This window comes from Phyllostomus hastatus, unplaced genomic scaffold (assembly GCF_019186645.2).
Source record: "Phyllostomus hastatus isolate PE091 unplaced genomic scaffold, TTU_PhHast_1.1 phas_scaffold_216, whole genome shotgun sequence".
Lineage (NCBI taxonomy): Eukaryota > Metazoa > Chordata > Mammalia > Chiroptera > Phyllostomidae > Phyllostomus > Phyllostomus hastatus.
Genome location: NW_025334018.1, coordinates 10,947,720 through 11,090,643, shown reverse-complemented (window position 1 = coordinate 11,090,643; position 142,924 = coordinate 10,947,720). Strand labels below are relative to the sequence as shown.

Genomic DNA, 142,924 nt, shown 5'->3' with positions numbered 1-142,924 from the left:
AAAAAGTGCCGTGAGTAAGTCTTCACTTCAGGGGTAGAATAATGTGCCCTGACTGGTGTGGCTCAGTTGGTTAGGGGTCGTCCTGTAGACTGAGGGGTTGCCGGTTTGATTCTGGTCAGGGCGCATGCCTGCGCTGCAGGCTGGACCCCTGGATAGGGGCGTGTGGGAGGCACTGATCGATATTTCTCTTGTGCATTGATGTTTCTCTCCTCTCTTTCTCTCTCCCTTCTCCTCTCGTTAAAAATAAATAAATAAAAATCTTTTTTATGAAAAGAGTTAGAATAATGTGCTCTGGCCAGGTATCTCAGTTGGCTGGAATGTTTTCCCGATGCACCAAGGCTACAGGTTCAATTCCCAGTCACGGCACATATAAGATGCAACTGGGGACTGCATAAATAAGTGGAAAAACAAATAAATCTCTTTCTCTCTCTCCCTCTCTCTTCCCCCTTTCTTCCATGCTCTCTCTAAAGTCAATAAAAATAAAAAATAAGAAGAAAGGTTTTTCTTTAACATCTCAGATATAAGAGCCCATGTACAGGACTGCTGAAGCCCTCCCAGGGAACAGGCGGATGAGTTCCAAGTCAGTCCCCTCTGCGGAAGCAGGCTGACGATGCACACGTTCCTGAGGTGTAAGTGGTTTTGTGGAGCCCAGCCAGAGAAAACCGTGTCCAGCTCGAGGGCACCGGCACTGCCTGCCCAGCTCCTGGGCAGGAGAAACACAGCCACCAGAGAGAGGCCCCACCCTGCAGGGAGGCAGGGAGCTCACAGAGGCTGGAGGGAGGATTAAGTCAGACCAGGTGCAGAGTCAACCCTGTGAACATGACCGCTATACGGCCCACTCCGAAGGGACTGAAAAGGGCAGAACTGGGGTTTCCACCCGTGTGCCATAAACGCTGGAGGACCACACACTCGTCACAGCTGTGCCACCAAATGCAGGTCCACATGTAAGATTTGGTTCCGATGCAGCCAAGGATGCGTTCTGTAACAGCAACCATCCATCAGACGGACTGCTGAGCTGAGCGGACAACGGGATGTGGAGTAGACCGGAGTACGGCCTGCTGGGAAAGGAGGCCCAGGGCCCGGAGGTGGGGGAGGCGGTTTCCTTTTGACCAGAACAGTAGAGAGCGTTGTCTCCTGAGGAGAGGAGGGTCCAGCCAGGGCAGTAAACAGTGGTGCTCACACAGTGACCCAAGGTTAAAGGACATCAAAGGACAAGGGGGTGACAGTAGATACGATTGCATTTCTTTGTACGCACCAGTACAAACCCTAGTATTTACAAGTGTGCCAGGAGGCTGACTTGGGCGTCGCTGGAGTGGAGACAAGGGGGTGACACGGGGCCCCGCACCAAAGGACTTGCACCTCCACGAAGCAGTCAGTCATACTTTGAGGTACTTCTCTACGTGATTGAAGAAGTTCTAAAAAATATACAATACTTCTCAGTTTTCCCAAAACAACTAACAGAGTGGTTAAAAAAAGACTAAAAGCCAGTAAATCAAGATGGTAATGGAAATAATCCCCAGTTGTGAGAATATAAATGATTGTTCTTGTTTTCATACTTTCTATACTTCTAAATTCCATCAAAATAAAATGGAAAGGCATACAAACGGTTTTTAAAAGCTCAGAAAAATAGGCTGCAATCCCTACACTTCCATGGGTGCAGTCTTATGGAATCTTCCCCGCTCCTCTGTGGGACACACTGTTTCGTCCATTGTCAGATGGGAACACCGAGGCTAATGCTGTTAAATCATCGCCTCAGGATCACGCAGCTAGTGCGCGAGTGAATCTGGACTTGAAACCGGGTCTTTGACTCTAGATTCCATGTTTTGTTCAAGGCCTTCATCTCAGTTACTACTGTCAAGTTACAAATTACCCCCAAATTTAGGCCCCTTAACACAAACATGATTTCACTTATGATTTTGTGAGTCAAAAATTCAGGAGAGGCATGGCTGGGCAGTGCTCACTGGTGTCTCTCTTGTGGCTACAAGACGTTAGCTGGAGCCATAGTATCTGGGAGCTCAGTTGGGCTGACTCTCCCAATAGCTGGTTCACATGATGGGCCGCTGATATCGGTCGGCTGAATGTGCTGTTGGCTCAAGAGCCGATGCACAGTCTCTCCAGTGCAGCCAACTCGGGACAGTTGGATGTCGTGCCTAGCATCTAGCTTCCCCCGGAACCAGCTTCTGATCTGGCCTCAGAAGTCACGCAGGACCACTCCCATACATTCTTCTGGTGACAAGTGAATCGTTAGACAGACTAGATTCAGAAGGGGAACTGAGCTCCACCCTTTGATGGAAGCAAGGCAAAATCACATCGTAAAGGAGCCTGTAGGGTCAGAGAGATTGTTTCAGCCAACTCTGGAAAATAAAGTCTGCCTCAGTCATTCAACTTCCCAATGCTTCCCAACCTTCGTCACTGCGCAGCACACACAGGAAGCATTAATACATGTGTGGCTCATGACACCGCAACTGGGAAGTTCTGATAGGCTAACCCTCTGTGATTAGCAAAGCTTCCTTTCCTTACTGTATGGCTGCTGTGCATTCAAGGGCAAGATTTCCCACATGCTTCGTGGTGCTTTGGGGCCGACAGAAAATAAGCTCCCAGCTCTGCTTGCTCTGTGCTGCAGGTATCTCTGCCACGAGGATTTCTGCATCCAAAAGCTTTGAGAGACTTTTTCATCTTATCTTTCACACACATTAAAAGGGAGAAAACATGGGTTCTGTATGCATCATATCGCTTTAAAATACATGCTGCCAATCAAAAGCATAATAACTGCGATGGATTGAGCACTGCAAACACGTTAAAATTCATGAGCTCACAATGATTCCGAAACAACGATGAGAACAGCAGACACCATTATGGTAATCTTCAGAGGTTTCCAGAGCACTAACTCATTCAGAAAACTGGAAAATAAAGGGAAAGGATGAAGCATTTATCCTGCTCTTCCTACGACTATATGAACTACATTTCATGTCGTGTGAGATACCAACGCATTGCCTCCCAGCTCCCAGTCCACACTTCTGGGCTCCGCACTGTGATACTGGTATTGGATCCTGCAAACGTCTCTCCTGTTGCCACCTGGAGCAGTGTTAAGCTTTTGTCAGTAGAGGATGCTGGAAGGACACTGCAGGAGGAGGGAGCTTCTTCCAGGCTCCAGCGTGCTTTCCTGCTTGCTCCTGGGGTGCACAGTGGCCAAGAGTGTGGAGGATACCCCAGTGAGTTCTAGGGGCTCCCCTCCCCTAATCCAGCCCCACCTTAATATACAGCTGTCTAGCTTGTCAGATTGAGGCTAGGTCCTGCTCACCAGGCCTAGCCTCAAGCGCTCAGGTGAACTTCCCCACTCTCCAACAGGCCCAGCCGCGCTCTCTCCGTCTTGGGTGGGAGACCCTCTTCCTGCTTGTCACAGTGCTCTGAGCGCCCGGACCCGGCTCCAGAGGGGTGGCTGTTCTCTGTGTCTGCCATTCCTACAGTCTTTAGTCTCCTGTAACCCACTGTTGGTTAACCCCATATTACTATTTAATAATTTCTTTATTAAAATTTTTCTGTTGTCCAGACCCTGGTTGGTATTCAAATGGTTGACAAAAGAAAGTTCTTTTATATACAAGATGACCAGCTGATGAATGCACAAGGAATGATACGATTGGAATATCTTAAAGTGAAAAAACCAGATCTAGGCGGTGATCCTGAGTGGCTGCCTGAGCCGTCTGGTGAAAGGCTGGTGGGGAACCGAGCGATGGTGGAGAATAACGGATGGAGAATAACGGATGGATGAGGCCGGTCACACGCGAATCCAGAGGCGGGCAGACGGGGAGGGGACGCAGTGTTGGCCGCAGCACCCTCCTGTGCATGGCACTTCCCAAGGCCTGGAGCCTAATTCTGTATTTGTATTTTGGCTTCTTTCTTCTACAGAAAGCTCCCCAAACGGGAGATGTCAAGGTCCCCGTGCCTGGATCACTGTGTGAAAGCGCTGGTCGGCATTACGATCACAAACACAGAGACGACCCAACAGGACGCCCTTCCTGACGTGACGGAACAGGAAACAGCACCATCCGTGAAATGCCTTTGCCAAAAGTTCAACCTCACACTGGTCGAGGCTCCAGATAGAACCACTAATTCATACAAACACTTGGGATCGGAGAACATGTTCAGACACCATCAGAACACAATAGCCAAATCCAAACTGTGGGAGAGTTTACAGGACAAATTACCCAGTTTTTTTTCCTCAACAAATAAATAACAGGTTAAAAAAAAAGTTGAGCAATAAAGGAGAAACATAGATTTTAAAGGACTTTTAGAGAAATATCACCAAAAACAATGAGTGTACCTTTTTTGGATCCTGATTCAGATCAAATAACCACGTGTGAGGTCAGCAAAGTCTCTGTGCTGACTGGGTCTTAGGTGGTACTAAGGGGTTATTATTACATTCTTCTAGATGGAGAACTGGTATGTGGATATATTTTCTTATAGAGTCCTCATCTCTTAGAGCTAAATGTTTAAGTATTTTTGAATGAAGTGATAAAAAGTCTGAGATGGTTTTTAAAAATAATCCCTCTGGATAGTAGAGGTTACAGATAAAGTACAGTTGATCTTATATTGCTGAATGGTGAAGCAAGGTGATGGGTACCTGGAGGTTCAATATAAATATATGAACTATATCCAAACACTCTTCAGTGTATGTTTGAAAACGCCATCATAAAAAGTTTCATGAAATAAAATGTATGCTGCCACAGATGATGTATTATCTGCATATTCATAACCAAATTAATATTGTATATTGCAGTTTACAGAGCACTTTTCATACATAATTTACTGTAATCCTAACCGTAGGCTTACAAGGTAGGTTTTATTGTCTTCATTTCACAGGGAACAATTCCAGACGGTTAACTCAGTGACTCCGAGGCCTGGACCCCGGAGGAGGCGAAAAGGAATTCAGACCCCGGTCCTTGGTCCCTAAATCCCAAACCCCACCTGGCGAGGTGGAGGAACAGGATGATGCAGGGGAAGTCACTGAACTTCTCAGCCTGAGAAAAATGGGAACAATAATATTTCACCTGCCTTCGTCGTCGTTGTTGGGAAATGCTAGTCTGGTGATTTCTAGAGAAGTCCCTTATAAATTGTAAAGTGCCTTATGAATTTAGGTCACACACTAGTTTTCTCTACAAAAATGGAAGAAAGTGGAGAATGCTAGGGGCTGATCTTGGGTGATGCAAAGTGTGATCTTGGCAACTTCTATCTCGCCTTTCTCTAGACCACCGCTCACTCCCAAAGCCATTCCTCACACCAGTGTCAGCTGATACCGGTGAGGATGTTTCTCCTTGTGGCTCATTCGAACGCTCGCCGCTGTCCCTGGTGTACTGTGTTGTGTCGCTCGCAGGAACGGAGACTCCACAGCAGCTGTTGATAACTGCAAGTTTTCTGGCTAGTTTTTAGGCTAATATAACGCGTGTGGAACTGCGTGGTAATTTCCACTGTTGTCCAGAATTCTCTATGAGATTATTTACACTAAGTCATCAGTGCCCAAGAAGTTTAATCAAGCAAGACTGGAAAACAAGTGAGATGCTTTCAGTTCTCCAGGGGGGAGGAATATCGAGTGGCACAATTAAAATGGCTGATGTTAAATGACAAGCACACATACAAAAAACAAAAGCAAAACCTCTCTGGGGACTCGGCATAGACGCATCCAAACAGCCGTGTCAAGTGGCAGCTTCCGAACAAGCACTTCAAAACATCTTGCTCTGAAACACACATTCAGTGATTGCAGTGCAATTGTGCCAGTGAATGATTTAAATACTACCAAGAGTACTTACATACAACTATCTCGCCTCAGATAAGCTATTTCGTTCGTAAGTACTTCTTTTATAGTAATAATTTTAGCCGTAACTGACTTTGGGAGTCCCACTGCCTTGCTGGGTCGCAATTTTCTTAGTCATACGTTAGGAAGAGTGATACTATTTATCTCATGGGTTAGAATTAAATGAGATCAGATGTGTAAAAATGCCTTGTGCTTTGCTCAGAGTCTGGCACAAAGCAGGTGCTAAGTGTTAGTGTCTCTCTGAATACAAGGCCTCGTTGAATGTGCACTGCAGCCTGTAATTGCCGCAGGAGCTCAGGGGAGGGGGGCTCTGCGGACACCGCGGTACCCGCCCGTGTGTGATTGCGGAGCACCGGTGCCACTGAACACAGGGGCCAGGCCATGTGGCCAAACAGCGCAGAATGTCGACTTTGGAATCTTCCTCCTGAGTGTATGGCCGTTCACCGAGCATTTGTTCAACTTTTCTGCATGTTTGCAAAGCATTATAATACAATGTTGAGAGATGAAGTTAAAAAATAAAATCTGGTGACCCCTCCAAGCTGTCATGGGCACGAGTAGCCTCGGGAGAGTGAATGAACATCAGCTGTCCGGATCTGGGAGCCCACTGCGTGGACGCCGGGAAGGAGAAAGGCAGGCAGGGTGCACTGGGGGTGGCCGAGGAAGCAGCTCTTTCCTGACAGCTGGACACGGTGCTGGAACCCCAGCTCACAGAGGGGCTTGTGGGTGCAGCCAGGAAAGTTTGAGTCACTTGGAACATCTGTGCAGCACTTCTCCCGCCAGACAGCCCGCGATCATTCCCAGCCCTGCTTCCAGCGGCCGGGCGAGCAGGGCTGCAAACAGTCACTCCGCTTTTAAAACGGAAAGTTTCGGTTCCAGGGTTTCCACAGGAACGTCTGCAGCTTGTGAAAGGCACCTCGCTACTTGAGAGCTGAGTTAAATGGTGAAGTTTCAGAACTGCTGTAAAAGTGAGTCTCGGATGCCCTGAAAACAGCATGCATGAGCGATTCATTGGGCTCCAATGTCTTGTTTTGGCTTAATGGGTCGTCCAGGACATTTGATAGGACAATATGGTCAGTACTTTGGCCAAATGCAGCAGGGGGCTGCGGGCTACAGTGCACAAGTCACTGAGGTACGCTTCCCTTAACATTCAGTCAAATGAGAGTTTATATGTGTAGCTGAACTCTGGACAGAGGTTTAAATATTGTCAATATTACTGAAGCTAATAAACATGTGTTGAGCACCTACTAGCTGCCATGGGACTACTATGAAGTACAGAAAATACTACTTTTTCTATGATATGTGAATCACGTAATTCCAGGAATGGGTCACACTCAAGCCTTTTGTAAACACAATCCCCTCGCCTGCATTTCTCTGCGAGAATCACTGTGGTCTTGATAGCCGTGCAAATATCAAATCAGGGGCAGAATTGAGACTCTATATTCAGCTCATTAGGAATCATTATTAATTTTTTAAGTGGGTTTAAATGGAAAGTGCCAGTGGTTTGGAAGGATATAAACAGGAAAATGAAGTTCACCGTCACACAACACTCCCGGTCCCGCTCCCCAGAGGTCACCCTGGTAACAGATGTTTGCCTGCTCTTCTAGCAAACTCTATACGTATGCAAGTTCGTATGTGGCCCTGTGCTGGCCGTTCCTCTGCCTGGCTGACCCTCTTTTGGCCCCAGGCCATGCTTGACACAAGACTCAGCCCCCTTGAACAGCTTTTACAAGAAACCTAATCATACCAAATACATTCGGCTGTTTCAAGTATTATTCAAGATCGGTGGGGCTTGGGAGAAGGGTCACATTGTCCGGCATCAGCATCTCTCCCTTAAACAAAACTCTGTCCACCGTGTGTCTCCTCCATAGCTTTGCTAGGCCAGACCTGGGCATTCTCCTCTTTGGCTCCTGTTCACTGCATCCAGCCAACACACACACACACACACAGCCTCAATAGTTCTGGTCACGCCTACTCCAAGGTCACGCCTATTCCAAGAAGCTTCATGGGCCCCTATAGACAGTGCCAACTTCCTGTTCTCATTTCCCAGCCAACTGCTTCAAGTACAGTTTGCTCCAGCCACATTAGGACTCGCTTCAGTGTGACCTCATCGTTTCCCATCAGGAATGTCACACACTTCCTAAAATATTCTCCCTGCCATCAGGCTCTGTGCATTCCAGTTTATCCCCCACTCGCCCTCATCTCAACCCCTCCTTTCTAAACTCACCCCAGTTAGAGTGTATCGGACCAGCCCCTTTTTCATGGACTTTGCAGTTGCTTCTAGTTTTCTTTTGCGGCATCCAATAAACTACGTCATGGTTAATATCACTGGAGAAACATCTGTGCGTCCTCGTGAGTTTGTTCCAGCTCTTAGAAGAGCAACGTTCGAGTCAAGGACATGCGTGCACAATTTGGATATCTCTTGATATCTCTTTGAAGAACGACATGAGTGTCCATGAATGCATGCTCCCATGCACCTCTGCTTCCCGCACCTTGGCTGACACTGAATATTACTAAACTGTCATCCTTACTGATCTAATAGTGAACACTAGTATATCATCATTATTTTAATCTGCACTTTTGTAATGATAGGAGGGATTAAGCATCTTTTCATAATTTACTTGCCATTGGGTTTTTTCCCCCTCTATCAATCATCTCAGTATTGCTACCAGCAAAAACTATCTCCCATCAGAAAAGGTCTTTTCCCTTTGCTCCCAGGACAGTTCCGTCCTCTGAGTCTTTGGTACCTTGTTCTTGTCCCTTGCTGGCTTCTTGTTCTTTCCCCACCTCTGGAATGTTGCGCTTCCCCAGGGCTCCTGCCTCACCTGCTCCCTTTCCATCGTACATGCTCTCCCCCTGTGACTTCATCTATCCATCCTATACGAGTTACCTCCTACTGACCACTTACTATGTTCTAGGTATTCTACCAGGCATTCTGAATGCTTATGCAACGTCTATGCGGTCAGCATTATCATCCCCAGGTTTTACTAATGAGGAAACTGAGGTCACAGATGAACTCACACCTAAGGTAATCCCATCAGTAACTGGTGGAGCGGGGATTTGTTACTGGGCTGTTCCTCTCCAGCACCCAAGCTCTTCCTGCCACTCGCCTTGCCATGTCTTCATTTACCATCTACAGGGAGAGAATCCCAAATCTACATTCCCACTCCGGACCTCTCCCCTGGCCTCCAAACCCATACACCTACGTCCTCAAAAATGATCTCTACCTGGACATCTGCAGGAGCCTCGCATGCAACATTGTCCCCCATGAACCTGCCCTTTCAATGGTCCCTTTTGTGGTTAACGGGGTCTTCCAGCCTCTCAGCCTCAGCCAATCAGGCACCAAGTCTCATAAACAGCCAAGACATCTACACTTTTCTCTCCTTCCCTTTGCAGTGTCTTGGCCCATGACCTCATCATTTCTTGCTCTGAATGTCACACACTCCCTACACTGTGTTTCCTGACATCAGCCTCTGTGCACTCAAGTTTATCCCCCACTCTGTTGCCAGAGGTAGCTTCCCCAATAAGCATAACGATCCACAAATGAAGATAAACCTCTTTATTTTATAAGGCACTTACATGGGGTGAGTAACGATCTATGTAAAATATACAGCTCATGCTAATTCCTCAATAAATATTAGGACTCCTACCTTTCTCCTAAAAAGCAAATCTGGGAGCATGAATCTCTCTGGACTGCATAAGGAAGTCTAAAGATCCAACGGCTTCTAAGAGCCTGACCTACCTCCCCCACCATGGCCTCACACCCTCTACTCTAGTCAGCCGAATTCTCCACTTTCCATGCCTCTGTTGCTTTGAACAGACTGTTCCCTACACTTGAAATTCCCTTCCCCACACTCACTCCATTAGTGAGCTCCTTTGCTTCTTTAAGATCTAGCTCGAACAGCGCTTTCCCCATGATACCAGGGCCCTGAACTCCTCCGGTCAGGTTCCTGGGCCCCTTCTCTGTGCCCCTTTATTAATTACAACACTGCATTACATTTATTTGTTTACCTGCCTATCTTGGCAACAGCACTGAGAACAGGGGCTAGTTCTTATCAATCTTTAAGTCCTCTGCGTGTGGAACACAGAGGTGCTTTAAAAACATGTGTGGAGGTAGACACACTGTGCCTCCTCACACAACCAAAAGAAGGACAACAACAAATTTAAAAACAAAAAAAACAACCAGAACTGACAGAAAATTGAACTGTATGGAAGTCCAACAACCAAGGAGTTTAAGAAGAAACATTCATCCAGGCTGGTAGGAGGGGTGGAGACAGGCAGCCAGGTGGAGAGGACTCTTGGCAAGGCTGTGGCAGGTGGGCCAGGGTGGGCGAGGTGTCAGCAGGCAGAGCAGATGGTCCCACATTTGCATGCAGATAAACTGGGAGGAACAACTGGAGATCAAGACAGACTGTGCAACCCATAGTTTCAGTGTGGAGAAATAAAGCCTCAAACCTCTGATTGAAAACACCTGTGGGGGTTGAGGCAGCAGCAGGAAAAACTCCCAGCCTCATTAGAGCGTTCGTTGGAGAGACCCACAGGGTCCTAGAACATACACAAGCCACCCACCCGGGAATCAGCCCCAGAAGGGTGCAATTGGATTGTGGGTAGCACGGAAGTAACTGAAAACTGGCAGGGAGCAGAGCAGGCGGCACTGTTCTCTCTCGGATCCCTCTCCCACATACAGCGTCATAACACAGCAATGAGGGTTGCCCTGCCCTGGTGAACACCTAAGGCTCCACCCCTTTCTACATAACAGGTACGCCCAGACCAAAAAAAAAAAAAAAAGGCCCAAATGAAAGAACAGATCAATGCTCCAGAAAAAATACAACGAAGTGAGGAAGTGACAACCACCCTATCAGGTGACAACCACCCTATCAGATGCACAGTTCAAAACAATGGTAATTAGGATGTTCACAGAATTGGTTGAATATGGTCACAAATTAGAGGGAAAACTGAAGGCTATGCTAAGTGAAATAAAGGAAAATGCACAGGGAACCAATAGTAAAGGGAAGGAAACTGGGACTCAAATCAATGGTGTGGACCAGAAGGAAGAAAAAAAGATTCAACCAGAACAGAATGAAGAAACAAGAATTCAAAAAAATGAGGAGAGGCTTAGGAACCTCCAGGACATCTTTAAACATCCCAACATCTGAATCATAGGGGTGCCAGAAGGAGAAAAGGAAGAGCAAGAAAATGAAAACTTATTTGAACAAGTAATGAAGGAGAACTTCCCCATTCTGGCAAAGGAAATAGACTTTCAGGAAGTCCAGGAAACTCAGAGAGTCCCAAAGAAGTTGGACCCAAGGAGGAACATGCCAAGGCACATCATAATTACATTACCCAAGACTAAAGAGAAGGAGAGAATCCTAGAAGCAGCAAGAGAAAAGGAGACAGTTACCTACAAAGGAGTTCCCATAAGACCATCAGCTGATTTCTCAAAAGAGATCTTACAGGCAAGAAGGGGCTGGAAAGAAGTATTCAGAGTCATGAAAGGTAAGGACCTACATCCAAGATCGCTCTATCCAGCAAAGCTTTCATTTAGAATGGGAGGGCAGATACAGTGCTTCTCAGATAAGGTCAAGTTAAAGGAGTTCATAATCACCAAGCCGTTATTATATGAAATGTTAAAGGGACTTGTCTAAGAAAAAGAAGATAAAAAATAGGAACAGTAAAATGACAGGAAACTCACAGTTATTAACAACCACACCTAAAACAAAAGCAAACTAAGCAAACAACTAGAACAGGAACAGAACCACAGAAATGGAGATCACATGGAGGGTTATCAGCAGGGGAAGGGGCAAAGGTACAGAGAATAAGTAGCATAAATGGTAGGTAGAAAATAGGCAGGGGGAGATTAAGAATAGTATAGGAAATGGAAAAGCCAAAGAACTTATATGTATGACCCATGGACATGAACTAAAGTGGGGGAATGCGGGTGGGAGGGGGTATGCAGGGCAGAGGGGAATAAAGGGGGGGAAATGGGACAACTATAATAGCATAACCAATAAAATATATTAAAAGAAAAAAAAGAAAAGAAAAATAAAGTTAGAAAAAGTGTGTGGAATTGACATGTTCCATGTGTTAAGAAGCAGCTGGGCCCTGGCCAGGTAGCTCGGTTGGTTAGAGCATCGTCGCAAAACACCAACGTTTTAGGATCAGTCTCTGGTCAGGGCACATCCAAGAAGCAACAAATGAATGAATAAATAAGTAGAACAAAGAAATCGGTGTTTTTTTCTCTCTCTCTTTCTCTCTCTTCCCCTCTCTCTCTAAAATTAATAAATTTAAAAACCAGCACCCTGCCTACCCTCCCCCTTGAGGAGCTGGAGGTGAGGGGGAAAGGCGGAAAAGTACGGCTGTACCAGGCGAGTGGGAGCGCAGCACCTCAGCCCCCGTCCGAGGCACGAGGCTAGTCGACGCGCTCAGACCCTCGAAAACCTCCCATTTAGCCCCGTGTGGTCAGCCTCAGCCGCCGCCCAGTCAATGAAAAACGTAGAGGGACATTACACCAAGAAGGCAGAATGCAGTCAAGCTGCAAGTCGGTGCCAGAATCGGTAGCCGGAGCCGGGGGAGGAATAACCATTTCAGGGAATGGAATGATACCTGGGAGGAAGGCAGGCGCTGGAGTCACACAAACTCCAATTCACTGCGCTGTCTGGTGGAAACCAACGAACCCTGGAATATCGCCGACTTATCGCAACAAAGGGCTGGTCGTACTTAGGGTCCACATCCACCAGGTCTACCACCGGGCAAGCCCCTCCTCCTCTCAGTCCTGGGGACCCGTATGGATGGATTGCGGCAGGCTGGGGCTCCCGCAAAGCAGGCTCTGAAAGGAAACGACATGCAAGGAGGGTTGTTAGGCAGTGCTCTTGGAGCCCACACCTGCGACGAAGAGCAGACGGAAACAGGATCGTGCAGAGGCAGAGAGGAACTACAGTGCAGGCCCACCAACAACCTGGGCCCAACCCAGGGGTCTCGGCAGCTTGAAAGCCCTTCAGAGCTGGCCCCAGGTCGGGTCACGATGGCTGGAGCCTTACAGTTTCATGTCAGCCGGGGTGGCCCATGCCGAGTGGCTCTGTGCAGCTGAAGCAATCAGTCCCTTCAGGGACAGACCGCTGAAGGCCATCTGCAGAGGACAGCACTCGCAGCCCCCAGGGCAAAAAGCCTTTCAGAGAACGGGACTAGAATAGTGCACGTGAGAGCTCGCCAAGCAAAGGACTGGATAGGAGCTGCCCGCTTGGACCACTTGCCAAGGTGTCTCACCTTGGGTTCTCTCCTGAGGCCAACCTTCCGCCTGGGGCGCGAGTACAAGCAGCTTCCTGGGAACTACGGACGGGACGCAGGGAGGAAAGGCAAGCACGTGGGTGCTCTAAGGAGGAGGATGCTGCCAGGGCTCTGTGAGACCGACTGGATCAAGCCGGCCGCTGTCCACCCAGGGGCAGCAAAGCGGTGGTATTTATCCACCCGAACCCGTCTGGCACACAGGGCCGTTCCTGCAGGCAGTCACAGCGTACCCGGCCCACTTGTGCAGAGTGACGGTCACTGCAGGAAGGAGCCACGGGAATGGGGGCACCAGGGGAATGTGGGTTGAGCGCCTCCCCCCAGCGTCTGCCACACCAGTGGGGAGAGAGCCTGTCAGGAGTGTCACATTGCCTCAGCCCAGACGTGGCACCGTCACACGTCCTTGAGCAGAGCTGGTGTCAAGGCCCACCCTTGTTGGGACTGGGACAAGGAGTCAGCCTGGCCCCGGGCAGGAAGGAAGCGGACGTTGCTCAGCCCTGATAAGGTCTACTGCACCACCTCGCCCACCTAGGAGCTGCGTGAGACTGAGTTGTTGCTTTACCTTCTGAGCCTCAATCCACTAACCCGTAAAGTGGGGAGAACAACAGCGTAAGAAAGGAAACTCATGCACCTAAGAATCTACCCCAAGTCAATAGTACTGGTGAGATTCTGGTTCTAACCTGGTGTCACGGGACAGATTCATGTTATTGTTATACTTTATAACACAACTCTATCACCTATATTCTTTTTATGTATCAAATACAGCATTAAAATAATAAAGGATACTTGCTTGACATTGTATATTATAAAATTCTAAGGTTATTTCAAATATATAAGCATTTTATACATTTATATATTTCTAAATAATCGATCAGTTTCTAGTTCCTATTTGGCAATTAAAAGACATCATAGACAAACAATGGGTTTGGAATGTGAGTTCCCCAGATAAGTAATCTGCTCCAGGGGAGGAGAGATGACCTATGCCTATTGACTCACCGTGTAAACACAAGTCACGGTAATTTACTAACAGCAAGATCTATTTCCCGCCGAGCACTTCCAGCCCAGGCTCCAGAGCTAGACACAGGGGGAAAGGTCAGATGTGCTCACAGGGAAGCTGTTTCCCTTCCCACCGCCTCCTGACCGACGCTTGTTGCAATGTCATCAGAATGAGACACGGAAACTCCTCACCTGTCATAAGCTAGACAGAGCTTTTGAGATGCAAACCATATACATTCTCAGAGGAGAGGATTGAAAGGGAAGGAAAGTCACTTTCAAAGAATCATCCCCCTGCCTTCCTCTATACTCATGCTAAGCACACAGAGCTTTTGCAATCTGCTATGGAAACAGAATTTTAAAATAAACCCTAGCCTGCTCTCTCACATCAGAATGTAGGGGGAAGCGGATTTCTGTAAGGTGAATTTGTTCCCCCAGATTAGTTTCATTCACCTACACCCACACCCACACCCACACATACACAGGCCTGTCCACCACACGCAGCCTTCATTAACAGGCCAAATATAGAACGAGCAAGTCCATCCTCAGCAGGAGAGAGACATCCGATCATCATGAGGACAGGCTTGAAGCTGCATAAAAATGAACCTCGCAGGAGCCAGCAGATGGCACTTAATCATAATTTTTCCTATGATTTGTATTAATTGTTAAATATTCTTCATTCTGTCTTCCCAATAAAACGAATGACATGGTAATATGGCAGAGTAAGTAATGTTTTCCCTTTGAGATATTAAGTGTGCTTGTTAACATAAAATTTCCCCACCTACAACACTAGCCCAAGACCCATTTTTCTCCTGTGTGTATTTATCATATCACAGCATGCATATGCATGCCCGTGGATCTGCGGGCTTCCAAGCACACAGCACATTTGATAAATGTACGAAGTAAGAGCTAACACCTCTGGTTATCTCCAGGAGCAAATCCAAATCAAGGGATTGTTGTCCCAAATCAAGGGGCCTTGAACAGTCACGTAAAACCATTTAAACCACAGCGTCTGCCACAAATAGAAACGTAGAAATACCTCAGGGAGGCCCCTCCAGCAGTTCCCTTCGAGGCTTCTATTACAAGCATTAGCGAGGTCACTGACCCCTTCCAGGCTGTTCCGCCTCACCTGCCCGTTCACTTAGCACCCCCCTCCCACTGTTCCTCCCTTCACGGAGACTGTCCTCTCCCTCCTTCCCCCCACGCTTCCGCAGTGCTGCCCTGTCTGCTGTCTACTTCCCTTTCTCTTTCTCTTTCTGCTTCTCCGGTTTTCTTCCACCTCTCCTCCCCTCCCCCCCCCGCCCCCCTTAAGCACTGGATTCGGCTTCCTAAGTCTTAGAGGGACAGATGCTGTACCAGTCAGGGTTCTTGGTTTCTGACACCAGAAATTGACTCTGTTAAGCAGGGAGAAAAAAAGGTTGGAAAGCAATCAAGTCGTTCACAGACTCGACAGGAAGCATGGAGAATCTGGCTCGGCCAGGAGACAAGAACCAAAGGAGACTGGCACTGGAGAGACGGCCAAGGTCACACTACTGAAAACCACCCATTTGGGCCAGTGCCACGGGCACCATGGCCACCAGCCATACCGCTGCCACTCGACTCTATGGAAAAGGCTGCACTCGTCCCGGGGGTTGGTTGCGTTCCCTCCAGACTCCAGTCCAGGCTCACGACTTGCTCTGCGAGAGCACAGCTGCAGCTGTGGCTCAGACTGAAGGGGGGTGAGGGTGCAAGGCCGGGCGCTGAGCAATCCATCTAGAAAGCAGGAGAAAGCCGATCTCAAGAAACACGGGAGATTAGGAAGCACTGAGTCTTACAGACACCATTCATTTGAAACCCACCTTATTCCTGGTACACAGAGGGGGAGGTCTGTGCTTCTGAATGGGAATAACTTGGGGGCAGGAAAGCTATGGGTTGGTATATACAAATCAATTCAGCCAAGTCTGGAAAAGCCACGTATAAAGGGAAATGTCGCTGGTGCTCTAGCTCCGAACAGTGGACTCAGTTATTCCACACGTACTTCGTCCTGGACAAAGACGGGAGCTGCCCTTGCTCATGTGAACACCCTTTGTTTTCAGGTTCTGTGGTGCCAGTTGAAATTCCAGCTCCTAAACCGTATTCCTTTGACCTCCTACATCTTAACCCTTAATGGAACAAGAACAGCTCTACTTTCCAGGGATGAAATTTGTAACATGATTCCTGGCTCGGTGCAGGGGCCTCTGTCCCCATCCTGCCAGCTGGTCCCAATTATGAGCTGGTTTGGGAAACCCGAGAGTGTGGAGGGTATCTGTGCAGCAGGAGCGTTTTCTGAGCACTTTCCTGAAGATCCCAAGCCCTACTAGAGCTAATGGATCCTTGAATACTCTGAATCACGAGATGACTTTTGCTGGTTTTCCAAAAAAAGGAAATAAACTGTATAAATAAGATCCCTTGGTGGCGAGCCTGATAACCACTGCCAACGCAGAGTGAAAAATGAAGGCAGCTGTCTCCGTCAGGTGGGCAGAGCTCCAACTCTGCCCACGACTTCTCGGGTGATTGCCTCGCTTTTCCTGCGCCTGCATAGTGGGCCTGTGTTGCTGCGAGTTTTCTCTCTTTGATCGGTGACACCAGGCAAGTCTTCGGGGAGCTCCAGCCCAGTTTTAAAGGGCCGCACACTTACCTGAGCCCAAGGTTACGGTTTTCCAATTTAATGTTTATTAAGCATCTATTAGACCAAGGCACTCAAGATTCTCAGTTCAGAACTTGGTAAGGCTCGCTACCCTGTGAGATGGATCTCACCCAACCAGTGGCATTGCAAGGCGGTGGAGGGTGGAAGAGTCAGCCATTGGCTGGAGAAAGCATTTGGTCCCTGACATTGTTTAGAATTGCATGGTACATGGTGATAATACAAACCAGATGGTGTTTAGTTGGTTGTATTACTATTTTTAAACTCTATCCACTAATATACCCTTGTTGCCGGCACTCGGGCTGACTTCTCCCAGGGGCCCCCTTGCCATGCTCCTCTGCTCCCAACCACTCACTGAGCAGGTGCAGGAGAAGGAAATGATATTCAAAGGTGTAAATGTCAGCGGAAGACAAGTGCCCCTAGCTGAGTGGGCCTGAGTTCCACTGGCTATACTTGATCTTTGTGGTGCCTGTCTGAAGCACTCCCCTCACCCCGACCCCTTGAGTCACATCATCGGCATTTGTAAGGCAGCTCCTTTTCCTCGCTAAGTTGCCGAGGGTCCTCGTGTGTAGAGTGTGGATAAGAAAAGTCCTTCCTAGGCCCTGGCCAGGTAGCTCAGTCGGCTGGGGCGTCATCCCGGTATGCCTGGGTTGTGGGTTTGATCCCCAGTCAGGGCACACAGAAGATCAATGAATGACTGCATAAATAAGGGGCCAACAAATCAATGTCTCTCTCCCTCTCTCTCAAATCAATACATTTTGAAAAAATGTCCTTCCTAGAAGGAGTGTTGCTTTAAACACAGAAGAAATGAAAGCAAAGCACCTGGCACACAGTAAGTACTCAGTACATACGAGCCGTTATTTCATCATTATTTTATTAGAAGACATAATAATATGGTGCATAATTCCAAGGCACAATTTTTAAAATCTTCCCATAAAATTCAGCTCAAGCTCATGCAGTAGAAAAATCATAGGTGACCAAGAAAGAGACAGCAGAGCCCAGGAAGTGGACAAAGGCTGCACCCACCCAGGTCAGCCACATCGATGCAGGTGCTGCTCCCAGGGGCCCTTGCCCGAGCACTGCCGGCCACGCTGACCCGGGGCACTCACCAGCGGGGGAAGGGGGGGGTTCGGGCCCTTTCCTCACTCTGCTGTGCCCACCACCCTCTGCTGTTTCTTGTCCAAATTATTACACTGAGGATTGCCAGGTGGTGACTTTCTACTACCACTACTTCCCGCATTTATTAGTTGACTTTTTACTACAAGAAATAATATCATTCTCATTTATCTGTTTATATGACTACATCTACATGGACTCAAAGACTCCTATTTCACTCAGTGGTTTGTCATTATTTATTTTGATCCCCAAACTGTCGCACATTTGGTCATAGAAGCCACATCAAGACAGTTTCTGTGTCTTTTTGACACGTGTTCTGACACGTTCTCATCGTCCTTGGAGAGAGTGCTCACATTCTGGTACCATGAGGTGTTCCAGGCCCATCCCGTCGTTGCCCGGCCTCAGCGCTGAAATCAGCGATCTGTGCGAGGAACCAAGGCTCTCTGCGGCGGAGAGCGGTGTGGGAACCAAGATCTGGGCACTGAGTGCACTCATTGCCCGCGCGACATCAGTCCTCCTAGGTTCTTGCACCGCACAGAGCCAGAAAATATGTACACGTGCGTGCACACACACACACACTCACGTCTGTTTGCATTTCTCTAGCTGTTTCTCTCTCCGTCCATCACTTACGCTGACACCTTTGTTTATGCCGACAGCTGCAGATTCGGTCCCACTCCATGAAGTTTGTTTCCGCTTCCCCTCGCCAGGTTTGTGCCCCCACCGTCAACAGCAGGAAACCTGCCTCCCACCTTCCCACTCTGGCTGTAGGCAGCCACTCTCCGACAGACACCGCTGGGCCACGCCCCCTGGCTCATTCCTCCTTGAGCTCACGCCCTCTGAACTGGGTGCCTACCTTGTCCAGGTTTTTTTGATGAAGAGAGAAAGCAGGGAAGCCAACAAGTGTTTTTCAAAGACAGGAAGATAAAAGAAGAGAAGGGAATGGAAAGGAAGGGGAGGACAGGAGGAGAATTGGGTTACCTTTTGATTTGCATATTGAATAGAGCGCTCCAGCAGATTTGTAGAAAAAGAACTGGATAGGAACCAGAATGGATTCTCCTCTTACTCGTCTTGGCATCGGCTGCCCAAGGTAGCATGCTTCGAGAAAGGCTCCACGGGAACGTGTAGAGCAGGAAGGAAGTGGGGGCAGGGAGGCGGCCAGAAGGAGGGATGGAGACCAGAGGCTTCTCCGGAGGGACACGCCATGAACTGAACTGTGTTCTTCTTTCCTGAAGTGAGAGTTGCTGCCCTCTATACAGTAAAGGACAGAAAAATCAAACCGAAGTCTTTCTTGTCTTGGGAAGAACCTCTAAATTAGTGGCGTCCTGCAGTTGCTTCCGTAACTGCAGTGGTGTTAGACCCATTGTCCCGTAGAAGGGCCAATCATCCCGATCCCTTCCTCCTCTGCAACAGGTCACTCGCAGTCTCTTTCAGTTGCACACATACAGGACAAGTCGGCCCTTTGTCCTGGGAGAAGTTGTGACCAGATGATTTTTTCTTTAATGGAATTTTAGACTACGGCACTATCAGCAGTTCTCAGTTATGCCTGTGAGTTAGGCCATCCAGCTACTGGGCTCTTTGTACCATAAAAACCTAGGTTTCTTGATCATTGACTTCACTTTCTGGCACCGCCACTGCCAGCACAGCAAATGCATGAAATAGATGCTTACAGCGAGCTGGCACAGCCAAGCGCCGGTAGACAGAGGAAGCCGCCGGTTCAGACAGACGAACGCACCACCTGCTGTAGAAACCTCTGCGGAGTGGTTACTCTGCTTTAAGGAAGTCATTTTCTTGTGAAACATGCCTCACTTTTACTCCATTTTTTTGAAACTATGCAACCTTTGCATAGTTGTTAGTTACTCTGTTTTAGTGGAGTTATGTTCTTATAAAATGTGCCTCACTTTTACTCCACTTTTTAAAGTGCTTTTAAACGTACTTCAGAAACACTCTGAAAACTCTGATCGAGGAGTGGCTGCATGAAGTATAGCAGAATGCGAGTGCCACATTGTCCCTGAGTGGACACAAATCTCTGTGAATGTTACAAATGGACCCACACACACGGTAACCAACTTTGTACACAGCTGTGGAGGTTCCGTGCCCACATTTTCTCAGCCACATCTCTGTAGAGACTGGGGTGTATCAACGAATTCAGAGTATGTACATGAATCACTTAAAATATGTATTTAACTGCATTGAGGTAAAGAGAAGTTGCCACTTAATTATACAGTTACCAATGTGGACTTTTATTCAAGCTTAAAGTAAAGGTAATTTGATTCAAGAAAAACGAAGTACCAGATAAGCCGCAACATACAGTGTCACAACACGACGGGATTCTTTCTTCCCTTCCTCTCTCTCTCACTCCCTTACTTCCCCGTCACTCCCATGCAGACCTGATAATCCGGTGCCTCCCGTGAGGCAGAGGATTCAAGTTTGTGTCCTGGCTCTCTGAGGTTCCAAGTCAGGAGTATGCGGAGCGGTGGCCTGACTCAGGGGCTAGGCCATAAAGTTCCCGTGGGGTTAGAGAGCGCCTGGCATTCCTAGCCCTCAGTATCAAGATGTACCACATGGCCGGATCTTCACGGAGCCAGACGGGCCCACCAGGTGGCACAGGCTGGCACCAGGACAGTGGCTATGTGTGTGTGGACAAAAGAGCTGGCTGGGGAGAGCTATAAACCCGTGGTGTTCTGGAGCCGGCTCGTGCTAGCTTTGCAAGAACTGACTGTTAATATTTCAGGAATTCTGCAAGCCAGTTGTTAAGTAGTCTAGCCATTTTCAAATATTAAATTATATAAACTTTCCATTAAACAATTATATAAAAACAGAGGTAATCAGCCTTGGACAGATACTTCAATGGTTATGGCATCATATTGACACACCAAGGCTGCAGGTTTGATCCCCAGTCAGGGCACGCACAGGGAACAAAGAATGCCCAAATAATTAGAACAACAAGTTGATGATCTCTTTCTCTCTCTCTCTCTCTCTCTCTCTCTCTTCTCTCTTCTCTCTCTCTCAGATCAATTTAAGGTTTTTTTTTTAATTTTAAGATGGCAGCATAGGTAAACATAGTTTGCATCCTCATATAACCACATCAAAATTATAACCAAATTATAGAACCATCATTCAGAACTCTCAGAAATTGAGTTGAATGGAAGTCTCACAACTATGGAATTAAAGAAATCACATCTGGCCCTGGCTGGTGTAGCTCAGTGGATTGAGCGTGGCTGCGAACCAAAGCATCGCAGGTTCAATTCCCAGTCGAGGCACATGCCTGGGTTGCAGGTCACGGCCTCCAGCAACCAAACATTGATGTTTCTCTCTCTCTCTCTCTTTCTCCCTCCCTTCCCTCTCTAAAAATCTAGAAAGAAAGGGAAGGAAGGAAGGAAGGAAAAGAAAGAAAGAAAGAAAGAAAGAAAGAAAGAAAGAAAGAAAGAAAGAAAGAAAGAAAGAAAGAAACCACATCTATCCAGACAGGTAGGAGGGGCGGAGATGCAGGATGGGCTGGTCCCACATACAGGTGTGGTTGATACAAATTCAAGAGGGATATCTCAGGAGGAAGAGCCCCAACCCACACCAGGCCCTCCAGCCCAGGGTTTCAGTGCCAGGAAGATAAGTCCCCATAACTTCTGGCTGCAAAGACCAGTGGGGGTTGAGTATGTGGAAGAAATTTCTGGAGTCCTAAGCAGTTCCTCTTAAAGAACTCACACTCGGACTTAATCAGACTCACTTCCTCTGAGCTCCAGCACCGAGGTAGCAGCTTGAAAGGCACTAGTGGTCCCAGGTCTGAGGCCTGCCTAAAGCACTCCCCTCACCTCTGGCTAAGTGGCCCCAGGCCTGGCACTAGCAGCAGCCAACCTAGGTTCACAGCTTGGCTTCACCTGGGAATCTCTAAGCCCTGGACAAGTAGCAGCCACCTCAGATTGCTTTATAACTCAGGCAGGGTGAATCTGGGCAACACACAGGTGGAGGCTGACATTGGCCGGCACCACCTAGGAAACCCCAGGGCCTACACACCCAGTGGGCAGCTACAGACCACAGACAAGCACCACCATCCTGCCCCTGCACAGCTGATCCTCCACGGAGGGCGGAGGTTAGTGGTCAGCAGTCATAGCCAATCCTTGCAGCAAACTGGCCTGAGTAAATCCCTCCCATTGATCTGCCAACAGCAACCAAAGCTCAACTACAAGAGGAGGGTATACTCAGCCCACATGAAGGGTGCACCTCTAGTACCCAGCTTGTGTGATAGGGGAGGCTGTGCCACTCAACCCTATAGGACACCTACTACATTGGGCCACACAACCAAGACACAGAGTCAAAGCAGTTCTACTTAATACACAGAAACAAACACAGGGAAGCTGCCAAAACAAGGAGACAAAGAAACATGGCCCATATGAAAGAACAGATCAAAACTCCAGAAAAAGAGCTAAATGAAATGGAAATAAGCAATTTATCAGAGGCAGAGGTCAAAGCACTGGTTATAAGGAGGCTCAAGGAACTTAGTGAGGACCTCAGCAGCATAAAAAAGATCTAGTCAGAAACAGAGGATACACTAACTGAAATAAAGAACAATTTACAGAAAAACAACAGTAAAATGAATGAAGCTGAGAATCAAATCAGTGATTTAGAACATAAGGAAACAAAAAGCAACCAATCAGAACAAGAAGAAAAAAGAGTCTAAAAAAATGAGGATAGTGTAAGTAGCCTCTGGGACAACTTCAAGCAGCCCAATGTTCACGTCATAGGGGTGCCAGAAAGGGCAAGAAATTGGAAGTCTATTTGAAAAAATAATGAAAGAAAAATTCCCTCATTTGGTGAAGAAAATAGACACACGAGTCCAAGAAGCACAGAAAGTCCCAAACAAGACAGATGCAAAGAGGCCCGCTCCAAGACACACCAGAATTAAAATGCCAAAGGTTAAAGATAAAGAGAGAATCTTAAAAGCAGCAAGAAAAAAGAAGTTAGTTACCTACAAGGGAGTTCCCATAAGATTGTCAGCTGATTTCTCAAAAGAAACTTTGCAGGCTAGAAAGGACTGGCAAGAAATATTCAAAGTCATGGGAAGCAGAGACCTACAGCCAACATTGTCCCACCCAGCAAAGACATCGCTTAGAATCAAAGAGCAGATACAAAGCTTCCTGGACAAGAAAAAATTAAAAGAGTTCATCATCACCAAACCATTATTATATGAAATGTTAAAGAGACTTCCTTAAGAAAAATAAGATAAAAACTATGAACAATAAAATGGCAATAAATGCATATCTACAATTGAATCTAAAAAACAAACTAAGCAAACAAGAAGAACAGAGACAGAATTATGGATGCAGAGAGCATTTTGGTGGTTGCCAGGTGTGGGAAGGGGTGAAGAGGTGAGGGGATTAAGAAGTACAAGCAGGTAGTTACACAATAGCCATGGGGATGTAAAGTACAGCATAGGAAATGGGGTAGCTAAAGAACTTACATGCGTGACCGACCCATGGACATGAACGATGGTGGGGGGATTGCCAGAGAGAGTGGGAGGTGCTGGATGGAGGGGAGCTAAGGGGGGAAAATTGGGATAACTGTAACAGCATAATCAATAAGATAGAATTAAAAATAAAATCCATTTTAAAAAAGGTAATCAATACTCAAAACTCTCCACTCACTAATTAATTTATGACAGTTTACTATTTTCTATGCCCTTGAGGTTATTCACATGTGTTGTACCTGTGAAGACCTATCTTGCACACATGAAGGTGAGCTGCTATGCATTCCAGACTCTACTGCAGTGATGTCACACTGGGAACTTGGAACCACTCGTGGAGGGAGCATTTACACCATGGGAACTGGCAAACTATGCATCTAAGCTTCACTCTAAGCCCATAACTCCCCAGGGGAGCCAGTTGTTGAACATTTAGCAGCATGCCCCTGACCAACCCTTGAGACGTACTCCTTTATCCCCTGTCTCCTGGCTGGGATGAGTTAGGCCGTGATGTCTTCGTGACCCAGCACACACGGAAGGATCTGGAGCAGTAGACTCAGAATCATCCTGATTCTCCTGGCTTGAATGATTCTGAAATTGCTTCAACTTCCTGAAATTCTGAACTTCCACCAAAATGGCTCAACTGCTATTATGTTTTTGATCCAGCTTTGCTTCTCCCAAGTTCCTAAGTAGCCTTGAGGCAATAGTATTCCTCAGCCCAAATCTCTGCTGCTGTGTGTCCATGAGATGGACATCCCATCTCATGGACATCCCTTGAGGAAGCGACAGAGGTGAAGGACCCCAGGAGATTTCTCAGCAGTCCTGGCCATTGGGTTGAGAACATCCCCCATGAAGCTTAATTCTGGCAAGTGGGTCAGTCCTCAGAAAGATGTTGTCCCAAGACAAGGCAGGCCACCCTAGAAGAATGCATTGCAGTTACATGACAGGGAGACTTTGTACAACTCCCATGTTTCAAACATGACCCATGCGGGCTCAGCAAGCCTCTCTCTGCCCAGTGAGCTATCTAAGAGGGGACCGAACAGGACTGGGCAGCTGTTTGCACTCTAGGATCCCCAGACACAAAATGTTGGTTACAGATTTGGAAGGTGAGATGCTGGCTTCTTCATTTGGACTTCCAGCTATTACCAACACATGGGATCCTGAATGATACCCTCTGGGAACCAACCGTGACCATTAAATGTATCTTCAACTGTAGAGAAAGACAGGCTACTTCGATAGGGGAAGGAATGAAGGAAGGAAGGAAGGAAGGAAGGGAGGGAGGGAGGGAGGGAGGGAGGGAGGGAGGGAGGGAGGGAATAACTTAGAAAATTAGACTCCCTCCTTCTACAGTATCTTCCATCTCAATTCACAGTGTCTTCACTTTCCGGTGGCTCAGGTCTTGGTATCTATCATTCTTGATTCCTCTCCTTCTCTCCCAGCCCAAATTCAGTCCATCCTCACCTACAATTTCAAAATAAACTCAGAATTCAAACTCTTCTTCACCGCTGACCACGGCCACCACCAGATCCAAGCTGCCATCCTCTCTGTCCTGCATGGCCACAAAAGCCTGTTTCTGCCTTTACCTTCTCTGTTTTGAACCGAGTGATCTCATCACGTCACAAGCGAAATGACAATATTCTTCAGCTCAAAGTCTTCTAGTGGCTCCCATCCCATCCAGGATGAAGGTCCAAGTCCTTTCTCTGACCTTCAAGGCCCTGCTGACTGGACCCCCATCCTCTTTAGCATCCATTCTAGCTGCTTCCCCTTGTTCTCTGTCCCAGTTACATTTGCCTCTGTGTTCTCAACTCTCCCAGACACACTCCCACTTCAGAGCCTGTGGGCTCTGTGGTTCGCCCAGGGCACTGTCTCCCAGGGAGCCACACGGCTCGCTTCCCTCTGCGCTCAGTTCTTAACTCACAAATGATCTTCTCAGTGAGCCCTCCTTGGCAAGCCTGGCCAAACCTTCCCCATCCTCCCGTACTTCATACTCCTCTTTTCTGCTTTATTCTCTATGTTTGGCTCGCATTCACATTGGCGTATTTTTTTTTTTTTATTGATGGTAGCTTCCACTAGCCCGTGGGTTCATGAGAGCACAGATTTTTGTTTTGTTCCCTTTCCAGATTCTAGAACATTGTGGGTGGAGGGAAGGCAGGGAGGGAGGTGTGGTCGGGGGAGAAAAGGAACTGGAAGCTTAAAAGAGAAAGAACGGAGGAAGGGAAGGAGAGGAGAGAAAAGGAGGAAGAGAGGGAGAAAGGGAGCGTAGCCTCCATTCCCGAGTGTGATGGTGGCATGGTGGCCCTGGTGCAAAACCTGTCCTGCCCTGCCTGACCCTGCAGCTTCCCAGCACCGCCCCCCCCACCCCCCGAGCTGCACACGGACCCGGCTGGGAAGGAGAAGTGCATCCGACAGCACACATCAGAACTGGACTACCCTTGGCAGAATCTCACGCTTTGTGTCCCAGGTTCAGACTGGAGCCAAGGCGTATTTCCAAGGGAAAAACAACACAGCACTTTATCTTGATGGAGCTCTTCCCCTTGGTCATTTCAAAGCAGCTTTATAAACAAGCACTATCATTGTAAAAAGAGAGGACATGGGAGGAAACTAGTGACATCTAGGTGACCAGCGGCAAAGGCACCACACTAATGTCACAGCGGCGTAGAACAGGTGGTTACGTAAGGATGTGGAAGCAGGAGCGGGCTTCAGCTGCATCAAATTAAAAAGACAATTTGGAAGGAATAGAATATAAAAATTTCCACATCAAAACCGAAGCCAGTGGGGATTTAAGGAGTTAAGAAATAAAAATAGATTTATACCACATTAGAGACAACGAAATTTAGAAGTTGTTAGGACACTAAGAACGGATTTGCTTTTTAAAGCGTCTGGGACAGTTTAGTGCTTTTCCAGGGCCGCGGGTTTTCTGGGCCAGGTGGGCCGCTTTTCCTGAGCCAGCCTGGCACATTGTTGTCTAACCGGGGGGGCTGTGCAGACACGCCTTCTGGCTGAAACCAAGAGAGGCGGGCGAATTTGTGTTTCTGGAGTCCCAGCGCCTCAACACAAAGGGCCAGGCTTCTGTGCTTCCTGGAGATGCTGGTGACGCCGTGGATGGTGGCGTCCCAGCACACGAGCCCCCTGAGTGCCAGAGGCTCTGGAAGCTCCTGCATGGATCAGAGGACAAGGTGGCATCATATTTCCTTCCCCCCATGTCCCCTCCGAACCACTTCCAGCCTCTCCCATGTGCCCATTTCAGAAACACTGGGGCAACTCGAGGAGTAGCTTCCCATGTACCCGTCAGTCAGGGCTGGGCCTGGCAGCAGGAGGGGGAAGTCTCCTCACCCCGCTTTCCTGCAGGAAAGTAAAAGTGGCTTAAACAGCAGAGAAGGTTACTTCTTTTTTATAGAAACACGGATAAACAGTTCAGACACTGTAAAGTGTTCCACCGTGTCAGGAGAGAGTCCTGTTCCTTGGTTCTTTGCCTCGCATCATCTTCGGTTCCCAAACCAGCTCGTCGTCCGACATGGCTGCTCCAGCTCCAGCCAGCACCCCAGCCAGGGCAAAGGAGAAGACGACAGAGAGAAAGGAACACCTCCCTCCCCCGAAGGACACTTGCTGGAAGGTGCTCACACTGTTACTTATATCCAGTTGACCAAACCTAGAACGGAGTCGGACCGGGCAGCGGGGTCTTTCCAGAGCGTAGGCCTGGCGAAGGTTAAAGGCACCGATGCGACGGAACAGAGGGCAGACGAGCATCTGAGACAATTGGGAGTCTCGGCCACAATTTACCCCTTTGACCTTTCACACATACATATATGTGTGCCCTTCTCCCCGCTCACAGGACACGCTCCCTCCCCAAAGGAGGACGCCCCAACATCTTGTCAAGGAACCTCCTCCAGTTCAAGTTCAAGATCTTGGACTGGACTGGGTGATGTGTCGTCTCCCTGTTTGAGTCCAGACTGAGTCCGCAGTCTTGCAAACCACAAACTAAAAGACCAGTTATCGGCCCCACCAAGCTGCACACACAGCGATGGAGTAAGGAGAGGAGAGCCACAGTGAAAACCACCATTCGGAAAACGGGGAACCCCCAGCAGTCACAGTCCACAGCAGTGATCAGACCCTGCTGAGCGGAACAGAGGAGACTGTCTTCTCAGAGGGGGCCGGCCAACTGTCCTCTGCGGGGGGCTTCTGTGTCCATCATCCCGCATGGGCTGCCGTAGCTGAACCAGAGGAAGTGGCCAGCTTGCCCTCTGGGGCGTGCATAGCTTTCGTAGCCTGTTTCCTGCTGGTGCAAATTTGGAGGCACGGGGGTTGCTTTAGACCCTGAAGAGTCACAGGCTTTCGCAGGTTAAGCTTATGGTTTTTTTGGCAATGCAGTTCCCCAGAACCTCAGTGGGCACCTCTTCCATTTGTCTTCCGTCACTTCCATCACAAGGAAGAACAACCCAGGACCTTGTCTAAAAATAATTTTAAACTTGAGGACTCGGGTCTTTACTAACAAACTTTTGTCCTCTGTACCCTTCACCCTACTTGAATGGCAGCTAGTTAAGGCTATCTAAAACAATGAATTCTGGAAGGAAAATAACATCTTTAATTGGATAACTGCTAAGTTGTCATCAATTGTCCAGTAGAGAAGTTTTAATGGCACTTACCCGAATGGAACTTTCTGTAGCTGTAGCGCTGCTGCCTAGCACGGTACCGTTTGGGCACTCAGAACATGGATATTTTTCACATTTACATTCCCAAACCACAGCACTGCAGGTCAAGTTAGAGGGCAGGCCAGAGGCGGAAAGCATAGATCCCCCACCACTTCCCGCAGCTTCTTAGAAGTTGGGTAGACTTAGCCTAGAATCCCGTCACTCAAGGATTTTAGGATGGTGTAGTGACACCTCCCCACCTCGCCCCCAGTCCTGGTGCCAGTTTCTGTTGTAGCTAAGGTAGCAGAATTGCTGCCAACGCTAGACCTGAGAATTCAACCATGCTGATACAAAGGACATGTATTTCCTTCCGTGTAACTGTCCAGGATAGGGGCCCCGGAGACTCGGGGGCCCAGACCACTTGCGGCTGCGTCTCCGTAAACAAAGCAGCCGTGCGAGTGCAGAGGCCAGGGTGCCTGGCCTGGACCTTTGCTTGTGAAGAGGTGTTGACGGCATCTCCCTGCAATTTACATAGAGGGAAAACCCATTTTGCTGGGTGCTCAAAACCCAGTTTTCAATGAACAGAGTTCTGTGCGTGGGGCAGCAGGGCGTCTCGGGTACAGATGTTCATTCTCTCACTGAGAGATCGGCTTCCCTCGCTCCCCCAATCTGAACCCATGGGCCCAGGGTGCTCCTGTGAGCTTGGCGCAAACCTGAATTGAAATGGGCCCCGCTACCATTGTACACTACCTATGGGACTGTGGGAAAAGTAATCACTCTTTCTGGACCTCAGTTTTCTTAACTGTAGACTACAGATTTAAAAAACAAAACTACCTGTATTGTGCAGATGTGATTTTATGTACATGTACTATATATGTAATTAATGTATTTATATTTATAAATATTTTGAAATTATACATATATATATACATACAATGTTTGGCACTTAGTATGTATTTAATAAATGGTAGCTTTACTTATCTGAGGCACATGCCGTCTGGATGTTGGAACTTGGATTTGAACTTGGACAGATCCAGGTTGGGATCCTCACTCTGCGCACTGCTAGGTTTGTGACCGTGGGCAAACTCTGTCCCTGCCAGTTTCCTCCCTGGTTAAATGGGGACCACCACACCTATCCTAGAGTGTGGTTATGAGGATCATACACAAAAGCACAAGGAGCACACAGCATGACAGTTAGCACATCACAGTCATTCAATGCACGATGATTATTTTCTAAGTTTTGTATTAATTTCTCATTAAGGGGGTTCAACTAGGTTTGGAAAATACAAGAAGTGAGGAAGGAGAAAGTGAAAACTGACTGAATTCCACTACCCGGGACGACACTGTTGGTATTGTATCTCAGTGATTCTGTCACAGTCGTCCTTTGTCTATCAGACTATTATTTGTGAGGTTGTGGACTACAGGGGGCCCTTTGGTTCTATACATAGGCAGCTCCCCACTCTGTGTCACGAAGGGGAAGCCAGAGGTCTCTGCCAGTCTGGAAACAGGAACCAAAGGGCCCCCTTTGTAGATGCTGAGTTTCAAGGGAAGAGAGGGCAGCTCTTCCTAAATTAGTCTGGATTTGCTGCCACCTTGGGAGGAACTGAGCCCTGGGGGACAGGAGGCCCTGGGATCCATCCGGGGGCGTGGGTGTGTCTGGGGCAACCGGAGACGCTGGGCCAGTTCACAGCCTCGCCTCCGGCTGGCTCTGCTGGGGAACATCCAGTGCCCGACCCGGTCAATGGGGTATTCTGGTCACAGCGGGGCTGTGAGCTTTGGCAAAGAGCACGAAGCAAGAAATGCAGACAGAAACACTTGAAACTGGCAACTTGGCACAGGGTGGAAATAAAACCGCAATCTCTGGATACACATATTCTGACATACCCAGCTGAACTGGAACAAAGATCAAAAATTTAAAGCGGGCAGCTACCATCAGGATGTATTTCTTCCCCAACGGGCTGTGTAGAATTGGCACTCAAGGACTATTTTTTATAATAATCAGTGATAATCTGATAACAGCATAACAGACCAGTTTGTCATTTTTAATTTCTATACCTTCCCTTTTTATTATCACTGCCTAGACATTCTGCATTAGCCTTTAAAATGTAAATTTACCTACAGCTGTTCATTCTGCCTATTCTAATGCCTGTCAGAGATGAAAGAAAGCTACACTAAGGCGAGTCTGAGATCTGCGTCTCAATCAGTAAAATCTTCCGTGGAACCTTGCACCACTCAAGCAAGACAGATCTGAGCTCTTGATACAGTTAGAAAATGTGACCTACTTTAAAACCCAGCAGTGTGTGTGTGATGAAATGAAAGTGAATTGTTTTGCTGAAATCTGACACTAAAAATAGGGCACCGGATCCTTCCCCCGCTGGAAAAAAAAAAAGAGGCATTAAAATGAGAGTGTGTCTGTATGTCTGGGAATATGTCTCCATAGCAACCATTGTCCCACCTCTCCTATCAACAGCATTACCCCTCTCTACAGAAAGAGGTCATATGAACGCCTTTTCCCGTGCCCCTCCCACTCCCTTACTCCATGAAATCTAATTAAAGAGTGAAATGAATTTTAGTGATGGTTCTAGAGGCTGGGAGAAGTCCAAGGTGTGTGTGTGTTGGGGGGGGAGGGTGTTGAGGGAGGATCTCCGGTCGGGGGCTGAGGGGGGATCAGGGAGTCCTGCCCTTCCACACTGGAGCAGCCGCACGCAACTCTGCTCCCATTTTTTTAAAAGAGCCACAGCTCCCACACTGAGGAGCTGCAAGGGAGTGATAAACCTGCCATGCAACGATGTTATTACTTTAATGGATACAGGACTGGTTGAGCACTTTATTTCCACCAGGGCTTTTTACATTGTATCTTCTTCCCTTTACACAACATCCAGTTTTCCTCAGACACCCCCTCCCCTTTATTAAGGAACCTTGTCCCCATTTCCAGTCCCACTGGGTTGGGGGGTGGCGGTGGAGAAAGCATTGCTTGAGGTAACAGGTCTGTCTCTAGAATGAGGTGTGTGAGACAATCACACTTGTGAACAAGCCCCACCCCCAACCTGAAGCACCCTTTTTGTACAGATTAGCAGAAGCCTGAAAAGAATGAGGGAGGAGGGGCGGCTGGGATGGCAGGGGGTGAGACAGACACTCCAGGGGTGTCGAAGCTGATTTGTGCAGAAGACTCTCAGGGTTTTTTTTTTTTCCCCCAGCATCTGCTGCAAACCTCTCTTCTTCCTTTCAGCAGCTGCCCCCCTCTCCTGCTCCTTCCCCCACCCCCCGCCTGCCCTTGCAGTGTCCGGTCAGCAGTGGCCTCAGGCACTCCTTCTCCCTCCACTCCGGCCACCCCTGCCCTTGGCTGTCTGAGCATCTGTTCCTCATTCCTGCATCCAAATGTGTTCTCCAGGTTGGCTACCAGTCTGGCTGGGAGCTGCACAGGGCCCCGCCAGGGCAGAGCCGTCTGCACAGGAGGATGGAGTCAGGTCTGGGCGTGCCCACTGGCAGGCAGGAGAGGGGCCTCCTGAGAGAGAGGGGAGAGTCTGTCACACGCAGTCTCCAGCCCGTGCCCTGGCTCAGAGGCAGGGCTGGGGGTGGGCAGCGTGAAGAGCAGCACAGTGTTTGTCATGCAGACCTGTCTCCACGGGCTGCTCACGTGTGAGAGGTGAAAGCCACGCTTCACGAGGATGGGGTGGCAGGCCACAGAGGAGGCTGGCGTGAGGCAGCCGCTGTGTGATGCTGGGCATCCGCAGGGGACGGCACCAGCGGCAGCATCTGCAGTGGCTGCCACCTCCCTGCCAGCCCTGCAGCTTCAGGAGAAGGCACCTCCCTGGAGAGGGGCAGACGACCAGCCTCTCCCGGGCGGGCGGGAAGTGGACCTCCAGCTAGGGTGGTGGGGGCTTCCCTCTCGCCAGCCAGTGGAGGCAATGAGGACCCCTTGCTGGCCAAACACCCCAGAGGCCTCTAGGAAAAACTGAGGGAAGCTCTACAAGAATGGGTTGGGCTCGAGCCAGGGAAATCCCTGTGACCGTAGTCTTTGCCAGGCCGGTGTGCCTCAGAGCACACGACTTTTACAAAACACAGTCACGAGGACCAATGTTTCCTGAGCGCTCGCTCTCAGCCGGGAGTTTTTCTAAGCACTTCACATGCACTGACTCACTTGGCCTTGCAATTGCCTGTGAAACAGACACTGTTTGACAGGTGAGATAAGAATACACTCAAGGGTCTATAACTACAAAGCGGCAAAGTCAGGGTCGGAGGCCAGAGGCCGGCCTCCGGCCTCTCGGAGTGGGGCGTGCACCTTCACGGCACAGCGCCGATCTCCAGCCTTCCTCAGACCGCCCCCCTTTGTTCCGCGTGCTCAGGACTTTCTGGAATACCAAGGTCATTACATAGATATTATAACGCCATTAAAAGCATATTTAAATGAGAGGGAAAAAAAGAAGCTGCTGCTAAACCCCCCACCCCAGAGCAGCCAGTTCTCCACAGGCCTGTCCCTCCCGTGCACGCGCTCACGTATTCCACGTAGTGAACACTCGAGTCTGGTGCCGGTGCCTTCCGGTGTGGCATTCTATTGCGAAGGCATTTCCATGGGGCGATTTTCATTGCTGCATAGCGTTTCTTCTCACTGACGCACCACGGTTGCCCTAGCCAGTCCCGTGTTGGACAGTTAGATCGTTTCCAGCTGGTTACCACTTCAAAAGAAACAAAATCAAAGAAAACAATCTTCGCTTCCGTTTTTTCCTTTTATTGACTATTTTGGCTGTGTCCAGAGGAAAGCAGCTTCACCTGTGCAGTTGGAGCCGTTTTGATGGCCTTTGGCCTACACGGAGGTGCACTCAAAGGTTAGGAGTGTGTGAGCTGGAGGGTTGCTCTAGGTGCCACTCTTTACTGAAGGACTTGGGAGGGATGAAGGGGTGCATGGGGTTCACTGGAAACGCTACTGCAATGTGCAGCCTGAGGGCCAGACGCGCAGAAGTGACATTTTTAACGTGGTAACAGATAGTCCACTGGTCAGAGCTCGAAAGGCCGGGCTCCTTAACCCAACAGGATACAGCCATATGATTCAAATGCTCTCTCTGCACAGCAGAGGAACTCCTCTGTTCACCTCCCGAGGGCCGGGAGGACACCCGTGAATATGCAAGAGATGTGAATGACATCGCCCCCTAACCTCTGCTCTTCACATTCCTAGTCCCAGATAGAGCCTTGTAAAGCTCTGAATCACCACCACCTGCATTCCCACCTGCACCTGGGCTCTGCCCTCTGGACTAGTGGGGAAAACCTCAGAATCTGGTGTATGCTTAGACTGGACAATTCTGCTTAAACTCTGGTAAAAATGAGCCATCCCCCTTATCTTAAAAGCTCAATGCTGGGCACTAAATCAGTCCAGAGAAGAAAAGGGGCACTACAGCAAGGCAAATATAGGGAGGCATCGCCATCGGGTGCTGGCCCTGAACTTGCACGGCCCTGAGAATGCTGCTTCCTTAAGCTTGGTGTCCTGGGCATCTTACACGCCTGACCCTAGGCCTGGTTCTGCCCGAAAGTCGCAGCAAGGCTCTGGCTTGATCTCTGCTGCCCTTCTCAAGCCCCCCACCTCCCCCCGGCTTTAGACATTGAACAACCAGCTACACCTGGGCTCCCGATTCTGGCAGGTCCAAAAAAGTTGCATGCACTAAAAGTTGGCCGTGATGCAAGGGACAGATCGATAGCCTTTCCGTGACCAGTTTGAAAGTGTAAGCTCATGGACTCCAACCAACTGCCGCCCAGGCTTGTTGACCAGCAAGAGGGCCAGACAACCCAGGCTGTGACTTCCATGGGGACTGGCACTCGTGCTGAGAGAATGAACAGTCAACAACTGTGCGTACTCACACTGCCGCATGTGTATTACACAATATTATCAGACATTCTCCCACACAGAGCAGCCGTCTGGGCCCACTGGGTGATTCACAAGGTTCCAACACAAGAGAAAGGGAGCTATCAAGATTTTGGTGATGAGAGAAATTGTAGCACATGGTAACAGAGGAAGACAGACCAGGTACTGTATTTTCCCATGTATAATGCACACTTTGGTGCCCAAATTTTTGAGGGAAAAATAAGGATGTGCGTTATACATGGGTATAATAATGGACATAATAACCCTGTATATAATGCGCGCACAAACGTGGGTAGGCATTAGGCGTGGCAAAATAAGGCATCTATTTTTCAGGGTGGATCAAGAAAAGCTCTGACAGAATGAAACGTGATTTTCTTTTATTTGAAGAGGTGCAGGTGTGAGGATCTTGGCACAATTTCTTCAGCGTGTGGCGCGATGCTACAGGTGTTCCACCCTGGACGGCTGGGAAGGAGAGAGACGTGAGAAATGAGAAGGGAGCCAGGTGAGTTCATGCTTGAATAATAGATTCTCTTGGTAACGAAACCACAAAGAGGGCTCATGCTGTCCCAGGTCTGGAAGTGACAAGCTCCTCTCCCTTGGGTCTGCACCAGCTTAGAGACACTCCTATGCCACCTTGACCCTACGGCTCCCAGCAGCAGGACCCTCCTGAGCATCCCCCTGTCTGGGCCGGTGGCCTCTGACCTGGGAGGTGAGTGCACCGATCTCCTGGGGTGCAGAAAAAATAAGTTAGGGTCATCTTTAACAATGGTTTGGCCTCCACCTTAGTTTTGTTATTGAAAAGGCATTATAGTGTGCATCATATATTAATACAGCAGTGATGAGTATTCATTTTAACAAAGAGTGTCAAAAATATACTGTGTTGCAAGATCAAAAAATGTTTGGAAGCCACAGCTCTGAATAAGAAGATGGATTCCCTTGGCCTGATGTTCAGGGTTCTCTGCAATTGACCTATTCAACCTCCTCTCTCACTGTCTCACTTCTCAGACCGCCCCCTGCAATAAAATAGAACCAGTCATCAGATTCCTGGTTTTGTTTTTGTTTTGTTTTGTTTTAACACTTTCTTGCTTCTGTATCTTGGCTCATGGAATACTGCAAATGAGACTGTGTTTACCCAGACACGCTGAGCCTCCAACCACTTTAGTAGCAGAAATTCCAGTCCTTTCCAGGATATCCCTCCCTAATTAAGCTCGCCGAGGGTAACTACCACATTTGTAATTCTCAGTGAAATACAGCCTACTACTGTCTGCTGGGGAGAGAGGGTGACTCAGATGTAATCAAATCTCATGGACAAGCACTACAGTTACTGCCTCTCCCACTCACGGCTTCCCCCACTGCTTCTCCCACTGCTTTGTAGACTGGAGACCATCAACACGACAGGAATTATTACTATGGCACCGCGAAGTAAAAGTGATTCCAGGAGGTGCAATATGGGGACCCAGAGAACACTTCCTCTCTCTGCAGTTCACTCAGTCAGGGTCCTCCCACCCACAGCGAAGTTGCGAAGGGAGGGGCGGAGATGCTGCCGGTGTTTCTGCAGCCTGTGCACAGGAGACCAAGCCTTCGACCTGCTACCTTTTCCACGGTGCCCCTCCCCCGCCCGCAGGCTGCATTTTCCAAACCCAGCAGCCAGAATAGCTCCCATCTATCATGACCTTCTGATAATGTGACATTGACATTCCTCCCATCCCGTGGTGAGGTCGAAGTCACCCTCCCCCCACCCTTTAGGCTTGGGTAGGGGCCTCGATCAACAGAGTAAGGCAGAAGTAATGCCACTTCTGAGGCCAGGTCATAAAAATGCATGCACTTCTACAAAGATCTCCCCAAGTCCTTCTTTATTATCTGTGGAACCTACCACACCAGACGAGGTGTGCAACTGTGGGCAAGCTACCTCAGTTCCTGGAACCTCAATTTCCTCATCCATAGACTAGGGATAATATTGATGCCTACTTCATGAGGATGAAATAAGGCGATCCATGCAAGCGCTTAGTGTGATGCCTGGCATATAGTAAGTGCTCATGGTTAGCAATTATTATCAACACCTGGCATATGCTGGGGGCCAGTTCACATTTGTCCATTGATTGATTAATCAAAGCATGCCATACGCAGAACTGAAAGATGAAGATCCGGTTCTTATCCCAGGCAGAGAAGGTTCTCCGTGACCAGACTCTGCCTGTGTCTCCAGCTTCTCTGCGTCAGCTGCCTGGGCACACCAGCACACGACATCCCCGCCCCCACACCTCACACCACTGTGGCCCTGCCCCAGTCTTCTCGGAGCTTCTCCTCAAACTCTGCATTGCCTCTCGGAATTTCCTTTTGCAGGTCCTTCTTCCTGCAGGATTCCCTTCATCTCCTCATTCCCCCTCAACTCATTTTATGGCTTCAGTTCTCAGTTTTGAGGGTACCCCCTCCAGAAGCCTCTCCTGACCTCAAGATTAAATAAAGCCCCTCTCCCCGCTTACCCCATCACGGCAGTAGCTCCTCCTATGGCAATCGCCTGCTATTTCTCTGTCTCCCCATCACCCAAAAGCCCTTGGAAGGCAGGGCCTACCTGCTGTTGACCACTGCGTTCCCAGGGGTTAGGATAGCTGGGGAAACACCCAAAATTTCCATTGTGGGGTTAGGGGAGTCTACTCAATAATAGTCACTTAGTAAACACCAGTTGAACAAATCGTTGCAAATGAGTAACAACTCTAAAACATTAAGGAAAGGTTGCATAATGTTTAGCACCATCGCTTTAAGAAAACGGAGAGCTGTATAATACATTTTGAAAAGATTTCCATCCAAACAGTTTCATATAAAATCTTGGCACTTACGGGAGCAAGTTTTAGTTATCTGGAAATATAATTTGCTTGCAGTGCTTTAAAAGAAGATGGTAACTAAGTGAGAATGTTATTCTCTGATTTTTCACGGGCTTCTCAAGTAGATACGCTCTTGGGAGGGTGGGGGTCGGGTGGGAAGAAGAGACCACGTGACTTCCACGGTGCCTCAAAAACTTAGTGGCACAATGAATATTTGGTGACAGACTGTAGAAGTTTCAGGCTGGGAGGGACCTTGGTGACTGAGTGAAAGAAGACTGGACCGGGAACTGAACTGCCGGTGACCCTGGGGAGCGGACCACAACGCGGCGGTCACTGGCCAGGAGAGGAAGGGAATACCTCTGCTGCCCCAGGGATCTGGCCGCGGTGTCCGTACTGAACGGCTTTCCAGGAACCCTAGCTGTCCCTGCCAAGATCGCATTTTCTGATTTAACTACTAAGGCTTTTTGTATGGAACAAGGAAATATCTGCTGTATATTTTGAGCAAATTTGATTAGCACAGCATTCTGTATTATTCCTTCGCAAGGAAAACATTCCCCACCTAAGCTGGGGAAACACCCCAAATTTCCATTGTGGTAAGATCCACCCGGGTGAGGCTGACAGTGATTTCTAACATAACCGGGGCCGCCTTTTATTTCCCACAGGAGGATCTCTACCACTCAGGGCTCCGCCTCGGTCTGCGTGGCCAGAACCTGTAGGAGTGCTGCATGCCATAACCTGTGCTGCCCCACATGTGGCCTGTCTATTATGAAAAAACCCAAGACTATGACCTAACAGCAACAATCTTGAGAAAGATGCCCGAGTCTCCTTCCTGCCTGGGAGACCTTCCTCTGGACAGGACGGGACATGCTGGTCTGGGAGATGCCGGTTTACATTTTTCTGCTACTACCCAGAATAATGTGGAGATAGGTGTGTCCACTCAGAGACTGTGCCTTTCCCTCCTTGTTTTTTTTCCGTTTCTTTTCCTTTCCCCTCCCTTCCTTCCTTCCTTCCTTCTTCCTCTCTTTCTCTCTCTCTCTTCCTCCCCCCTCTCTCCCTCTCTCTCTCTTTCTTTCTTGTTTCCTATCTTGGTCCCCTCTACTCAGTCCCTTTCTCCCCTGTGTTCATACACATCTATATGTACCTGTAATAATAGTTACAATGTTATCATGTAGCACTGGCCAGGTGGCTTTGTGGGTTAGAGCATGATCCCAATACGCCAAGGTTGTATGCTTGATCCTTGGTCAGGGCACATACAAGAAGCAACCAATGAATGCAGAAATTAGTGGATTATTACACCCATGTCTGTCTGTCTCTTCTTCTCCCTCTAAAATAAATTTAAAAAAATCCTTACAATGTAATTGCTGGCTTATATATTCATCTCCTCTTTTAGACTCTGATCTCCCCAATTCACTCCTATCCCTTGACTCTACTGCCATGAACGCTGTTCCTACGTGTCAGATGGAGAATGAGGGGAGAGCCTTGCTATCCAAAGTGTGGTCGGAGGACCCGCAGCATCAGTGTCACTTGAAAGCTAACAGCAGTGCAGACCCTCAGACTCCACTCCCAGTCAGTTTAATCACAAGCTGCATTTCGATAGGATCCCGGGTGGTCTGTATGCACATTCCTATTCTAGAAGCCCTGGGTTGGAGGCTAACGTGGGTGGAAGGGGAGCAGGTGTTTGTGCAGGTGCTCACACACTTCGTATGGGGCGTGACTACCCTCCAAGGAGGCCCTGGCTGGGAGTCTCCGGAAGCATCCCCTCTGACCGCTCAGCCTGGCTCCAGTCTCGCCTGCAGCTCCCCCCCCGCCACCCCCAGCCAGGACGATGGCTTGTGTGAGAAGTCGAGGAAGATGAGCCTCTGGTGGGGCTCCGTTCAGAGCAGCGGAATACTTGCTACTTCCTCAGAGCACATCTTATTGCCACAGCAAAGCTGGCATGGCGAAATCCCTAGCAAAGGGAAATTTCTGTATTCCTGCTGACCGTCTGTTTCTTTCAAGGCAAACTTGTATCTGTTAGTTCATCTGCTTGTTGGTGAAGTCAGCTTGGCACTGGATGAAAATTACCAATGGGCAAAATCCTGAAAGTTCTCTAGGACTGTAGCTGGGAGACCAACCCACTGTGTTGTTGGTACATAATCAGGCTTCGCTGGGCAACTCCTGGGACTTTCCCAAAGCTCTCTCACAAAAGGCTGGTGAACCTGTTCATGACTATTACAATCGACTTCAGATTGTCTTCAAAGAAAATTCTGGATCTTCCTTCAGATGTTGGTTCCACTCGAGTGGCTTTTAACTCTATGTCTATTAACAGACTGAACTGAGACCTTTCTCTTTCAGTCAAAAGGACCAGGATGGAGTGGGGGACCAGCCCATCCAGATGTGGCCAACTTGTCAAATCCGCTTACTCATGCCCTAGATGAGTCATCTGAAAGGAAAAACACTGAAATTCTTATTTTTGACCCTGGCACGTGAAGATCCTTATACGAAACCAAAAACTTCCTCATTTCTGCTGTTATTGCAATAACTACAATTTTCTCATTTCTGCCGTTACTGCAACGAGCCAGGACATTGGAAAAGAGATTTTTATAAATATGTCAGACCTTCAGGCATCTTTAGTGTTCCAACCAACCCTTCCGATGTGTCCCTAATCCTAACTACAAGGAACTAACTACAGGGGCTCTTCTTAATCCTCCTTAATCTGCTTGGAGAAACTGCTCCAGATCCAGAGTGGCTTCAATCTCTGTCCTCATTGAGACGGGTGCCCACCCCTCTGCTACCAAGCAGTCCCTGGTGTCCCGAACCGGATCAAGCGGTGAGGATCTCCAGTGAACCTCAACGGGTTCCTGTCTCTGAATCCACTCCCTTTTTGTCTGGGCCCTTTAAGAGATACCCTGTCCTCCTCAGCTCCCTCTGCTCTTATTCCTTTATTAGGCTGAGACTTCTTAGAAGAGTGTCGCGTTAGCGTTTCTTCCCCCTTTTAGGAAATAATTCTAGATTTTAACAGTAACCATCAGAATAGCTAATCAGGTAAGTCAAGTGACCTTTCAACATCTTTTTCTGGCCCACAGCTGGATCTGGGAGCGCTAACCACGTGTCCCTGTTGGACCAGCTGCCATCACCTTTATGGGCAAAATCCTCACTGATATGGGCAGATTCCATAGTGCGCCTTCTATCGAGGTTTACGCAGGTCCCTCAAAACCCCTTCCTGGAACCAGCCAACAACCCATAAGGGGAGAAGCCATTCAAGACACAAAGTCCACAACAGAGTAGGACTCAGGGCCCCGTTGTCCCTTGTGCTCACCCCGGTGACGCTCCCGTCCAGGACCCCCCAGCAATAATCAGCGGTGTTACCCCGTGGCGCCCAGCTGCTCCCAGCCCTCTCGCACCGCTAACATCCCTCCCCACTGAGAGCGAGCTATTTACTGTGATTGGCGTGTGCAGTGCATTCTTTAGCAGTCCCGTTGATGAAGCTAATCAATATGTTTTTGCCTTCACTTCGGAAGGAAAACACTTCATCTAGACAGTAACGCCTCGGGGTTTTACTGAGAACCCTGCCTATTTCTCACAACTCTGAAGGGCGATCTGCATGATACAATGTCCCACAGGGGTCCTACTTTGCTACATGTGGAAGACTTGCTTTTTTTTTACTGTTCCTCCCACGCCTCCTCACAAGAAGACAGGACCCACTTGCTAAAGCTTTCAGCCTTAAGGGACATAAAGTCACCCCAGAAAAACTGTGATTTATGCAACCCCCAAGTTCAATATTTGAGGCAACTGATATCGGAACAAGGTCTGCACCTGGGTTCAGATAGGGTTTATATCGTGTCCTAAGTTTCTCCCAACTCAAAACTAAGTACCAACTGTGAGATTTTCAGGGGCTAATTGGTCACTGACAAAATTGGCTTCCAAATCTCTCCCTTATGGCCAAACCTCTGTGTGTTTTACTAAAGAACAACAACCCTGGCCCAATTTCATGGGAAGAACTTTGCTTTTTAAAGCCTTAAAGGAGACTTCAATAAGCCCGCCTGTCCCCAGGTATCCCAATGACCAGGTTCTTGTTTTGCACATGAAAAGGGACGGAAGGTCCTTGGGGTACTCACCCAAAAACTTGGGGGGCACCACCAACCCTTAGGGTATTATAGCCGCCACTGAACTCCATGGCACGGAGTGTCCCCTTTGCCTTGGAGCCATCACTGCCGCTGCCCCTTTGGCTAAGGCAGCTGAGGAAATCGTTTGGGGTCCCCTGTAACCATCACTGCACCACGCACAGTAGGCGCCTCCTGAATTCTCATCACTCCGGACATTTTCCGGTCGGCTGCCGCACATCTATGAAACCCTTTTGTGGCTGCTCGTCACACAACTCTTCCACAGTGTGATAACGTGAACCCTGCCCCTCTTCTGTCCTGTTCCTGACGACGCCCCGTAGGACGGGTGACCCGGACAGATGGCCTCCTGACCCCGCCCCACGATCTGCCAGAAACTCCTCTGAGGAACAGCACTTCTCACGGTTCGCGGATGGCTCTTATGTAAAGGGTGACACTAGCAGGGACTGGGCTGCGTCCGCGATACCAACACCCTCGGGGGTGACTGAAGCGGCGCCTCTGCCATTGGGCCTGCGCCTTCGCCGGGGCCGAGCTGCTGACGTTTATCCTGACAGAGGAGGTGCTTTTGCAGCGGCTCAGGGTTTCAGAACGTGGTGGGAGCACCGTGGCTTCTCCTACCTCCGGTGGAAATAACATTTAAAATGGCCTGTGTGTCCAGGAATTATTGGATACTATATTTTTACCTGCTGCTTGAACCCTCTGGAAACTAAGGGAGCTCACCTTCCTGGCACTTCCGCAGGGAAGGCCGCCCTTAGAGGAGCCAACGGCAGCCAAACCTTTGTCACGGTCAAAGCAATCGTTCCCAAATGATAACTTAGGAAAAACTGTCACAATTGGCCTCAGAAAAGGAAAAACAAGATTGGAAATCCGACAATTGTTGGTTTGATAAAAACAAGAAAGCTTTGGCTCAGGCCAAATAACAATTCAGTCTTACTGAAGACCCTAAAAACATCGCTGCTAACTGCTGAACGTGCACTCAACCATTGGCCCATGGACAGAAGGGTGGCGTCTGTGAGTCCGTGTCTGTGGGGAAGTGTTAACAAGGCTGCGGGAAGCACCCACCTCACTCATCCCACTCGTCCAAAGCACAACCCAGGGAAACGTGTTCACGCTGCTCCAGACCCTTCAAACTGCCGAATGGACCATTCGAGCTTTAGCGAATGGATTTCATACAGTTTCCCCCAACTTGTGGATGTAAATATGCTTTAGTCCTGGTCTGTACGCATTCTCACTGGACTGAAGCTTTCCCTTGTGGACAGGCCACTGTCTCTTCTGCGGCTGAAGTCCTTTCGGAAAAGATTACCCCTTCCTCGAGAACACCTCTCAAGCTCAACAGTGACTGGGGAACCCATTCTGCCATTCAGGTGTTCTGACAGGTCTATGCGGTTTGGCCGGTTTTACACTTTCATTGCACTTACCGTCCTTAATCCTCAGGGTTAGTCAAATGCACTGAAGGCACTACTAAGCCTCAACTGGGAAATTCTGTAGAAACCCAACATATACCTGGGCCACAAGCACTGCCACGGGTCCTTCTAAATCTCACGTCCACCCCCTCTGGCACTCATAAACTCTACCCTTGGAGACAGTCACAGGGCCCCAGACGCACCTGGCCCTGCGTCCTGATCTGCAGCTGATTAAAGATGTGCTTCAGTATCGCAAAGGCCTCCTTGTTTCTGTCAAAATTAACCACGTTCTGGTAGAGCAATCTTTTCACAGTGTACCACTCCATGAAGATAAAGACCTTAAGCAAAACACTTTGCAACCTGAAGATTTCATCTGCTGGAAAGTACAGCTCCAGAAAGACTCCTCAACCTCGCCAGAAAGGCCCTACCGCATGCTGCTAACCAACCCTCACCGCCAGACTCCAGGGGGCAGGCTCCTGGACTCACATGACACGTGGGAAGAAAGCAGCTCACCCTGACTGGGCCTGCACACCATCTGGTGACCCGTGAAGACTCCCGCAAACTAAAGCAGATGACACTTAATGAGACACCTTTGCCCAGATGTTCAGACCAGGCCCATCAGAAGGTTTAAAATCCACAGAAGTCTCTCTTTCTCCTACACTGTAACTGACTAGATTCTTATCCAAATTCATAGTCTCAGAATTTGCAAACCGTGGGCTATGTTCTTAGGGTAACAATACTGTTGATTTGCTTCATGTTTTATTCCTGCATTGTCTTCCCAATGCACATACTCCTTTCAGACCTGAGTGTACCTTTACTAAGGTACATGCTCTACATGGGAAACGCCCCGCAGAGCTCCCGCCCACCCCTCTTGTTACTCGAATGCGACCACAATAGGCTTCCAACCTGAGCACTTTCCCTTTGGACAGGCACACAACACCCAGAAAAGGTCCTTCCTGGTGGCAGGGAGGGACAAAAGGTCACTGAATCCAGAAACACCAGACTCTTGATCATCAATGCATTTGGAGAAAGAGCTTGATCAAAAGGGGGAAACGTAAAATAAATAAACAGAAACCTCATTTTAAAAGGAGCTGAGAGGCTGGAAGGGAGAACTCTTATGCATATGTCACTCAACACACACTACTGACCCCGCTAGGAAAAGACTAGCTTGCACCTGCAACAAGGGGTGATACCACCTGACTACCTCAGCAGGAGGAAGAAACAATTCCTCCTTGCCTACGAACAGCTCAGCCAATGGGGGACTGCCATGACTCAGCCAATGAGAAGCCTCTATACTTCAAACTTTTGGTTTCTTCCAAAGAATTCTTGGTTTACGTCAGCCCCTCCAAAGTCCATAAAAGAGCATTCCTTTCCTTTGTTTCTCTGGTTTTGGGTGTGGTTTGGCATGAGATGACAGGTCCCAAATTGCAGTCTTTTGTTCTTCTTGAATAAACCCATTTTGCTGGAGAACTACCTGGTTGTCTATTTGTTTAAGGCCAACACATTCTGTTTAATTTTAAATTTAAGAACTTTAATTAAGTAGCACAGGAGATAAGAAAGCCTCTAGTTTTTCCTGGCTGGAAAACGTGACTGACCGTCATATTGGGGGATTTACAAACTGCGTTAGTCTTGCTAAACCTCCCGACCACACGCTGTGAAGGTGCAGCCGGAAGGTGGGCTGTAGGTCACCTCATTTTACCCAGGCTGGACGGTCCACTTGCCTAGGAGACTGCCAGGCCTTTGCATTCTTGACCAACCAGTCCAGGCCTTTCAGGTAGTCTCTCTGCCCACCTTGAAGCTTCAGAAAAGAGAGATGGCCGAGGTCAGTGCCGCGTGATTTCCTCACACGGGAGAGCCCAGGGAAAGCGAAGCCAGCAAAGCTCCTTATGCCACAGGCAAGATGGTTTCTGCAACTGGTGACACTGGCAGTAACGTTTTCCAGGAAGCCGATCTAGCTCGGTGATGGCCAAAGCTTGGGGAGCGCTGGCTGCCCAGAAGCAGAGCGCTCCGAGGGCGTGGCCAAGGCTACTGCCTGGAGGTGGCCATCCGGCAGCTGGAGGCTATTAAAACGTGGCACAGCCTCCCTCCTTTGTTCTCAGGCTCTGTGTGAAGTGGGACGAGTCCCTCGGGCAGGGAGTTGGGTTCCAGGAACAGGAACTCAAGACTGTTCAGAGGAATCCTGACTCAGATGCAGGAAGCCATTTTTAAAAACCTATTTATTGAAGTAACAGACTTCTTAAAATGCATCCACAATTCCACCCTCCCCCTCAAGCCAATTCACTGTTTTCATTTTTCCATGTTCTCCTCCATAACTAATGCAATTTTTATTGCCCTTTTAGTCATGCCTAGATTTCTCTGGTCTCCTCCCCACTTCTAAAGGCAGCACTACTCAAATTATTGTCATTTTCAGTTTTCTGGGATTAGTGGGAGAAAGGCAAGTTTCCTTCATTCTCTGTGTCTCTTGGCTCACCACACCCCCAAACACGTCCCCCCCCATAATTGCCTCCCTCCCTCCAAGTGCCCTCCTTTCTGTTGGTGCATTTCACTAACTCACTCGAGGTTATTGCCCACTTTGATGGGGAAGGCACTAGCGAGGAACAGAAATGTGCTCTTTTAGCCTCATGCCCATTTTCGCCTGCGTTCTGCCTATAGTGTCACCTGTTGCAGAGGGATGGATGGAGGCAGCTGAGCTCCCGGATCCCAGCGCGGGCCATGGTGTCCTGTGGTCAGCATCGCCCTCCTGCTTTCCCTGCTCCTGAGTTCTCCTCCTCTGCACTGAAAACAGCTCTCAGAAACGTCACTTACATTAAGTGACTCAAGAAAGGGTTTCCTAAAGGATTTCTAGTGCGTATGTGCATCATGATGCATTCCATTTTTTACAACATTCAAAGTCTTAAAACTGTGACTTTGGCATTCCCAGCAGGGACAAGGTAGAGTCAGGGACTTCGGTCCTTTCCTACACCTCTCAGCTCGCACCATGTGGGTTCTCGCACAAAGCAGGACCCTGACACAGGACTCGGGGCTTTCCCCAGAAACTTCTGTTTCCCATCTCCCCTCTCACGGACTCTGATCTGAAATCACCCTTCAGTCCAGGTGGCCCTCAGGATCCTCTGGCTGCCTGTTTCAGCCTTGCTGCACACCCGGGCCTCTTGCACGCCTGAACCTAACTCTAATTCCCGGGTGCTCGCTCGCTCGGGTTTTCTGTTCAGGTGTTCCTTCCTATGAGTAGGTCAGCTGGCATGAGTTAGCAGGAAATACACAAACCTTTTCCCCGGAAATGGGCAGTGAGGATGCCGGTCACAGACTGGAACCTACTCTCCAGCCACTAAGTCTGGGCTCGCATTCGGTGTTCTGGGTCTCTGTCCGGAAAGGTACGTTTGTTAATTGCTAGGTTTTCTCCTTTTTAGTGAATGTGACTATGGCCTAAATAAGTTCAGGGACTTGAAAACTGGTATTCGGAAGATGAAATAATGGTGTATCTTGAAGTCAGAGAGGCCTGTGATTGCATCCTGACAGTGCCACACATTAAACTTTATAAAGTTGAAAAATGAGCTCTTTTTTCAGCCTCAAGTTCTGTATCTGTAAGGGGTTTACTCTAACCACCTCCTAGGTTTGCTCTGACGTTAAGTGAGATAATACATGTGAAACTCTTAGCACACTGCTTAGGTCACACACAGTCCTTTACAATTTTATTTTGAAAGTTACTCATTAACAACAACCGAGAATGTACTATTTTATTAGAATACTGGTTTGTATTCATCGGTATAAATTAGTATACACTTGATGCCAAATAACAAAAACCCCACCCTAAATGGCTTAAAATTTAAGAAAAAAAATTTTTACATAACAATTAGCCTCCAAGGAGGGGAGGGGCGCCCAAGGCTGATAAGTTCCGTGGATCAACAATGCCACCAAGGACCCTTGTGATTGTCCTTGTCCAGCCCCACCGTTCCTGTCACACTGGCCTTGTCTGCTGGCCAGCCCTCTTCCTATCTATAACCTGGCTCCCACACAGCCGTCATCACGACCAAGGACAACGGCATCCAAGAAAGAAGACACCATGTGGGCATGTGGGCTAAATTTTTTTTTAAGATAAAAGATACTTTTCCATTTCTGGCTATGAAACTGTAATTTATATTGGAATTGCCTTCCTGCCAATAAAGAACTACAGAACTGAACAAAATATATATATTTTTAAAAACCTGTTTTCCACTATGTAGACAGGCAGTGCAGAGAAGGGGGGCGGGGAGATAACCCCGACAATTGCCCCAGCTGTCTCTCTGGAGACATTTCTGGATCCCAGAGCAGGAGGGGACCAAAGCGGAGCAGCGCAGCTCCCTGAGCTCCAGAAACAGAGAGCAGAGCCTAAGGATGTGGACATCGGGAGCGGGGAGTACTGGAGAGACAAAAGCTACACAGAGAGAGATCACCAGCAATCTGTTCAAGAGGAACCTTTGAGCCTTTGGTTGAACATTAAGCTGCATGCACTGAGAGTGGCACCGCACAAGGCCAGGCGGTCAAACAGCTCTCGACACTGCGCAGTCCCCAGTGTCCACACAGGAGCCACGGCTGTTTGTGTCGGAGCCAGCTGGGGTGGAGCGCCTTCTCGGGACACCTGGGCAGTATTCAGTAGGGACGCCCAGGGTCATGCCTTAGTGGAAAGGCTAAACTAACCCAAGAGTAAAGGCTACTGCTTTAACAGATGTCTTTAAAAAATCATCAAAAGAATCAAGCTGCTTTTATTATTTATATAAATGTGTCTCATGCAATATTTAGACATGCTTATACTGAAAAACTGCTCATTGTTTGAGGGTCAAGATTGACTGTGTGTTCTGCACTTTCTATTTGCTAAGTGTGGCCGCCCCAGAGAGAAGCACTGTAGTTGCGGGAGAGACCAATACGGGGGGAAGCCGGCAAAGGGGACACGGAAACTCTGGGCGCCTCTGCACTCTTCTGGAGGTCTCAGATCACTTCAAAATAGGCTTAGGTGTAGATTAAAAAGGATTTTTAATGGCAAGAGAACATTAAATGGGGAAGAAGCAGAAAACAGAGCAGTGTATTCATTATGATATCACCTATGTATCTTTTAACAATGAAATGTATCCTGAAAGGGTAAAAAACAGTAAAAGGAAATAAATAAATGTTAAGGGTGGTTCTTGGTAGATGATTACATTTTGTGTTGTTTTTTTTCTTTTTTATACTTTTCAGATTTCCAAGTTTTATTTAATTAGCACACACTGCCTTTAACAATAAACAATTTTAAAATAGTTTTTTAAAAATGAAGCTGATCTGTAGGTAAGTTAACTGCACGACCGTACCAAGCCTACCACCTTTTAAAGGAAGAAAACAAACATAAATAAATAAGTCAAATAGAAGAAGACAAAAAATCCAGACACTCAGCAATGTAATCACCCCAGTGCCTCACGTCCAATAGTGAATACACAGGAAAAGCAGAGAAACATGACTCTTAACCAGAAGAAAATTCAGTGACCAGAAACAGACTTAACGGTGTCACTCGTGGTGAAATTTTAAAAGAGGAATTTAAACAGCTATTATAAATATGCCCAAGAATTCAAACAAAACATGAAGACAATGAAAACTACCAAAATAATGGAATGGAACTTCTAGAACTGAAAATAAAATATCTGACATGAAAAATCCACTGGCTGGGCTGACCAGCATAATCAACATGGCAGAGGAAAAAAACCAATAAACTTGAAGACAGCAATGAAAGTATTCAAATTAAAGCACAAACAGAAAAATAATTTTCAAACAATGGGCAGAGCCACAGTGACCTATGGAATCGTATCAAGTGATTAACATATGTATGATTGGAATTCAGAAAGACAAAAAGGGCAGTGGGGCAAAAAATATATTTGAAGAAACAGTGGCCAAAATATTTTTAAATTCAGTGAAAACTAAAAACTATGGATCTTAAGATTTTAATAAACCCCAGATAAGATAGACACAAAGTAAATCACAGCAAAACACATAGTAAAATTGCTGAAACGAGTGATAAAGATGAAATCTGAAAAGTAATCACAAAAAGAGATACATTATACACAAGAAAACAAAGAAAAGAGTAATAACTGCCTTCTTGTCAAAAACCCTGCAAGCCAGAAGACAATGAAATGACATCTTTAAAGTACTGGGAGAAAAAGAAACGTAACACCCTAGAATTCCATATCCAGGGGAAATAGTACCCTTCAAAAATGAAGACAAAATAAATATATTTTAGGCAAACAAAAGCAGAAGTACGCTACAAGACATGTTAAGTAAGTTTTTTAAGTGGAAGGAAAAAAATACCAGATGGAAATTGGGAACCACACATAAAAATGAAAAGCTCCAAAACTGTAAACATATGGATTATTATGAGAAATTTTTTCTTATTCTAAAATTTCTTGAAAAGGTAATTATTTAAAGAAAAAAGAACTCTAATGTAATGTGAGACTGTGGCACACACGGAAGAAAATTAACGAAAACAACAGCACCAAGAAGGAGAAGGGGACATAGGAGGAAAGTGTTTCGGGCTCCGAAGTTCACAGGAAGTAACCATGACAGGTTAGAGACACAGACTGTAAACGCAGAAACCACCTTTAAAAATAACAGCAAACAGAGCTAAAAGTCAAAGGAACAGATAAAATGGAATGCTAAAAAACAAAACGCAGTCCAGATAAAGGTAGAAAAGGAAAAGAACTGATGAGATGAACCAAACCAATAGCAGAACCATAGCCTCTCAGTCACAAGGCAGAGATTCTCGGGATAAGGAAGCAGAACCCAGCTATGTACTGTCTACTACCATTGCCCTTTAAATATAAAGTCACAGACAGGTAAAGGTTAAAAATGAAGAGAGATGTACCACAGAAAAATGAACCTGGAAAAAACATCTGCAAAACATATATCTGGTAAAGGGTTGGTATTCAAAAAATACAATGAACTTATAACTCATTAACAAGAAGAAAAACAACTTGAAAATGAGCAAAATAGAGGTGACCCTTGGACAACATAGGTTTGAATTGCATGGGTCCATATGCAGGCTTTTTCCAATAAACACTATAAATGTACTTTAATTTCCTTATGATTTTCTTAATAACATTTTCTTTTCTCTGGCTTTATTTTAAGAACACAGCATATAGCATGCAAACTATTGTTAGGCCATTGTTTATGTAATCAGTAAGGCATGCAGTCAACGGGAGGCCATGAGTAAAGTTTCTGAGGAGTCAAAAGTTATAGGTGGATTTTTAACTGCACGTGAGTCGGCACCCCTAACCCCGTGCTGTTCAACAGTCAACTGTATCTGAATAGACACTTCACCAAAGAAGATATACAGACAGCAAGTAAGCACATAAGCATGCACTCCACATACATGGTCACTAGGAAAATGCAAATGAAAACCACAGGGAGAGTCTACTACAGGCCCACCAGAAGAGCTTACGCTAAAAACGTCTGAGAAGACCAAGTGTTGGCACGGGCATAGGGGAACTGAAACTGTCATGTGCCAAGTAATGTATTCCAAGACGTTCCTTTGGAATACAGGGTTGGCAGTGAAACCCAGTGTATGACCCACTAATAGACTTCCAGGTAAGAGAAATGAAAACGTGCCCACACGAACACTTTCTTGAAAATGTGCATGTACCTTTATTCATAACAGACAAAAACTGGAATGAACCCAAACGTGTATCAGCCGGGTAACAGGTAAATAAATTGTGTTGTATCTGTGTAACGGAATACCGGTCAACGATAAACAGGAACGAACTGCTGATACGTGCAACAACATGTAGGCACCTCGAAGCACAGTGCTGTGTGACAGAAGCCAGACATACGAAACCATGTCTGTATGAATCAGTTTATACGGAATTTTAAGAAAGACCAAAACTCTAGTGACAGACAGTGCAGATCAGTGGTTGCCAAGGACCGGGGTGGAGGGAGGTCCCCACCCTGCAAAGGTGCTCGGGGACCTTTGGGGGAAACGGAATGTCCTTTATCCTGATTGTGGTGATGGTTGTATGATGGTCAAGATTTGCAAAAATGCATCAAACTGTATACTTAAATGGGCAAATTGTATTATATATGTAAATGATACCTCAGTAAAGCTTAAAAAAAATAAGAAGAAACAAAAACAGGAAAAAGGTAATCATAAGAAAGCTGGAGTGGTTATAGTAATATAAGAAAGAGAAGATCTTTCCAAGAACCTCTCCCAGAAGACTTCCCCTCGCATCTCATTGGCCAGAATTCCTCGCATGCTCATGCTGGAACCAATGCTAGAACTCACTGACAGGGAGTATTTGAGTTCAGAGTTTTAGAAAGCAACCACTGCAGAGCAGTCAGGTACTACTCATTATGGGGGCGGCGGGTGGGGGGCAGGGTGGAGCCAGCTCCCCGCCCCACCCGCGAGGCACGAGGTGGTTCAGGAGAGGTGGGTGGCGTCCTCACCAGCAGTGAGAGTCTGTTGTGAGGGTGGCTATAGCAGCTGTCAAAGGACAGACCCACGTTTCGGTGACCTGACACCATCAAAGCTCACTTCTTCCCAGCACAACAGACCAGTGCAGGCGTGCCTGGTTGGAGGCAGCTTTCCTCCTGGCTGAGGTTCAGGGACTACTGTTTCTTCCTCATCTTAGGGTTCTGTCATCTTAGGCCTCTGCTTCCACCTAGCAGACAGGGGAAGAGAGTCTGAAGAAGTCACAGACCTGCATTCTAACCTGCTCCCCTCGGAATTATCCATGTCATTTCTGCTTGCACTTGCTGGCCTGACCTCGTCATGTAGCCGCATCTAGATGGAACTCCACACCGTGGAGCAGGGCACACTGTGGTAGGCCGCTGGCCCGCCTCTCTCAATACCCACATTTTGCCTGCTGCAGTAGAGGGGTGGGCTCTCACGGCTGAGTGACAAACCAATGGCTTCTGCCACAGAAATGTGTTATTTACCCTTTCTCAGTTACTCCTGAAACAGCGCTTTGCCGTTGTCCCCCTTTTACAAACGTGGACAGCGAGACCCAGAGAGGTGACCTGACATGCGCCAGCCAGGTCAGATGGCTTTTGTTAAGTGGTGGAGCGTAACTGTCCGTTTACACGGTGTGACTAGTGACTAATATGAGTTTCCAAACCTTTATTCTAAATGGCCTGAAGACAAATGTCACTACTTGTTTCCTCATCATCTGACTTTCGGAGCTTCTGGCTCGAGGGGGTGTCAGAAAGGAAACTGAGAGAGGGCCACACGGACGAGGAGCCCCGCCTGCCTTCCACTCGGCCACCCACTTCTCTGCTGTCACAGGGCCGTGGGCCATGGAAACCCCCCACCAGCCCTCCTTTCGGGAGTGATGTTGACCCACGTCTGGGCAAATAAGAAAAGTTTGGTATGAGTATGTCTGTTCAAATAAGCCCTAAGCCTCTCGTTTTGCAGGAGTGCGCAGTTCCCACGACTCACACGACACCTTCCCCGCAAAACAGACAGTTTCCCTGGGTTTTTCTATGTTATGTTGCCATGCAGTGAGGAGTGGCGATTTTTTTTTTCTTGGTTTTCATCACAATCTTTGGCCATCCCTGGCATTCTGTTACCACACAGGTGCCCGAGGCTGCGGCAGGAGGGCAGTCCAGAGGGAGGGAGGGTGCCGAGCACAAGGGAGGGCCCGACGAGGGTGTTTCCAGTTTATTAAGATAATAGCATCACCCATACCTTGGTTTTAGTTACAAACACCCCCTCTCCCCCCCACACACACACACATTCCCTATAGCTGCCACTGTCAGATGAATAGGTCGGAGACGAGAATGCTCAGTTCATTTGGATTCAAAACCCCTGGTATGTTGCCAGAAGATGTGTTTACAGGGGTGAATTTCTTCTCCAAGAAGAGAGAGTCTCATTCAAGCCATTCACCTCTTTAATCAGAGCTCAGGAACTTTCCAAGTTAATTTTTTAAAGCAATTTTCGGCTGGAAATTCAGCTCGGAGGTGGTCATACCCTCCATTTGAAGTGCGAATAATTCACATTATAACTCCAGCTGGCTCCCTTGTCTGCACTTTACGTGCTTTGTGAAATCATTTTAATATTCTACAATCACTTTAATATACTGGGTAATCTTTGACAAGTTACTGAGGCTTTCTGGTCCTTAGATGTTTCATTTGTAAAATGAAGGGGTTGGACAAGGTAAGTGGCTTTAAATTATTTTTTCCCAAATAAAGTTTTACATGGCGTTCCATTAGATAAGAGAGATGAAACTACACTAGTTGAACCTGGAGCATTCATTGAACAGACCTATTTGTCAAGTGCTGTGCTGGATGCTGGGACACGCAGCTGAGTGGACCGCAGCCTCTACTATCGCTCTAGTTGGGGTACAGTCATAGCTAGAGATACGCCAGGGCATTTGGGGGACACCGGCCTGAGGCAAGAGGGAGGACTCTCAGAGGAGTAGCTGTAGCAGGTGGCCCCTCTCCATGCATCTCCCCAAAGCCATGGAGGGCAGTCCCATGCAGGCAACCAGTGGCCCACCTCACACACCCACCTGCCTGCATCAGAACTCTAGACTAGGACAGATGCACCCCAGAGGTTCGGAGCGCCTTCCACACAGGGGGCCCAGGTGGTGCCCACTTGGTAACACATGCTTTATCGACTTTCTCCCGTTTCCTGACTTGCTCCCCTTACCCCCTCTGCACAGCTCTCTCAGGTCACTTCCCAAATCACGACTCACACCCGAGTCAGTGTGTCGGGTCTGCTTTTAGGGCAACCTAACCCAGAGGAGCGGCCACTGGAAGAAACAGGAGAGGCATTGCAGAGGAGGGCCACGGCAGCAGTAAACGCTCAGAAGTGAGAAACAGCAGAGTAGAGGGAACGCTCTTTCCAGGGCTGGCTGGACCACCATCCCATCTGAGCCACTGACGGCACAGCTTCCGGGGCAGATTGTCATCCACGCGCCCAGGATGCTCTCAGACCACGGCGACCCTCCAGCCACCGTGAGCTCAGAGAAAGCACGCGGAGTCTGATGTTTGCTCACCAGTGCGGACAGAGGACGAGTGCACTGGGGGGAGGGGAGGGGAGGCTGAGGCCTGCTGCTCTGGGAAGCAATGTCCTTCCTCAGGAGCTCCTGTGACTGACAGGTCTCAGTGCCCTCTCTGATCGGACAGGGCCTTGAGTTCAAGGGCAGCTGACACAGCCTAATCACATTCTAGCCTTTCCCTGGAAGCAGGCTTCACTGTGATTATTACCTCATTGTATTTAATCTGCAAATGAGGAGTTGGAATTTAAATGTCTCTTGAAGGGCAGGAGGTGTGGGATAGAGTTTTACAGCAGGGAGGAGAAGAAACTGGCTCCTACATTGTGCAGCTGCGTGAACGCAATAAAAGAAATGAAAATGAAAAGGGTGAAATGAGCGAAAGGGAAATTAATAGTGGCAAGGTGAGGAGGAGCTGGAGTGAGGTTATTCAAAATCCCTGCTTTAAGTTCTACTCGTTTGCTGGAGGGCGAACCGCAGATTGGACCATAAGCTCTCTAATCACTGTCATGAAAAGAAGGACCCTGGCAGTTATGACATGCACGGAGTCCAGAGGTAAAAAAGAAATGAGTCGCTGAGGAAAAGGGCAACTATCTGTAGTACTGAGACCAGAGTGAAACTTCTCCGTGGGTCCTGAGTAGGGAGGCTGCTGCCTGACGTAACGAGGCTGTAAACCTGTCCTCCCGGGAAACACCGTGACAAAGTGCGTGGAGCTGCTTCTCCAGACATCCCTCAGTGCAGACTGATGGCATCACAGCAAAACGCAATTTTGTAAAAGCAACTATATGGGGGTGCCGACATGATATAGCCAGATACCAAGCTTACTGATAGCCTACTTAATTCATAATTCTGGGGTAGATCTTAGGGCATCCAGGAGAAGGTACAGACTGCATTTACCTCAGACCATCTTCCATGAATGTGGAAGCTCATTCCACATTCTCAGCTCTTAGCTGAGCTTTTAAGAATATTGAGAAGCAATAACTTTGAAGTCATCACCTGAATGGTGTCTGTTCCCGGTGGCTGATTAAGCACAAAACCACCTGCTCTGTACGTCAACCGGCCCACCTGGGGCAGGGCTGACATCCTCCTGTGACTGTGCAGGGGCCACGGCTGGACAGATCGCAGTGGCTCAGAAGTGGAACTGCAGGGCGTTGGTGGCAGGGAGCCCAAGACTCTCGCAGAAAGTAACTTCGCACTCTCCCTAACTCAGAGCAATGAGAGGGTGATCTAGCCCCCTCAAGTTTTAAGCCATAAAGCGTGGACACAACAATTTCAGGGAAAAAAAAAGCATTAAAGCAGGGGACACAGACCTGCTTTCTCCATGAGGGAGGAAAGCCACCCAGTAAAGCACAGTAGTCCCCGCTATCCGCAGGGAAGACGGCCCGAGACGCCCAGTGGAAGACTGAAACCGCGTGTAGTACCAAACTCTATGCATACAGTGTTTTTTTTCCTGTATACACACACAATGATAAAGCTTAATTTATAAGTTAGGTGCAGAAATACACAGCAAAAACTAATAAAATGGAACAATCATAACAACGTATGGAAATAAAAGTTGTGTGAATGTGGTCTCTCTCCCAAAATGTCTTACTGTACGGTACTCACCCCTCTGGGGCTGCTGTGAGATGCTACCACGTTGAGGCGATGAGATCCAACGAAGCAATGACGAGGGGCTGTGAGGTAGCGCTAGGCTACTATAAAAGGTTACGTGAACACAAGCACCAGTTTGGCAAGTCTGATGACCGACGTGGCTATTAAGTAACAAATGCGTGGGAGCGTCTGCAGAGTGAAGACAATTCACATCTCGCAGGACGGGGCGGACATCACGAGATTTCATCGTGCCACTCAGAACCGCGCCCGATTTCAAATTTATGACTTGTTTATTTCTGGAATTTTCAGTTGATATTTTCAGACTGTGGTCGATCATGGGTAACTGAGACCTTGAGATGTGGAACCCTGGATAGGGGGCACTACTGTACCCATGACGGGGCTGACTGGCAAAATGCCACTCCCCAAGCACCTCCCAGGATTGACCAATTCCACAATGTATCCCCTGTGTTCTATGATTTGCTAATGGGGATATGAGCCACAAAGTGGATAAAAAAGGAGTGATGTCCACCAAAAATGATGGCTTGTTTTAGAATAATGAATCTGAGTCTTCTCCAGTAGAGAGTATGTAGGTAGCAGGAGTAATCCTAGTTTTTCAAAGGAAAGCTGGAGTCATGCGAGCTCGCTCTGTTCTCTAACACTGTGAGACACACATCCAGCCCAGCCCAAGGGGTGCAAATGCAATAGGAGGGAGGAGCCGAAGAAACAAAGATTTAACTTCAGAAGAGAGACTAGAAAAGAGTTGCTGGACTTAGATAAATCGCACAGTCTTGAGGCTGGGAAGAACTGTCTACAGGTCAGCTAGCCTAGGGCCCACCCAATGCAAGGATTCCCCTCCGTTCGTCCCGCTGTGCAGGCATTTAATCTCTGGCTGAATGCTCTTCAGAGGCCAGAGGACGCCACTATCATTGAGTGAACTCCGCTCAGGACAAACTAGGCCGAATCTGTCTCCTGGCAATTTTTACCCAGCAACACAAAACAACACCTGAAGCAAGTCCATCCTGAAGACCACCGCTCAGAGGCCCCTGTTATCTTCTCTGAGTCATCAGAAGAACCTATTTCCACGTAAGGTTAACTCCTCCCTGAATAATCAGATAGATTTAGCGAGGAAAAACATGGGATGCCTTAGCTGAATTTGAGTTTCAAATCAACAAAGAATCCTTTTTTAGTAGAAGTATGCTCCATGTAATATTTGGGACATACTTATGCTAACAAAGGATACCTTGCTTATCTGAAATTCAAATTTGACTGGGCATCTTGTATTTCTAGCAACTCTCCCTTGGATGCATTTTAGTTTGCTTTTTAAAAAATATACATATATTTTATTGATTATGCTATTACAGTTATCCCATTTCCCCCCTTTATTCCCCTCCACCCTGCAAACCACTTCCTACCCACATTACCCCACCTTAGTTCATGTCCATGGGTCATACACATAAGTTCTTTGGATTCTACATTTCCTATACCATTCTTAACTTCCCTCTGTCTATCTTCTACCTACCATTTATGCTACTTATTCTCTGTACCTTTTCCCCCTCTCTTTCCCTCCCACTCCCCCAAGGATAACCCTCCATGTGATCTCCATTTCTGTGGTTCTGTTCCTGTTCTAGTTGTTTGCTTAGTTTGCTTTTGTTTTAGGTGTGGTTGTTAATAACTGTGAGTTTCCTGTCATTTTACTGTTCATATTTTTTATCTTCTTTTTCTTAGATAAGTCCCTTTAACATTTCACATAATAAGGGGTTGGTGATGATAAACTCCTTCAACTTGACCTTATCTGAGAAGCACTGTATCTGCCCTTCCATTCTAAATGAAAGCTTTGCTGGATAGAGTATTCTTGGATATAGGTCCTTGCCTTTCATGACTTGGAATACTTCTTTCCATCCCCTTCTTGCCTGCAATATTTCTTTTGAGAAATCAGCTGACAGGCTTATGGGAACTCCTTTGTAGGTAACTGTCTCCTTTTCTCTTGCTGTTTCTAGGATTCTCTCCTTCTCTTTACTCTTGGCTAATGTAATTATGATGTGCTTGGTGTGTTCCTCCTTGGATCCAACTTCTTTGGGACTCTCTGAGCTTCCTCGGCTTCCTGAAAGTCTTTTTCCTTTGCCAGGTTGGGGAAGTTCTTCATTACTTGTTCAAATAAGTTTTCAATTTCTTGCTTCCTCTCCTTCTTCTAGCACCCCTGTGATTCGGATGTTGGAATGTTTAAAGATGTCCTGGAGGTTCCTAAGCCTCTCCTCATTTTTTTTGAATTCTTGTTTCTTCATTCAGTTGTGGTTGAATCTTTTTCTTTCTTCTGCTCCATATCGTTGATTTGAATTCTGGTTTCCTTTCCATCACTGTTGTTTCCTTGTACATTTTCCTTTATTTCACTTAGCATAGCCTTCATTTTCCCCTCTAATTTGAGGCTATATTCAACCAATTCTGGGAGCATCCTGATTACTGGTGTTTTGAACTGTGTATCAGATAGGTTGGCTATCTCTTAGTCACTTTGTTGTATTTTTTCTGGAGCTTTGATTGTTCGTTCATTTGGGCCATTTTTTTTTTTGTCTTGGTGCGCCTGTTCTGTAGTGAGGGGTGGAGCCTTAGCTATTCACCAGGGCGGGGCAACCACGTCACTGCGTTGTGATGCTGTATGTGGGGAATGGGTCTGAGAGGGAACAATGTCACCTGCCCTGCTGTCTGCCGGTTTTCAGTCACTTCCCCTGCCACTCACAATCAAATTGGGCCCTTCTGGTGCTGATTCCCAGGTGGGTGGGCTTGCATACATTCCTGTGGGTCTCTCCAACGAACTCTCCTGTGAGGCTGGGAGTTTCTCCTGCTGCCTCAACCCCCACAGGTGTTTTCAGTCAGAGGTTTGGGGCTTTATTCCCTGTGCTGGAGCCCTGGGTTGTGTGGTCTGTCCTGCTTCCCAATTGTTCCTCCTGGTTTATCTGCACGCGAATGTGGGACCACTGGGTCCACCTGCCGCTGCCTCACTGAGTCCGCCAGTCACTGCCTTGCCGCTGCCTTGCCGTGAGTCCTCTCCGCCTGGCTGCCCATCTCTGCCCCTCCTACCGGTCTGGATAAATGATTCTTCTTTAACTCCTTGGTTGTCAGACTTCCATACAGTTCGATTTTATGTCAGTTCTGGTTGTTTTATTTTTAAGTTTGTTGTTGTCCTTCTTTTGGTTGTGCGAGGAGGCACAGTGTGTCTACCTATGCTTCCATCTTGGCTTAAAGTCTTTTTGGTTTTTTTTTTTTTGAGAGAAATATCACATGTACCCCAACCAGGAATTGAACCCACAAACTTTTGGTGTAAAGGATGACACTCCCACCAACTGAACACCTGGCCATGACACACATGTTTTTAAATGCAGTGCCTAGAACTTAAGACAATATTTCAGTTGAGCCCAGAAGTAGAGCTTAAGTGGGTGAAAAAGGCTACAAGGGGAATGAAGGACATTGCCCACACCTTCCCCATCCCCACCCCTGCTTCTGTCTGAAGACTAGGATAAAATGCCTTCACAGAAGCCATAAAGCCCCCCTCCCCAGCTCAGTGTCAAGGCACAAGGTCAGCCGGGTTGGGCACCTTTGGGTACCACCAAGGTTAGCAGCTCTGGTCTTAGTAAAGAATCTCTTCCAACATCTCAAAGTCCCTCGGGCTGTTTCTAACTTGCTGTGGCAACACTTCTTTTCATAATCAACTCTGCAGTCTCTATTCATTGTAGGAGGTTATTTTCAGCCCAGTGGATAGCATATTTGCAAAATATTATGCACACAATGGCCTGTGCCTCTCCTATCTACTTACCTCCCTTTGAATTTCCTTCTCTCCTCTGGCATCGGTGCTTTGGATTCCTTTGCAGCATTCCAGCTCTTCTGCTACATAAAGCGAGAATGTAAGCCTGTACACTGTTAACACAGTAACACCTCACTTTTGTAGAGAGCTTTTACTGTCCCATTCCAATGTCTTAGCTCCTCTTCACACTCTCCCACGCCACCGTCCCTGCAGGAGTAATCTCTGGGGGTGGATGCTCAGGGACACGTCTGGCCTGGCTAAGGTGGAAGTGGGCACAGTGGTAGTCATCTACAGTCACTTTCTCCACTATTCTCTCATTTCAGCCTTTTAAGGCCAGAGGTCACAGAGCACAGCCCAAGCTTAACCCATTCCAAACAGATGAGACCCCTTGCTGCCAGCTGAGCATTCCACAACTTCCCCCAAGGCCTCAGCAGCATTGAATGGCTCTCACTCATCAGGAAACGAAGGCTTCCTCTCCCCACCCCTCCCTTTTTAACTCTTAATTCCGTGCTCCAATTCTATGATTACATCTTAAACTTCTGATAAGTAATTCCCTTGCTTAACTTCAGTAGGGGAAACGTACACCTGGAAACAGAAGGAGAACTATTTTAATGAAAATAAGTGGTGGAATGAAGTATTGCCAGGAAACACCGCCCCCCTTCCCTGCCACTCGCTGAAGCAGGGTCAGTCAGGGTTGTCTGGAGACTGTGGGTGGCGGGGGAGGGGGGGCGGGGGGGAGTGGTGAGGACTCTGAATCTGGGTGAGTCCCTGCAGCCATTCATTCAGTGGGGCCTTTTACATTTCCATTCTCTACTTTAAATAATAAGGTGGTTTCACTGATCTCAGCAGGGAGACCTGTTAGGAGTGTGAAGGTGGGGACCCTGGTACGCTTTTCAGTGGCAGTGCCTACAGACACACATGCCTGAGAGAGACAGTGACGGCTGGCTGCTGTGGCCAGACCTGAGAGTCACAGTGAGGTGGCAGAGGAAGCCCCTGGCCTGTCTGGCCTCCTCAGGGACGGGCGTGGGCAGGAATTGCTGGCGAATGAGTCTTCCTGCCCTAGGCAAGCCCATCCACTAGGCAAGGCAAGGACAACTGATGGGGACAAAAGCCTTACCTGTAAAGGAGGTTACTCACTCTAGCTTATAAATATCTTTCATAATAAAAGCATCATCGGATTACAGAGCCATGAACCGACACATTGTGCTGGGCTGCTGCGGGTGCTGTTTCTCTAGCTGGAAATGCACTTCATCCTTTGGTAGTTGGGGCTGTCCACAGGGTGTGGAGTTATGATCCACTGTCTGCAATTATTAATTTATGCTCATTCTCTGCTACAAAAACAGCTGTCTTGGGCCGACTCTCGTGACACAGGTGAGTGCCCACCACCAGCGGGCTACCCACTTCAGGCCTCATTCTACTTACCCTGCCTCAACTGCCTCATTTACTCTTTCTATCTCGACTGTTAGCAACCGGCATTTCCACGATTATAAGATGCACCATCAGTTTAACAATATCCAGGGGTGGGAAGGGGAGGGGAGAATCGCTCTCATACTGCATGTACGACATCTATTATCAGCTCACAGCTCCACCTCACAGCGGAAGACCTCCTGATCCTCTGAGATTCATCTTACAGTCCTTCCCTGTTCACATCCTTTCCCAGCACTGGCCACTCCCTTGTGTCACAACTTGCACATGCTGTCACACCTAGCACAGTCATGAAGTCCAGGCTGTAAGCAACTCAAGGGCAGAAACTGTCGTATTTGTCTCTATTCCCAGGGTCTAGCCCAGTGTCTGCCATTCATTCACTCTATAAAGGTTGACTGGAGACCTACCATGTGCCAGGCACACTCGCAGACTCACAGTTGGTTGTTAAACGGAAGAGTTTTTAGCAAACACCAGCTCCACAGTGACATGGGGGACAGAACACGGGCGTGTGACCGTCCCTTCAGCCCTCCCCTGATTAGGCGGAGACGGGAGCGGTGTGTGAGCTGTGCCACCTCTGTGAGCTCAGGCCGCTGGAACAAACACCGGAGACCGAGCGGCTCAGGCGACAGACACTTAGTTCTCACAGCTCTGGAGGCTGGGAAGTCCAAGATCAAGGTGCCGGCAGATCCTGTTCCTGGTGAGGGCCCTCTGCCTTGCTGTGTCCTTACAGGGCAAAGGAGAGATCATCTCTCTCTGTCTCTCTTTACAATGGAACTAATACCAGTCCTGAGGGCTCCATCCTCAGGACAGAATCATGGCCAGACCCGCCGCACGCCCAGGTCCCATCTCCAAACACCACTGGAGATTCAGGCTTCAGTATACGAATTTGGGGAGGGACACAAACACTCACTTCACAGCATGTCCTGAGAGAAATGTGATTAAGCACCGAAGTGTGTGGCTCAGACATTCAGTGCTATGGGTCGTTAAGAAAAGATCTGAGGGGCCCAGCCTTACTCTTCTTTGCAGCTCCAGCATCTCCCAAGGACGAACATGAGGCATAAATTTAGGGTTGATTGAATTAAACTGCCCAAAGAGATTCTAGAGGATTCTGTGGGGCGGGAAGTGGCAAAGAATGGCAGGGTGAGCGCACAGCACGAAGAAAGGCTTGGTGTCAGGAATGAATTAAAAATTTGTATTATGTTGGGATATAGATAACACAGAATTTACCATTTTAACCAGTTTACGTGTCCAGTCCAGTGGCACGAAGTACAGCCCCATTGTTTTGCCACCAGCGCTGACTTTCTAAGGATCTCTCTCATACACGCGTCGCACACACCTGGCTGACCACACGTTCGTGGGAGAAACGGTGCGTCCGAGGGAAGGCAGAGCTCTCCCCCCCACCTGGGCAGTCCCCCCCCACTGAAGTCCATGCTTTGCTTTGTGTGCATTAACCAGAGGCTGTGGTGTGGAAGGGTGGGGCGCCAGGGCTGCCCCCTGTGTCTTTGAATCACCCTTGTGAAGTTTTAAACAATGGACACTAATCCCCCCCACCACTGAGCCTTTTGTATTCAAATCAACAGCAGAAAGCCCTATTGTGGGGGAAGAAAGAATCTTGACTGGCTACCAGTCGTGTCTACTCAAAGCACCAAATGTAGTCTCAGGAGGGCATTCCCTATGACGTACTGCAGCTATGAATACACTTGGATGTTGTCTTTCTTTGTTTTAGTTTTTCGATGAGTGTGTTTGTGTCAAGTATTCTACTTAGTGCCAAGGCACCCCAGAGAGGGAAGAGGGCGGGCCAGGGAAGGCGAGGCCCACCCAGAGGCAGGGCAGTCAGTACAGCCTGTGATACCTGGGGCCTGGCCTTGTCAACTTCGCTGCCAGCCCTGGGGCAAGTCACCTGAACGTGTAAGCCCACGGAACCCTGCAGAGGTCGGAATCCACGGCTTTGAAAGTCCTTCCACCTCCGTCCTATCTGAATAGTTTTTAACAAGGGTCTATCTGCTCATCAGTGGGGAGCTCACCCTGGGACCAGAGGGTGACTGTGCTGGCCCTTTGCCGAAGGAACAGTGGACGGGCGTGGGTGACTCCACCGTGGTGGAACGCAGGGTGTCCCGGAAAGGAGCTCAAGTGATGGGATTTCCAGACCAGTCTTCCCACGGCCAACTTTTAAAGGTCGGAGGAAAGTTTGTCGTGGGGCAGGGGCCGGAGAGGAGTGCCGGGTGGGCTCCGCCGTCTCCTCCCCTTTAAGCGGGGCGGCCCGGGCTCCCTCCGTTACCTGGAGCGGGGAGGGGCTTGGGAAAGTTTGTGTTTGTTGCTGGCAAAACGCCCGATGGGAGGCGCGGGCGGGCAGGCAGGCGCTGCGGATCTTCCCTTTTGCTTTCGGGAAGCGGCTGGGGCTGCACGCTCAGCACGGCGGGGCGGCTCTGGCGCCCCGCTCCCGGTGCCCGGAGGGCCGGAGGAGGGCGGGAAGGAGGTAGGCGGGGGGCGGGAGTGAGGGGCCCACGTACGCCCGGCGCCGGGATCGCTCGGCTGGCGGGGAGAGCGGAGCAGGCGCGAGGCCCAGGCGGAGGAGCGCTGACTCCGGAGCAGCCCGAGCAGCCGGAGCTGGAGGAGGAGGAGGAGGCGGCGAGGAGGAGAGGCGGCGGGGAAGGAGGAGGAGGCGGAGAGTCGCTCCCGCCCAGCGAGCATGGGGTGCCTGGCGCCCAAGCCGCTGCTGCTGGCGCTGCTGTCGCTGGGTGAGTGTGCGCAGGGCTCGGCGGCGGGGCACGGGAGGACCGGCGGGGCCCGGGGGCGCTCGGCGGGGCGCGGGGGGCGCTCGGCGGGGCGCGGCTGTGGCGCGCGGCCTGGGGCTCCGAGGGGGCCGGGGCCGCTCCTGGGAGATCGGGCGGGGTAGGCGGGCTGCGCACCCCGGCAGAGAGCGGTCGGGGGCCACCGGGAGCCAGGCGCGAACCGGCCCGGCTGCACACGGGGCGTCGATCCTCGCTCCACTAGGCCGAGCCTCGCCCCCCACACGTGTGAGGGGAGTGGCTCAGGACCGGTCGCCCCCGGCCCTCCCTACCTGTTGGCCTCCGGGAGCTCAGCTCACCTTGAACTCCTGGCTCGGAAGGTGCCAGCGGTCCCTGGCCAGTGTCCTCAGCTTGGCGGCGGTAATAGGTGCCTTTGATCTGCCCAGCCCTGGCTGAGGCCGGCTGACTCGCTCCTCACACACACCCCGGGCTAAGTCGCCTTTCTAGGGAAGCGGGAGAATGCACCAACTTCCTTCCATGAAGGTCTGGGGCGGCCCAGAGCGCGACAGCACGAATCGGTGTGCGAGTCCTCTGTCCTGTTCGCTGTGGCTAGAGCTGCTGCCTCTGGCTTATGCTGTATTTCTTCTTGAAGGTGCCTCCCTCCATATTTACACAAAGACCTAGGAGCCTTGGCTCCTCCAACTTTTCCTACCTGTTACTTTCCCTTCCTTCAGTGGGTCCCTGCCTTCCCCCCTCCCCAGGCCCTGGTGCATCGGGATAATTTGGCCCAGCACCCTCCCCCAACCGAAGGAATCTTTGGTGGGTTTTTTCTTCTCCGTGTTCCTTTTATTCCACACACACAGGCACCATCTTCACATATACATATGGTTATATTAAGTGGTAATATAACCACAGGAATACATCTGTTTATTAAGTGCCTGCCATGGTGCCCGGGGCTGACCCTTAAACGCTGTGGGATTCTTGGACCCTTTTGGTCTCTGGCAACCAGAACAGAATGAATCCTCGGACCCCACCATGGGTTTCCTTCCAAGCCCCTTGGGAAGACACATCAGAGTCTTCTGTGGAGCGCGTGGTGTGTGGTGTCTGTCCCAGCCAGGCCCCAGCTGCACACGGGGTAAATGACTGCTTTGCACTTACGGTCAGAGGGTCCCAGTGGAGGCCTCCACAGCCACTCCCGCCCTGCTGGCACCCGGGCTCACTCGGCCCCGCCCCCTCCCCCCCCAACTCCTGCTGAGGGGCCAGCCTTTCTAGCTGCTACTGTTTTCTTCCTTCATCCCCCAGGGGGTTTTTTTGGAACTCACTCCCCAGGAGAGCTTATCCGGCCACATTGCTTCAGCTGCAACCACGTGCAGGAAGCTTCCAGATCTTTCACTTAGTTCTGTGGCGTTTCTTCTGTGTCCTGGGGTCCTGGCGCCTTTATTCTTTCCCTTTCCTCTGGGACCCGTGTAAGATCGATGTGCGTCCCCAACTGCTGGCGGCTGTGTAGATCTAGTGTTTGTGTAGATCTGTGCACTGCGCAACTCCAGAGTAGCTGTTCACTTTACAGTCCATGTCAGAACGACGCCCCCTAGAGTTGTGCAGGTTGCAACCTGCGGACCAGTTCAGGTGTTGGGAGCAGGTGCAAGTCTGAAAAACAAATGTCCTTGAGCAACTCTGACGAGGGAGAAACAGGGAGAGGAAAGGGGCGGAAGAGAGGCCGGTAAAAGCAAGAACAGAAGTGGGGAAAGGAAGGGAAGGGAAGTCTCACTCGTGTACCAGTGAACCCTGCCGGCCCTGACTGGGCATCTCACGTTAACTACACACAGGGAATGTCTGTGGTGTCATCAGCCAGTGCCTCTCCTCCTAACGGTTTCTTGAACTTGAACCATGGGTAACTCTGTCTCTCACTCGGTGTGGCTTTAATCTGACCTCTGGGATGCCCTCCCCGTAACACTCTGGCACTGTCCTGATTCCCGAAACGTAATATGCTGATAAGCAAGCTCATCTTCCCTCTTGTATTGCAACTTGGGCATAATCTCGCTGTCACTGTCTTTGACCTCCGGGTCCACACTGTCCCTCAATTCTGTGGCTCCTTCTACAGTGCAGACTCCAGCTTCTTGCTGTTCTTCCTGTTCCTCTAGCTAGTCGTCTGGCCCAGGTTCTGACACTTCTTCACGCGGTTGGCTTGGTCGACGTTTCCTTCAGCTCCCGTTCTAAGTTTATTATTTTCCTACAAGGGTGAGTTTTGGGGAGGGGCATTCTTCGCATGTTGGTTCTTTATGATTTTCTTACAAGGACACGCGCCCCGTGTGTTCCCTCCCCTCCGGTCTTCCCTTGGATTTAGACACTTCGTTCTAAATAACCTGTTTGCTCTCCTCTGCCTAGAATATCTGTGAACTTTCTGGCATTATTATTTCGCTTGGCCTTGGAATGCCCCTCCTGCTTCTCTGCTCTTGCCCATGTTTTTCCTTTTCCCCAAAACTGACTGCCTCCGGGAAGCTTCCCTAACTGAGTCTAACTGTCACCATCGCATCGGAGTCCACTCAGCCTCACTCACAGAGCGAGTGTGTGCTCCCAGTGCCTGAGTCTGACTTACCTCGCTTACCCGGTCAGTACAGTACAGCACTTCTCAAGTGTCCAGCAGACTCGGTGAGAGCGTCCAGACAGATGCCTCACGGAGTGGCTGGTGGAGGTGGGCGCACAGGGAGTAAGACGGCTAACTAACTGCAGGGCGGAATGGAAGACCTACAGAGAAACTGAGTGCTGGCAGGAAGCAAGGAAGAGCATGATTCATTTTGACCCGGGATGGGGGTTGATGTTGCTACAGAGGTAGAATTTGGGCTGAGCCTTGAGGACAATAAGAATTGTGAAAGAAGGGATGGAGGGGCATTCCAGGCTCTGGGGAAAGGCATCAAGTGTGGATGAGTGGCTCCTTCAGAAGGGGCATGAAAGGCCCGCGTGACAGGAGGCAGGAGGGGGGTGGGTGATGGGAGAGCAAGCTGGGAAGGAGGGCTTGGGGTGGATGAGGAAGGCTTCCGGTGCTGTGTTGAGGAGTCTGGACCACGAGGGGCGGGTTTGTTGGCCTTGTGGGCTCTGCCAGGCAGCCTGTGCCCTTCCCATCATCACACTTCCTTAGGTCACTCTGTGTCATTGTCTGTTCCTGGCCGAAATCCCCGCTCTGATTGTAGCACCCATGTCAGGGACTGTGCTGGTCTTGTTCACTGTGGTATCACTGTTACTAATAGGGTGCCTGGTGTGCAGTCAGTGTGCAGTGAAAGTGGGCTCTGAACACATGTGTATATCCCTTTATCTGTGGGTAATGGGCAGCCATTGAAAGTTCGCACAATGCGGCATTCTGTTTGAGGAGGCAAATCCTTGCTAGTATGAAGCATGAATTAGAGAGAGTGGAAGGTATGGAGATTGTGGAGAGAGATTAAGATATTTTTCATTTGCCCTGGCTGTTGTGGGTCAGTGGATTGAGTGCCGGCCTGTGAACTGAAAGGTCGCCGGTTCAACTCCCAGTCAGGGCACATGCTGGGGTGGTGGGCCAGGTCCCCAGTAGGGGGTGTGTGGGAGGCAACCGATTGATGCTTTGTCTTACACAATGGTGTTTCTCTCCCTCTCTTTCTCCTTCCCTTCCCCTCTCTCTAAAAGTAAATAAATAAAATCTTTTAAAAAAGATATTTTTAATGTGTCTTTTAAAAGGTATTTGCAAATCCACTGAAGTGGCTTTTTAAATTTTTAATCCTGACCCGAGGACATGCTAGTTGATTTTAGAGAGAGGGGAAGGAAGGGAGAGAGAGAAACATCTCTCTGTTGCCTCTCATATGTGCCCTGACCAGGAATTGAACCCGTGTCCTTTTGGTTTATGGGACACTTCTCCAATGGACTGAGCCACACCAGCCAGGGCTGAAGTAGTTTTTAAATGACAAAAGCATTCCATCTATATTTTAAAATTCCTGTGCCAGAAAAGACTATTACATTTACTAGGCAGGCCCTACCGCTCTAACAAACAGACTGAAAGCACAGGGGTTCCGACAGTAGGGTGTCTTTCCCAACACTCCCAGGGGATGTTCCGGATGAAAAGTGTGGGTGGGACCCCCTGCCTCCCACAGCTGTTCTGACTCCCAGGCCGATGGCAGCTCCGCTGTCTTCAGCCCGTGGTGTGTCTAAGGTCACTTTGGTTGTCAATGTCACCTTTCCAGCCCCATAGAGGGTGAAGGAGCACGGAGGAGCACGTATGGAGGCTTCACGGCCAAGCCCGGAGGTGGCACACATCATGTCTGCACACTTTCCATCCCACGGAATGCGGTCCATGCCACGCTAGCTGCAAGGGAAGCTGAGAAATGCAGAGAAACCCGGCGGCCGAGTGCCAGCTGCCATAGAAGATGAGACTAGCAGGTCTGGAGGGCAGCTAGCAGTCTCTGAGTCAGTTATAAAGGACATAAGGGGGAAAACAAAGGGCCCACCCTCCCACCGCCCAAGCACCGCACTTAGGTTTAGCCTATGTGTGTCTGTCTGCTGAGTATTTGGCTTGTCCTTTCTCAGAGCTCCTGTACAGGGCTCTGCACCTAGAAGGCACAGAATGAAAATAGCAGCTATTACACAGGGTGTGCAGATCGAGTGGCAGGCTTTACATGTCCTATCTTACTTAATCCTCACAACAAGGCTTGGAGGAAGGTACCGTTATTTTCTCCCTGTTACAGGCGAGGAAACTGATGCCCAGAGCAGTCCAGGAACTTGCTCGGTGTCATCCCAGAACTCCATACTGCCTCTGCTACTAAGGAAAAGTTGGCTTGTGGTCGCTATAACCTGATGCTGTGTATTACTTGAGGTTCATTTAGTCAAAAAAGCAAAAGTGGTTTGAAAGCAAAAGTGTGGTTAAAAATAAGAGGGTTTGGGGTGAACGCAGTTCAAGCACGATTCCTGCAGCCTCTTGGCAGGTCACCACACCTTCTCCGAGAACACGGGCCGAAATGCAGCTTCCTCCAGAGAGCCCTGAGGAAGCAGGGAGCCCGGCAGGAGGAGCCCCCCGCGAATTCACCCAGCCTGACAGCCTTTGGAGTGCTGTGGCCTTCAGAGATTCCCTGGCACTCATTTGAGCCTTGTTAACAGAAGTGCTGTATCTGCCAAGCTGATTAATGCCTGCCCTGGCTATAATTATTCTTATTAGCCTGCTGAATAGGAACTCTCATTGTCAGTGCTCATTCCTTACCAGGCAGTTGGGCTGGTCGGCATTTATATGGCTATTTTGTTTTAGTGACGGGTGCTGAGCGAGTTTTAACCTGGGAGACCGAACGTGCATTTTCATCTTGGCACTGCGTCTGGCAGTTAAATAAGGTGTGTGCTTGTCTGTCAGTGTGTGACTGCATCTCACTTTATCAAATGAAGTTGGGAGGGAGCTGTCAGGGCTGTTCACAGCCATTCGGTTTAATTGCATCGGTTTCTTAAAGGCAGGATAGCAAGGCCGTTCGACTGTCTGCTTTGGGAAAATAACTTGAACTGGCAAAAATTCTTCATAATTTATCTTCTGGAAAAGGCCAAGTGCTGCAGTTGGCACAGTCGGTGGCTCTTTAGATCTTGGAAGACTTCCCCCCCCGCTGTGGTCTTCGCGAAGCAACAGAACGAGGCCCGGTAGTGACGGCTGCCCGGGCCGGTGGTGCGCGTTCCAGTAGACTGGAGATAATGGCGCCGTGTGCACATTTGAGTTCTTCAAAGGCTGATTTTGCCAATATTCCCTAAGTGTTTGTGCGAGATTATGGAGTCACTAAGCAGCCTGATTCAAGTTTAAGCATGATGTGCTGGGACCTTAATTGCGTCCTGCCTCGCACCTTTATAGGCAGCTGGAATGTGAAGGCATTTGCATCACTCGGGGTGTTTCAGAGGAATGCAGAAACACTCTTTGGTGAGTGTCGCTCAGGCTGGGATGCATCTGGCTCAGAATGGTGCTTAAGGGTTCAGGGCACATTTCAGAACGGAGGGAGGTGGGTTACCTCTCAGGCCTTAAAAGGGACACGAAACCAAGAAAGAACATCCTGATAGCGACCCTTCCTTTTTTATTTAGAGCTGGACTGGTCCAGAACTTGCCGACTTTTGCACCTTGGTAAGGGACCCACGTGGGTTTCAGGTGGCTTGTGTTTGTGTCGTGCCACCCATGCCCTCAGCCCCCAGCCCCCAGAACCGACAGGTCAGCATCACCCCTAAGCCAGAAGCTGTGTGTACCCCCAGAGCCGTACAGACGGGATCACTTCCTGTGTGGGCTGTGATTTGATGGCAGTTAGCTCCCCTACCTGGCAAACCGTGGCCCTTTAGCCCCAACCTGGCCTTGACATGAGCTGTTGGAGGATGCACATTGAGAAGCGTGGGGATGTGAAGAGGGGCGCATTTACTCATTCAGCAAACACTGAGAGAGCTCTTGCTGACCCAGGCCCGGCATTGCTCTGAGAGCTGGGGATTCTGCTGTGAACAGAGCTGACTTAGATCTGCCCTCTAAGGATGGGGCAGGATTCACCAGACCTGTGGTTGGTGTTACCAGAAAGTGCAGCCACCTGGGTGATTGAGGTAAGGGTCAAGGGCAAGTTCTTCGGAATGCCTGTTGAGGGACAGGAAATGGAAGGAAGGGTTGCCAGAAGGAAAGGTCAGAGGACAGCAAAAGAACCAGGACTGCCCCATCAGGAGCCAGGCAGAGATGAGTGGATTGGTCAAGTGCAGCTGAAGAGCCACAGAGGTAAAGACAAAGGGTAGCCTTGGAGTTGGCGACCCTGAAGAGGCGGGAAGTGGGAGGTGGGGGGAGAACGTGCTGTCTCAGGGCTCCCAGCCTTTGCAGCCCTAAGAGTGCCCCCACAATCCCCAGACACGCCAGTTAGACTTTGTTTATAAGTTCCCTTTTATTCTCTGCACAAATCGAATGTTTCCCTGTGTTCCAAAGGATGTCTACTTCCGCGCCGACTGGTGGAATTAACCTCCCCGATAGCTGCTTTCAGGCCTTCGGCTGTTAATTGGAATTTCTAGCACAGGGACTTTGTGGCATTTTAATAGCACATGTTTCTCCCATCTTCATCAGCTAAGAAGATTTTGATAGTTTGTATTACAAATAAACCCTTACATGTTGTGTATCTAAACTGTTTCTGCTCTTGAAAACCACTCATGCAGAGGAAGACCAGGGCTCAGGCTCTGGAATCAGCCCTCTGTTTGAGCCCCGTCCTCTCTCAGAGGAACAGGATTCTTAACCTCTCTGTACCTCGGTTCCTTCATCTGTAAAGTGGGACTAATACTGCTCCTGCAGGTTTGTAATGAAGATTAAAAAATAATACAGCATCCTGGCCTGGTAGCTCAATTGGTTAGAGCATCACGCTGATATGCTAAAGTTGCGGGTTTAATCCCTGATCAGGGCAGGTACAACCTTTATTTATGCAACCAATGAATGCATAAATAAATGGAACAACAAATTGATGTTTCTCTCTCTATAGCCATAAAAATGCAAACATTAAACTCTGTGTTTGTAAATCCCTAGAACGTCGTTACTCACAGTGAGTTTGGGACCAGCAGTAGTGGCAGTAGCTGGGGGAACCTCGGGGCCCAGTCCAATTTGGTGACTCAGAACCAGCGCTGTAAGCTGATCCCCAGTGGACTCCTGGTCTGGGAGAGTGCTTGACACACAGGTTGTTTGGTGGCCTGGGTGAACGCTGAGGCCACGGTCAGAGTCAGCGAGAGGAGTGTGGGGTGGGCTCCGTGGGAATGTGGCAGGCGCTCCATTAGCCATCAGGACGGGTCAGCGTTGGTCTGGAGTGGAAGCAGTCAGCCTGGTTTCCTGAGTTTACCCCGTTTGGCAGCCCAGTGGCACACGGCACGATCTCTCCATGCACCGTGAGGGGAAGATGCAGGATGCAGGGTGCAGGAATCGGTGGGAGCTCCACCACCGGGACGGCTGGCCAGGGAGTCCACGTGGGGTGGGCAGATGAGTGAGGCTGGAAGGGCTGGTAAATGGCAGCAAGTTTGAGGGACCAGAGGATGGGGGTGAAAAAGCAGATTCAGAGGCACAAGGGTGTGGGTGGGCCTGGAGGGGAGGAGGTGGGTGCTGAAAGAAGTACCTGCTTCCAGGGCCTCGGAAGTGGACATTGGAGGGACAGTAGGCTGGGTGTGCAGTCGCCAAAATAACGTGTACCCAGAGTTTTCACCTCTGATGTAGTTTCAGTCAGTTTATAGGGAATATCCAACTGGGTTGGGCCTGGATGGATTAGGAGACAGTGGTGTGACTTTTTAGAAGCATCAGTCCCAGGTAGTGTTGGGGGAAAAGTGTGACTAAGGTAAGCTGCAGTTTGGGGACAGGTGTGCTGAGGGGGAACCAGTGTGAGGATTCTATCCTAAGAAACTCTTTCCTCCCTTTAGCACTTGTGGTACACCATGCACTGCACTTTTCATCCATTTACTTCTTTGGTAGGTGCCATTGTCCCATTTTGGTAGATGTGGAGACTGAGTCACAGAGAGGTGAAGGGACCTGCCCAAGGTCATGCAGTCAGTGGCGGAAGGATTTAAACCCAGATGGCGGGGTCCAGCATCTGGGCTCATAACCACCGTGCCCTGTTCCACCTCTCTGCTCGTCTAGCTATTCAGAGTCAAACATATGTTTGAAAACACAGAAAGGAATTGATACAATTAGCCAAAATGTGAGAACATTTGTTTCCTTGTCTTCGAAAACACGAGACTTGGATTCTGGCCCTGGGGCTTCTACTCACTAGTTCTGCGACCTTGGACAAGTTGCGGAATACCTTTTAGCCTCTGTAACGTCAGGGGCTGGAACTAGCTGATCCCGAAGGCCCCCCTTCCGTCTCCGGAACTCTTTGAGTCCACGCTGACCCCTGCTGTTGGCCATATGGGCTGCTGGGTCCAGCCCTGGCTCCCCGCCCACCTTCCCCAGCCTGCCTCCGGTCTGCAGCCTGTGCTGCTTATCTCTCACCTGCCTGGCACCTCTCCACAACGGGGCGGCGGGGGCCTCGCAAGGCTCTGGGAATTGTTTGTCATTCTGTCACTGTGTCAGCAACTGCTTCCTCCTTCCGGCCCATTCCCTGTGCTGTGAAACTGGCATCTGCCTTTCCCCAGGTTCTCTAGGTTATGGGGGTGCCACTGTCAGAGAGAATTCTGGGAAAGGTCACAGAAATGATGGAACCATTAAGATGTTTCTACAAGACAGACGGTTTCTAATTCCTGATTTTTGTGGCAAGTTTTTGTAAGCTGGGGTTGAGTAATCAAGGCTGAGCCCTCTGGAACGTGACTTGTGCTTTCTTCCACACATGGCCCTCAGGTCTGGGGAAGAGCCTGGCAGACGTTACACCCCACAAGCTCTCGCTTTCCTAATACCCGCCCCTCCCACCCCCCATCCCTCGCCAGACTACAGGGAGACAGCACAGACAGCTTCAGATGCATCCAAACGTCTCCCGAAGGCAGGAGAGCTGAAATTCAGACATCTCCCATCAGTAGTCCTGATTGGCTAAGAACTGTGCTCCTAGGGTTTGGGGACTTCATTTTCATTCTCTTAGTCTGAGCGGGGAAGTTTCAAAATGATGTTGGGGGCAATGCCAGCTGAAAGGATCCAACCCGGGAAACTGCAGTCCTGCCAGGAGCCTGTGTTTCTGACCTCAGCCTTCTTTGCACCCTGGCCACTTGGAGGGGCGGCCGCTCTGCTGACCCCGTCTTGGGGCTGTGGATGCTTTCTGGGCTTAGCTGGGAACCCTCTAGCAGTGAGTTCCCGGCTGCGTTTGAAGTGGCTTGCTGTCACTTGCCATCCTGGAGGTGAAGGGGCTGCCGGTGCTTCCTAAATGCACTGCCCCTCTCCATTCCTAGGACAAGAACCAAGTGCAAGCCGGATTGGTGTCTGTCCAACATTGTGCTGCTTTGCTTGTGCTGCAGAGACGAGTTAAAAAACAAAACAAAACAAAACAAAACAGCTTTGGCATAGCTATTCATTTTCCCATTTTCTGAAGCCTGGCACGTCCAAGGTTTTTTTTATTTATTAGAAGGCATTGTAGTCCGTCATCTTGGAGAAACCCACACACAGACAGTTTCAAGCGAAGGCCTCGGAGCCGGGCGCGGAGCCAGGCGCGTGGTGGGCGGAGTCACGTTGCTCAAAGTCGCCAACTCTTGCCCAGCTATTACCCTGGGTTGCAGTACAAGACACTCCTATTTTTTCTTGTGCCCTTTTTTTTTCTTTTTATTTGTTTACTTTTGAAAATATTTATTTATTGATCTTTAGGAAGAGAGAGGGAGAGAAACATCGATTTGTTGTTCTGCTGGTACATACATTGCTGGTTCCCGTGTGTGCCCAGACGGGGGATTGGACCTGCGACCTTGGCGCATCAGGACGATGCTCTAACCCACTGAGTTACCCACCGGGGCTGGTGGTTTTATTTTTTAGAACTCGAGCATCATTTGAGGGGTATTTGCCATGTCCCCGACACTGTGGGAGACTACAGAGGAGTTAGGAAACGGAATCCAACATGGAAGCTGAACTAGTTACACTGAACAGCAGAGTGGATCGCTGGTGCTTTTTAAGCATCTGAGCGGATGCATTTTTAGATCGTTGTGCATATGGGACTGTCAGCGTCACGTGGGTACACCGGAGGCCTGGAGCTGTTGCTACGGAAAGCCTTCCTGGAGCAGGTGGGACTGGGAAGTGGTTTGTGCCGGGAGCAGGAAAAGCATTTCAGGTATGCAAGTGACCCGCGCCGTTTCAGAGGTTGGAGCAGGCCGGTGTGCGGGGGTTGGCGTCCCCTGTGGGGATTAGCCGACCTGAGCTGGAGCAGTCAGACCTCAGGGGCCCTGGATGTCACGCCCCCCGGGGGAGGCTGGCGGGAGGGAGCACGAGAGCAAAGCTGCCCGGGAAGGTGCCGCTGGGCCCACGGAGCAGCTGAGAGCCCACGCGCGCCGGGCTGCCGAGGGCTGCCGAGGGCTGCCGGGGCTGACAGGAAGCGCGCCTGCTAAATTAAGGCGATACGTCAGGCCATAATCCTATTTTTGGTTGTTTCTTACAAGGAAAATGGCTCCTAAAACAATTACTAATATTCCCCTTAGGTCGTTTATCAGAACATTTTGTCTGAGGACTATCACCTGGTAAGAGACACAGATGAATTTTAGAGGGGGAAAGGGGGCTTTTAGATGGTTTTCTATGGAAACAAGCTTTCTGCAATTATGTGGTCTATTCATCAGAGTCCCACTTTAATAACAATTTATCCCACAAACAAGTTTCCTCTGAAGCAACGGGATGAGTCCCAGAAAGCTTCGTGCGGTGCCTGGCTGGCGAGTGACTGTTCTCACACCTCATGGTGTTAAGCTGCCCAGTTGCCCCTCAGGGTTCGTGTGCAACAGAGTCAGTGTGCAGCGGGGTGTGAGCGGGTCCTAAGGAAGCGGCAGGGAAGCAGCAAGCCCGCTGATCTGCCCAGAGTGGGGGCCCGAGGAAGGCATGTGAACCTCAGAGCAAAGAGCTGCGAAAACCAAGCACAGACACAACTCCTGATGACTCTTCAGGTTTCCCCGAGTAGCCCTCACCACACAGCCATGGAAACGATCGGATGGTCCATGCCTGGGTTGCCCCTCTTTTGTTTGTATGTTGTCTCGGAACGATTTCCATTTGGAACTCAGTCCAGCCTCACTTCCTGGGAGAGCGGGGGACATGCTTTGACCCTGGTGCTCCTGCCTGTAGCCTGGACCAGCCTGTGTCGGCTCCTCTGTCGTGGGTCTCAGCGAGCCACCTGCCTTCAGAGCACAGCCGCTGTTGGTCTTTCTCACCCCTCAGGGCTGAGAAAGCAGGGCCACATCTATTTTCATCTCTGTGCCTAGGGAATCAAGTCTTTGAATGACTGAACTAATCTATTTTTTAGAAAACACCTGTATAACCCTGGCTGGTGTGGCTCAGTGGATTGAGCACTGGCCTATGAACCAACGGGTCGCTGTTTCGATCCCTAGTCAGGGCACATGCCTGGGTTGCCGGCCAGGTCCCCAGTAGAGGGCGTGTGAGAGGCAACCACACATTGATGTTTCTCTCCGTCTCTTTTTCCTTCCCTTTCCCTGTCTAAAAATAAATAAAATAGTTAAAAGAAAGAAAACACCTGTATATATATCTCATATGTACATATATAATATATACAATATATGACATATATGAAATCCACATATAGTCTGTTTGTGGACCTTGAGTCATCCAGGGGGCAGAGGTCAATGGTGTGTCCTCACTATCTTTGGTATGTGTGCCTACCATCTGTCCTTAGTATTTCTCAAAGAGTTGCTTGTGACTTCATTGCCAAGGCCAAGATTTGTGGGGTAGGTAGGCGAAAATGGAGTCTGCCATGAAAAGGGGGATGAGACGGTCTCCATTCTTCCTCACCCTCTTCCTCAGCAGCTTGTGCGGGACTCGTGGCTTCTCTTCATTGTCTCTGCTCTCCCTCCACCCCTTCCTCCCTTTGTGCAGTTGACTCAGCCCCTCCCACCCCAGACTGGCATCTGCTCCCTTGCTGGGCCTCACTGGGTTGTCCACAGGGTGGAGAAGCAGACTCCTTCAGTGCCAGTGCATGCTTCAAAGGCCTCGTGGCTGGGTTCGTCCAGACCTCAGCCCGCCTGCTCGTCCTCACCATTGCAGCACCCGCCACTGTGGCAGCATCCAGGGGCCCCTGTGCCTCCTCTTCCTGTCTACCTATTTCACGCCACTGTTCATGTTCTGTGCTGTGCCAGACATTATTCCGGAGCTCTGGGCCCCCATGGACAGTCCCTCGACTGCCATAGATGCCAGTCTCGATGCGGAGGTGGGACATATACACAGGAGGAGAGGTGCCGCTGCAGGAGTCTTCAAGGACTGTTAGAGAAAAGTGCTGGAAGTTTAGAAAACAGGGAGGACGTTCTGGGCTCGTTTAGGCAGAGGGGCTGTTGCAGAAGAGGCAGGACGACTGGCATAACCCTCTGTGCCTGTGTGTGTCACCACCCGGATGCCCTCTCCATATGTGTATCCATTTTAGGCTTTAGTGGCCTGTCTGGATTGGGAAGCTTTTGGAAGGATCTGAAGCACCCAGGTCATTGGCTGCTCCAGCCCCAAAGAAGAGTGATAAGAAGATAATGAAGCTGATGGGGCAGAATCTGGGGCTTGGAGTGTTGAGTTTGCGTCACTCCCTGGGTACCAAGAACAGGTCTCTGTCTGATGCATGTTTTTCTCGTCATGTGCTTGTTCTTCATTTCCTGTGATGAGCTGAACAAAGAGCTTTTTTTGAGAAATCATTGATGAGGGGCCGTTTCTGATATAAACAAGATTAATTACTCCTGTTATAACCCACCGAGATGGTGATCCGGAGATCAGTTCTGGCTCTAAAGTTCCAGTCTACAGAAGCTCACGCAGTCATGACACCACCAGACAGGTCGCTGGGCTGGGAGCGTGATGACGAGCAGGGAGCCATCGGCCCCTTCACGGGCTCACAGTCCAGGAGGGCGGCAGCCGAGCTCGGGGGGGCGGGGCAGCCAGGCCCAGCTGACCCTCAGCAGGCACGTGGTGAACCGCACCTGGGGCTGGAGACCGAGCCTGACAGAGGATTGGGAAAGGCTTCTGCAAGGAGGATCCACGTGAGCTCATTAGTCTTTTATTTTTAAAATTCTCACCCAAGGATATATTTATTGATCTTAGAGAGACAGAGGGAGGGGGAGAGAGAGAAACATCGATGTGAGAGAAAAGCATTGATTGGTTACTTCTCATAAGTGCTTCAATTGGGGATTGAACCCACAACCTAAGTATGTGCCCTGACTGGGGATTAACCCCACAAGCTTTTAGTGTATGGGATAATGATCCAACCAACTGAGCCACCTGCCAGGGCATGAACTCATTAAGCCTTGATGATCAGTAGGTGTTTGTCTGGCAGAGACAGGTGGATTATTTGTTCCAGGCAAGGGAAGAGTTTAGGCAAAGAAACATACCTGTTTTATACGAGTGTGCTTCTCTTGCTTGCATAAAGAAAACTTTCTTTCTTATGGCTGGAGTAGGGGGTGGAGTTATAGGGTCCTCAGAGGGAAAGGGGGGACTGGAGAGAAAATCCTGAGACTGAGAAGAGCCTTGAATGTCACCTGAAGGAGCCTAAGCCTGATGTTCTAGGTGAACTCGTCTGTTTTTTCTGGTTCAGTCTTCCCTAGAGTGCTCTAAGTTCCTCGTGCCCTTTATTTACTTGACACTTTGAAAGGTTTTCATTGTTGGAGGACTCCTCTCCTCCCAGCTTTTCTGCAAGGCTGCCACATGGTCCCATCCTCCTCGACTCTGGTGCTTGGCTGGGAGTTGGCTCATCGACTTACCTGCTGATGTGGTTCTGCACACAGTAGGTGTGCAATAAAGAACTGCTGAGTGAAGGAATGCAGTCTCAGGTTGATGGAGTTAAAGTCTTTTTCTGTTCAAGCCAAACCACCACATTGTGCTCCTTACGGATCTGCAGCAGCGAAGCTGGGCGTCGACCTGCACCCCACTCTTGGCCCCTGGCAGTGGGTCTGTGGATGTCAAGGGCAGGCTTAAGGGGTTGTTGGGGGGAGGGATGAGCAATGCAAAGGAAGTGGACATGAGAAACAGTAAAATAGGGGAGACCAAAGTAGGGGGTGTAGAATTTCAACAACGGTTATCTCAGGTGCCTTTCCTGCAAATTTAAACCCTCCATAAACCCCCCATTCTCTTTAAAATAGAGGCTAAAAGAGAGGACCAGGTGTTTGCAGAGAATTTGGCAGACTGTGTTGGCCAGTTCCAACGTGGAGAGGATTGCAAGTGGCTGAGTAGCGAGGAATGCTGGGCAGTGCTTGGGCCTCCAGCAGCTGTTAACGTTGTAGAACGCTCTAAAATAATCCTTGTGGATGGATCTTGCCTCAGCCTTTTCTGTCTCTGATCCCTACACAGAGTTGTTCAAATCATTTCATGTTTATTGGGTGATCTGGGTTACTCATCAGTACGGAATATCTCGAAGTGTTTTTGCATCTTTTTGTTGTTTGTGGGTCACCTGACTTCTCGGAACCTCAGTTTCCTTATTTAAACCCTCTGGGGTTGAGTAGTAGTTATTCACATGAGCAGGATTTGCAAACTGTAGAGCAGTGCTATAAATAAATGTAAGGTGGTTTTTGTCAATTACCGAGCCTTGAACGGCAAGGCTGCCTGTTCAATACTTGGCTTATGGTGTCAGTTCGGCCTCCATCGGGGAAGCAGAGCCACGATGAATATTGTGGAGTGGGCGTTTATTAGAGGCATCAGACTTCACACAGTTGTGGGAGGAGCTGGGGAAGCGAAGGCCTGAACAGGAGAGGAGGGTCGGGGATCCGGGAAAAGCCACCGTCAGCCAGCCCTCGTGAGGCACGGGTGGGGTGGATACGGTGGAGCTGGTGGAGGAATCTGGGACCGAGGCGGAGTAGGACTGCTGCAAAGGGAAGGCGAGCACAAAGGGAGGGCGATCGTCCCTCTTCACAGCTACCACTTCACCAGCCCAGCATCTGGTGGTCTGGGGGCATGCTGGTCAGTGAGGTCAGCAGTTGGGAGAAAGAGCAGAAAGAGCAAGGACCAACTAGTGCCCACTAACACCTGCACATCTGTCTCACCACCTTTCACTATGACAGCCCCCAGAGGGTGATGGATGCTGCTTTCTTTCCACTTCCCAAATCTCAGACACACTTCATCCAACTGTAACCCAGAGCTGCACAGGGAAGAGGATTCTGGGAAATGTAGTTTCGACGTAGCTGAGTGGGCACGTGCCGAACCCTCCACTTTCCACTTTCGTAATGTAGATTTAAAGATGTTGCGTGGCTTGGCCTCCCAGCGTCTCTCAAGGCCAGCGAACTGAAGGTGATGTTGTGGTTATAGGATCTAGATCTTCACTGCTTGGAAGTCCGGTTAGCTGATGATCCACTCTTTAAGTGACTTTCCCTGCGTGCCTCAATTGCTGGTGGCATTTGATCTCCTGGCTTCCTTCCCTGTCTGTAGTGCCAGAGGTGACAGCTGTCTCAGCAGCAAAAGCTGAGGGAACTCACATTGACCGTCAAGAGTCTGTCGCTTTGGGGGGCTACAAAGTCTCCTGTCCCAAATTCTTGTTTGACCAGGGAGACATCAATACTTACTCCTCCTTGCCCCGTGTGCAGGCTAAAAGATTTCCGGATATGAATGACAGCCGACTAGAGCCAGAACTGTCATGCGAAAGTTAAGTGAGAACAAGGTTCATCCCTCTGCCCCCCCCACCCCCTGTGGTCTGTAAGTCCCAGCCGCCCCTGTGCTCATGTTTCTGCAGCCAGCCGGGGCCAGCAAGGACCTGGGGCTGCCTTCTGTGGTCACCTTGGGCCTTGGGAAAATAGCATACCTGGACCTGGTCATGCCTGAGTTCTGTCACCTTTTTGACTGTCGCCTCTGGTATCTCCCTCTGTGACCACACTCTCTTCCCTTTACACCTTCCAGTTTGCCTCAAGTCTGTGGAAGCTACTCTCCATCCTCACTGTGATGCCCTGATCTCTTTTTTTACTTGCCTTTTATTTTATTAAAAAAATAATTGTTATTTTTAAATTACAGTTTATATTTAAATGTTATTTTGTATGAGTGTCAGGTGTACAGCATGGTGGTTAGACAGTCAAATATTTTGTGGTGTGTCCCCCCCCATATTTCCAGCCCACCTGGCACCGACATGGTTATCACAGTGTTACTATGTCGCCTATGCTGTACCCTGTGTCCCCATGACTGTTCTGTAGCTGCCAATCTGTACTTCTCAATCTCTTCTCCTTTTCACCCAGCCGCCAGCCCCTCTCCCTCCGGCAACCATCAGACTGTTAATGTCCTTGATCTTGAACATTCCTTTTCTCCAGTCCACTAGGCCACTCCCCTGGTTCTTATCCAGGGCAGACGCTGGTGGTCGGCAGTTTAGCAGTGAGCTTGTTAACATCCTCGGACCCCTTGCCGTATTTCTTTGCCAGTCTTCCTGCCGTGGTTGAGTAGTGCACACCAACCACAGTCTCTGAGCTCAAGCCTTGTCATCTTGCTGGGGGAAAAGTCTCAAAACCCGCTCACCCGCGTGTCCCACAAAGTCAGGGTGTCCATGCTGCACCCGAGCCCTCCTGTGAGTCCAGACGGCGCTTGTTTCCTGTTGTCATTGTAACACCTGTTCTGTGCCGTCCCCCGAGTCTCCAGGACCTGAACCCCTCTCTGCTCCTTTACTGAGGCAAGGGAGACCAAGCTAAGGCTTCTCAAGCCTTTTTGTCTCGAAACTTCTATATTTTTACCCACCCTTTTCTCCTAAATTCTGGGAAAGGTAAGGCCTCTATCTTTGGCTCTTTTCCTCTGTTTATGTGCATTACTCCCTGCTCATGTGAGCCCATGCAGCCTGTGGCTCTAATACCATCCACATGCTGGTGATGACCTTCAGTGAATGTCTTTGCTTGGATCTCCCCTGCGCTCCACACACAGGTGTCTGCTGCTTCCCCACCGCACCCCGCTCTCTTGTCTAACTGGCATCTCACTCTCAAAGCCGTCAGAAGCAAACTCGAGCTTTGCCCAACACAAATTCGCCTCCTCACCTCAGTGAATGGCTTCACCGTGCACCCGGGTGCTCCAGACAGAGCCTCGATCATCCCAATTCTTCTCTCCCTGGCTCTCCGCATTCAAATGGCATTACGCCTTTTCATTTTATAATCGAGATATGTCTGGAGTCCAGCCACTCCTGAGTCTCACTGCCACCACAGCCCAGGCTGGTGTTCGTCATGTTTTACTCGATCTACCGTAGCGTTCGCCATACTGGTGTCCTTGCTTCCTGACTGGCCCATCCGTGGTTCATCTTTCACACAGCAGCCAGGGCGAACCGACACAGGTAAAGCAGCCCCTACCATCATCCAGGTCACGAGCTTTCCCAGTCCACCAGAATCCAAGGCCCCGCCCTCCTTTATTATAGTCCAGTCACACTGATGTTTGTCTGTCCACCGAACATACCAAGCTGTCTGTCCGGAGCATTCTTGCCCCAGAGTCAGGCCTTCCTCCTCCAGTTCTGGTCTGAATTCAAACATGACCTTGCCAGAGTGATCTTTCTCTTCACTGTGGTCTTTCCTGACCACCCTGGCTAAAGGCAGCCCAACCCCCCACCAGGTCACTACATATTAGCATATTTTATCTTGAGAGCCGTTGTCAGCCCTCTGGGTTTGTTTCCTCGCTCTCCTTTCTGGAACACACGCTTCCTGTGAGCGGGGACTCCTACCTGCACGTGCCCAGTGCTTCGCAGGAACTGACTGGCTGACTCTCCAGGACAAACTTCCCACCGGTGCCCTTCCTCTCCTCTTGTCTGCTTTGGGGTCTTTTTCACAGTGCTGCCCTCTCCTCCTTGCATCTTTGATGGTTGCCGGTCTCCTGGCTCTTTCTCTCCAAATTCCACGCCACAGCACTGAACAGGCACTTCTCTGAGTCACTGGTTCAGTCGTCTTTTCTCAGCACCATCCACCTTGACTTTCCGGCAGGGTTGACGCTGTTCACTTTCTCTTCGTGAAACGTGCGCTAGGTTTCTGCTCTAGCTATTGCGCAGGATGCAGGCCTGGGTCCTGCCTTAGAAGCTTGCAGTTTGCCAGGAGCAAGTGGAGGGCGTGTCTTCAAGTACACCAGCTGGTGCGCATGTGCAACCCTCCCTCCTCAAACGCTTGCATCCCTTGGCTGCGGGGACAGAAGACTTTCCTGGTGATCTTTCTGAGTGGCCAGTATTTCTTTTTTCTTTGCTAACGTCTTTTTCTTCTGCCTGCGTCTTAAATATAGGCCATCGCTATGGTTTTTGTCCCTTTCCCGCTTCTCTGGACTCTGTCCCTCCGAGACCGCACCGACCTCCACATCTTTACCTGTAGACAGATCTCCTCTTCACCCCCGTCCCTCCAGGCACACGGTTGCACGTTCATCTCAGGGTCAGATATCTCCTGGGGGCTGCCCTTCCCACCGCCCCATGGACCCTTCACCTTGGCTGACTCTCATGGACTGCCTTTCCCCGCTGTTTCCCTGCCAGCTCTCAGCTGCCCTTTGACTGTCCGTCAGCTGCCCCTGCCAGCGTGCCTGTCGGGGCTGCTGCCTTCCTGCTCCCGGCATTGCCCTCAGCACGGCTCGGCTGTCCCCTTGTAGGGGACTCCAGACCGAGCTGTCCTGTGTCTGCTGCAGCCTCCTTACCACTCCCCACAGCCCCCTCCGAGGTCCTTGCTTCTGTTCTGCCTTTTAACTCCAGTCACCTTCCTCCTCAGTGACCCCGTCCAGCCTCTCCCCCACCCCCACACCATTTTTCAGAGGCCCAGTTCAAATGCTGACAATGCTTCGACCTCTTCACTGGCCTTTTTGGATGGACACACCCTCACCGTTGAACTCGGTGGCACTTGTTAGTACCTCTCTTTGGTTATTTATGTCCTGCCTCCTATTACAACTTGTATGTATACCCTCTGACCCTGAACACATCACACACGAAGTCCCCTGAAAGAAGATCCAGAGGCTGACTTACCTTTCTCCTCTGAGGGGGTGACATTGTGTTTGTCTAGCGTATCAGTGAGGTCTTAGCTGAACCTCTCTGTGAAAAGTGAGGAGGAGGCCTGCTCCAGGAGAGCCCCTTTGCGTTCAGATGGGGTTTTGAAGCACGGCCACGAGTGGCTTCATGGCACACCCCCTGCTGGCTGTGACTCACTCGGTGCACACTGCTGGGTGTTCACCCCTCGGGGCCGTCTGGGCAAAAAGCCGCACATTCCCCTCCTGCCGGGCCTCTCAGCCGCAGGCATGAAGACACAAAGGTTTTGCATTTGTTGGTTCAGATATGCCAGTAAAGGCTCCATAAAAATTTACAAGTTCGACCTCTGTGTTCACTTCCAGCTCACGCGTGGGCTGGGAACTCCCTGTGGCAATCCACAGGTCTCCGGTCTCTCTTAAAGGCACCTTGTAAGGTCTCAGGAAGGGGGACTTCTGTGCGTGTCCTTTTGTAAAGCAAACTAAAACACCATATAGTGCGTGTCTTGTTTCAGTATTTCAGCTCTACTTGTGCCCTGGGTTCGAAGGTGCCGATACTTCCAAATGGCTCCGATTGGGAAGTCAGGCTGTTTGCTTCTAGGCAGCTCAGTGACATGATAAAATCTGAGCAGTAATAGAAACGATCGCAAAAATCCTTTGCTGTACTCTGCAGGTCTTGATTTAGAATAATGCTGATGATAATCCAAGAAATAAAATCTGTTTCCCTCGGATATCATGAGGGCAAGAGAGGGTAGAGAAATTCAGTTCAGTCTTTTTTTTTTTTAACAAACTTATTTATTTATTTTTAGACAGAGGGGAAGGGAGGGTTTAGAAAGAGAGGGAGAGAAACATCAATGTGTGGTTGCCTGTCATGTGCTCCCCTACTGGGGACCTGGCCCACAACCCAGGCATGTGCCCCGACTGGGAGTCAAACCCGTGACCCTTTGGTTCTCAGGCTAATGCTCAATCCACTGAGCTACATCAGCCAGGGCTGGTTTAGTCTTTATTAGCTGATCTCATAATGAGTCCTAACAGTTGCCAATCCCTGAACTAAACATTGCAGGGATAGATTACCTTGAAAGACCAGGCCTGACTTTTCCTGCCCACGCCCATCCATTCTGTATGACAAAGGTGAAGGCATTTAATTATTTTCTTAAGTGTTTCAGAGGTGGGCCACTGTTAATCTGGAAACAGTGCCCTCGTGATTACTGATTGCCCAAGATGCTGTGATTGCGAATTACCCGAGCTGCTGAAAAGTCAGAGCAATGGGCTCCCAAAAGCCCTTCCTACAGGATTTTGCAAGTTCCCTTCACCTTTTTTGAATTTGAAAGTGCGAGATGTTAGAGTTGCTATCACTTAAAATAACAGAGGTAGTGTGTCAGAAAAACTGTTGAAGAACCTGGGAGATATTTTTAACAATCCCATTTCTCTGTTTCTCTCATCGGTCTACTTCATCTTGAGAATATGTATTGCTTCTCTTAGTGAAGCATGTCTTTTACTTTCCCGCCTACCTGGTTGACATTGCCCTTGGAAAATTTGAAGTATTTTATAGGGAATTTCAAGCTTTCTCCCTCCTACTCAGAACAAAGACAAAATCAATGGAAGGTGGGAATATCAACAGCACAGCTGGAGGCAAACCAGCCCAGCCAGCTGGCCTTGCTGGTGGAGACGGCCAGGTGGAGATGGCCAGGTGGAGACGGCCAGGTGGAGACGGCCAGGTGGAGATGGCCAGGTGGAGACGGCCAGGTGGAGACGGCCAGGTGGAGATGGCCAGATAAACCTGGGTTTGAGGCCCTCCCCCAGGAGCTGTTAGGACCCATCAGCAAATTCATTGACTTCTCTGAGTATCAGTTTCCTCGGGTTCAGTCCTCTGTCTCCTCAGTTCTGTGATAGGATGGCAGTGTCCACCTTACGGTTCTGTTCTGCCTATTAATTAAGATGATTTATGAATAGTTTCTACCTCAGTGCATGGCATATAAGGTAGATGCAGTATATTATTAGTTCAGTCTTAATTGGTGAGGTACTCAGTGATGAATCCAAGTGAACTCATGACAAAATCAAATACTTGAGAACTGCTTATATGATTTGAGCTGAAATTATGGAGTCTTTGATTAATCAAGTATTTTTTATTATTCCCCTCTGCCCTCCGTTGGTTTATTTGTTATGCATTCTTTCATGGTTGTGGTTATTCTAGAGATTAGAACATGCATTGTGGACTTTTACTGTCTACCGGTGGCCCTCTTATCGCTGCAGGACAATGGTAAGCCCCCAAACAGTTAAGCCCTATTTACTCCCCTCTTTCCCTCACTTTTTGTGCTGTTGATGGCCTACACTTTAATTATGCATATATTTTAAATTCCAGAAGACACCGCTGATACTGTAGTAGAGTGTCAGTGTTCAGCAGACCAACCCCGTAGTCACCCTTCCCTTTGCTCTCCGCCTGTCTGCCTTCCCATGATTCAGTCTGGTATCAGCTTCTTTCTAGTTGAAGAACCCCCTTTAATATGTACCTTCATTATTTCCGTAGTATTTCTTTTCATTGTTGAAAGGTGGTTGAAAGCATATTTATTTTTACCTTTTTTTTTTCCCCAAGGATTCTTTTCAGTGTAGACTTTTAGGTTGGCTGTTTCCTTTCATTGCTTTAAAGATGCCGTTCCATTGTCTTACGGGCTTCTCTTCTGTTGAAAGTCTGCTGTCCCGGTTCCGCCGCTTCCTTCCCCGCCCGCAGCAGTTCTGCTGTGAGGTACCTGGGTGTGGTTTTCTCCGTGTTTATATTGCTTGGGATGCACAGCGCTCCTCGAGTCTTGGGCATGCTGTCTTGTTGGCTTAAGAAATCCCTTAGCCAGTATGTCTTCAAAAATTAACTCTGCCTAATTCTACCACAGTCTTTCTCCTCCTGGGACTCTGTAATGCATGTTCGAGCTCCTTTACTGTCTCTCGTGTCTTTTAGGTTCTTTTCTGTATTTTTCATCCTTTTTTACACACTGGGCTTCCGTTTGGATAAGTTATACTGTCTTTTCTTCTGATGCACCTAATCTGCTATCAAATCCATGTATTGAGCTCTTAATTTCAAATATTGTATCTTTTTAGTTTTAGAATTTCAGTTTGATTATTCCAATAGATTTTAGGTAAGAGGTGAAATCCCGTTGTCTATTTCTTTAGTAACTAATTGCAGTCGCAGTCCGTGTGTGACAGCGCCGGTGTCCGGGTCGCTGTGGATCTGTTTGTGTTGTCTGGTTTTTTTCTCCGGTTTTCAGTCCCTTGGTCCTGTCATTTGGAATGTCTGCTAAGTTATGACTGAACACTGAAAAGTTATGGAGGCTCCGTAAGCTATTTTCTTCTTCCCGAGATCTACCTTTTTAGTTTTGCTGGCAGGCTTGAAGAGTAAGAGAGGTGAGACTATAATCCAACGAGGAATTGAGATGCTTTGAGACTGGATTTTGGTATTGATGAGAGCTAGCTGTCTTTGAACTTTGCTCTTACTCCGAGGGCATAGCCCTTGCAGAGTTGTAATGGAAAGTCTGTGGTGTTTACTATACATAGCCTACCTTCCTTGGTGAACTTTACTGTGTATAATCTACCTTCCTCTGTGTCCTCAGTACTGTGAGATGGCTGAAAACTTTGCTTAACCTTTTGGCCTCTTTGTAGTTACTTTGTGCTGAGTTTCTCAGCGCTCACAGCCCCCCTCCCCAGCACACCCAAGCAGCCTTCATGACGTCAGTCTCCTTCATGGGGAAAAGCAACATGGTATGTTGGCTGCTACTCTGCTGCTGCCTTCTCTCCTAGGGTCTTGGCTCTTCAAATTACGACTTTCTAATGGACCTGAACTTCAGTCGCTGCCTTCCTGGCCGGGAGCTCTGAGCTACTAACTTTACTGAGTGTCTGAGCTGCACCTGCTGAAGTCGGCAAATGCCCGGAGAGAAAGGGCAGTGGGCGTTGCCAGGTCCGCCCCGGGGTCTTTCTGGGATCTCGGCCCCTCGACCCTGGATTGCTCGGTGGTGTGTTCAGTGCTCTGTCTCTTGTCATCTGTCCGTCTTTTGTGGCTGTTCTCCGGGCAGAACCTGATCTGACACGAGCTGCTCTGTCCTGGCAGAAAGTGACAATCCCCTGGAAGGGGCAGTCTCGGTTCTTGGTCTTTTGAAATGTGAACCCTACTGACCCCCCTCCTCCCCAAAAAGTATTTGAGGTAATTTATAGTGAAATACACATACATGCAATAAAAACCTTAAAATAAGGGTAAAAAAAATCAAAAGCACAAGAACAGCAGAGAAGGCAGAGGAAGGCGTAAGACAGGCAGGGCATTGAAAGGAAACTTAAACTGTGGTGGTTTCCATGGCTGATTGTGATACTTAGTACAGGGCTTCCTTGATGCTAAGGTGCAAAAGGACACATGAATTTCATGTGTGTTGGGGAAAACAGGACTTGGCAGTTGGAATAGAGCAAAGATGAAATTAGCAGTAGCACGTGTATTTGGTTTGTTGGTTTTGTTTTGTCTTTGGCTGTTTTGATTTTGTTTTTGTAGACTGAGACAAAAACTTTTTCAACCGAAGTTTTGGAGGCAATGGAGGGTTCTGAGAGGGTCCGGTCTAATCAGGGGGTTACACGCTCTGGGCCGCTTAGTGACTGGGATCACTGACGGTCTGGCATCGAAGCCTTAATACCGCTGCACAGTCAGATATTAAAATGCCCGTACTGCCCTGGCAGGGTAGTTCAGTTGGTTAGGGTATCGTCAGGCCATATATGTCAAGGTTGTGGGTTCAATCCCAATCAGGGCACATACAAGACTCGACCAATGAATGCATAAATAAGTGGAACAAATTGAAGTTTCCCTCTCTCCTCCTCTCTCCTTTCTTTTCTCTCTGAAAGCAATAAAAAATTTTTAATGCCCTTATTTTGTCTTGAGTATTGAAGGTATTCTGGGGCTCTGGTTTAAGTGGTAAGAGATGCTTATATATTGCTTGTCCTTTGGTCCATCGACAGATATTTTTTATGGCACTTAATTCTAAGGGAATTTTGTCATGGAATTTTGTGTCATTGAACAACACAGTGGTGTCCTCAGTATTACTTTTAAAGGTGATGAAAAAATGCTTTTCATATGATGGTTCCTCATGTTGACACTTGAAAACAAATTAAACCATAATTTTAAATCAATATCAATAACGACTCTTAATTTGAAATGCTGGTGGAGTTTAGAAAACCCGAGGAAATTTTTATTTTTTCCCCCTCAGTTATCAACTGTTACAAGAGATTTTGACAAAAACTGGCAATGTGTGGCTGTGCAGATATGTTTTCGGTTTGAAAAGAGCCATATGCTTTATTTTTTATCATTTATATTTATTTTAAAATATTATTAGCTGTTATTTAACACTATTAAAGGAACTCTGTGCTAAATACCAGATTGCTTGTAGTAAGTTGAAGTTCTATCACCAAAATGTAAAATCTTGATTTGCATGACTGAGGGGACAGCTCAGTTCTGCATGCAAGACACAGCCTGGATTTGTATCTTTTCAGATTAGAACCTGATCTTTCAGGCATGGGCTCCTGTCTGCTTTGCTCTCCCAGCGGCGCTGTGACACAGCCAGTCGGAGATACTCCATGGGTCCGGTTGGACCGTGGCGGCAGGAGCGCCTAAGTGACCGGGGGAGAGGGGCAGGCTTTACAGAAGAAGCAGTGCTGGCGCTGCTTCCTGCACGAGGCTGAGAGATGGCCGGGAGGGCGTTCCGGCCGCAGGAGGCAGAGGCAGAGGCCGTGGGCCACGAGAGAGCATGGTGTTTACAGAAAATGAAGGGTCCTGGCTTCTCCACAGTTCACATCACACACGGCTCCCTGTGACCGCCGCACAGGGGCCTGGGCTAGGGGCTCCCCAGCACAGACTTCCAGAATGAGATCCGCACCTCCTTCTCATCCTGGGACTCCGAAGCCCTGGACTGCCCTCCACCACTGTGGCCATCACCATGTCTTCTGGGGTCTTTAGGGCCATCACTGGTTTTCTTGGAGTGTAAGCATTCTGAGGTGAAGGGGTTGTCAGAGAGGAAGCAGGAGTCCTAGCCATGGGCCAGCCACACATGATCTGGTGTGTCTCTTATCCAGTGGCTCAGCCAGCAAACATTTATTGGACAACTACCATGTACCAGGCTCTGTGTGTGTGTGTGTTGTGTGTGCATGAACAAAACAGCCCCCAAAATCCCGCTCATATGGAACTTACACTCTAGTGGGAGAAGACAGACAATAAATAGCAGTAAAAACATACAAATATACATGAAGTGTGTTAGTGGTAAGTAAGAAGAAGAAGCTGGGCAGGACTGAGAACGGGGGTGGGGGTAACTATACGGGGGTTGGGAAAGGCCTTGCTAAGAAGGTGACGTTGGGAGAAAGGTCTGAAGCTGGTGAAGGAGCCGGGGTGAGTGCGAGGGCTCCGGGCGGAGGAGATGTGCAGACGCCCCGAGGTTGCAGCAGGCCTGGCTTGTTCTAGGAACCCTAGGAAGAAAGCATAGGTGACATATGGTGGACGGAGCCAGAGGGAGAGGAGAGGGAGGCTCGAGGAAGGCCAGGTGTTGTGAGTGAGGTCTTGATGGCCTCCCAGAGGACTTCTGGCTTTTCTCTGAGGGAGGTGGGGAACGATTGGAGAGTGTTGAGCAGAATAACGACATCATACAACTTAAGCTATGAAAAGGCCGATTTTTAAGACCAGAGGTCGAGAGTAGAAGAAGCCAGGAGGCCAGTTGGGAGGTGGTTGCTGTAATCCGGGTGGAGGGGACGGTGGCTTGAAGCAGGGCGGTCACAGCGGGGGCCCTGGAAGACAGACTGTGTCCTGTGGGGGATAAGGAGCCAGGAAGGACTTTGGGCCAGGAAACGAACATGAGGTGTGTGTTATAAAGAGATGATATTGGCGATCCTGCAGGAGCAGGATTGGAGCGACAAGGAGCTGGATCAGTTTCCGAAGCTCTAATCGCAAGAGTAAAGATAAGAGACTCTAGCTGGGGCCCTTGTGGGCAATTGTCAACCCTTCTTCTTTTTTAAGATTTTATTTATTTATGTTTAGAGAGAGGGGGAGAGAGGGAGAAAGAGAGGGAGGGAAACATCACTGTGCGACAGAAACGTCAGTCTGTTGCTTCCTGTATGCACCCCAACTGGGACCGAACCCACAACTCAGGCATGTGCCCTGACAGGGAATTGAACCGGTGACTTTTCGCTTTGGGGGACGATGCCCAACCAACCCAGCCACACCAGCCACACCAGGGCAGCCCTGGTCAACTTCTTACGTGGGATAGGAATGGACAAGATTTGTACATTTGGAAACTCGTGTGCAAACCTCGTCAAGGAAGCAAAGTCAGCGGCCATGATCAGGTTTATTCTAGAGGCGGCCTGCAAAGCCCACAGCCGCCCAAACTCACCAGGTGCCGGTCACGGTCATGGGCACTCCATAGCTCCCTCCTTCGAGGGGAGCATGGTGGCTGTCATCTCAGTTTCTCAGGTGGGGAAATGTGGGTGCAAGGAAGTTAGGCTCGAGGCTCTGCTGCTTCTTAAAGATCGGCACTCTGGCAGTTCCTTCTGAAAGATTTCTTAAGGAGATTCCGAATCGTCTGGTCGTCTCTGACATTGCATGGGAAAAGAGATCTTCCCTTTCCTTTGTGAGCTGTGGTGGTGATGGCTTCACTGCTGGGTAGGCATGAGTTCAACGCTCTGAGTTGCCAGTGACAGAAATTAGGTTAAGGAACATAAGTGAGAGTGAAAGGAACTGCAAGAAACAGAAATGTCCAGAGGAAGAGGGGGGGGTGTGTGTGTGTGTGTGTGCATGCACGTGTGCGTGCCTGTGTGGGTCTGGAAAGGGTGCAATGATTTAGAACATGTGGCCATGTTCATTGATGCAGATGACGTCGTCAGGTCACTAGGCACGTGCTGTCTCCTCGCTGGTTGCTGGCTGGGGTCTCTCCTATGGTAGGTGGTGCCCCACCTTGTCAGGAGGGCCGCCCACCTGCAGCTTCAGCTCAGGTCATCTTTATGGGACCCTGTTTCTGGAGGAGGTGACAGTGTCTCCCTGAGGAGCTTCAACAAAGAGGAGGCAGGAGAATTCTGACTCACCTGGCCTCAGCTCCGTGGTCCTTCCTGGGGGTGGGGGCGCAGGGTCGGCCCCATCTGAGGGGCATGTAAGGCATGCCGGGCAGCAGCCATGGAGAAGTGTTTGCAGGAAGTTCCAGGTGCGAGGCCACAGACATCACCGTCTAGGCACACCCTTGGGGGGAGGGAGCAGCGTGCTCCCGTCTTCTCCGGGGTTGGCGGCACTATTCTCCGTGGGAAGCGATGTGACCCTTGAGTTGCCAGCCCCGATCACTTTATTTTTAGGGAGCCCCCCAGCTCAGAGGGCCCGCTAACCCCATTGCTCTTCCTTGGATGTGAATGTTTCCTTTTTTCCAGCTCAAAGTAAATGATGAGGGGTGGAAAAAAACAAGAGATGACTTTAAAAAAAATTTCTCAACTTTTTTTACCCTGACACAAATTAAGATAAAAAGTGACTTCATACTGTGGGATACACACACCTTTGTTTACCTAACAAAACGTAATGAAACACGAGTTATTTCTTACTTAGTGTAAGAGACTCTAATATTTTCTGTTCTGCTTAATTTCATTAAAACACACACGCGTGCTGATCACAGCCATTATAAATTCCTTTTACAGCCCACTGAACAGTGGCAACTGGAGTTTGGAAAACACAAATTGATCCATTGAAAAACAAGCAAGAATTGTGTATCAGATTTGCTAGGGCAGCTGTAGCAAAGCCACACAACCTGGGTGGCTGGAACCACAGGAGTCCGTTGTTCTGCAGACGAGCGGTCCAGGCGTTGTCAGGCTCGGTGCCTCCTGGGGGCTGTGAGTGAGGATCTGCTGCACGCCTGTCCCCGGGCTGCTGGGGCTGGCTGGCAATCTTGGGTGTTCCTTGGCTTGTGGATGTTTCCCCTTCTCTCCGCCTTTATCTTCACACGTGTCTCTGTGCATACACGGCTTTGTCCAAATTTCCCCTTTTTAAGGGCACCAGTCATTAGATTAGGGGCCCACTCAACTCGAGCTGGACCTCGTCACGACAACGAATTATGTCTGCAGTGACCCTGTTTTGAAATAAGGTCACCTTCTGAGGTACTGGGAGCTAGGACTTCAACATAGGAATTTCAGGAGGAAAAGGGACATGATTCAACCCATAACAAATGATAAAAATACAAAATTGGAAATAAATAATGGGAGTTCTTATTATGTGGCGGACTCTCAGCTACATGTTTAGTTTCATGAGCTCACTGAATCCTTCTTGCCCCATTTAATAGTTGGAAGGCAAGGCTGAGAGGTCTCTCAGATTTGAACTTGGGCCTCCTTGATTTCAGAGCCCATGCTTTTTCCTGTGTACCTTATGCATAGACCATCAAGAAGGAGCCGTGCAAGTGCAAGTTCACTTGGTCTGGGTTGCAATGCTAAACACAGGTGGTAAACGGACTATGGAATTGTGCCAGAGTTCTTTGCAATGAAGATGTCTTCGGGGTCACACAGGAATGCCAGCGAACTCTTGGCTTTGTGCACAGTCTTGTCCCCCATGAGTGGCTGCGTTCCTAACAACACCCGGCCCAGCAACCAGCCGGACCACGCACTCTCTCCCTTAGTGTTTTCCTATCCTCGCTCTGAATTTTGATCAGGGTGAAGAGTAGGGAGAAGGAAATGAGCCAGAAAATAGAAAATTAATACTTGGTAGAGTCATCATATTTTAAAATTTGTAGACAATGTGGGATAATCAGAGTTAAATCATGTTATCAGCAGGCTGCTGTAGGATTGAAAACTTGGCATCCATCAATGTAAATCAGGTCCCAGGAGCCCCCGGGAGTGGTGGTCTGCGGGGATGAGGGCTGGTGCAGAGCGGGCAGAAGTGTAAATACTTGATTAGCTGTGTCCTTTTCTTTCCCACAATAGCTAAACTGCTTCTCCATCCCATAGACTGGTAATGGTATGTCAAATAGTAACGGGAGGGAAGAAGCAATTCGGGTTTATGGTTAGCCCACTTTAAATACTTTTACCTTCCTCCCTGTCAATCCTAGGAAACTGTCGAGTGAGAGGTGCTCATTTCAGGGGTGTCCTCCTGGCTCACAGGTCTGGAGACCACCTCCTTCTGCACAGACACGGATGGGGCACCATCTCCCCCAGCTGTTCAGATGTCACATTTCCGCCACATGCCTGCACACGGGAGCACCCACGGGTTTGCTGCGTTTACATGGGGAACACTGGGCCTGATTCAAGAGCCGCCTTTCCTCTCTTGTTATTGCAGCTCTTTGTCAAGGGCGCGTGGTGAGAGTGCCCGCCGGGAGCCTAGTGCGGGTGGTGGGCACCGAGCTGGTCATCCCCTGCAACGTCAGCGACTACGATGGCCCCAGCGAGCAAAACTTTGACTGGAGCTTCTCGGCTTCGGGGAGCAGCTATGTGGAGCTGGCCAGCACCTGGGAGGTGGGCTTCCCAGCCCAGCTGTACCGGGAACGCCTTCAACGGGGCGAGATCCTCTTGAGGCGGACCGCCAACGACGCCGTGGAGCTCCACATAAAGAACGTCCAGGCCTCGGACCAAGGCCAGTACAAGTGTTCCACCCCCAGCACGGATGCCACCGTCCAGGGCAACTATGAGGATACAGTGCAGGTGAAAGGTACATCCTCATGGGGCGGGAGGGTCACCATGCCAGGGGCCAGACTTCCTTGTGCCACTTGGCTGTGGGTGACTTTGTCAGGAAACTTGACGCTTGCTGAGATCTTGCTTCCCCCTCAAATGGAGTAGCAGCGTCTTCCCTGATTATAGGCAGAGGGTGGGCCAGGCGGCCTCCGAGGGGCCTTTCTCTGCACCACGGTCCCAAGCCGTCCCCGGGCTGGTGAGCTGGAGGCAGCAGGGGGTGGTGGTGGGGAGCCCTGCTCCGAGGAGGCAGGTGGCCTGCACTCTGTGAGCGCAGTTCCTGGCTCTCCCACGGGTCAGCTGTGTGGCCGTGGGCACGTGGCATCAGCCTCCGCCGCTGTAACAGTGCCTTTCTCGGAGCCGGGGAGTGAGGACGAGGGAGAAAGCCTCGGGACGGTGCCAGAGTCAGCGTCCAGTGGAGGTCACGAGGGTAACGCTTGGATCTGGGGGAATAGCACACACTTCGAGCTCACGTCCTTCCGTGTGCCCTTCATCACCGGAGCACCTGTTAGAGTGATGGGGTCCCTGCCAGCTGGTGATGGGCGCCACAGGCTCATCGGCCTGGCCGTGCAAGTCGTCACACCCTGGAGAGTGGCACGGTTTTGGTTTTTGTTTTCTCCCACTTTCCAAGTCCTGTCGGATTTACTCGCACATTCAGTTCTCCGAATTCAGCGAAGAAGACAGGGCAGGATATTTCCTTAATTTACACATGAGGAAATGGGAGAGTAGAGGTTAATTGCTTTCTGAAAACCACATAGCTAATTTAGTAAATGAGCAAGAACAAACCATTTTAATTTGGGGCTAGCCAAATAGAAACATTATTATTGTTATTTTTTTTATAATTATATACCCTACCTTGTTCCCAAAAGAATGGACGTCAGGGCAGTGTGTTTAATAATCCAGAAAGTAGAAGCTGCACAAGGTGACTTCAAAGTGGGGTTGATTCCCGTGTAGCACCTACCACATCCCAGACGCTGTTCCCTGTCTGACTCGGGAGGCACATGCCAGTCCTGTCCGTTTATGTAGGTATTAAAACATCAAGTCTACCTCTTCCATTACCTCTTCTTATTCCTACAGAGCATCCTCAATATGTTTCTTAGGAAAAAAGGTCCCGTAAGACATCCTTGCATTGCAGTCACCTAACGCGTTGCTTTTATAATCAGTAAACATGGGCTACACCTCCGTTAGGTCAGGTGCCCCTCGTTTCCCCTTGTAAGTGAGAGCAGGTGGGTGGCCCACAGTAGAGGCTGGAGGGCGGCCCAGGTGGGGGAAGCCTCTGGCGGCTGCCATACGCGGCCCAGAATCTGTCTGGCCCTCAGCTTCGTGGGTCCTGAAACTGGTTATTTGTGCCCTGAAGCATGACTGACCCTGAGTCGTGCTGGCTGGAATCTCAGATGATATAGATACTAGCTGGTCATGGTATTCATTTTGTAGTAGAGATGGGTCTTTCTAGATGTGTAAGTTTTTTCCCATTTTCCTGAGCAGTCCCCTTTTCAAAGAGACCAAAGTAGTTTCTGAGTGTGGGATGGTGGGAGAAATCAAAGAGGTGACGAATCAGGCTGTTCCAGCATTCTCTTAGCCAGCTCAGGGGCAAGCCTGAGCGATCGTCCCACCCCTGGGAAGACACCCCCCTCTCTGGCTGCCTGCCTATCACTTCCCTTCCAAAATAGCACTCACAGCCTGGCTAGTGTAGCTCAGTGGCTTGAGTGTTGAACTGTGAAGCAAAAGGTCATCAGTTCGATTCCTAGTCAGGGCACATGCCTGGGTTGCAGGCCAGGTCCCCAGTTGGGGACGTGACAGAGGCAACCACATGTGGATGTTTCTCTCCCTTTATTCCTCCCCCCTTTCTCTCTCTCTCTCTCTCTAAAAATAAATAAATAAAATCTTTAAAAAAATAGCCCTCCCCAAAGTTCCTTGATCTCTGGCCCTCTTTTTCTGGATTCCGTAGAAGAGCCCAGCCCTTCCCCAGATGGCCAGGAGAGAACAGAGGGCTGAGACTCCCACTCCCCCTGACGGGTTCTCCAGGCTGCTCACTGCAGCCAGTCTGGGCGGTGCCCAGGCTGCACGGCCCAGGCGGCGTGAGCCGAGCTTCTCTCCAGCTGTCCTGAGCACGTCCCCGTGTAACTCGTTGAACTCTGTCAGCTCCCTGAGACAGGTCCACTTGTGACCCCTTTCTAGAGATGAGGAAACTGAGGCACAGTGGGGAGAGGGTGGCTTCAGGGCGGCAGACGCAGATCCCCAAGGCACGACTTCCCGAAGGGAGTTTTCACCCCAGTTCTACCAGGGGGTCTTATTAGGCCCAGTTCTACCAGGGGGTCTTATTAGGCCCTTTTTCTTTTTTTTTATTTTTTAATTTTCAAGGCAGAAAGTCCATTGAGATTATAGATGAATGGAAATGAGAAAAAGCACCCACCTGGGCATGAGAACAGGGGAGGGGAGGAGGACGTTGCCCTCGGTCGCAGCCTGGCACGTGGCTCAGGGCCAGAAAGGGCGCTGGTGCTTGCTGGGGCAGGGGCTCGGGTGCCCTGCTGACGGTCTGTCTCCCCTGCAGTGTTGTCCGACGCCCTGCACGTGGCCGCCAGCCCGCCGTCCTCCCCGGGCCAGGGCCTGAGTCTGCACCTGGGCGAGCCCTTCGAGCTGCGCTGCGCGGCCACCACCACGTCCCCGCTGCACACCCACCTGGCGCTGCTGTGGGAGCTGCAGCACGGCCCCACCTGGCAGAGTGTCCTCGGCCTGACCCACGAGGGCCGGCTGCGCCCGGGCCCTGGCTACGAGCAGCGCTACCATGGCGGGGACGTGCGCCTGGACACCGTGGGCAGCGACGGCTTCCGCCTCTCCGTGTCCCGGGCCCTGGCCACCGACCAGGGCACCTACAGGTGCGTCGTCAGCGAGTGGATCGAAGAGCAGGGCAACTGGCAAGAAATCCAAGAAAAAGCCGTGGACGTGGCCACCGTGCTGATCCAGCCGACAGGTGAGCTTCTGGAAACTGGATGTTTTAGATTTTATCTTGTTTTCTGACCAGGATGGTGTAAGAACTGGGTGGGAGGCCCAGCCCTTTCTGAGAAGATTTCTGCTCCTCTCGTGAGGCCTGGTGTTGGGGGTGGGGAGGGAGGAGGGTGGCTGGTAGCTGGGGAAGGTAGATTCGTGTCGTGCTTTACGCCAGTGGTTTTGCTTCGCAGCCACTGCTCATCTGGGTTCGTGCCCCCTGGGAACCTGCAGGTTACCTGTGATACTAAGGCAATGTTTAGACTGAAAGACAAGTCCCTCTGAGTGCCAGAGTGAGGCCTAGCCTGGTGTCCAGAGGGCCTTTGGGGTGGAGCCGCCACAGCCAGCTCCCGTGGCTTTATCCTGTTTGGTGTTTCCTGAATCTCTGGATACGCCATTCCCTTCCTCTACTGAGGATGTGAGGCTCACCCAGCTCAGCCTCTAGTCTAAGCTGACCCTCTGGGCCTCCCTCTCGGGCCCCCTCAGATGCTCTTCTTCCAGGTGAAGAGTTCTCCAGGGTGGGGCCTCTTCTTGTTTCCTCTGCGACCACCCCAGAGAGCACCCATCCAGCCCTGAGGGCGCCAGGCCAGCCGTCCCTTGTCCTGTCCGCTGGGCGCCAGCTCCAAAAACAAAACAGGGAACAAAAACCCCAAAACACAACCTTCTAATCCAATTAGAGAAGTAGTTCAGAAAATACAAAATGCATTTTAGAAAACCCATAAAAATAAGAAAAACAAATAAGAAAGAAAAGCAAGCCAGTACTGATTCCACGTCCCACAGCTTCAACAGAGAACCTGCCAGATGACCGGCTGTGTCCTGGGCCCTGGAGTCGGAGTTGCTGGGAGCATTCCCAGGCCCCACAGCACATGGGCTTTGGCAGAGACAAAGTGTGACGAGACCACCCCAGCCTGATGTGGTTGCTGTGGATGGGTGGATGGATGTGCTTGGTTTTCTGGGAGTCCGACATCTTCAGATCTCAGAGTTCTTTACTGCCAGAGCAGCTGCCCGCCGGCTGTGAACTGGGAAGACCTTGGCCAGACTCACTTCCTGAGCATAAACACAAGTGTGTGGCCATTCTGTCGCTCAGATGGGAAGGAAAGCGGCAAACGGTCCACACGGGAGTGTTTGTCCTCTGCAGGCTGCAGCGTCCTGAGCGTCTCGCCCTGCGTGTCCACTGCCGCACGGGAGCTGGATTTGGTAAAAGCAGGACGGAGGTTCTCAGCGACCGTGGCCGTCACTGTGGTGGGAGGTGCACTTGCCAAGGAGGGGCCGCCCATCGTGGTCAGTCCTGGTTCCACTGGCCGCAGGAATCGCGTCCCAGATGGACTCGGGCCACCTTCCTGTTCAGAAGTGACCTGCCTGGAATCTGTCTTAAGAAACCTCGGCCATTCAGCCTGCATCCAACAACTGTTTTCACGGGCAGAAGGGTTAAGATTTGCAGCAGGTTTTCTTGTCGTGCAGGAATTTCAGTGGCAAAGGTGTTTTTTATTTCAAACAAGCCACAGAACCCGTGATACCTCGTTACAGGACTTGAGCCCTCTGAACTGTTGGGCAGGTCCTAGCATTTGGCTCTCACCTGGGCCTGGGCGTCGATAACCTTTTTGTGTCACGAGCTTCTTTGACGGTCCCTCGAAGCCCACAGACCCCCCTCCCCCAGAATTAACATGTATTAAAGCATAAAATACATTCATAGGGTGGTAAAGAAAAACAAATGTATTGAAGTAGTTATCAAAACATTTTTAGGACAAATTTGTTACAGAACCATGTTGTGCTTCTTCGGTGCTTTTTTAAATAATGGGATATAGTGCCAGGCCGAACAACGACTGGGGTTTCCGCGGGGTGACGACGAATGTGAGTGATATTCAAGCGTGTCTGCAACAATTGCAATGTGATGTAAAAACATCTGTGACTTCTCTTGTGGCAAAATCCCAGGGACAGATAATACTACACTGGTTTGTTGCTTAAGCCTCATAATGAGAGGAGATGTGGTATTTCAGGTTGAGATTAGTAAAAATAAAGACAAATTTTTTTTTTCATCCATCCTGGATTCTCCTCTTGGAGCTCAGGTTAAACCCCCCACGCTAGGTTGCTGCTCCTTCTCTTGTCGACCCCTGCACTCTCCACAGCTGGTCCCTGAATATTCTTAGTGCCTTGTTGGGACAAACAGCGCAAACCTACTGAAACTGTGAGGCTGTGTTGCCCGTGTGACAGTACTCACACACCGCCCCACCCCTTATGAGTGGTCTGGTAGATGCAGATTTTGGCGTCTGTTACGGATTTGATTAAGTGCAGTAGGAGAAAGCCTGACCGTGCCGTAGGCTCGGCCTGAGGTCCTCGCTTGCATTATGAGGGCTTAGAACTTCTTTTGTTCTTTAGCCTGCTCCTTCCGGTTTCCCACAAGTGATGCCCCCCCCCCAGTCCAGAACTTGTGGCAGTGATGGTTAGTGGTGTGACAAGATACTCAGCCGCTTGCTGAGATCATTACAAAGAGAACTGTGCAGTTGAAACACATTTCTGCCACTGACCCCTACACCTAAGGAGACTCTGTTCACTCCTCACGGACGGTCTGCAGCTGAGTGTGGACCACATCTTCACTCACCTGGCTCCGTCCTGAGCCGCCTCTGCCTCCGGCGGCTGGTGGCTGGTGGCCAGCACACAGGCCTCCAGCAGTCGTCCGGGGTCTCCGGCCACAGTCGTGGCACGTGGGGCGGTTCCACCTGCAGCACGGGCTTAGGGCTACAGTTTCCATCCTGACTCCTCTCAAAAGACACCCTCAGGTGACTTTTCACCCCTTTAAAGGGTCACCCTCAGGAGGAGGATACTTTGGAGAGCAGGTGGAGGTGAGAAATTAGACATTTAAGTTCCTTTTTCTAATGACTATGCCCACCTCATTTTCGGTCTTCCTCGAGGTGCGTCTCGAACTTGGCCAGAGATACTTGTTTGAAGTGTCATCAGGCTTTGGAAATATTCACGAGAAAGTGGTTTACTGCAGGGGCCTGGGCTTTGGGGCTGGTCTTCTCTGAGCCGGGCACCGGCCTCTGTCCCTGAGCCTCCCCCACACCGCAGTCCAGGCTGGACGCCGGCCTCTGTCCTGGAGCCTCCCCCACACCGCGGTCCAGGCTGGACGCCGGCCTCTGTCCCGGAGCCTCCCCCACACCGCGGTCCAGGCTGGGCGGCTCTTGCCGGGACAGCAGGACGGCGTCATCTGAGCAGCTGTTCCCACAGCATCACCACGAGCTGACTGTTTTTCTACTCTGATTACAGATGTTCGGCTTCTTTTTAAAAGTCCCCTAAATAAAGTAAAAGGTCTCCATGTAAAATGCTGTGACAGGGGAATGCTGAAACCGGATCTGCCTTGAGACGGTGGCACCAAGTCCGCTGGTGCTTCCTCTAAATATAGTCTCCCTCTAACCATCCACATAATGAGAGAGGCTGCGGCGTGGACAACCCCACAGTCGTCGTTGTGGTTTGAAACTATGTGCTTCGCGCTTAACGCTAGGGTGGTGTGCATAACGGAGTGAATGATGTTCTACGTGCACCACAATTTGAAGACTTGACTCATAAGGTGTATGGTCTGGTTTCAATTTCTCGGTCCTTCTGTTAGGATTTCCCCCTTTTTTTACCCAAAAGATGGTTTCACCCTCACCTCCTACCCTCCATCCTCCAACCCCCACGCCCAGTCCCCAACTCATGATTTGTACCAGTCAGAACTGAACTGTGCTTTCTCTGTAAAGTCACCCCCGTCTGGTCATGCTCGTGGAGAAAGTTCTGACTTTCTTCATGAACGTATGAAATGGACGTTCAGCAGACTTCTCTTCAAACAGCAGTGTATCAGTTAGAAGCAGAGTTCCCGGGGGCAGGCAGCCTGGATTCGAATTCCAGCTCCGTGTGGCCTGGGGCAAGTTACTTAAGTTCTCGGTGCTTCGGTTTCCTCATCAGGAACGTGGAGGTAATAATAGTGCCTGCCTCCTAGGGTTGTTTTCTACGTTACTGTTTTTAAAGCACTCAGGACAGTGCCTGGCATATAGTGAGTGTATACAAGTTTATATGAGTTCAAAGGAAATGCGGTATGGTTCACGAATTTATTTAATAAATATTCCTCAGGCATTTACAACTGTACAAAGCCTTCTTTTTTATTTTATTTATTTACTTTTAGAGAGAGGGGAAGGGAAGGAGAGAGAAGGAGAGAAACACCAATGTGTGGTTGCCTCTCATGTGCCTTCCCACTGGGGACCTGGCCTGCAACCTAGGCATGTGCCCCGACTGGGAATTGAACCATTGACCCTTTGGTTCACAGCCCACACTCAATCCACTGAGCTATACCAGCCAGGGCTGTACAAAACCTTCTAACTTTAATGCCATAAATGAGAATGGAAAAGGAGATGATCTGGAGGCAGGAGGAAGGGACAAACGCTATCCGGATCATCAAGGTGTATTTGTTTTTCATTTTCAAGTTCTGCGAGTGGCCGTGGGCAGGAACGTGTCTGTGGCCGAAGGGAAGGAGCTGGACCTGACCTGCAACATCACAACCGACCGAGCGGATGACGTCCGGCCCGAGGTGACGTGGTACTTCAGCAGGACGCCTGGCAGCACGGTGCCCGGCCCCCACGTGCTGGCCCGGCTGGACCGAGATTCCCTGGTGCATGGCTCTCCTCATGTCGCTCTGAGTCACGTGGATGCACGCTCCTACCGTTTACTGGTTCGAGATGTGAGCAAAGAGAACTCTGGCTACTACTTCTGCCACGTGGCGCTCTGGGCACCGGGACACAACAGGAGCTGGCACAAGGTGGCAGAAGCCATGTCTTCCCCGGCTGGCGTGGATGTGACCTGGCTGGGTGAGTGGTTCGGAGGGCGTCTCTCAGCCCCTCTGTCGCAGCCCTTCCTCGGGGCCGTCAGGGGTCGTCAGGGCGCAGCGCAGTGCATGCTATTTTGGCATCCTTGGTGTCGGGACAAGCATACTTTAGCCTGGATGGGTCCCAGGCTGGGGGTGAAAACAAAACTGGCCAAAACAGAATCTGGCAGGCGAGGGCAATGCTTAGATAATGTGGCCTCAGTTGTCTCAATACCCTCATTTACGGGGATAGAGTTTCCTTTTGTTGTCGAGATTTGCAGGGTCCAGCCCTGCTGAATGGCTCTTTGAGACGCACAGTCACGGTCCTGCGGGGGTCTGCCGTCGTTCCTCCTTCCCTTTCCAGACTCCTAGGTGCTCTCCGGAGGGAGCTGCTGCTTCCAGAGCCCAGTGCAGAGAGAGAATTCCTGCAGTCGCTGGAACACGCTGTTTGCACCGAATGCTCTAGAATCCTCAAATGACTTTATTTGCAGATACCAGTTAAATGGAAGGGCCCCTCTGCTTGTCCAGCTGCCCTGGTGGGCTCTCGCCCAGGTGTGATTCTCGCTGGAGGAGCCGTGTGGCTGTCAGCTGTTGGTCACCTTGCCACCCATGTATAACAACTTGTCACAGAAGTGACGATCATTGCCGTGTCTTTTCTTTTCACCATTGCTGCCTTCCCCACCTCTGATTGTCCCAAATGCGTGCCCTGCAAGACTGACAGGTTTCCTGGTTTCCATTACTGTCTTGTAATTCATTACAAGTACACCCAGGCAGGATGGAGTCGAGGGGCGTGTGCCGTGCTTCTCACCTCCATTATCACAGGGATGGAGACAGGCCTGCCGGTCAAACTCTGCCCTGGCCTGTGCCTGAGCTCTCTGCTGCCCCGAGGCTGTCCTGAGCCCCGCTGGAGGCATTTGGCATGGCTCTGACGATCGGGAGTTAGACATCTCTAAAGGCCAGGAAATCATTTCCTCCCTCGTCTGATGCTAAACATCCTCCCGCCATGACCCCCAGCCCACACTTGACCCTTCCTTCGCTCTGCGTTGATATCTCATGGGTCAGTGGGTCTGTGTCTCCCTGAGAAGCCTTTGTTTGGCAAAGATGCGGCGTTCGCAAGCAGGGACAGAGGGGCCAGGGCGAAGATGAGCAGTAAGAGAGGGAGCAGAGGGTGCAGCCAGTTCAGAGGGAAGCCAGGCAGGGCGTTCGTCATCCCTGGTAGCAAAGTGCGTCTTTGATGTTGGAAAAGTGAAAGGAACGGGGCTTATCTGGCTTTTATTCTTGCCGTCTGAACCCCACGCAAGAGGCTCGCTCTGAAGTACTGAACTTGAACAATGCTGGCCCAGCCAGAACTCTCCTTAGCAACCTGCAAAATAAAACAGATGTTGTCAGCACCGAGAGATGTTTCATCTCTGGAGCTGAATTTGTCTCTCAGCACTGATCCTCAGAGCGTTTGTGTGGTGCTGTCAGATCCTGGGGCTGCCACTCCCGCCCCTCCCCCTCCAGCTCAGGATCACAGCTCCAGAGGTTTTTTCAGAAAGTGCGGCCTTCTCTCCAATTTGAGGGCCTCTTTTATAAGTACTCTTGTGTTGGTCCAGGCACGGGGGGGCGGGGTGTGCAGGGACTGGCAGAGAACTGGAGGGGAGCTCTGGGAGGGAATGGACTCTCTTAAGCGGAAGGGATTTGTTGGTGTCTGTGTTCTCCAAAGTGGGAAGAAATAAAGAGACTGAGCCGTGGGAAAAGGTTTGGTGGCCATCCTAAGGATCCAGTTGTTTGTTCTGCAAAGTGCCGGCACCATTGTCGCAAAAGTCACCTGTGTGCGTTTCCCTGGCTGGGGCCGAGGTGCACAGGACCCCACACCTTGCCCGGCGTTTCCGACGTAGCGGGCACTCAGTACACGTTGGCTGGCTGGGTAGGTAAACCGGCGCCAGACTCATGGGCAGTGCTGAAGTGGGTGCACAGGAAACCGGGAATTGCAGAGAAAGCAGTGATGTCCGACTCAGACTATTCAGGGGCAGTGGCACCGGAGGAAACCTAAGCGGGTGAAAGTGGTGTAAACCGACGGCATTTACTCCTCTCTCCCTCGGAAATCTCCTCCTTCCCGCGCCGGTGACTCACCCCTGACAGCCGCTCGGACGCTCGCCCGGAGGCAAGTCCGGTGTGGGGTCAGCAGCGGGCTTTCTTTCTCCGGCCTCCCCAGCTGGACCGTCTGCCCAGAAACCCGTGGGCCCGGCCTGACATGTGGTTCTCTCTAGACACGCACCGTGTCCGTCTGTGTACGGATGCGGCCGCCACACCATGTGCCACTGGGGGCCTGGCAGGGGTGACTGGCTGAGAGGCGCCCCCAAGGGACAGGGAGACATGGCCTGAGAAGTGCTCTCTTGAATGTAGGTCACCTTATGTTGTGAGGAGACTATGGGATGTTGTCACAGAGAGTTCTTAAGAAAGTTGGTTTCCTCTTCAGGTGTTACACAAAACTCCCAATTTTGCTAATTGACATATTTAAAATATTAATAATAATGAGCATTTATTGAACACTCGCAGTGTGCCAGGCACCGGGCTAAGGGCTTTACATGCGTTAAACAGTTAATCCCCACGGCAGCCTTGTGAGCGAGGCGCTGCCCTACCCCCACCTGGAAACCACTGGTTTTTACTGGGCTTATGCTTTTGAGGGTCAGGAATTAGGGAGGACTCAAGGGCTCCACCTCTGATGCACATGGGACGCCGGGGTGGCTCAGTCTGGGGAGCCCCTTCCAGATGGCTTCCTCATGCACGTGTCACCATGCTGCCTGTCCCCACGCGGTGTCTCATCCTCTGAGAAACCCAAGCCATGTGGGTTTCTCAGAGCACAGTCTTCTCAGGGTGTCCCCTGCTTACAGGGTGGCTGGCTTCCCGGAGGCAGGAAGTATGAGTGCCCAGCCAGTTCAAAGCTGTCCCCAGGACTGACACAGTGTTGCCTCCACTGCTTCCTGTTGGTCAAAGTTACCACAGAGGAGGCTTAAGTTCAAGGGAGTAGTGAGAGACACCCCATCTCTTAATGGGAGAGTAGCAAGGTCCCATCGTAAAAGGGCATGTGGCGGGTAAGTATTGCTGCAGTCATCTTTGGGAAATAGAATCTGTAACAGTGGTTAAGGCCTGGTTTATTTCAGAAGAAATGTCAAAGATGGCTTAGAATGATGGCCCTGGGTCTAGTCTATTCCAAGGGTTGTCATCTTAAGTGGAGTCTGTCTCAAATATTGTTACCTTACGTGGAAACCTCTTCGGCTTTGGGAATCAACTTCACTCTGGACTCGCAGGGGTGTCCAGCCGTGGCCTGTGGGCCACAGGCGGCCCAGGATGGCTATGAATGTGGCCCAACACAAAATCATAAATTTACTTTAAACCCTTTTTTTGCTCATCAGTTTTCATTAGCGTTTGTGTATTGAATGTGTGGCCCAAGACAACAATTCTTCCAGTGGGGCGTGGCGACGCCCAAAGGTTGGACACCCCTGCAGAGCATAGCGTCCTCTAACAGCTGGGCCATTCCTGTCCTTGTTCGTCTGGGGTTGGTGCTCGGGGAAGATGGGGGCATGAAGCGGACTGGGACCTTCTCACGTTCTACTGCGCGGACCAGACCGAGATCCGGGCATCGGCGTGAGTGGCTCTGGCAAGTCCAAGAGCACTGGTAGCAGCTGGAGGACCATGATGGGGTTTTTTAGAGGGTAAGAAAAGGCCTCTTTTACTTGGGGCTTATGTCCTATTTTTGAAGGGGAAAAATAAGATTTAAGTTGGCTTGTAAAATGAATCGCAATCCAAAGCAGGAGACATAAAAGTAAAATCAAAATCAAGGGATAGATAGTACAAGTTGGGCTACTGTGTTCGAACACTGGATTTGCCTCTGAAGTTTTAAAGGGTTAAGCAAAAAGAAACGTGATTATACAGTTCTCTGGTGAAGGAAAACAAACTCAGAGAGACAAACTTTTTCTTGGCATGGGATTTATCGTGTGCTTTTTTATTTAAGGGGCATTGGATAACATAATGGACAGTGCTTTCAGCTGTTCTTTTACAGAAGAACAGGGATTGTTTAAATGGATGTTTCTTATATCCACTCTCTGTAAGAGCGGAGGGCATAAATCTAAAGTGTGTGAAGGAGTTTCTGTAAGGAGCTGAGTTACTGTGGAGGACAAGTGTTGCTTTGTGTCCATCCAATTTCGTATACGACTAAAACTATAGAGGACCGGGAGGAATAGCGGGTTGATCTGCATGGCACGCCATCTCTCGCTGCTGTCAGATGTCTTCAATGAGCCTTTGGCACGAGCTGGGTACTAATCAGTTCGTGGCTGAGCTCTCTGCCCGAAGTACCAGACTTCCGTGGTGTTAATTGGAGAGGCTTTCACGGGCTTCGGATATAAGAGCAGGAGGAAGCAGAGTTGAGTTCTGCTGTTGGGGCTTAAGCACCTGATTTGCATTCTTCCCCACCAGAGGACTGTCCCCTCTTCCAGCAGTGTGCCAGCGAGGAAGGTAATTATTTTTCTTTAAAAGGAGCTGTTAATCTGCTAAGTACTTGGTAGAGACTTCAGAGCTCTGTGCCATCTAGAGGAGACGAGAGTTAGAGCTGCAGACTTTTACGGGCACCTATTATTTATTAGCTGTCTGTCCAGGATTGCCTCTGGCGGCCTAAGAACAGGAGGGCAGGCGGTGGTATCCTGCTTCTGCACCTTCTGGGCAGGCTATCGTGGGCATGTCACTGAAGGTGTCTAAGCTTTGGTTCTCTTGGTTTCTGTGTGGCCACCCTTCGAGGCCAGGCAGGTCCATGGTATTTGCACAGACGGAAAAATATTCACGGAGCCGTTGGGATGTCTGGCATGCCTTTATTCACAGGTGGGCGAGCCATGCATGCTGCAAGCTGCGTGTCTATCTGCATGTCTCATGTCGTGGCCCCTGTGCCCCAGCGCGGCGCCCATCGTGACACCGGTCCCCTTGTGTGTCTCTCTCTCATCATCATCGCCCCCAGCAGGGAGTCCCTACCTGTTTTAAGTACTAGAGGGGAACAAAGCCGAAAAACTGCCAACCCCTTACATAGCATACTAGTTCTGCGCATGTGAGCCCACTTCATGTTATGGGAACAGGTTATCGGACCCGGTCTCAAGGTGGTGAGAACACTGGTTATCAGGCCCCTCCCAGGCTATGGGAACGCTGCTCCCCTTTGTTACCCAGACACCTGGGCGAGGAAGCCAGATGGCCCCCACTTACCCTACAGTTTCCTTCGGTAATGCGTGAAAAAGTGCTAAGCACAGTGCCTGGAACTTAAGTGCTCAATACATATTCATGGTGGTGGTGATGATTTATTGGGGTTTGGGGGACACAATGTGTCACAAACTTTTCCCCACCAAGGTCTTAACCAAGTAAGACGTAGGGACCTGTCTCAGGGCATGGAGGAACCGGGAATGTGTATGTCAGGGAAGCACCCCTCCCAGGAAGAGGGGGTTGAGCTGACCACACCCAGCCCCGTTCCTGCCTCCACCCCCAAATCGGGTAGCTCAGTCTCCCCTCTCTGGGCGGAGTGGCCTGAGGATGAATAGAGGAAAACCGCATGAGCGTTACTTTGGTGGCGGGGGCGGGGGGGGGGGGCGGGCGTAACTGACCCTTTCAAGTGATACTGCCTTGATTGCTCTGACGCGGCTAAATCCAAGGACAGCCTCATCATAACGGCTCTACTGCACTGGGGTCCAGCCCCCTTGCCCCCAAAACTTGGGCTCCTCATTTATAGCCTCAGTTGAAATGTTAGAGAACGTTCCGTTGTCCTACACAAACGTGATAGTGGCAACTGTAACCATTAGCCAAGCCGCTCAGCTGCCTCTGAGGGCCCTGCCCCGTTCGGGATAAAACAACCTCGTCAGCAGAGACGAGGGCACACGCCCTGGTTCCTCTCACGCGAGCCTGCAGCCTGTTCATCTCATTGGCTGCGCCAAGTTCACTGAGCTTCGCAGGGGTATTAGAGCTCGGCCCTGTTTGTCCACGGCTCGGGACCCATGCTGGGGCCACCTCGTCTCTCTTGTCCTCTGGGACACAGCAGGCTTGGAGGAAGTGTGGACAGCTGGGTGTGGAACGGGGTTGTGCAGTGTGGCCCTGGCGCCACAGCCTTGCTGGGAATTCTGCTCACACACACTGTGCAAGACGGTAGTCTTCGAACTTCGTACCTCTGGGCTTTGGTGTTTGTTTTGGTTTTCCTTTTAGGAAATGCACCTGAAAATCATATCCGTCACCTCAGGTTGTTAGGAGCATTAGGTGAGAATGTGAGGAAAGTGTGTGTCATGGTTGGTACCTGGCCGTTAGAAAGCCCTGGACAGATGCCTGTGGTTGTCATTGTCACTGTCAGATGGGGATAATGACTCCTTCCTTACAGAACTGTGGAGCCAGCAGTTAGGTCGTTGCATACAACAGGCACAGCATATCTGTGTTTACAAACTAGCCCATGATTCTGATAGCTTTTTATTGCTTTAAAAGTTGTAACAAGGGAGCTTCATGACCCCTATGCAAACCCTGTCATCTTTCATTGGAGGGGACATTCACACTGTCGGAGGTGACGGCTTCCCAGGCAGTCAGTCGGTGTGCACGTGAGCAGAGGCCACCCAGGGGAGCACGCAGGGGAGCAGACCCTTGCTGCTCAGAATGTCGGTGACATCACCCTCAGACAGGCCGCAGCACTCCGTGAGGGGGCTTGCTCACATGTGGCTGCAGCTGGAATAGAATTTACCAACAAATTTACACAGAAGTAGAAAGAACCACCAGCTTCAATAATTATCAATAGCTTGCTGGTCTTATTTCATCTCCCTTCCTTCCCCCAGACTCACTCTCTCTTATTTTCTTTTCTTCGGGAAGAATATAAAGCACATCCCAGCCTTCATGTCATTTTACCATGAGACACTTCAGTATGCATCTTCAACCGATAAGCATTTTTAAAACATGAGCACCATGGCATTCTTAGCTGATTTCTTGATGAGATCAAGCAGAATGGAGTGATAATCAGTCGTGGAATGCTTCTGCCAAAAATGAGCATTTTTATGCAAAAATATTAAATTTAGTTCAATTCAGCAAGTGTGGTAATATCTTTTATGTACCAGGCCCCACATGTACAGCACGCATGGATGAGTTGGGCAGGTAGTGCCTGACCCCGTGAAGAAGGTCCCCAAGACACACAGCCAGAGTTCAAGGCTGTGTTCAGATAAGCTTCTCAGGGAGCTAGGAGCCTGGCGGGGGTTGGGGGGGGCAGTCTCTGAACGTTTGCTGAATATGAAGGAGAGGTGTGAGGCAGGCCAGGCAAGTGCAGGAGTGCATTCGCTATGAAGCAGGAGAGGCTACATAGACCAGGTGTGTGCGTGATGGGCCTTGAAGAGCAGGCACCATCTCTGCACGCAAAACAGAGAAGGAAAATTTCCATCCGTGCACCCAGAGGGAGAGAAGTGAGAGCCCGTCTCTGCTGCTGTCCTGACACAGTGGCCTCGTACCTTCTCTAGGGGTGAGTGCAGGTCTCATTTGACCTACGAGGCTGGCAAACAGTTCAAATGACCTTGGAACAGCCTCTAAGTCCCTAGGATCTGCCCCTTTGTAAGCTCAGAAGCCAAGAGTCCGCTTGTTTTTGTTGGTCTGTGCATTAGGCCCCCTTCGGGGGGCCTGAGCCTGGGTTTCAGCAGAGAGCCAGGAGACCAGCAGCCCGCAAAGCAATCTCTCTCCTGGAACTGGATGCCTCGCCCTGCATTCCCCATCTCTGCCCCTGGGCATGCAGGGGTGGAGCAGATCCCTTTGGGGTGGGGGGTGGCGGAGAATGGGAGGAACAGCTCGGTCATTCATTCAGCTCTTTGCTGGGCAGGTGTCCCAGGGGCTAGGCGGGGGGACAGCGAGAAGGGAGGCAGGAAACCTGGAAGCAGAGGAGGTGACTAGGGAACGCTGAGAGGTGTCACCGAACAGAATCTAGAACTTACTCAAGAGGGCAGTGGGCCGTGGGGCTGGACCAGCGGGCGAGGCTCGCACTGCGGAGGGCCTCGCTTGCCAGGCCGGGCGGGTGCTCTTCCTCCCCAGGGGAGAGGAAGAGCCACCCACGGGAGGTCTGCCAGAGGATGACCCCGAGCTCTGCCCTGCAGGCAGCACATTGGGAGGTTATCACCATAGTCCTGGCTGGAGATGGAGGGCCGGGATGAGGCTGGGGTTCATGCGGTTTTCACCTTTATTCCCAAATACAGGGTCCGGCAGAAGTAACGCCTGCGTGGGTGTGGTTGGTAGGGTAATAATGCAGGTGTGATAATTCATAGTTTCAATTTGAACATTTCACCAAAATGTCACATGGTGTGCTTGAGTGTGATGTTGTTATGTTACAGAACAGCATGCTTGTGATTTTGTATTAAAGGGGGGCGTTATTTGTGCCAGACCCCATATGTGTAGAGCACCTACTGTGTGTGAGGCCTGAGGAGGCGGAACGTGTGAGGCGTTGGATCTCCGAGTGGAGTCGGAGCTGGCACGCGTTGCCCCGGGGCTGACCGGGACAGTGCGTGTGGGAGCGTGGTCGCAGGAACCACGATCGGAAGTTAGGAGGAGGAGCTGGCTGTGTGTCTGGAGTGGGGCTTAGCTGTGTGTGTGTGTGTGAATGTGTATATGCACATGTGCACGAATGTGGAGGTGTGTGAATGCGTATGCCTGTGTGTGGATGTGGTTTGTGTGTGTGAATGTGTGTGTTTTGGTAGAGGCAGGTGGGGAGTGACGTGAACTATGGGGTGAACGTGAGATGCTTGAACGCCCTGAAGACACCAGCTCAGGAGGCCCGGGCCCGGCTCTGTGCCTGGTCTGCGTCTGGGGCCTGAGGAATAGGGGGGCCGGGCAGGGCAGCAGCCAGGTTCCAGTCCTGGGGGCTGAGCCTTGGCGTGTGGCTGGGCAGGGCGAGGGGGCGAGGCTGGGAGCCGCTGGCCGGTTGGTGCTGGGACCAGTTGGACCACCTTTGCCGCGTGTCCTGTGGTCAGACCGCTCACAGACCTGCTGGGTCACTGCTGTCCGTCATCTTTCACGGCGCCTTTAACAGCCTTTGTTTTCAAGATGCCACTTTGGAAGAAGATGCTCCGGGGGTGGGAGTGAACCCTGAAGGGCTGAGGGTTTATTATGGACGAGCCGGTCATCCGTGAGGAGGCAGAGGGAAGTCCCCACAGGTTGCCTCGTGGAGTTTGGGGTTGCGCTGGTCAGCTGGGCTGCGGTGGGGGCTTGGCAGTACCGTGCTGGCTGTGGCGTTCAGTGCCTCTCAGAGTCGTTGTGCCAGTCAGTGGTACTTGGGACGTTCGGAGTTTAGGGGACAGGAAGTGTGAGTCATCTGAGAGATGCACTGGGAAGGTGGTGGGGAGGACGCAGCCCTGGGTTCAAATCTGCCGCTTCTGAGCCGGATGGGCATGTGATTGACCTCTTTAAAGCTCCTCCTCCTCCTCGGGTATGAAATGGGAAGTGTGAATGGCAGTTCACAAATATATATGTGTGTGTATGTGTGTGTGTGCCCATCCTTCAGATGCACATACACCCCAGGCACCAGTCTGCACATTGTATGTGTATTTTAACTCAGTCCTCACAGACACATCGTGAGGTAGTTTTGTTATCATCCCATTTTTACAGGTGAGAGACCAGAGAGGTGAGGCAACTTCCCTGAAGTTACACAGCAAGCAAATGGCAGAGCCAGGATTTGAATAGTTTGGCCCCAGAGCCCTGGCTCTTCACCACAGTTCTTTGCTGCCTCTGTTTGTGGTTCAGGTTGACATGGTAACACATGGGACGGGTCTTCACCTCGTGCGTGGAGTGGAGTTGGGGCCCCGCAAGTGACAGTAGCTGCTGCTGTTTCGGAAGGACTCTTGGTGTGGCGGCAGCCCCGGTCAGTCCTGACAGGACCAAGGGGTGCGGCCTTGCTCGGTGCCAGCCGGTCCAAGTCTGTCCTTTCCACACCGAACGGACCTTGTCGCCCGCTCTGTGCCCCAGCTGCTCTGCCCGAAGCCGACGAGCCGAGAAAAGGGTCCGCACCCTGGGATGTGCAGCGATTCGGGACTAGAAGCCTTGGCTCATGCACGTGGCAGTGTCAGTGCATTTCGGGGATGTTTGTTCCACCGTCGGCTGTTGCTAGGGAGGCAGTGTGGTGTGTCAGCACTCTCTTGGGAGGCAGGAACCCCCAGCTGGGTGGCTTGCCTGAGAGGTCAGGGGGCAGGGTGCCGGTCCCGGAGCCCTTGCTGTTTCTCTGCAGCAGCCACGTCGTGGCAGGGCGTGCTCCCGTGGGTGGGCAGGGCCGAGCTGGCTTCACTTTATGCGGCCCAGCATCCAGCCTCCCTTGCAAACAAGTGCTTGCGAAGACGGCATTTGAGGGAATTAGGATTTTGAGTTCTTTCCATTTCCTGGCCCAGTGAATCATTCTGGGAGAAGTCACGACATTACACATTTCATTAGAGGCGTAAATCAGAAAAGAACAGTTCCTTGACCTCAGCAGTTTATAACCTAAATGAGTCATAAATAAAAAAACAACATTAAATAAAACTACTCTCTTTGACTGAGGCGACGGGAATAAAGGTGGAGCTGGCAGGTGGAGAGTTCTGTTCAGGGAGAGGGGAAAGGCAAAGTGCAGTGAGAGGAAAATGTAGCCTTTTCTAGAAGCCTCGCTGGTGAAGCGGCAGACATTTACTGAGCGCCTACTGCATACGGGGCTGTGCAAGGTGACAACAGCGGGGTCCCTGCTCCCCAAGATTACGTGCCCATCTCATGGAAACACAGGGAAAGACTATCGCACTCTGGGGACCCCGGGAAGGGGGCCCAGAGGAGGTAACACCGAAGAGTGAGCAGAAGCAACCGGAGGTCAGGGCCACCGCAGACACGGTGCGAGACCATGGTGGTGCGAGACCGTGGTGCCTGGAGAACTCGAAGTGGGTGGGTGGGACAGGCAGAGGCTGGGGATGGAGGGAGGGAAGCGAGGAAGAGGTTCTAATGCCACGTCCTCGGCAAGTCTGTGTGGAGGAAGGCCTTGGGGTGAGTGTGGAGTTGAGAGACGGAGTAAATTAAGGTCGTGAACCTCAGGAGGAGAGGGTTTTGTACCAGCAAAAAATAACAGGACTGTCACAGAGGCCATGGGAATGCTGAGAGAGTGCTGGCTTTCTTCCCACCCCTGTCAGATGTAGGGGGATCATAAGTGAGAATTTGGGGGACCCCAAGTGAGCCAGGAACTATGGGGTTGACAATCACATGGGCAAGCCCCATGTGACAGTGAGGAGAATGTCGTTTGGGGAGTTTGAGGATGGGGACGTTTGTGGACCGTGGAACAGAGTGGTCAGACGTGACCCGAGGAGACGATGACCCGAGGGCCTTGCGTCCGGGGCGTAGGCGAGGGTGGCAGGAACCCAAGCCACGGTGGGCTTGACTGGCCTCAGGCGCTGGAACGCCCTCTGGGGTAGGGTTTCCTGGCGCCCCTTCGGGGGGTCTGTGGCACTGCTTGGCATCCCAGGGAAAATCTTGGTGGAGCGTGGACACCAAGCTTCTTAGATCCTTCTCAGAAAAGTCTAATCTCCTGGGGAAATGGACCACAGGCCCCAGCCCCGTGGAAAGATCAAAGCTCTGACTGGGGACATTTGGCTTCTGGCTTCTGGCTTCGGAAGTGTCCTTGGGGGCGGGCTTGCACCAGTTTGGCGGTAGCAGCTCCCACAGGACCCTTCCCGTCCCACAGACGGACTCGCAGCACTGCCCTGTAGGTGATGGGATAAGCATTTCCTCGTCAGGACAGGCGGAGAGCTCGTCTTGTTCCTCCCGTCCGTTTTTGCTCTGTTGCGGCTGTCTGATTTTTAATCCTGCTCCTCTCTCTGTGGTTCAGAGCCAGACTATCAGGTGTACCTGAATGCCTCGAAGGTCCCCGAGTTTTCGGACGACCTCACGGAGCTGGAGTGCCGGGTCGTGGACATGAAGAGCGCAGAGCCGAGCGTCCGGGTCACGGTGTCCTGGTACTACAGGATGAACCGGCGCAGCGACGACGTGGTGACCAGCGAGCTCCTGGCGGTCATGGATGGGGACTGGACGCTGAGGTACGGGGACAGGAGCAAGCAGCGGGCGCAGGACGGAGACTTCATCTTCTCGAAGGAGCGCACAGACACGTTCAGCTTCCGAATCCAGAGGACGACAGAGGAAGACAGAGGCAGCTACTACTGCGCAGTGTCCGCCTGGACCCGGCGGCGGAACGACAGCTGGGTGAAGAGCAAGGACGTCTTCTCCAAACCCGTCCACATATTTTGGGCATCGGAAGGTGGGAGCTTTGTTCTTGTTCCTTTTTCCTGTGTTGTCCCGGCCTCAGCCATTGCACTGCATGTCGGCAGGTGGTAGTCACCCTGCAGGTGGCAGTCGGCCTGCAGGTTGCCATGGGTACCAGGAACCCAGGAGACGCGTGCTCAGGCGACTGCTGCTTGTACCTGCAGCACGCTGCCCTTTAAGACGGGGGTGCTGGGCAAGGGTGAGTCCTGGTGAGAGAGCTGGGGCTTGGTCGGTGGCAGGTCCTTGTCTTGCAGGGGCCCACACTGTGCCCGGGGTAAGCCATTGACACCGTTGCACCATGGGGTGGTTTTAGGCCAGACCTCGCACAGGCCATTGGGAGTGTGTCTGTGTCCACGTGTTCCCGCTGGACGCGGGCACATTGAGGTACCAGAGAGTGAGTGGAATCCGCAGGCCATTGCATTTGCCCCTGAGCTTCCCGTCTTCCATGCAGAGAGGTGGTTGCCAGGGAGAGGCGGCCAGAAAACAAGGGAAAAAATTTTTTTGATGCATCTCCCACGTGCTCAGAGCACTGCCGGCCATGGGACATCAGGTTCAAGTCCTCCTTCCTGTTCCTGTCTGTCTGCAGAGGCTCCCCAGGTCCTCCTCCACTCACTGGTGATAAGCACCACACGGCCCTGCAAGCCTCTGTTGACTCACTGGCACCCCTTCTCTCGTCCAGGACCCCAGACAGGGCCCCTGGGAACTCGGCAACATCTCCTTCTTCCCGAACCTCATCGCTGAAGGTTCCTTTCCCTTCCTCATTAAACATCACTGACCCCGCTCTCCCCTGAGGACCCTGTGCCCCCAGAGTCCTCCTGAGCGGTGTGTTTTCTTCCCACACCTCTTGTGGCTGGGCCTGGCTGGGGGCAGCGCCTTCCCTGTTCCTCACTGCAACTTCTGGGCCATTGTCCCTCCTTCCCGAGAATGTCAGCTCCAACCTCCTGTCCTCAGGTCTTCCTGCCTCTCGCTGCCCTCACTCATGACTCCCGGGTCCCCACATCCGTTCTCCCAAGATGTTAGCTCTTGTCTCACCGCCGCTCTGGCTCTGCCCAGAGCCTCCGGTCCTGCAGCTTCACTCTCCAAGCAGGGTGCTGGGTCACACCGCGACCGCCCGTAGGAGTCACCCAAAGAGATTTGTAAGGAAAACCAAAGTTTGAGTCCCCGCAGGAGAGTCTGTCTTAATGGGCCGAGGGTCCGCGCAGTCAGGGCGCTGGAATTGTAAATGCTCCTAAGGTGGGTCTGCTGGACGGCCGAGGCCAAGGGCCCCAGTGCAGGCAGGCCTGTCACTGCCAGCCCCTGTCCTTCTCTCTGGTCACCACACCCTCCGTCCCATTGCTGCTGTCCCCCCGCCCCCCTCTCACGACCTAACCTAACCTGTAAAGGCCCCTGTGCTGTTCAGTTCCAAACATTCCACTCTCTGCACACACTTCTGTCTTTCTAGACCATTTTCTCTAGTACTCCCACATGTACTCCTCCACTCCCCCGGGGTGGACAGCGCCTTAATCTGCTGCCCAGCCCTGCCCTTCCCCCCACCATCTTCACCTCTGTTTTACAAAGCACAGCCATTTGCCCAGGGCAGTCCAATCTGTACCTGTAGTCCCGCGGCATTTTCAATAGCATCTTCTTCATTCTTAGATGCATTGGCGGTGGGAGGTCGAATAAGTTAGGGGTCGCACAGCTGTTCCCTAGCCCGAGTTCCCAGGCACAATCATCCCCTGCCCACACCCTTAGCTTCAGGCCTTGCTAAATCCCGGCTGAACCACAGCCCAGTTCAAAGCCACCCGCTCGCCCGCTCGCTGCATCTGCAGAGCTGAGTGTGGCTGGAGAAAAGCCTGTGAGGTATTGACTGGCCTCCTTTGCGATGAGATCTGCGATCATTGAGGTCAGGAGGGCTGTCAGCACTCCCTGGGCATCGGGCTGCATTTCCTTAATCTGTTTTCTGCCCTGGCCTCTCACACGATTACTGCACAGCACCTTATCTGAGAAACTCCTCCCCTACCCCTAAACAAACAGAAACGGGGCAGGCGGCGGGGGAAATTCCCATATACCCTCCCCACTGCTGAGTCCAGTTATGTGGCCTTGTGTCCTAACAAACACCACCCTCTCACTGGCCACGTGGCTTCCCTCTCATGTCTTCAGTATTTCTCTCTTTTCTGGACCTTTCCCTTTGGCTCCAAAACAGTCTGTTGGATCTTCTGTCTTGGGTATTGTTTTAAAGCTAAACTAATGTTGACCTCCCGTCCCTTCCATCTTTCTGTCCCCCACATGCCCTTGCCCACCTGTTGCTTTGTTTTTTATTTCACAGTTGTCCCCACTCCCCCACGGTTTTACTTTACGTGATATCAGTTCCCTGTGGTCAGCTGCGGTCCAACACTGTCATGTGGGAAATTCCAGAAATTAGCAATGCACATGTCTTACGTGGCACACCAGTCTGAGCAGTGTGACGAAATCCCATTCTTTCCCTCTGTCCCTCTCCTGGGACGCGACTCATCCCTCTGTCCAGCATCTCCACTCTGAGCACGCCCCCTGCCCATCAGTCACCCAGTAGCCCGCCCGATGACCGGGTCAGCTATTGTATCGCTGTCCTGGTGTGCAAGGCGCCCCCACTTTACTTCATAACGGCCCCAGCACACAACAGTGTAGTGGTGCTGGCCGTCTGGATGTGCTGGAGAGAGTCCATAACACGCTTTCTTTACATGGAAAGGTGGAAGTTCTTGACTTAATAAGGAAAGAACAAAAATCATGTGCCAAGGTTGCTAAGATCTGGGATACGAACAAATCTACCCATAAAATTGCCTAATTTATAAATTAAACTTTGCCCTAGGTATGAATGTACAGTAAAAACATAGTGTGTGCAGGGTTCGGTACTATTCATGGTCTCAGGCATCCAGTAGGGGTCTTGGAGTGTATCCCCCACAGATAACGGGGTGGGGGGGGCTACTGTGTAACCAAAGGGTCTGGTTTGTCTTTACTTGATGTCTCCAGTTTCTCTCGTCCCATTCTCTCTGGTACCCAGTCTAACCACTTTCACCCTCTCTGCCTGTGATAGTGAGGCTACTAGTGATCCACCTAGTGTGAAACCCGATTGTTTGTCACCTGACTTGATTTCACAGGCACTCAGTCCCCCATCCTGGAAGTACTTGGCTTTTCCTCGGCTGCGGCACACCACCGTCTCCCGGCCTTCTTCCAACCTCCTAGCTTTCCCTCTGGGCCCCCCCGCTGGTTCCCCTTCATTTTCCTGACCCTGAGCCTCAGCCATCAGACTGCCTCAACACAGGCCTCGGGCCTTTTGTCTGTTAAACTTCACCCCCTTGGTGATCTCCTCTAAGCTCATTGAAATACCACCTACACTCTCGAGACTACAACTTTACAGTCCCACCCTGGACCTCCTCCCAGAGCTCTGCACTCAGCATCGTGTGTGTTGGCTTCCTGACTCTTGGTCTTCTCTCACCTTCTCCCGCACCACCGTTTCGGCTGTTCGGACAGAAACCTGCATCCTTAACTCCTCATTCTTCACAGCTGATCTCTAAGCCCCGCCACTGCTCACACTCTGCCGTCACCAGGCCCCCCTCCTCTCCTTGCCTGGGTAACATCACTGGCCTCCCGACTGGTCTCCTTGCTCCTGCCCTTGCACATGGCATCTAGGGCAGTCCCTGTGACACGTAAGTTGGGGCCCGGAACTCCTGCTCCAAACCTTCAAAGGCTCCCTGTCTCCCTCAAAGAAAAATCCAGAGTCCTTTCTGCAGCCTTGGATGCCACGTACCAGCCGTCCCCATTCCCTTCTGACCTCACCCACAAGTCTCCCCACACCCACCCCGCCTCAGCCGGCCTGCCTTTCCCCAGGTTCCTGCGGTCACCCGGCGAGCCTCTGCCCTCGCTTTCTGCGGGCTGTGCTGCTGCCCGGAACACTGTTCCCCAGGTGGACACAGGCCTCATTCCCTCGCCTCCTCGGGTCCCCATTCCCTTGCTTCCTCTGCGATTCCTTCAGATGATTCCTTCTCAGCGACGCCAACTGCGACCCTCCCCATCCCCGCCCACACCCGCATTGTTTTCTTCTTCCCCTGCTTTGTTTTCTCTGGAACACGTATCAGCATCTCACCCCCTATGTTTTACTTATTTACTTTGTGCCTCTTCCTCCACGAGCACGGAGAGGAAAGCACTTGTGTGTGTTTTGTTTACTGTCATGTTCCCAGTGCCAAGAGTATGGGAGGCTCTCAGCAAGCACTTGTGTGACCAAGGAGGGGCTGGCCGGAGTCACCGCAGAGTCGGGACAGAACCGGGGTGGCTCCGTGGGGCCTCAGGAGCCAAAGATCCTGGAGGGACACCGTAACGTACATGTTCTCCTGGCAGGTTTGGTGCGACAGCTATTCCCCCCCAAAACCCAATGTAACAATTTCATTGTGTAATGGGACAGATTATAGAATGAACCATCTCATGAAAGGATAAAAAGAATGTTTCATCCCTTTGTTCATCTAATCAACACATATTTAAGTGCCATCCAAGTGCCTGACACTGAGCTGTTCTAACATAGATGACTTCTAACGAGCTTAGGGATTGTTATTTCTTTTGACAGAGGTGTGGGAAGTAGCACCCTGAAGACCTAAAGTTAGTGCACACACGGGCACACGCTCAAAATGCTCCAACAGCACCTCGGTGGAAATGGCTAGATCTCCACGTGCATGCTCCCATCACTTTAGGAAAAATCTGTTCTGTAGGGCCACCGTCGTGTGACTGAACAGGGAGAGCACGTTTCTCTCTTCCCTGCCGGCTGGTTAAGCTAAGGGTTCCCCCCTGCACCCAGCGGGCCCTCAGCGGGGGGTGGGGGGTGGGGAGAGGCACGTGCCGCCGCCTGCAGCCCGTCTGGCCCGGATCACCGAGTGACTCTCCCGCACATCCTGGGAGCTGGGTGGGAACTAGAGGCTTCCCAGAGTCTTTATTTTTTTAACTCACAATTTTTACTTCTAGATTTTATTCATTTTTAGAGCGGGGAAGGGAGAGAGAAAGAGAGGGAGGGAACAGCGGTGTGAGAGAGGAACATCCATCAGTTGCCTCTTGTGCATGCCCGGACTGGGGACTGGAGCCGCAACCCAGGCGTGTGCCCTGGCCGGGAATCGAACCGGGGACTTTTTGCTGTGTGGGACGGCACGCCCACCGAGTGAGCCACACTGGCCAGGGCCCAAATGCTCGCTCTGAGTAAAACTTCTCAAGGAGCTGAAAAGCCAAATCTTCACCCATCAATTCCCTGTTCCCTCACACCCAATAAATCACTTCAGGCTGCCCTCCCTCATCCAGCGGTGATCTTCTCTCTGAGTTTCCAGATCGTCTGAAGTGCTGTTGTGTGACAATTTTCAAATAAATTCCTATTTGCCTGACATTGTTGTTTCAGATACGTATCCATGGTAAATGATCCCATTGGAAATCACCTGTTTCTGCTGCTTCGTTGCAGACTCTGTGCTGGTGGTGAAGGCAAGGCAGCCGAAGCCTTTCTTCGCTGCAGGAAACACGTTTGAGATGACTTGTAAAGTGTCTTCAAAGAATATCAAGTCACCGCGCTACTCCGTCCTCATCACAGCTGAGAAGCCTGTTGGGGACCTCTCCAGTCCCAACGAAACCAAGTACATCATCTCCCTGGACCAGGATTCTGTGGTGAAGCTGGAGAACTGGACAGATGCCTCCCGGGTGGATGGCGTCGTGTTGGAAAAAGTGCAGGAAGATGAGTTCCGCTATCGAATGTACCAGACTCAGGTGTCGGACGCGGGGCTGTACCGCTGCGTGGTGACAGCCTGGTCTCCTGTCAGGGGCAGCCTGTGGCGAGAAGCAGCCACCAGTCTCTCCAACCCTATCGAGATAGACTTCCAAACCTCAGGTGAGCTGAGAACCCTGTGCAGTCATAGATGGAGCTAGGAGAGACCCTAGGGCTTTGATCCAAAGGCTTTATTTTTTTAACAGCTCTATTGAGATATGATTCGTATGCCATACAGTGTACCCATTTAAAGAATGTAGTTCGAGCCTAGACCCTCTGCTCGCTCCTGCTCACAGAGGTATGCAGCCTTTCTCCCCAGGGTGGTGGTTCTCCAACCAACGTCGTCAGTGGCCACCTACAGCTTTACCTGGGAACCTGAAGGAAATGCATGTGCTGGGCCTGCCCCAGACCCGCCGAACCGTGCTCCCCGGGGGCGGGCCTGCACCTACAGCCCGAGTCCCACTGCCCTCCCGGCGACTGTGGTGTAAAGCGGGGTCCAGAACCTCTGCTCTGTGCGGGGTTCTCCACCTGCACACTCGGAAAGTTTTGACCTGGATACTGGTTGTAGTGGCCTGTCCTGGGCTTTGAAGGTCGGGTCGCCAAGTTAAATACAGGGTGCCCAGTTCAACTTGGATTTTAGATGGACCGCCCTGTTTATCTGATTCAATTTAACGGGGAGCCCAGAACTTGATTTGGCCACCCTGCCCAACTGTAGTTTTTATTTGCTAAAGCGGGCAGCCCTGGTTGTAGGATATTAAGCATTCCTGGCCTCTACCTTAGTAGCACCTCACAGCTCTGTCCCTCAGTAATGACACGTAAAAATGTCTCCAGTGTCTCCAGTGTCTCCCTCCGCCCCAGCCTACCCCCACCCTTTCCGTACACATACACACACAAAATGAAGTGTATAATCCAGCCCTGGATGGTGAGGCTCAGTGGACTGAACTCGGGCTGGTGAACCAAAGGGTCACCGGTTCGATTCCCAGTCAGAGCACATGACTGGGTTGCAGGCCCAGGTCCCCAGTAGGGGGCAGGTGAGAGGCATCACACATTGACTTTTCTCTCCCTGTCTTTCTCCCTCCCACCCCTCTCTCTAAAGATAAATAAATAAAATACTTTTTAAAAAATATTTTTAAAAAGTATATAATGCAGTGGCTTTCAGTATTTTCACAGTGTAGTGCAGCCATCACAACAGTCCATTACAGAACCCTTTCCTTATACCCCAGAGACACCCCACACCCCTTAGCGGACATCCTTCAGTTCCCACCCCCGACCCCACAACCCGCTGCCCCTGAAACCACTGATTGAGCCCGGTCTCTACAAACTCGCCCAGTCTGGACACTTCACACGAATGGAGTATAATGCGTGGACTTCCTGTCTGGCTGCTTTCTCCGTAGCACAGTGTTTCCATGGGCCCTCCGTGGGGCATCCTGTAGCAGGTCCTCATCCCTGTCGTGACTGAGTGATATTTCATCTTGTGGCTGTACCACGCTTTGTTCATCCACTTGTTAGCTAGTGGCCATTTGAGTGTTTCCAGTTCTTGACTATTCTGAATAATGCTGCATAAACATTCATGTACAGTTTTTTTGCATGAACATACTACCCTCATTTTAAAAAACAGCTAAAGAGCTATTTCAGCCCTGGCCGGGTGGCTCAGCCGGTTGGAGCACTGTCCCCTACACCGAAAGGTGGTGGGTTCAAGGCCAGGTCAGGACTCACGTGGGCAACAACAGATTGGTGCTTCTCTCTCACATCGATGTTTCTCTCTGTCTGTCTGTCTCTCTGTCTTTCTCTCCTCCCCACTTTCTCTCTAAAAATAAGCATATCCTTGGGTGTGGATTTTGGAAAAAGCAGCTATCTCAGCATCTTTAGGAAACGTGGCAGAGTGTAAACAAAGGCAGGGGGCGGAGCCTCCAGGGAGGTTGAATGACTTGCCGAAGGTGGAAGGTGCAGAGATAAGGCCCCAGTGGAATCCAGCCCCTGGGCTTTCCCTCCGACAGGTCCCTAAGACTGAGGGTGACGGGCACTAGTCTAAGCCCAGCAGATCAGGCAGTATTTCCGCACAGGGACTGCGTGTCCAGCCTCGTGGCCGACCTCACTTTTGGACTGGAAGGAGCTGTCCTGTCAGTCCGTCGAGCCACCAGAGCTGCGGCGGTGTGGACGGATGTGTCTGTTAACCCGGTTTGTTAAGAGTAGTTACTAATCGTGTTCATCTTTGGAAACATTAATGACAACAAGGGCGCTTTTGTGTCTATTGTGAATTGATTCTATCTTTGGTAAGTAAAGTGTTTTTATCCTGTAAGGTAGAAAGGTTCACCTTTTTTTATTTTTAAGACATAGATACGTATTTTCCAATAGAAATATTTCTTGTTCATCTGTGCAATTCATTAAGTTTCCCTAACAAATCTGTGTATGGTTGTATGTGTTACCAGGTAAATGACATAAAAGTCTTTGATCCCCAATATTATTTAGAATATCAGCATAAAGGATCATTATTTGTGGGTTTTAGTATACAGTGTTTTCACTAAATCTGCCTTTGGTTCCAGTTAGAAATTTCTGAATGTATAAATTCATACTCAGCTATAAAAATTCAGGTATGTATGATGAAATAATTTTCAGCCACTTTTTAAGTTCTTAGCCTTTAGATTAATAAAGAGTAAATACCGATTTAAGTCCTTAGATTTGGAAAGAACAGTGGAAGCACACTTCTCTTTTATTGTGTATCTGCTTGTTTGTTTTTTAATATTGGCTTTATTGAGCTATAGTTAACATACCTTAACATCTACCCATTTACAGAATACAACCCAATGGTTTTAGTATATTTATGGAGTTGTATCTGGTTCTAGAACTTACTCATCACTCTAAAAAGAACCTCTATGCCCATTGGCCGTCACTCCCCTCGCCCCGCCCCCAGCCCCTGACAACCCCTAACTTCTCTGGCTCTGGAGTTCTCCCTCTTCTGGGCATGTCATCTGCAGGGAATCATGTATGTGGACTTCCACTTATGGGTACTTTCACTTGGCACACAATCTTTTTAAGCTTCAGCCACGTTAGGGCATGTATCAGTGCTTCCTCCCCTGGTATAGGTAGATAATACTCCATCGCACAGATGCATCACATCCTGTTTACCATTTATCCACTGGTGGGCATTTAGCTTGTTTCTGCTTCGAATAATGCTGCCATAAACTAGCCCTCAAGCTTTGTGTAGACATAAGTGTTCATTTCTTAGGAGTGATCCTGGGTCACATGGCAACGCGGTTGAACTCTCTGACGAACTGCCAAACTGTTTTCCAAAGCAGCTGCATTCCCACCAGCAAAGTATGAAAACTCTGATTTCTCCATGTTTCTGATTATCGCCAGCGTGGTGGGCGCGAAGTAGTATTTCACTGTAGTTTTAACTTGTATTCCCCTAATGACTGTTGATATTGAGCATCTTTTCATGCAGTTATTGGTCGTAACTCTAGAGAAATATCTATTCAAATCGTTTGCCCATTTTTAAATTGTTATTTTTATTGTTGACTATTGTTGACTATAATAAACTATTGTTTATTGTTTACAGTTTTTCATAGTTTAGATACAAGTTTCTTTTTTTTTAAGATTTTATTTATTTATTTTTAGAGAGGGGAGGGAGGGAGATAGAGAGAAACATCAATGTGCGGTTGCTGGGGGTCATGGCCTGCAACCCAGACATGTGCCCTGACTGGGAATCGAACCTGCGACACTTTGGTTCGCAGACCAAGCTCAATCCACTGAGCTACGCCAGCCAGGGCTTACAAGTTTCTTAACAGACTACTCTAGTTAGTCTTTTTACTTTCTTAATGGTGTCCCGTGAAGCACCCAAGTTTTTAATTTTGACAAAGTCTAATTTTTTATAAGATTTTATTTATGTTTAGAGAGAAGGGAAGGGAAGGACAGAAACGTCAATGTGTGGTTGCCTCTCACGCGTCCCCTATGGGAGACCTGGCCTGCAACCCAGGCACGTGCCCTAGACTGTGAATCGACCGGCGACCCTTTGGTTTGCAGTCCAGCTCTCAATATACCAGGCTGCACCAGCCATGGCCCAATTTACTTTTTGAGTTAATTTTTTTGTGTGTGGTATGAGGAAAGGATTCAGCTTTATTCTTTTGCCTGTGAATACCCAGCTGTCCTAGCACCACTTGCTGATCAGTCTGTTCTTTCTTTCACCGACTTGTCTTGGCACTCTTGTCAGAAATGATGTAACCATAACTTAAGGGTTTGTTTCTGGACTCTCTGTTCTCACATTGATTTATGTGTCTGTTTCTATGCTAGTAACACATTATTTGATTACTGTAGCTTGTGGTAAGTGTTTTTAAAAATTGAGAGAGAGAGAGAGAGAGAGATCAATTTGTTGTTCCACTTACTGTGTATTCATTGGTTGCTTCTTGTATGTGTCCTGAGCAGGGATTGAAACCTTGGCATATCGTGATGATGCTCTAACCAACTGAACTACCTGGCCAAGGCCCGTGAGTTCTGAAATTAAGTGTAAGCCTTCCAACTTTGTCTTTTTTTTTTAAGTTGCTGTGGCAATTCTGGGTCTCTTTCATTTCCATATGTAGTTTAGGACAGCTGGGACTTTGGTAGGGTTTGTATTAAATCTGTGGATCAATTTGAAGAGTATTGCCATTTAACAGTATTGTCTTCCTTTCCATATGGAAGGTCTTTCCATTTATTTAGGTCTTCTTTAACTTCTATCACTGGTCTTTTGTAGTGTTCAGTGTACAAATCTCAAACTTCTTTCTTTAAATTTATCCTAAATATTTTCTGATACTCTTATAAATGGAATCACATTCTTAATTTCCTTTTTGGTCTGTTTGTCGCAAGTCTGTAGGAGCACAACTGAGTTTTGTATATTTTTCTTGTATTCTGCAACCTTGCTGAACTTATTTTAATAGTCTTTTAGCTGATTCCTTGGACTTTTAAAATTTTATTTACTTAAATAAAAAAAATTTTTTAAAGCCCTGGCTGGCGTAGCTCAGTGGATTGAGCGCGGGCTGCGAACCAAAGTGTCGCAGGTTTGATTCCCAGTCAGGGTACATGCCTGGGTTGCAGGCCATGACCCCCAGCAACCGCACATTGATGTCTCTCTCTCTCTCTCTCTATCTCCCTCCCTTCCCTCTCTAAAAATAAATAAAATCTTTAAATTTTTTTTTATCTGAGAGGGAGTGAGAGAGGAAAGGAGAGAAACAGATTTGTTGTTCCACTTATTTATGCATTCGTGGGTTGGTTCTTGTGCGTGCCCTGCAAATAAAGACAGTTTTACTTCTTCCTCTCCAGATCGAATACCTTGTATGTCTTTCTCCTGCCTAGTTTCCCTGGCTAGAGCCTCCAGTATGGTGTGTGAGAGTGGTGGCTCCCATGGACATCTCTGTCTTGTCCCTGATCTCGGGCGGGAGGGGGGTGGCGTGCTCGGCCTCTCACCCTCGAGTGTCAGGGAGGCTGTGCGTGTCCCGTGGATGCCCTGTTTTCAGTTGCAGAAGTTTCCTTTCATCCCCGGTTTGCTGAGTGTTTTTGTCAGAGAGAGCAGTTGGTGGTTATGAAAGGCTTTTCCTGTGTCCGTGAAGATTCAGATGATTATGTAGTTTTTTCTCTTTTATTTGAGTATCTGTTTTATTGTCTGCAGGCGTTTATTCCATCTTAGGCTTCTTTTTGATGTTTCTTTAAAAACTGTTATGAGGAAGAGGGGAGACATAAAATCTTTTGTATCTCTGGGTAAGGAATGGATATTGAATATATTTCTCAATTCTTTAAGGGTCAGCATAACAGAAGAAAAATCGCTGTAGCTTCGAGGATGAATAGGCTGCCTAAAGTTTTTATTGAAATCCCTGGAGCCGTCACGGCCAGTTCACAGTTGAGGAGGTGTTGTCATCAAAACCAGCAGCCGGCAGAGTGCCGTAGCCCCAAATAGCTCCCAGCAGATACTGACTTGGTGCTGAAGAGCCGTCACTTCTTAAAAATCAGCAGCACACTGTCAGACACACACACCCACACACACACACACACACACACACACACACACACACACACACGGCAGAGGGGCCCTCCCTGGTGTCCCCCATCCTGTCCCGGGTCCCTGGGCAGTTGCCTCTTGGTGGGAGGACAGTGTTAAAGGTTCTGGTCTGTTAAAAGAATAAAAATCAAGTTTTTCTCCTTAATAGTGAAATGGAAAAATATAGCAAAGTAGAAAGAAGAAGGAGAGAATCAGCTATACACTTAATTTGCAGTCTCCGTCCTCCTATAATTTTTCTCTGGTATGCTGTCTTCATAACTTTGAGATCAGACTGTATATACAGTTTTATGACCTGCTTTTCCCCCACTGAACATGATGAGATAAACATTTTCCATGTTATAGCAAATTCTAGATAAACACCAACTGGAATGACTAAACCTACTAGAATTTGGTTAACCGTCACGCTATTGGTGGACACCCAGATGGTCTGCAATCTTGGCTTTCACAGAAATATTGCTGTTAACAGCCTTCTTTTATGGGCTGGAGTTGGGAGATGGTTTGTGTCAATGTTTGTGTTTAAAAGCCAAGCGGTGCGTGTACTCTCTGCAGACTTGGAATCTGGGGACCCCTAGTGACTCTGCGTGTTCGCTTAAATTCTCTGTGCCCTAGTCTGTCATCTTGAAGTTAACCAGACGAACCCCTTCACAAAAACAGCATTCCCACAGAAATCGGCCATAATAAAAATATTTCTAAGCCCGGGATAACGACCCACGTGAGCAGTGAGGGCGCTGGTCGCATAGCAGGAAGCCCGCTGCTGTGCACAGCTCACAATGGAGGCCTTTTCCCGTCCTCGCCTGCACGGTGGGCCGCGGCACAAGCGCTCGTTGTTCCCGCAGCCAGGGCCGCTGGGGAAAACGGGGGGCTGCAGCTCGTGACCCACGAGGCGTTTGGGGTTTTCTCTGGTAACATAAAGAAAAGAAAGGGAAATTTGTCCAAATGAGATAAGCCTCCTCTTGCTGGTTCAAATTAAGTAAATAAAAACCTAAATCCATTATGAGGATCTCTTTATGCTTTGTCACGTTGCGTTCTCCTAGAAGGAGCCTGGACACTTGAAGAAAGCCCCCCGATATAGCTCTGTTTTATTGCCATGAAGCTTCTAGTTGGAGAAAGCACCGTGATCCCCACTGCTCTCCTGGACCCACGGATGGCCACGTGTGGCACTCAGTCCCCCGGTCATGACCTCCATCCGAGCCCGTTCCAAGCAACTGGCTCCATCCTTTCCCGCCTCACTGCCATGAGCAGAGCATGTGCAGGGCGGGGAGGGCCTGCGGCGCCCTGGCTGAGAGCCGAGTTCACTGAGGGCGCGATGCCCAGCAGTAGGTGACGTTTCCTTGTCTTCTGTGCTTTCGTCCCGTCCCGCTTCCTGGGACGGCTGTGCAGTCCTGTTCTCCATCCCTGGAGCTAAATTCCCCGTGGTTAATCTGGACTCAGCCAAACCCGCCCTGGGCTGTCTCACCTCCCTAGGTTTCCACATTCTCCAACCGCCCTTCAGCTTTTCTCTCAGCCAAACAGGTTCCTCAGGGACTTGGTGTTAGGAAAGCAGTCTGACCGAGTCATGCTGCTGGTCATGCAGGAACGAAAACACAGCTTTTTCCATTCTTTGCCTGATCGGGTTGCACGACCTTTTACTCTCATCATCATTTTTTTTAGACGTTGAAAAAAAGAACTGTTTTATTTCTGGTCACCTGATTTAAAAGGTGGTAACACCTGTATTCTTAGCTTCTAATGAGTTTCAGAATCAGTGTCCAGGGCCATCTGTCTTTGCTTCCCAGGAAGCTCGGCGGAAATCCCATAGTGTTGGTATTCTAGAACCTTCTTTAGGTTTGCCTGTTCCTAGGTATTATGCATTAGGATGCGGTAAATGCTGGGCTGTTTGGGATCAGGCTGGCTGTACGCTGTGGAATGCTATCCCCAAAAAGTGAGCCATGAAGGGGTTAAAACTCGAGTGTAGTCCCTGGCCCCCGCCTGCCCGAGCAGGAGACAGGAGCCACAGATACTTCTCTGGATGTGCTCCATCTTTACCCTTCTTGTTTTGTTGCTCACACGTGTGCTCGTTGCCTTGCAGCTGAAAAGCTGGGAGGCGGCACTTCTGCTGCGCTGTGGGAGACGGTGCTGGGAGGAGTCAGCGTGGTGTGGGTAGAACCAGCTCCTGGCCTTTGGAGCAAGGAGAGGGCCCTTTTCTAAAAGTGGACTGGGTAGCAAGGGAGTGTTCTCAGGAGGACATGTAAGGCAAATCCTGTCTGGGTAGTTTTTCTTTTTTTTTAAAGGCATATCCACACCGCCCACTTCCCCCCGCAGATCAGCACCTTGCCCAGGACACGTGCTGGAAATGTTGTCATCACTGGCATGTGCATCTCCTTCCTGGATTTCAACCTCTTAGCCGCACCAGCACAAGGAGGCTGCTCGCTCCAGGGCCCAGCGCGTCCCTGATTCAGTCCCCATCCCCCTAATCTCCAAGCCACTAGGACTAGAAGTAAATCACCGGGAACCAGAAACAACCCCCGCTGCACCTGGGTGGGAGGCTGGGGCGGCCTCCACGTGACAACGGGCTGTCATCAGAAAAGCTGTGAAGGAAGAGCCAGAAGCAGAGTAGTTCTTGAGGAAGAGCTCTGTTCTGGTCGTGATCTTACAGTGGAGTGCATGCGGATGTGCCTGGGCTCGGCTTGTCTCCGCGGAAGAGACGTGGCCTCAGCGCGCCTTTTATTTGCTGTTTCTAGTCCCGTCCTGAGGAAAGGGAGGCTCACTGAGATGGCCTCGGGTATCAAGAGTGGGACCTGACAGTGTGAGAGAGAATAACGAGGGTCACTCTCTTCCAGGGCCCGTGTTCAATGCCTCCGTGTACTCCGACACGCCGTCCGTCACCCGGGGAGATCTGATCAAACTGTTCTGCATCGTCACTGTCGAAGGCGCAGCCCTGGACCCAGGTACTTCTCCCCACCTGTTCTCCCTCCCCCCGTGGCTTTCTGGAAGTGTTTCCGGCATCGTCCCTGCCGTGTTTCACAGGTGTGCGAGTCAGGGGTTGGGCTGTCTGTTTATCCCCAAACTGCTTGACGCAGGACTTTGTTCTCAGTAGGGGTTCAATAAGTATCTGTTGAATGGATGCATCTGTCTGTTAGATGAATTGGAAATGCATCCAGACATTTAATCTGGCTGTCAGGGCGATCAGCGGGCCGCTTCGAGGGCTGATGCTGATGCTGATGCGAGCAGCTTGGAGATGCAGCGCAGACCAGGCTCCTCCCCTTTGTCTTGCACTCACCTAACCGTTCAGATTCCTCCTGAGCTCCTCTGTGCGCGGGTGCTGTTCGAGATGCTGGGCGTGGAGGAGCAAGCAAAACATTCCGAGTCTGCCCTCGCGGCACTCGCAGCCCAGTTAAGGAGACAGGCAGGAAAGGAGTCCCCATATCATATCAGATAGTGATTGACGCTATGAAGAAACACCGCAGGGAACAGACAGGTAGCAAGTAACCAAGGGTTGCTAGTGTAGATTAAATTCTTAGAAAATCTTCGTAAATTTTCTGTTGCAGAAAATATTGGCATTGCTAGCAGGATGCCAAAGACTTGTGGACCATTAGTCCTACGCCCTTTCTGCTTGCCCCCCTTCATGACAGGCGATGCCCCTCTCTCACTGTTAATTAAAGGAATGGCAGATGCAAACACACATAGATGTCTGTGTTGCCGGGCAGGACCGTACCCCCCTCTGCCTTCTGAAGAGCTCAGGGAGTAGCTGAGTCACTGCCTGGGGGCCACCCGTCTCCTCTGCATGCTTTGACCTTGGGCATCTTTGCGCCGCCCACCCCATCACAAGCAGAGCCATGGCCTCTCCCAGGCCATTTTTGTACCTTAAAAGGGCTAGATCTGTGCAGGTGTTGTAGAGTTCTGTGCAGAGACCACTGGACATGTGGCCCTGGGATGGACGCTGGAAGCAGGAGTTCATTCTGTATCAAAGGTGGGTTATAAGCAAAGACAGGGTGGCCTGCAGGGAAACCAGCATGAACACCATGGGGGGAATGGCAGAGGTGGTGTCGAGGAGCAGAGGCCTGGGCGGCCTCCCCTTGAGGTCTGACCTCTGCGGGACCACTGGTTGAAGGTGCAGGTAGCAGCCAGTTCAGAGCTGGCAAATAGTTTCTGTGAAGGACCCAGGTGAGAAGTACTTCCGACTCGGTGGGCCAGATGGTCTCTGCAGCGACTGCTCCGCTGTAGTGTGTGCAAGCAGAGTCGTGCAGACCGGGGCACAGCTGCAGCCCCGGGAAACGGTGCGCAGAACAAGCAGGGGGCCAGACTTGCCCGGCAGGCCAGAGTTTGTGACCCCCAGACTGGCTGATGGATGCCAGAATTGTCTCTCTGAGGGAACCCAAACATGGCTGAGCTTTAGAGACAGGAAAAGGAAGAGCTTGTAGAAAACGTAAGAAAAGGAGAAGACAGAAACCACCCCAAACGACAGAGGTGGTCAGCGCTGCCGTGGGGGGAAAGGAGCGAGGAGCCGGGGTCCTGAACGCACCAGTCGGCAGTTTCGTCACTGCGCAAACATCGTGGGGTGCGCTCACCACACCTAGATGGTCGGCGTGCTGCTGGAGTTGGGCACGTGCACTTCTGTGCAGCTGGCAGCCCAGTGGGTGTGTTCGCACCAGCATCACCACACACGTGTGAGTCACACATGTGATGTCACTGTGATGTCACTACGTGATAGGAGGTTTTCAGCTCCGTGATAACCGTATGGGACCACCGCCGAGTGTGGTCGTCATGCTGCGTGTGACTGCGTCCTGCCGAGGACCCGAGGACCCGAGGACTGGGGACACACAGGAGAATTTACGAGTGAAAATGAAGGTGGGGGTAGAAAACGATGCCAAGGGGAGGGGAGGGCAGGACTTTCCAAAAGTTGGATGGAGATAATGCCGTTTTTACCCTTAAAGCTCATTTATGATAGATGCAAAAATAAATCATTTAAGCGTTCTTTCTCAGTAAATTAATGGGTCACCACTGGTGCCCTTAATCTAACAAGTCTTTTCCTCCGGAGTAATTGCAAAAGCGATAGGCTACTGTTATCGAGCAGATCACAATTTTCCAGGACTTTGTCCTCTTGGACTGTGTGGATGGAAGATTCTGAATAATTAAACACACGCTGTAATTTAGTTTTTCCTCACGCATCCCATGGGCTGTGAAGGAATTCTCTTTTCGGAAAGGACAGGTTTCATAAGGGAGCCAAGTGCCACGCCACACCTGTGCCAGGTGGGGGGATGGCCACAGGCAGGTGGCGGCCGTGTGGAGGTGGCGTGTCAGGTCAGGTTTTCCAGAAGCAAAACCTGAGACAAGCATGCGAGTAATTCATTGGAGGTGTGCTCTCCGGAGAAGACCATGAGGGCGCGAGGGACTCAGCACAGAGCAGGAGAGAAGCCAGCCAGGCTAAGAGGTGAATTCAAAGCGAGTCAAAGTCCCTGTGGGAGCTCCGGAGAGTGGGTGGCACCACAGAGTGCGACCTGCTCGAGGGAAGGGAAAGGGCTGGGCTCTTACGTCCCCGTGTTAGTCAGTCGTTGTCCACAGGCTGAATGGCTGGGGCAGAAGGGCGTTCCTTACCCCCCAGGAGGCAGCTTCTGTCAGCTAACGCCAGTCCTCTGGAGGACACTCCAGGCGTGAGAGCATAAGCAGCCAACACCTGCAGCAGCTGGGGGCTCGGCACACCAGCTGGTCGGGACGGGGACCAGGAGCCGCTGCTCCAGGCAGTAATGCCCCTCCTGTCAGCAGCAGCTATTTGTAAAGCTGTATGTTGAACTGTGGAGATGAGGATGTTGTTCATGGCAACCAACTTTTATTGAGCACTTACTACGTTCCAGGTGCTGTTCTAAGCATTTTACAAAGATAACAACTATCTTAACCATGGTGATGTTGTTATTTTCATCTTACAGATGCGGAAAACTAAGTCACCATGAATTTCAGTGACTCACCAGGTCATGAGGCTAATAAGTACCGGTGCTGGGAGTCTAGTCCACTGAGCCTGGCCCTGCGGCCTGGCCGCTGCCGCCCTGGAAGGCACAGCAGGGCTGGGCTCAGAGTCTGGGCACAAGTCACAGGGACACAGTGTGACTTTGCTGTCACTCACCCCCAGCACCTGCGAGTGACAGCAGCTCTGAGCTAGAATTTTCCTGCAGGACAGTGCTGCAGGTGCCCCCCCGCCGTGGCACCGCCAGGATGCGAGGGTGTGGACAGCACGCCCTCTGCCCCCGGGAGCCGGTCTGCTGGGCGAGAGATGACCTGCACTGTGGGAACAATCAAATTGTTTGCCCAGGTGCCGCAGCGGCCGATGGGGAGAAAAACAAAGTGTTTTGAGGATCAGAGTAGAGAGCCGTCATCACCCTGGCGGCAGAGCTGAGGTTTTCCGAGGCCCTTAACATTTTTAGAGTGAGTTGAAAAGGAATGATCATTTGGGTAATTTTGTAGAAATTCTTGCAGGCATCTGAATAGAGTAATTTATTTGCCTTAGGATGTGCTTTTTGAGGTTACAATGTGTATTTTCACTACATGAGTGTTCCTTTGTTTAACCAAAACTGTGTTAGTTAACCTTTGTCACGTAACCTTTGTGTTAACCTTTCTATAGAAGGCCTTGTCACGTGAATTTAAGATAAACAGCGTTGGTGGCATTGCGCAGGCCTTCCTTGCCCGCCGGATGGGTCTCAGGCCCGACTCGCTCGAAACCAGTTGGTGACAGTCAGAAGCAGAGGTCGGGGCCCGTGGCAGACGCGCTCTCTCCGCAGTCTTTGAGAATTACCACTTGTGCCAAAGTCTTCTTTCTCTAATGCCCGTATTAATTTATGTGAGGCTTTTAGAACCTTAATTTCGCAGCATACTTTACGATTCAGCAGCATTACTCTCCGGGACTGTTAAACTGTGTTCAATTTTCTCAGCTTGACATGTTTTCCTCTGGTTCTGAACGTATGCACTTCTGCGGGGGTTGGGGGCAACCGCAGCGAACAGCGAAATCAGAACTGTTTACGACTCGAATCGCTGTACGACTCCCTTGACGTACCTTTTGTTTCTTAGGACTGTCGGGTCCTTCCAGTCTTGGGTGCTTCTGCCCCAGATGCCCAAGGACCCTGCTTTCTTTGGGAGACACAGTGTGTGACGTCACCACATCCCAGCTTTACATCCTGTGTTCTTTGTAGGAGACAGTTGGGGTCTCACTCTTCTTCCTGTGCTCCTTAGGCTGAGTGATGGCAGCAGTGAGGTTATGGGGGGTGGGGGGGGCCGGGCCCTGGGGCTGGGTTCCCTGGGTCAAGACACATGCTTTGCCGCCTGCTGGCTGTGTGACCTCACGGGTATTTGGTCCTGCACAGGGTGCAGAGTGTTACAAGTGCCCTCACCACAGGGTTGGTGTGAGGCCTCGGTGGGGCCTAAGCAGGCAGAGCAGTGCTGGCCTGGGGTTGGGCAGCCTGCGTGTTAGCCGCACGTGGTGTTTCTGCCCATGGCACTGACCCCAGGGTGTTGGCTTGGTGATCCGTAGATGACATGGCCTTCGATGTGTCCTGGTTTGCGGTGCACTCCTTCGGCCTGGACAAGGCTCCCATTCTCCTGTCGTCCCTGGACCGGAAGGGCATCGTGAGCACGGCCCGCAGGGACTGGAAGAGCGACCTCAGCCTGGAGCGTGTGAGCGTGCTGGAGTTCCTGCTGCGGGTGCACGGCGCCGAGGACCAGGACTTCGGCAACTACTACTGTTCCGTGACTCCCTGGGTGAGGTCGCCCACGGGTTCCTGGCAGAGGGAGGCAGAGATCTACTCCAAGCCCGTCTTTCTGACTGTGAAGATGGATGGTAAGAGCGACGTGCAAATAATGCTGGGGACAGCAGCGGACGGAAGCCAGGTCTCCCCAGCTTGAGGAATGTGCTGGAACTCGGCCTGGCTTCCTCTGTGCCTGGCTGGGGCCAAAACCAGAAAGGGCACAGGCAGCCCTTGCTGTTGGCCCCGGCTTGGGTGTTGGATGCTGGGGGCACCACTGAGAAATGATTTTTAAGACCCACTGGAAAGATTTGGTGCTTCCTATAGATTCTATACAAACTCACTCTGCCAGGGAGAGGCAGAGAACAGAATTGAGAGGGCAGGTTCAGGGCTCCGGGCGAGGCGGTAAATGGGTTCCTGTGACTTTGTCTTCTTCTGGATTCTGCCTCTCGGAAAAGGGAGGACCCTCCTGATGATGTCACCAGCATGGAATCCTAGGGTGGGGGCAGTGGGGGACACTCCCAGCCTTTCTGGCCCCCACTGACCACCAGGGCAGCCTAAGGAGGTAGTCCGAGGGCCCCCCCAACCCTGTTCCCTGAGCATTCCAGGGTGGGGACAGTGGTTCCTTGATTAACAAGAAATGTCTTCTCTGCGAAAAGTTTCAGAGCTAACATTAATTGAAAAAAACTCCGCGAAGAGAATTAAAGTCCAGGTGCCTCTGAGCATTAGGAGGCACTTGGAGTTTGTTGCCCTGGTGACGTTGTCATTTGGGGGCACCGGGAGGGGCCTCAGCTCTTCCGCAGATGACTTAGCCCTTCAGATCCTTTACTCCCCTTCTAGTAAAGTGGGGTGTCAGCCTCTCCTCGGCTGGCTGTGACAGCGTCAGTGCCATAGGACGCATCAGGCACCTCCGCAGTGCCAGCATCCGCCCAGGGAGAGTTGGTGCTTCTGGGGAGGGGCACGTGGGGCGGGGGCGGGGGACCTGAGCAGTGCCTGTGCGTCCCTGACACCGGCACCGTGTTTGCACCTTAGAAACCCTTCCCTTGAAGTGGCTCCACATGAAACCCAGATTTACCAAACAGGTGTGGCGGGGGGGGTTATTCACTGTGCCCGACAATTTACTAGGGCTACTTAAAATAGCCCCCAGCACACGTCAGTCATCCGATGCATGCGGTGGGTTTACATACAGTTATTATTTTTTTTAAGGAGGCATCTGCTGCGGAGTGTGCGGTGGCCTTATACTGACTTTTAAAAATCAGTCTCCTGCCAAAACCCTAAAAAGCAAATTGACATTCAGAGATTCAGAAATCACTTTTCTGTTTTCTCCCTGCTCCGCCCCCACCCAGAACTGCCCCAAGAGGCGTTTGCTGGCTTCTGGACAAACAGGGCGGAGCACTAGCGTCAAAACAGCCAAGCGCAAGGCCAGGCCCTGGAGACGGGTTGGGGAGGAGGCGTGGTCTCACCTGCAGCCTCCGCCCAGGTGTCGCTCACCATCCTCCCTCTGCTCTCCCTCTCCCAGTGCTGAACGCCTTCAAGTACCCGCTGCTGATCGGCGTCGGCCTGTCCACCGTCGTCGGGCTCCTGTCCTGCCTCATCGGGTACTGCAGCTCCCACTGGTGTTGCAAGAAGGAGGTCCAGGAGACACGGCGCGAGCGCCGCCGGCTCATGTCCATGGAGATGGACTAGGCCGGCGCCGGCCGAAGCAACGACGGGGACGGCCCAGGAGCGATTTGGGCGAGAAGAGGACGGTGGTACTGGAACGTGACGTGCGTTACACTAAAACCCAGTCCTCTCTAATCTCAGGTGGGACTCGGCGCTCTCTCCTCTGCATGTCAAGCCCGGAGCGCGGACACGTTTACCAGCACACAGCTTCTCTTCCCACGGCACTTTCTGAGGACAATCGAGTGTGTCTTTCCCAACCGTGGCTTTTTAATGGTTAACCTGTCTAATTTTTTTCTCCTACTGGTTTATAAATCTCTGACGTGTGTGTGTGTTTATAGCTCTTGTGCGGAGGGACTGTGGTGAGGACGGGGTGATGGCGTTCGTTCGGAGTTCTCTGTCCTGGGTGAGAGCCGGCCTCGGGGCCGGAGGCAGGCGTTGGGGGAGCGGCTAGGCGCCGCACTCTGCGCTACCCCGGAGACAGCACGGACCTGCGCCAGAGGCGAACCTGCAGCTTTCACTGCCCTGCCCCATCCCCTGTTTCCAGGGGTTCAGACCACATTTGAAATCTAAATTTGCAATATGGAACTTCCTATCGAGCCCAAATGCATATTTTGGTTTTGCTTCTCTGCCCCTTTCCATTTGTTCGCTCTTTGCTTTCCATGAGTGTGCTGGAACGGCAGCCCTGGAATCAAGAATTTGGCTCTCCACCGAGCACCTTACCTTGCCACCTTAGCCTTAAGAATGAATATGAAGAAAACTACACAGCCACCTCCGTCCAGGGCAGTAAGAAGGTCTGCAAGGAAGAGGAGGTTGGGGACATGGGAAGGAACAGAGACACTCGGAAAGTGCGGAGGCCCCTGGGGCCCAAGGGGCCCCAGGGAGAGTGGAAGGCGCATCCTGAGAGCTGGGCTTCTGCACCTTGAGCCGGGAGGGTCCGTGGTGCCAGGGGTGTGTCAGGCGGAAGGAGCCACCTCCATTCCCCAATCCTGTCCTTTGCAGGAGGCAAAGGCCTTGGACACCAAGGGACGGCCGGGGGACCCACAGAAACCCCCCATCCTTCACGGGCCACGTGGTCCCCTTCACATGAAGGACAGCTGCTGCCGGTGAGACTGGCCAAGTCACAGAATCAGAAATTGCCTGGGGGAGCCGTGCATTTGCTCTGACCTTTTCGGTCCTTCAGGTCTCTGTAAGATCCCCTGCAAGGGCTCAGTGAGAAGGGGTAGGCTTTGCAGGCTTTGCTTTCCTGTTAGGAACGTGAAGGAAACCCAGCAATTTATTGCCACGTGAACAGCCTACAAAGTAGCTCTGGGAGCAGCCTGTTTGGCCTGACTGCTCAGACCGGGAGGAGGACACGGACCGGAAGAGCTCTTCCACTCCCTGCAGCGTCCTGCCCCCAGTGCAGCGCCGGCCCCCTGGCGCAGCGCCGGCCTGCCGAGGGCATCCATCCCGGTGGGGCTCTCTGAGGCTCACAGGTGACTCCTGCCCTACTTTGCACTCCTCTGTGCTGCTATTGTGGCTCTGAAGGATCTAACGCTCCTGTGTCTTCCGAAGAGGAAAAAAAGACGCGTTTGTTTTGAGCAATAAAGTTATACAAAATGATGGCCATTCATGTACAGCTCTTTGTCGCAGGGGGCTGGATGAGCCGGACACCCCCTCCCACCCCGCTCCCCCTCCCCCTCCCACCTCCCCCACTCCGCTGCCACAATTCCTTCTGCACTTGTTGCCGAGTCCCCCCCAGAGGCAGATTCCCACTCAGTGTCTTCTTTTCATTTTGCTCACTGAGTGGACCACGCGTGGGATAGGAACTGACGGTGGCAGCCCAGATGAGCTCCAGGCACGAATGACACCTGGGAAGACAGGCAGCAGGCGCGCCCCGGCAGAGCCCGAGTGGCCCGTGGGGAGCAGGAGGCCTCGGTAGCTCTAGAGCCGGGTACTTTCCATGTGTCATTACCTAACTCCTCCTTCAGAGGAGGCGGGTCCCAGGTGATCGTACGAACCAGAACTGGAGAGAGTGCGCACACACACACACACAGGTGCTGTGTTGGGGGCGGCCAGCGCCCTGGAGCCCTGGCACTGACCACACCAACTAGAAGACGCAGCATTGTTGTAGCACAGGCCTCTCTTGGTAGGAGGAAGGGGTGCTTAGCTTGGGGTGTGCCCGGGTGGCCCCAGATGTATGTGAAACCATGGATGAGTCACAGCAGACACAGTAGTAGTAAAGGTGACAGGTGCTCACACACTGTACCTTATCCTTTCCAACTGCTGTTGTAGTTCAAGGCTGGGGATGTGAAAGCATTGACCCTGCCCTCTGCCCATTGGGCTGGCCAAACTGCCAGTCGCCAGGGGGTTAGCCAAAGGGGGAAATCCCAGGGGGTTGTACCAGGGACCTCCTTCCTTCCAGGGACTTCAGCTTGCCGGGAGTGTGTGTCCTTTCAGAAGTATGAGCCACACTCTCACGATGTACCAAATGGAGCCCCCACCAAGTGAGTGCTCCCCTGGGAGAGGCTCCCCCCAGAAGCACCAGGGCAGACAGAGGGAGGACCCAGCCAGGATTCACACGGAGGATGTTGTACTCTGAACAAAAACTTCACAAAATGTTACAGTTTTTCCCTACTCATAAAAGTATCCCCAGAAAGAGCCTAATCTACGTTCAGATAGGAGCCTCAAAATTCCCTTCAATTGTTTACTTTTATAATGTTTACATACACATTACACTTAAAGAGAAAAAGAAAAAAAATGCAAACTCTGACTTTTTATCAACTTTTCAGATTTTTCACGGGACAGTGGAACTTTGACTCACCAACTGGATTTCAATCTTACTTTAGAAATGTATTTATTTGTGTCTTTTCTCCCCTCCCGTCCACGTGGCTTCCCCGAGACCCTGGTGAAAGAGGCCCCTCCTACACAGACCCTTGTCCATCCCCCCCTCCCCCCAACCCGTGGCTCTTGCTTCTTGCTTTGCAGATGGCCTGCAGCCATGAACTTGTCACTGGCATCTGTGAGCCAAAGACTGAGCCTTTGTGGCAGGAATAATAAGCAATACTACACAACTTGCTACTTTCAGAAAACTTTTTTAGCTTCACCGATGACAACAGAGGAAGAAGGGAACTGGGATTTGGGTAAGTTCTCTTCCGCTGTTTGACCAAATTCTCAGTGATGCGTGTTGGGTGCAGATCACTAGGAGAAAAAAAGTCGACTTTTTCTTTTGTAGCGGGGCACATAGGATCTGCCGAATTTTATGTAGACAAAGGAAGGGTCTTGTGTATTTTTGTCCATATCCAATGTTATATGAACTAATTGTATTGTTTTATACTGTGACCACAGATATTATGCAATGCACCATTTGTTTTTTATTTCATTAAAGGAAGTTTAATTTAAATTGACATTGTGTGAGGAACGTGATATTGGCCCCGGTCACCCTCTCATCTCCTCTGCTTGAGGGATTATGGCTAAATTCCAGTTGCCACTTTAGCACCTACTGGTCCCATTGAACCCTATGATAGATGGCATTGCAGATTTTCACTAAAGATGAAAGAAGTGGACTTCACAGGATCGCGCTGAGATTCCCACCGAGCAGGAAGGCGAGGGCCAGACCTGGTGGAAGGGAGGTCTCTTGGTCTTTCGGGGAATTCTCCTGACCTCCAAGGGCTCCGTGTCAGGAACGAGAAGCTCGCTGTTGTTCCTCCCTGCAGATCAGGAGACCAACACCGACGTTCTGTGGCCATATTGTGACTGGAAGGAACAGTGTGGCTTTTCTGACTCATGACCCAGTCCTGGGCCAAACCAGCCCAGAAGGTGCTGGCCCCTTGTAGTGCTGCTCCCCCGGCCGCTGGCTTCAGGGGCCTGGACAGGAGGGAGCGTGCAGAGCCCCACTGTCCTGCTGGCATGCCCCATGGACTCTCCCATGGGCCTCACTTGTGTTCTGGGCAGGGGACACCTCAGGTCATGAGGTCCGAGTCCTGGTTGCTACCCTTGCTCGGGGATGGGCTCTGTTCCAGGCATGGCGCAGGTCCTGGCAGTTTATAAATGCACGGTGACCGCTCTGCTGCGGGGAAGGGCCCAGCACTGCACGCCGCAAGGGAGGAGTCTGCTTGAGTCAGAAAGGGGGCACTGTCGGAGCTGGTCTTCAGCAGTCCCCTACCCGCCACTGAACCTGCTCCTGCCTCAGTGTAAGTTGAAAACCCAAACTTGCTTGTGTGCCCACTGTGTCCCCAGGCATTGTGCGAAGGTCAGGGAACCAGCCACTTCCTTGCCCTTAGGGCTTGACACACAGTTTGCCTAAATCTCTTTCCATCTGACTCACACTTCCCCTCCAGGCCCCCGGAAGCCCGTTCTGCTCCTCTGGGAGTAAGCGAGGACCCCTCTGACCGATGCTCTGGCAGACTGAAAAGTGTCGTGCGGAGAGGGACCATTCACCGCTGTGGCCCTGGCGCCCAGCGGTGACCACAGTCAACACTGGGGTTCTTACGGTGTGCTCCACACTTGGACGGGTGCAAGTCACCTCTAGGTGGCAGCAGCAGAAGCTCTCCCGCAGCTCTCCAAGTAACTGGGTCTTCCAGCTCCCAGCCCCTCCACGTCCTCTGGCCCACGGACTGCTGTGCACAGCACACTGTTTTAAAATACAGGTCTTATTCTTCAGGTAGAGCAGGGCCATCAGATCAGCAGGTGGCTGCCATTGAAAAGACAGTTCAGTATGCTCACAGATCCCAAGAGGAGGGCCACCCGGGGAAGCGCCAGGGTCTGTCCGGAGCAGAGGGAGTAAGGGAGCAGCATGGGCACCAATGGCCTTGACTGTGGTCTTTACGGGAAGGAACAAGCGCAGGGAAGCAGACTCAGGACTGACTAGTTTGGAGAATTCCAGCTGGCTCTGGGGTCCCTCGTTATCTGGTCCCTGTCCCTGGGGTGATTTGCACAGGAGACAGTAGTCCTGAGTGTGCACACGCAGCAGAGGAGGGGAAGGAGGTGTGGGCTCAGGTTGGTTGGTCTGCGCAGGAAAGGTGAGCTCGCAGGTGAACTGTTCTTTCCCAAGAACACTGAATTCTTGGGAAAGACTCAGTAAGGGCAAATTGCTTTTTACAAAATGCTGTCGATTTAGGTCCAGACAAAACAACTCTAAAAGGTCAGGGGGATGATTACAGAAACATGGAAGGACTCTGTCCTCCGCTGGCTTCACAAATGCTTTTTTTTTTTTAAATTCTTACTCCATTCTAAAGAAATCAAGCCTGAAATTTGTAGAAAAGACATTACAGGTTTGGTTTATGCAAAAACGGCATAGGAAACCCCAGACAACAGACCCGCACTCAGGAAAACCTGGGCTTGTGTGGAGATTGGGGAATGAGTTTGCATGTATGCGGTTGAGGTAAAGGTAAAAATGTTAGGGTACACAGGAGTACTTTTGTATTCCCCAACTCACTGGACGTTTTCTGTTCATGGGTCAACCAACGGCTCCTAACTGTCAGACAGTGGACGTCTGCCGTCACTGTCCCCATTCTTCTAGTTGAGGAAATTGAGGTTTAGAGAAATTAAATAAGTTGCTCACAGTGTGAACCCAGATCTGATCCCAAAGTCTGTACATGTTCTAAATCTCTCCACCAGCGGCAGGGACAGAGTATGTTAGGCATTCAGTATTTCTTAATAAGATAGATGAGTAAGAACGGGGCCCTGCCCTCGTGAAATTTATGATCTTATAGGAGAGGGAGGCAGGTACATAAATCATTTTATAACATATAATAAGTAAAATTATAGAAGTTCACTGTCATAGCACAGAGAAGGGAGTGGGGAGCCCTACCTAAGGCTCACCTTCCAGAAGGTTCTGGCTCCACATGGTGCCTGCTTGAAAGCCGGAAAGTGAGGCGGAGACGAGACCATTGCTTTGGCAGTGGCGGGGGAGGGTGAGACCACTCAGGAGACGGCTGGAAGGAGGTCCGGTCGTCAGCTTCCAGGATCTCATGGGAGGTGTCAAGAAAGGTCTCACATAGGAGATGCAAACCGAGATTTTAAAATGTTTGAAGGAATGGGCATTTCCCAGGTAGGAATGGGGCGAGGTTCCGAGCAAAGGGCATAGCATTTGCAAAGTTGAAGAGGGAAATGATGGTAGGACATATTCAGAGAAATACAGTGGTTTTGTGTCTGCAGGGTGAGGTGGTAGGAGAGTCCCCTCGAACCAGTTTGTCAAGGCCAAGTCTAAGAGTTTGGACTTGATCCTCTAGAAATATCTGGGGACCCATTGAAAAACTAATCAGGAGCGTGCATGGCTATGTGAGCATTTGAGATTATGCTGGCAGCTGGGGAGGTGGGGACAGGCAAGGCTGCAAGATGAATCCAACTGCGCTAGTCGGGGTGAAAAACCATACTCAACTGTGACAGCAATGGGTAGAAGGAATTCCTAACAGGCATATCTCAGAGATAAGGCGGGTTTGGCTCCAGGCCCTGCAACAAAGCAAGCGTTGCAATAAAGTGATTCCTCATCTTTTTGCTGGTAGAGGGTTTTGCTTTTGATATGTAAAGAATGCAATGTCTGTGAAGTACAATAAAGCAAAGCACCATAAGACGAGGTGTGCCTGCAAAGACTGTAGGAAGAACTGATAGAATTTGATAACTGGATGTGGAGTGTGGAGCCAGCCGTGGGGCTGGGTGGTATCGGTGCCTTCAACCACAGTGGGCAATGCAGTGAGAGAGAAGTAGCAGTTTCAGCTGGAGACTCAAGCCTGAGTTTCCTGCGGGGCCTTCCAGTGGAGATGTTCCACCCCAGCTAGATAAATGGTCCCGAGCTTTGGGGAGAGGCTGGGGTGGAGAAACATATATTTGTGATGGTGTGCAGATGAGGGACCTCAGAGGAGCCAAGGGCTGCCGCCAGAGCCCTGGAGAAGACGACGTCAGGGCTGGGCTGCAAACGAGGGCCCGGCAGGAAGGAGACTCAGAAGGGGGTTCTGACGGGGTGAGGGAAAACCCTGGGGAGTGAGTGGAATCAGAGGAGGAAACAAAGAGTTCTAAGCAGGTTTGTCAATGGCGGGCGATGCCTGGTGTCACAGAAAGACCAAGGCTAGACAAAGCTGAGCTGTGTCCACTGTTGTGACCCTGGACACCTGGATGGGACCAAGCCAGACTGCAGGGGGTTGAAGAGCCAGAGAGTTAGGCAATCCAATGGAACAGAACACTGGGAGACGGAAGTTGGGAGAGGGGAGGGGAGTGGAGGGAGTTTAAAACCAGGGTAAGGGCGTGTCTATTTAGCAGGGTGGGAAGCCCCTGAGCCACTGTGTGGGCCCAGGAAGCCATGAATGGGCACGGTATCTAAGGGGGTAGGAGGACCTAGAGCCCAGGTAAAGGGCGCTTCCTTTCTTCAGGGCCTATTCGGAGCCCCCCATCTTTTTTTTTTTTCTTAATCAGGTCTGGTTGTCCCTTAATCCCTGATAGGAAATTGAAGGAAGAGCCCTTCCCCAGGGAGCATTCGGAAATAGCAGTTGGCCTGGGAATCCCGTGTGTGGCTCGCTCCTCTGCCACCATCCCCATTCCCCACCTCCTGCTCCCCACCCCCTCCCTGGGCCCCCACCTTTGCCTCTCTCTGCCTGTAGGATTCAAGTTCAGGCTCTTCCCCCAGAGGTAGGAAGAGTTGCCACCCACCTGGAGAAACTGTCCAGCCTTGGTTAGCTAATCATCAGCTCCTGGTGAAGCTGGGTCAGTGGGAAGTGAGGGACCTGGGCATTCTTCTCCATCACAGGGCCCAAGTCACACGTGGGTGCACTTGAGGCCTCAGTTTCTCCCTCTGTTCTTTGAGGCAGTTGACAAAGGTCATTTGATCCCTTCCTGTGGCATCACTGGTGTCCCATACGTGTAGACACAAGGCTCAGCCCATACACTTTGGCAAGTCCCAAGCCTGCGGGGCAGCCATGACCCTGGTCTGAATGATAAGAGCTCAAGTAGGGAAAGGCGCAAAATCATGGTCTGCTTCCTGCTGACACACATTCTGCCTTCAGAGAGTCACGAATGGCAAGCTGGAAGGTAGCACAGAAAACACTGACTCCAAGTAAGAAGCAGCCTTAGAATGCAGCTGTGTCCTAGCCACACACTCTTGGCTAGGTGAGTTGATTCCTCTGAGCCTCAGTTTTCTCATCTGCGAATGGGGTGAGCAATGTCTATCACATAGTAATCTGAGGAATCCTGTAAAACTGCACATGTGAAAGTTCTCTGTTTAAATATCGGTAGTTCTCGGGCCTAAATTCCCAGGGTAGGAACGCACAATGGGTGCAATTTCTGATTCTGCAGAGTTAATATTCGAGCATGTCACATCGGAAAAAATTAAAAACATCTCTTTTCATTAATCTTCCAGGACCTTAAATAGGATTTTTCTTTTTCTGTAGTACATTCCTGTGTTGCTTTGTCTAGAATGGGCCCCCTTCCGCCATCTGAGGCAAGAACTACATTCCTTTCAGCTGATACAATGGCAGTGCACCGATTCCCAAGGTAGTAGAATAACGCTCTCTCTCGCTGGCTCTATTTTTTCTTTCTCATTTTTTTTGTTAACAACAGAAAGCTGCTTTCACCCCTAGGAAAAAAGTGCCCTCACTCTGTGCATGTTAAATTCTGGCAGAAATGGAGCCACTAAAACAGAAACAAACAACAAGGGGCAACAGCCGGGAGTGAGAAGTCGCGTGCTATTTACTTGGTTGCGTGCATTTCAGGAATGCAGGGTACTCTGTGTTATGGGGAATGGTTGTCTCTGCAGTCAGTGCTGGTTTCTGAAAGAATTCTCCTTTCAGCGCACTTGGCAGACTATTTATCACTCCTTTTACAGTTTCCGTCACTAAAGAGAGAGAGTCTGTGAAGCCATCTCTTGCATTTGGACTTTGCCATATGACTTGCTTTGATCTGTGAGACGTTAGCAGTCGTGATGCAAGAGGAAG

The 142,924-nt window shown here is 50.4% G+C and overlaps 1 protein-coding gene across 1 annotated transcript; it reads left to right on the top strand.

Moving 5' to 3' along the window:
• The first annotated feature begins 62,296 nt into the window (after nucleotides 1-62,296).
• On the top strand, nucleotides 62,297-137,407 carry PTGFRN (prostaglandin F2 receptor inhibitor). The gene is made up of 9 exons (XM_045816692.1): nucleotides 62,297-62,642; nucleotides 92,411-92,779; nucleotides 95,351-95,770; nucleotides 100,239-100,619; nucleotides 112,461-112,886; nucleotides 118,338-118,757; nucleotides 127,476-127,583; nucleotides 132,152-132,457; nucleotides 133,882-137,407. Exons 1-9 carry the CDS (start codon nucleotides 62,594-62,596, stop codon nucleotides 134,046-134,048), a joined length of 2,646 nt encoding a protein of 881 aa, XP_045672648.1. The 5' UTR covers nucleotides 62,297-62,593; the 3' UTR covers nucleotides 134,049-137,407.
• The last annotated feature ends 5,517 nt before the right edge of the window (nucleotides 137,408-142,924 follow it).

Bases quoted from the DNA above. Each gene is read 5' to 3' on its own strand.
- PTGFRN (XM_045816692.1), top strand. From the start codon at position 62,594: ATGGGGTGCCTGGCGCCCAAGCCGCTGCTGCTGGCGCTGCTGTCGCTG. The intron at 100,620-112,460 runs GTGAGTGGTTCG...TCTGTGGTTCAG, and splicing joins CGTGGATGTGACCTGGCTGG to AGCCAGACTATCAGGTGTAC. The intron at 127,584-132,151 runs GTACTTCTCCCC...GGTGATCCGTAG, and splicing joins AGGCGCAGCCCTGGACCCAG to ATGACATGGCCTTCGATGTG.